At 43.8% G+C, this 144,179-nt stretch overlaps 3 protein-coding genes across 4 annotated transcripts; 2 read left to right on the top strand and 1 right to left on the bottom strand.

Annotated features, from left to right (window-relative positions):
* The first annotated feature begins 33,735 nt into the window (after positions 1-33,735).
* Positions 33,736-74,165, top strand: HEXB (hexosaminidase subunit beta). Of its 2 annotated transcripts, none has more exons than XM_075591647.1 (14): positions 33,736-34,105; positions 37,742-37,890; positions 39,468-39,533; positions 52,161-52,207; positions 53,389-53,499; positions 54,772-54,873; positions 57,271-57,403; positions 57,852-58,032; positions 58,532-58,618; positions 59,456-59,528; positions 67,425-67,599; positions 72,361-72,451; positions 72,992-73,096; positions 73,874-74,165. In XM_075591647.1, the coding sequence occupies exons 1-14, from the start codon at positions 33,771-33,773 to the stop codon at positions 73,932-73,934; spliced, it is 1,716 nt and encodes a 571-aa protein (XP_075447762.1). In that variant the 5' UTR covers positions 33,736-33,770; the 3' UTR covers positions 73,935-74,165. The 2 variants fall into 2 exon arrangements, with proteins under 2 accessions (XP_075447762.1, XP_075447753.1); XM_075591638.1 differs by lacking the exon at positions 67,425-67,599 and adding an exon at positions 60,809-60,983 and having other exon boundaries at positions 33,738-34,105.
* GFM2 (GTP dependent ribosome recycling factor mitochondrial 2) lies at positions 74,097-105,288 on the bottom strand. Its single transcript, XM_075591624.1, has 21 exons — positions 104,670-105,288; positions 103,574-103,679; positions 101,307-101,394; positions 99,766-99,811; positions 98,991-99,088; positions 96,031-96,156; positions 95,855-95,943; positions 93,683-93,771; positions 91,980-92,040; positions 89,880-90,065; positions 89,307-89,387; positions 87,298-87,446; positions 86,725-86,865; positions 86,527-86,626; positions 83,638-83,830; positions 82,586-82,662; positions 81,723-81,861; positions 81,023-81,208; positions 80,124-80,239; positions 76,889-77,071; positions 74,097-74,921 (listed from the first exon to the last, which is right to left on the bottom strand). Exons 2-21 carry the CDS (start codon positions 103,634-103,636, stop codon positions 74,796-74,798), a joined length of 2,337 nt encoding a protein of 778 aa, XP_075447739.1. The 5' UTR covers positions 103,637-103,679; positions 104,670-105,288; the 3' UTR covers positions 74,097-74,795.
* NSA2 (NSA2 ribosome biogenesis factor) lies at positions 105,085-120,241 on the top strand. Its single transcript, XM_075591660.1, has 6 exons — positions 105,085-105,259; positions 111,651-111,838; positions 112,592-112,742; positions 112,939-113,118; positions 116,898-117,090; positions 120,070-120,241. The coding sequence occupies exons 1-6, from the start codon at positions 105,257-105,259 to the stop codon at positions 120,135-120,137; spliced, it is 783 nt and encodes a 260-aa protein (XP_075447775.1). The 5' UTR covers positions 105,085-105,256; the 3' UTR covers positions 120,138-120,241.
* Positions 120,242-144,179: the final 23,938 nt, after the last annotated feature.

Below are 144,179 nucleotides of genomic sequence, written 5' to 3'. Positions count from 1 at the left end.
CACTAACTACCCACAAGGGAGGCCTACCCACATACCGTTGGGGAAACACCCCACCCCCACCCCAGTACCCACAATAAAAACAGTACAATCACCCACAATAAACAGCATTCTATTTATTAAATACATTACCCACCCCCTGTGCCCCCCCCCCCCATAAATACAAGATTTATTCTTTTACATTCAGGGTCCATAACGTAGCCCCACGCTAGTCCCCGGTGGGCTGGCAGGGCACCTGGACAGACCTACAGTTTACCAGCAGCATTCCACAGGTTCTGGAGGCCTGCTGGTGGATCCTGCCAGCACCATGGCGCTCAGGTGGTCTCCTTGGGTCACCGTGAGCCACAATTGGGTCCACACGGTAGGCCCAAGGATGTCTGGGAGCCCCGGGTCAAACCCACAGGTGTCTGCGGGGCCTCGGGTGGTTCCCATGGGGGTCTGGGGAACTCACGGGTGCTCACTACGGGTCCGCGGTGCCCCCACAGAAGTGGGACCACACATCATCATCCCCGCACCTACGGCTCGGAGGTGCCCCCACAGAAGTGGGACCACACATCGTCATGCCCGCAGACTACGGGTCCGCGGTGCCCCCACAGAAGTGGGACCACACATCATCATCCCCGCATGTGTCACCCGTGGAACCACCAGCCTGCTACCCTTTAGGATACCCGAGGATTCCCCGCGGGTGGTCTCCAGAGGTCCCACGCAAAACCACGGAAGTAACCCTGAATGTAAAAAAAATAAACCTGGCCTATACATTCAATACATACACCCTCCCCCCCAACACCTACAGTACAATAATGTGCAAAATAACTATTATCCAGATATGGATAATAGATTAATTGCCCATTATTAAAAACATTAACTAGCATATACAAATAAATAAAGTACTACTGACCTCATCAATACGAAGTGTCCGATGCCAGCGCCTTCCTTCTCTTGCCCACACAAAACATAGCCAAAACCAAGCCAATACATTGCAATTACATTCAGATATCAATTAACCCCTTAAACACCTTATCGGATAATAACCGCAAAGGTAATTAAGGGGTTAAGCCACACAGGCACGATACCCACCCTTCACCCATGAATTTGTACTGTGGCTTCATCATGCAACTATATATATATATACTGTATATATATACATACAGAGAGACAGAGAGAAAGAGAGAGAGAGAGATATATACAGTATATATATATACACACGTTATATACACACCCATGATAAACCAAATATACAGTACAAATAAATGTAGAAGGGTTATCAAAACCATACTGTTCTACAACCAAACACTTCTCCATACAGACACTACATTAAAAATCAATTTCCTTTAAAAATCCTAACTGATCTCACAATCTACTGTACTGTATATGATCACAAACCAATGAAAAAAGTCACATTCCAAAATGCATAAAATCTATGCACCATACTGTATACATTCTGCAAATTAATCAACGTAAACAAAAATCAATTAGCAATCATTATTTAGATCTCTAAACATTTCACACTCAATCATGAACAATGAAACCATTAACAGATTCACGCCTAGAGCAGAACAATTAAGCCTTTGAAAAAATATAAGTACCGACAAAAATACAACCTTTCCAAACCAAGCCTACAGTACCTACAGTATCCCTGACCTTCCTCAAACACACAATACAATACCAAGGAATAATACATCTATCTAATTTTAAAATACTTTAAACTCACAAAATAATTAAAAACACATCTAATCCAGCTTTTAAAACATCATCATTTCTTACCCTGAATGTATACTGTACAGTATATCTCTCTAGACATATATATTGTACATACATACATACAGTGGCAAGAAATGATATACCACAAAAAAATAAAAATACACAGGTTAAAAAACCTTTTGAAAAAATTAACAAGTTAAATAAAATACATTTCTTTACTGTAGTTCACTTACCATTACTTGCCCCCACCGACTCCCGTTGCCCAGCTTACTCACGAACCAATCCACGATCAGGAACCCATAAAATAATAAACCATTGAAAATAATAAACATTAAACTAAAAATCCAAACCAATCCACGGGTCTTCTACTTGTAATACACCTTCATCTGTATTCTTCTTTCTTCTATCTCCTTCCGGGCGGGGCAGGGCGTGGTCTTCTTTCCATCATCGGCCACGCCCTTGTCTTTTTCCTTCTCCGGAGGTCCTTCCTCCGCGGCGTCTGGCTGCAAAATGAGACGACATAGGCTTTTAAAGGCCTATGACGTCACATTTTGCGTCATGGTTCCCACGGTCCTGATTGGACCGTGAAAACCATGTGTGTTGGCCGATAATAAAAAAATGATGACGTCACTTAAAGGGAATGAAAGCACAGCCAATCAGAATGGCTTTGCTTCAATTGCCTTTAAGATGACGTCATGAAAAGGCACATGGCCGTGCACACATGGTACTAGAGCCAATCAGAGCGTGGGAACTTTATCCCTACTCTGATTGGCTCTGGTATACCATGTGTCAGGGGCTTGGGGGAGAAAGGATGTGACGTCAATAAGGATAAAGTTCCCACGCTCTGATTGGCTACCGTACCACGTGACAGGTTTTCATTGACGTCACATCCTTTCTCCCCCAAGCCCCTGACACATGGTATACCAGAGCCAATCAGAGTAGGGATAAAGTTCCCACGCTCTGATTGGCTACCGTACCACGTGACAGGTTTTCATTGACGTCACATCCTTTCTCCCCCAAGCCTCTGACACATGGTATACCAGAGCCAATCAGAGTAGGGATAAAGTTCCCACGCTCTGATTGGCTCTAGTACCATGTGTGCACGGCCATGTGCCTTTTCATGACGTCATCTTAAAGGCAATTGAAGCAAAGCCATTCTGATTGGCTGTGCTTTCATTCCCTTTAAGTGACGTCATCATTTTTTTATTATCGGCCAACACACATGGTTTTCACGGTCCAATCAGGACCGTGGGAACCATGACGCAAAATGTGACGTCATAGGCCTTTAAAAGCCTATGTCGTCTCATTTTGCAGCCAGACGCCGCGGAGGAAGGACCTCCGGAGAAGGAAAAAGACAAGGGCGTGGCCGATGATGGAAAGAAGACCACGCCCTGCCCCGCCCGGAAGGAGATAGAAGAAAGAAGAATACAGATGAAGGTGTATTACAAGTAGAAGACCCGTGGATTGGTTTGGATTTTTAGTTTAATGTTTATTATTTTCAATGGTTTATTATTTTATGGGTTCCTGATCGTGGATTGGTTCGTGAGTAAGCTGGGCAACGGGAGTCGGTGGGGGCAAGTAATGGTAAGTGAACTACAGTAAAGAAATGTATTTTATTTAACTTGTTAATTTTTTCAAAAGGTTTTTTAACCTGTGTATTTTTATTTTTTTGTGGTATATCATTTCTTGCCACTGTATGTATGTATGTACAATATATATGTCTAGAGAGATATACTGTACAGTATACATTCAGGGTAAGAAATGATGATGTTTTAAAAGCTGGATTAGATGTGTTTTTAATTATTTTGTGAGTTTAAAGTATTTTAAAATTAGATAGATGTATTATTCCTTGGTATTGTATTGTGTGTTTGAGGAAGGTCAGGGATACTGTAGGTACTGTAGGCTTGGTTTGGAAAGGTTGTATTTTTGTCGGTACTTATATTTTTTCAAAGGCTTAATTGTTCTGCTCTAGGCGTGAATCTGTTAATGGTTTCATTGTTCATGATTGAGTGTGAAATGTTTAGAGATCTAAATAATGATTGCTAATTGATTTTTGTTTACGTTGATTAATTTGCAGAATGTATACAGTATGGTGCATAGATTTTATGCATTTTGGAATGTGACTTTTTTCATTGGTTTGTGATCATATACAGTACAGTAGATTGTGAGATCAGTTAGGATTTTTAAAGGAAATTGATTTTTAATGTAGTGTCTGTATGGAGAAGTGTTTGGTTGTAGAACAGTATGGTTTTGATAACCCTTCTACATTTATTTGTACTGTATATTTGGTTTATCATGGGTGTGTATATAACGTGTGTATATATATATACTGTATATATCTCTCTCTCTCTCTTTCTCTCTGTCTCTCTGTATGTATATATATACAGTATATATATATATAGTTGCATGATGAAGCCACAGTACAAATTCATGGGTGAAGGGTGGGTATCGTGCCTGTGTGGCTTAACCCCTTAATTACCTTTGCGGTTATTATCCGATAAGGTGTTTAAGGGGTTAATTGATATCTGAATGTAATTGCAATGTATTGGCTTGGTTTTGGCTATGTTTTGTGTGGGCAAGAGAAGGAAGGCGCTGGCATCGGACACTTCGTATTGATGAGGTCAGTAGTACTTTATTTATTTGTATATGCTAGTTAATGTTTTTAATAATGGGCAATTAATCTATTATCCATATCTGGATAATAGTTATTTTGCACATAATTGTACTGTAGGTGTTGGGGGGGAGGGTGTATGTATTGAATGTATAGGCCAGGTTTATTTTTTTTACATTCAGGGTTACTTCCGTGGTTTTGCGTGGGACCTCTGGAGACCACCCGCGGGGAATCCTCGGGTATCCTAAAGGGTAGCAGGCTGGTGGTTCCACGGGTGACACATGCGGGGATGATGATGTGTGGTCCCACTTCTGTGGGGGCACCGCGGACCCGTAGTCTGCGGGCATGACGATGTGTGGTCCCACTTCTGTGGGGGCACCTCCGAGCCGTAGGTGCGGGGATGATGATGTGTGGTCCCACTTCTGTGGGGGCACCGCGGACCCGTAGTGAGCACCCGTGAGTTCCCCAGACCCCCATGGGAACCACCCGAGGCCCCGCAGACACCTGTGGGTTTGACCCGGGGCTCCCAGACATCCTTGGGCCTACCGTGTGGACCCAATTGTGGCTCACGGTGACCCAAGGAGACCACCTGAGCGCCATGGTGCTGGCAGGATCCACCAGCAGGCCTCCAGAACCTGTGGAATGCTGCTGGTAAACTGTAGGTCTGTCCAGGTGCCCTGCCAGCCCACCGGGGACTAGCGTGGGGCTACGTTATGGACCCTGAATGTAAAAGAATAAATCTTGTATTTATGGGGGGGGGGCACAGGGGGTGGGTAATGTATTTAATAAATAGAATGCTGTTTATTGTGGGTGATTGTACTGTTTTTATTGTGGGTACTGGGGTGGGGGTGGGGTGTTTCCCCAACGGTATGTGGGTAGGCCTCCCTTGTGGGTACTGACTGGGTGGTTAGGCCTCACGGGTGGGGGGGGGGGGGTTAGTGTGGGAGGGTATGTAGGCATCCCGAGTGGTGGGTGGGTGAGGGTGGGTTAACCCCTTCATGACTGTAGCGGTTAATAACCGCTATGGTGATTAAGGGGTTAGGGGACATTACTTTGTATGTTTTAATTTTTGTGTCTGTTTTGCAGAAGCGGAGGGGCCATGGCCAGGATGGGGGGGGGGGTTAACGGTATGTGGGTAGGGGGTGAGGGTGGTTAGCAATGCAGGGAGGGAGATTTACTGGTAACAGAAACATCTATCTCCCTTCAATGTAATCTGTTTAAAGCCCCCTCCCCCCTAATGTGTGTTTCTGTAAAATCTCTCTCCCTTCAATGTACTGTAATCTGTTTAACAGAAACATTAGGGGGGGAAGGGGCTTTAGGCCTTTATATCTCTCTCCCTTCAGTGTAATCTGCTTAACACAAACATTAGGGGGGAAGGGGTTTTTAAACAATGCTGTGTATAATGTATAAGGTTTTTTACAATTAGATAGATGTAATCCTTGGTATTGTAAGGGTTAGTTTGTTTTTAAATTGTCTTTTCTGGTTGTTACTTACAGTATATATTGATTTTGGTTTACTTGCTTGGTTAAAATACTGTAGTTAAGTTGACTTGTTTGGAAGTGTTTGTACAGTATTTACTGGTAGAGTAGCTTGCAATTATATTGTTAACATTCATTTGCAGAATGTACAGTACTGTATATGGTGCATAGATTTAATGCTATGCATCATTTACAGTATACAATGTACTGTAAATGCAATGTACTGTGTGGATTGTAATGTTATGTTTTATACTGTACAGTATGCTATTCATTAACTTCATTGCTCTACACATCTAGGGATTTCATTCCACCTTACCACCTTTCCTACACATGATTTGTGCTGTAGGCATTGGTTACTGTATATTACTGTATGCTAATGCAGATGTGTGATGCTTTGAGACTGTCATTTATACTTTGACAAGTCTACCTTTTGGTGTGTAGTGTGCATTATCCTTAGCGTTGTATACAGTAGGTGCCTTTAAACCCAGTAACCTACTGTATTGTGATTCACTTTGATTCTCCCTAGTGTTTTTTGAGTCACTATCCTTTTCATGTTTAGGGTTGACAGTGTGTGTCGTTCCCTAGTGCTGTTCATTAGTGTTTAAGGGTCCATGCCTCTTTTTTAAGTGTTTTTAAATCATGTACTGTTTATTCATCCCTTTTTGCACTGTGTCAAATAAATAAACAAATATATCAATTGCATACCTGAGTGCTCCCATACGGGTTACTTTTTTCTCTTTTCACTCACATACAGTATGTATATATATATATATATATATATATATATATATATACAGTATATATATATATATATATATATATAAATATAGCTGTATGATATATATATATATATATATATATATATATATATATATATATATATATATATATACACAGTGTATATATGTATACTGTATGTATATATATATATATATATATATATATATACAGTGTATATATATATACAAAGTATATACTGTACAGTATATATTTATTTCTCTTCATGTCTTTATTTATTTATTTATTTAGATTTATTTATTAATTGTGGGGCTGCTGTGCGTGAATTTTTTTTATTGGGGGTGAGGGGGGTGTTTGGCCCTCAGCACTCAGAAACACAGGCCAGACAGATTTAAACACACACACAATAGGGGGAGGTTTTTTTACATAGCTTGCAGGGAAGTTTAACGCACACACAATAGGGGGATAGGGGGAGGGTTTTTTACATAGATTAGAGAGAAGGCAGGGCGTTTTAAAAGCGAGAATAGGGGAGGGGGTTTTACATAGATTTTATTTATTTATTTAGATTTATTTATTAATTGTGGGGCTGCTGTGCGTGAATTTTTTTTATTGGGGGTGAGGGGGGTGTTTGGCCCTTGGTGTGAGTTTACGACTTGCAGCAGCAGCACAATGAATAAATATAAATAAATAAATAAATAAATGACAATAAATACATTTGAAATACATTTTTATTGATAGTGTACATGTGCAGGGGGTCTCCGGAGCTGAAGCGCACAGGTTTCAGGTCTGGGGACCCCGTGCCCCCCGAGATACAGGCCCCTTTAGGGGGTGCCGGTATCCCTCTGCTCTGCTTGGTTTACAGGCCGCGATCACGTGATCGGACCTTTAAACCAAGCAGAGGGCTACCGGCACCCCCTAAAGGGGCCTGTATCTCGGGGGGCACGGGGTCCCCAGACCTGAAACCTGTGCGCTTCAGCTCCGGAGACCCCCTGCACATCTACACTATCAATAAAAATGTATTTCAAATGTATTTATTGTCATTTATTTATTTATTTTTTGGCGGCTGCTGTGTGTGTGTATTTTTTTATTGTGGGTAGCGGGAGGGTGGGTGAATGGGGTATTCGCCCCAACGATGGTTGGGGAGGGCTTGCGGGGGGGGGGGGGGGTTGGGGTAGCGGGAGGGCTTAACCCCTTCATGACCGTAGCGGTATTAACTGCTACGATCGTGAAGGGGTTAAGTGCACCCGCAACCCCCCCCCCCCTCCCGCAAGTCGTAAACTCACACCAAGGGCCAAATACCCCCCTCACCCATCCCCACTACACACAATAAAGCGGGCACGGTGGGTTAACCCCTTCATTGCCTTAGCGGCTATCCGCTATGGTAATGACGCAGCATTTTCCGTATTTTTAATAATATTGATCAGGAGCAGGGGGGGGGGGGTTCCCTGAGCATTAATCATTAATTTCTGGCTCAGGGAACCCCCTGCTCACTGTACAATATTATTAAATCTCTCTCTGCTGCAAACACATCTCGCCCCCAGTATGTGCAGTAATTTACTGAACATATACTGTAGAATAAATGCATAGTTTTATTTATTCGGGTTTATTACACAGTATACTGTATGGCCGGAAAACATCAGCATACAGTACAATATAATCCATCGAAATCCCCCCATTAGCCGTTTTCTTTTCTGAGGAAAAACAAAATGAAAAGTTTTAATGTACAGTAATGGTCAGCCCCCTAAAGAAGTTCCCAGCCAGCCCCACCAAAATAATACGGCAAAAATACAGTACTCACCATACTGTACAGTATTGTACTAAATTTCCCATTCAGCTTGCGCTGGCGCCGGCCCACTTCCAGTCCAGCTTTCATCATTTTGCAGAGGGACTAGCCCACCTGTAGTCAGCGGGAAATCGCTTAGGTACATGCAAGCTTCATCAAAACTGGCTGCGAAATCCATCTCAGAGTTGTAACCGACGGCGGGACCATGATGATAAGCTGGTGCTGCTGCTGGTTCTGGTTCTGGTTCTGGCGCATTGCTTGGCAGGGACTGTCGCTTCTTATTTCGTTTTAACACGACCCTTCGCCTTTTGCCGCCTCCATTATCATAGATACGGGAAAAACCCTGTGACACACACCAATACCCTCCAACAAATTGGGGCTCAATACGGTGAAAACAGGGGTCACTACATAACCTTTTCCTTATTGCATGCTTCCACAAATGAGGAGTTGGCGAAAATCTGTAAAAGTCATAATTTTCGATAAAATACTGATAAATTTGAACAACTGTTGCCATCTTATCCTCTGTTGCATTTATAGCGGTCCATATCAAATAAGCATAACTTCTGTCAGGTTTTTGGAACACGGGCTCCACTTGAACACTCATGTCTCTGTAGAATAGTGTAAGTGAAAATGATCTTTGTCTTTATTTAATACATTACTGTATGTAAAGCCTAAATTGATACATTTTTTGCAACTATTCCTTCAGTCTCAAGGACAAGTTACACAATAGCATACTGTACTGGGATAAAGTAACTTTTTTTTGGAAACGAAACAACTTGCAAAGGCCACACATTACTTAAGTCATGAGTTTATGCCATCTGGTGGACAATCGAAACATCGCAGCCTAGTAAATCATTCTCATTATCATTTAACAGATCAGGCCCCCGTCAGCCAGGCATGAACCGTGGCTGGGAAGGCAAACGCAACGAAGCATGCAAGAGGTGAGCAGCGGCGGATTCCAGGTTTCTGCCAGGTACAAACCAGGCATTTGCTCGAATAAAGTGTGTCGGTGCAGTACAGATTTAAAAGCAAGGTCTAAATTTTACCCGAGTTTTATTAAAGGTCATCATTTGGAATAAAGTGAATACCCTGACTATAGCGCTAAACCTATTTGAGTGTTAACTAAACGTGAATGTGTGCCAATTGTGAATGACAAGAGGCCAAAGCTGCCGTAGGCTTCCCACAATGCAAATTACCTCAATTTACATACAAAGCTGTGAATGTGAAATTGGGATACCTGGAGCTTAAAGAGTCACTGGGTCCATGGGAAACAAAACCAGTCTCTGAAGAGTGTTTCAAAGTCCAAAACTTGAAGTAGATGGCTGTGATGTTTCTTTCTTGCTATTGTTCTTCAATACACCTGAAATTGATAAAAGGGTACACCATTGCGCAGTATCACTGATAATTGATGTTAGCCCCTTATTCCAACTTCCCCAGTGTGGACTGAATACACTTACAGGAGTGTTTCTTTTAGGGTACAGTGGAGACAATCTGTGCTTTTTTCCCTTTATGTTCTTTATGTACCTCGAATCCCCAGGGTACTTCCTTAATGCCTTGGGATTTTCGTAGTATCCAAAATACCTCGAACTCCACGAACCCCCAAATGAGGAATGGACAGTGAAAGAAGGGGGGTCACAAATTTATTGAAAAAGGCTACTGATAAGCCCTAAAAAACCGGCTAACAAGCCTGCATAAAAACAAATGAACAATGACTCACATGTACTCACATGAATACATGTGTTGCAAAACAACACAAGGATGCCGTCCGCTGCTTGTACTGCGCCTCCTGTGCTTGCACCGGAAGAGAAGGGCTCTCTCACAGCTTCTCCTGACCGGTTTGGTGTAACTGTTGTCTCTCCCCCCACTCGGTCACGTTCCGGTTTGTGACCAGCGGTTATGGCAGACTCCTCACCTCACAAGCCGCAGGGACAGAACTGCGCTCACGGGATCCTAACTCCTCCCACCCTTAGGATGGAGTAGCAGTACAAGCAGCGGACGGCATCCTTGTGTTGTTTTGCAACACATGTATTCATGTGAGTACATGTGAGTCATTGTTCATTTGTTTTTATGCAGGCTTGTTAGCCGTTTTTTTAGGGCTTATCAGTAGCCTTTTTCATTAAATTTGTGACCCCCCTTCTTTCACTGTCCATTCCTCATTTGGGGGTTCGTGGAGTTCGAGGTATTTTGGATACTACGAAAATCCCAAGGCATTAAGGAAGTACCCTGGGGATTCGAGGTACATAAAGAACATAAAGGGAAAAAAGCACAGATTGTCTCCACTGTACCCTAAAAGAAACACTCCTGTAAGTGTATTCAGTCCACACTGGGGAAGTTGGAATAAGGGGCTAACATCAATTATCAGTGATACTGCGCAATGGTGTACCCTTTTATCAATTTCAGGTGTATTGAAGAACAATAGCAAGAAAGAAACATCACAGCCATCTACTTCAAGTTTTGGACTTTGAAACACTCTTCAGAGACTGGTTTTGTTTCCCATGGACACAGTGACTCTTTAAGCGCCAGGTATCCCAATTTCATCATTTGGAAGTTTTTTTACCAAATGTTAAATAAAGAATTCGAAACAATCGCCAATAGCAATAAATCTTTTAAAAATAATTTAACAAAAAAAGAAAGAGAAGCATTGGAAACGCTTATCGATGATGAAGAATTGGTTATTAAACAGGCCGATAAAGGGGGAGGTGTTGGGGTAATGAGTAGGGAGTACTACATCAAAGAATCCAATAGGATATTAGAGGACTTAAAGACATACAAAAAATTTAAAAAAAGATTCCAATACAGCATTTCATAAAGATTTGGAAACACTACTCCTGAAAGGCAAGAAAAAGGTATTCTTAGAGAAGAAGAATTTAAATATTTATGGGTAGAAAAACCTAAAATACCAATTTTTTATTTTTTACCGAAAATCAATAAAGACATACAGAACCCTCCAGGAAGACCTATTATTTCAGGTATAGATTCTATGAGCTCCAACCTGTCAGAATATATTGATAAATTCTTACAAAAATATGTAATTAATGGTGTAACGGGTATTCCCTCTATCCCAATCACAGATATAGTGTGTGGGTGGAAACCTATGTGTTACCAGGTGTGGTGCATATACCTGTAGGTTCACAAGAGGCCTGGGCCTCCGCTTGTTGGGAACCTGGGGTGAGTCCTTCAGCTCGAACTGGTTCACAGTGCCTCCACCTATGTAGGGTTCTAGGAATGTAGAAGGTTGCCTACACAGGACCCACATATATAATAAGTACATACACGGAGATGTATATAACCAGTTTATATGATATGCAGGAATAACAACACACTTTAATAATACTCCCCCTAGGGGGCAACTCCACAGTCTATAACGCAGTCCAAAGTATCTTTCAGTCCACTAGGAGCGTACCTACCCACCACCGTGTATCCCCACACCGTATCCACAGCCTAACCCCTTTGTCCCGTGGTCAGCGCTGCCACTATGTGTGATAAAAATATATGTGATACGTTGGTGCACTTAAGAAGGTACCTGCCGAGCGCTCCTGCACTCGGGCCAGCAATCAACTTCAAAAAGGATCTGCCGCTTGGTGATCCCGTCTGACATCCGATGCTTCCTCGCACGAGGGTCCCCAGGGCCGATCCCACCCTGGAGATAGTCTCTGTCTCTTTAGTACAGACTTGAGCCCAAGTCTCTTCTCGGGGAGCGCAGCGTCCACTGTGTCCCTATCTAACACTAGTACTACTCTGACAGGGTCCCTAACCTAGGGCCTGTCCCTGTAGCACCACAAGCTGGGGAGTTCAAGACCTATCTGGGGCCTAGGGGGGTTGCTGGCCTAATGCAGTGGGTCACAGACCCCTGCACTCACCTCCTTCCCCTAGCTCTCCTGGTCCAGAACTGCTCGTCTCCCGCGCATGCGAAATGTATCTAATCTCGGCAAGCAGGGAGCTCCTGCAACCCTATTGGCTCCCTGGCATCATGGGGCCACTCACAAGGCTCATGGGACTTGTAATCCCGTTTAAGAGCCTTCCCTGGTAGGCTAGCGTTCGCGCGCTCCTTCCTGCGCATGCGCAACTCTGCCGGGCCGCCGGGAGCTTCTGCGCATGCGCGACATAGCGCAAGATGGCGGCGCCCTGCTCGGGAGCCGCCGAGAACCACCGGGACGCCCGAACGCTCCCTGCACTGGCCCCCACCCTCCAGAAGTGCCGGCGGATCCATCGAGTGACCCGCGGCAGCGGAGGAAACGAGGGGGGGTCGCGGGGCAGCAGGCAAGCAGAGGGGACCTGGCTACAATGGTAAATCCCATCTTAAAGATACAGCACAAGTTTTATCAATTGGGATGAAAAATATATACAGTACTTGTGACAAGTGATGTATCTTCTTTATATACATCCATAGATCACTCACAAGGGATGGAGGCGATAAATAGAATTCTAACCGAGGATAAAAATTTAGATATAGATCAAATAGATTTTATTTTAGAAGGGATACAATTTATATTGTCTAAAAATAATTTTTGGTTTAATCAGAAATTCTTTTTACAAGTATGTGGGGACCAGGTTTGCACCAAGCTATGCGAATTTGTTTATGACCATATGGGAAGAAGACCACATTTGGTCTTCGCATGAGTTTGGTGCAAACTTGGTCCTCTGGAAGAGATACATCGATGATGTGTTTTTAATTTGGAATGGCGATGAAATCATTTTAAAACAATTTTTAGAATATATCAATATCAATCATTTTAATTTAAAATTTTTATCAAATTTTAGCAAGACTGAAGTAGAATTCTTAGACCTGGTTATATATATTGAAAATAATGTTGTATTGACCAAAACATTTTTCAAAGCTGTAGACAGCAATAACTATATATTAAACAGTAGCTGGATCTCAAATGTTCCTTATGGTCAACTCATGAGGATAAAGAGAAATTGTACCAAATCTGAAATTTACGAGGAACAATCCGAAATATGGATGAATACATTTAAAGAAAAAAGGTACAGACAAACAACCATTAGAGAAGCTAAACAAAGAACTGATATTCCTGACAGACAACTTCTAATAAAAAAAAAACAAAAATGAAAAGGCGAACAAAAAGATAGACTTTACTACCACATTTATGATGCAATACAATAGAGAAGCGAATAGAATTAAACAGGCATTAAACAAACATTGGCATATTCTGCAAAATGACCCTGTTTTGGGAAGTGTATTACCAGCTAGGCCTAATATCATTTTCATAAAAGCTAAACATTTTAAACAAAAATTAGCACCAAGTGTCCTAAAAACCAAGAAAGAGGACACACAAGATACGAACTGGTTAAAACTTCCTAAAGGGTTTTTTCTCTTGTGGTAAATGTAAAGCCTGTGATTTTTGTTGTAAGGGGGCGAAAAATTCATTTAAATCAAATATTACAAAGGAAGAATTTAAAATTAAACAATTTATAAATTGCAATACAAACTTTGTAATTTATATGCTAGAATGTTCCTGAGGATTTCAATACATAGGACAGACCACCCGTGCATTAAAAGTTAGAGCATTAGAACATATAGGCAACATAAGGAGAAAAATAGACACACACAGTGTTCCAAAACATTTCAATTTATTTCACCTATCCAATCCAAAAGACATAACCATCAATGGCATTGAACATATTCCTCAAAACTGGAGAGGAGGTGATCGCCCAATAGAATTAATAAAAAAAGAAACCTTCTGGATTCACCACTTAAAAACGATGAGTCCGGGAGGTTTAAATGCAGATATAGAGATTGGTGCTTTTATTTGAAATGCTAATGAGTTCAAATACTGTTATAAGATATTTTATATTAAATAATTCAGGTTAATTTATATATGTAAATTTATATATGTGTGTGTCTATATCTCCTATTGTAGTAGTTCTTATGTTTATAGCAATTCTCTTATTTTTATATATTTTTAATAATTTTAGTAGGTTATGATTCATGTTTTTAAGTGTAACACTGATCCCAATTTTCTCCTTTTTTCTCTTTTCTCCATCCGTTTTATGTTTATATGAGTAATATCACCCCATCAACCCAGCCACTAGTTGCTATTATAATAGATTGCAATTAGTATATATTCGTGTATTAGAATGTTTTAGGTATTAGACAGTTTTAAGCCTAGTTTTATCTAATTATTTGTATTAATTATATTTGAATGTGTTATTAAAGTTGTTGTTATATGTAATATGATGTATTGATAGGCGTTTGCAATGTGTATATACCGAGTGCTAGTCCCGCCCACCGGTCAATCAGAAGCGTAATAGACCAACCAATGAGGAGCCCAAGATCATTCCTTCATCCAATCAGAGCCTAGTAGAGGTATATATAATGACATGCAAGGTTCTACAGATATGACTCCTGATGAAGCTTATGTGACAATCGAAATGCGTAGAGTTGAACTGCAGTGAGCCACGAGTGTCCCCAGCATTGCCCTGTGCCAGCCGTTCCATATTCGCGATCGATCGCAACCGGAAGTGACGCGACGCGACTCCTAACAGCAGGGGCTGATTGTGGACATACGAGCCACGCATCTAGAGTTTTATGTGTCTATGCACATAGCGCAAATGTAAGTGCAATACTTATTGTTTAAATATATATTTATTGAACATGCAATGTTGCACTAAAAGTGTCATCTCTGTAACACCGAGGGAAATCCTGCTGAGACCAGTTGCCTTCTACTAGTGGGAAGAACCTAGACCACATTGATACACCCACTGCTGATACCAAATTGGGAAAGTGTGAGTCCCCATTTCTATGAATACCTAGTTGTCATTTATGTAGAAATTAATACACTGTATTATTATTATTTTTTATCACATATGGTGAAATCTGCACTCCCCAAAAGCTACTTTCTACAATCAGAGGTCAGGACAGGCAGAAAGCAGCGAGATCGGGGTCATGGTCCGGGGTCAGCAACAGGGGAATCAAAACAGGCAAAAGGGTAAAGCGTGACTGAAAAGACCAACAAGAGCTGCAAACGTTAGAACTTTGCTCAGCGACTCCCACTAGGAACTGCAGCCTTATATAACAGGCTGCCAGTACCCAAAATGGCCACAGTGAGCAGAAGGGGCATGTGACTTGGACAACCCGAACCGTGTCAAAACACGGCACGGATCGAGCAGAATCCTTACAGTTTATAATCCTTTGGCCAAAGCATTTACCTTAAGAACCCATACTTTGTATATAGTGCTGCTTCTCACTTCAGCCCTGAGAATTCGGCAGTCTTTGCGGTTACTGGCACTCTGCCTTTAAGGAGGCTGGACATCCTCCGGATAGCACCAGGCCATGGAGTTCTGTTCTGTTCCTGTGAGTTTCCAGGTTGTTCTGTTCATAGTTCCTGTTACGCGTACCTTGCCTTGACTCTCTTCTGACCTCTCCATGGAAATCTGCCTGGAACCCAGCCTTGCACGCCGCCTTGTTAAGAACTTTCTCTTGGTTGTTTCCCCCAAGCCTATAGTAGATCGTCCGGAGTTCGAACCTGAAGGGGGGATACTATAAGGGATCTGTTTGATACCTATGATGACCGCCATGAAGTAACCTTATCCTCACTGAAGCAATTGGGACCGTCCCGCTTCCTGGCAATTCTTACCCTCAGTTCCCAACAGGAATTGATTTCACCCTCATGGAAGCAAGCGTGGCCATGTTACTTCCTGGCAATCCCTGCCCTCACTCCCTGACATGAAGTAAGCTTCTCTCTGGCTCTCATTGCCAGCAGCTGCCTCTGGCCTTTAAATAGAAGGCAGTTGCAACTTGACTTTGCTTGTGCAAAGTAATCATTACTCTGTGCTTTGTTCCTGCTTTGTTTCAGTCCAGGTTCCTCCTGAGCCCCGAGTCCTGTGCCTACTACTTCCCCGGAACCGGACCTGTTTTCCCTTGCATCCCAGGCCTCAGATTACAGACCAAGGTCGGTGTACTACTCCCTACCTCTGCCCTGTGGATCCGTATCCTGTCCTGCATTCAGCAGCGTTACACCTGGTGACTGTATTGTGATGGATATAGTTGCATTTGATCCATCATTTGCCATAATTGAGAGACATCTGCTTTTGATCCATGTAACTTGAAACTATGAACCACTATGCGATATCACATTTTGCAATGTTGGCTGTTTTCTCTATTTTGGGACTAACTATATTACTTAATACACATTTATTTCACTACATTTTTTGTGTTGTATTTTTCTTCCAAGAATTGCTGGGTTGGGTGTACTTACTGTATGTTTTATCCTTTTTTTGTTACATACACACACTGGCTAAAGTGGATTATAGTGCTGCTTGTTTGACCTTATAGTACATAAAAGCAAAGGAAGATGACATGCATACAGAGATTATAGAAGGCTTTTCAACCCCACAGGAAACTAGGATTTAAGTGAAAAGATGAAAATCAGTTTCTATGAAAAATGAATACTCTTATGTATTCAATGTCACGGGATCATATTCCATAGATTATCTGGATTAAATAAGGGGATAGACAGTTCCGTTTACACACTGTTGACGTATTGCAGATTTTGTTAACAACCTTGACATTTACATATTCAGCATTTTCACTGCTTAAGTGTTTGTAACACATTGCAGCAATAATGTGTTACATTTCACGCCGAAGATTATTTTTAGTATATTTCTTTTTCGCTGCTAGCGCTCAAAAAAGTTGCCACTTACATGGATGATTGTAGTTGTATGTTAAGTTGCAAAATGTTTATTTTTTACACTCATTATTTTTTGTATTACTTTAGTGCAATGATGCCAAGCAATTATGAAACAAATTGAATCAGACTGGCTTGAAATACTGGTTTGATTTGTAATGGGTTGCATTTATTAAAACGTATGCACAAAGTGATGCAATCTTTCTTATGACTGGAACTAAAGTTTAATGTGCAGAATTTACCAATGTGGTCTTGACTTACATACTGGACAACAACATACATATATATAATTTATACGTGTATCTTACATGTGAAATTCACACTGCATCTTCGGCACTACTGAATACTTTGCATGTGGTTTAGCTCTTTGTGGCTTTCTCTCTACAAGAAGACTACTGAAGCATGTGTAGCCTGGTCCCCCTCTTACCTCCGGGTTGCGCGAGGGGGACGGCTGCAGCGGATCGTCCGGTTCCTTTGGTCCGCGGATTTCAGCGGATCAATGTCAAAAGGGGCGATTTGCGGATTTTCTATTATTATTACCAATACACTCCGATGATTCAACAACCTGTGGAGGGACTTGTAGAATCCAATCTGCGGATTCAGCAATCTGTTGGTGGATTCTTAAGAATCAGTGGATTGGATTCTATATATCCGTCCATGGGTTGTATCCAATGGCTGATTTTGATGAATCCAAGCGGATTGAAACTGCCGAAATCCGATTGCGGATTTTACTCTGTGGAACGGATTTTGGGGCTAACAGCAGCAAAAATCCGGGAAACGGATTTGCCCATTGTAGAGGGAGAGGGGGTTGGCCCGGTATTAAAGGGGTTGCACCCCATATGGCCACCCCGACCTCACCAGGGAGGCAAGGGGTTAACTGGACTGCGGTCCAGGAACGTGGTTTACACCTTGTCATGTCATGAAAATGTATGTTCCCCTGTTCCCATGTTTCATTATAATCCTGTATTTTAAAGATGTTTTAAAGTGCATTTCTGTATCTCCAGTTCTGGAGGTCGCAGAGAGTTGATATTTGGCCAATATGTGGAGTCACTGTAGGCATTAAAAACTGGCAAATTTCGACCCACTGAGCCCACCAGAATGGAACTTATTAATATGTGTAGATATTAAAGTGTATATGTATGGTATTTTGGATCTGCTCTGAAAATGCAGACCATCTGCTATGCTAATAGGTCATGAAGGGTAGCCGGCTGATTGAGCCTAAGCACTTTGATCAAAAGTTAACTGCCTGATTGTTTACACTAAGTACTAATCAACCGACCAAGTACTAATCAACAGACTTTGCCACTCTAATTGTTACCTGAGGGTGGAGAATCATCAAACTGGAGTGGTTTGTAAGTGTTATGTCTACACCTACAAACAATGCAGATACTTCATTTGATAGACTGGTCGTCGCCCCTGATTTAATTATGGGGCTACCCATAGAGTCCCAGTACACATGGGCTAAATAGTTGGGGGGCATGGTTTAATCTGTGTCTCCACGTTAGGGATTGGATACAGATAATTGTTCACCAATAGTCTGTATTCAATGTTAAGAATAGTGTTACACAGGTATATAAACTGTGTCAACCCTACAGTTTTGAGTTCTTCTTCTGATACCATCTTGAATGTCACCGGATTGCTGGAGAATTGCTAGCTGATACTTCTCCATCCCCCAACCCTAAGTAAGTGTTACCTTCTTGCCTGTTAATTGTACTATATTGCTGTGTTCATCTTTTTTAAGGAATAAATTATATTTTATTATATCTAAGCCTCGTTCAGTTCAACCCAGATATTTGGTGTTCATTATATCTTGTCATAAGTTACCGTGACAAGCTCTATAATTATCTGGTGGCAAGCGGTGGGATTGAACTGAACCTATATTACAGTGTTCTGTGGGACCCTGTAATATAGTGGGTACTCGAAGGGAATTGCGAGTTCCTGGGACTAAAGATATTGAACACACAGTAGTGCAACAGTTAACACAAGTTGTAACACCACCTCACTGCTGCGACCGTGAACCATGAGCGAGGCGGAAGGCTCATCCAACATGAGGACCCGAGCTCAGCTGAAGGACAAGTGCCGTGAATATGGACTGCCCTATGAGAACCAGGAGGTTGCAGACATGGTTGATGCAATCGGTGACTATGAAGCCCAGCTTGCAGAGCCTCAGGATACGGCTCAGCTTGCCTTTATACAGCCACCCGGAGATCAGGGAAGAAACCCAGTGCCGGGGCGGCGGAATCTCGGGGAGGTAACAAGTGCACCTCCCGGGAGCAGTGCAACAGGAGGGGTACTGGTTGCTGTGGATACCAGTCCGTTCACCCCTGAAATGTTGGCACTTATTGCTGCGTGGGGTGACAGAGGGACACCGGAGGAGCGGCTGCAGTTTATCACTATGGCAGTGAACAGACCCGCTTATTGCCCCCCTGTCCAACCCAACACAGATGAACTCAAACTGGATCAGCACAGTCTCACCAAGTTCGTGGAAGGTACTGATCAGATAGACAGTTTTCTAAAGAACTTTGAGACACAGTGCCGGCGGTACAAAGTGCTTCCCCAGCATAGGATTGCACGTTTGGACCCCTTACTGTCCGGCTTGGCTAAGCAGACGATGATGGCGCTTCCAGATGAGTATGCTGATGACTATGACCACCTGAAAGAACTGTTACTGTTTCAGTACGGTTTTACCCCTGAAGCCTACCGGGGTAAATTCCGGCAGGAAGAGAGGCAGCCCCAGGAGTCCTATGTTACCTGTGACGATGGAGAGGATTTGGCCCGGGATTAAAGGAGTTACACCCCAATTGGCCACCCTCTAACCTCACCAGGGAGACAAGGGGTTAACTGGGCTGAGTCCCAGACGTGTGATTTAACCCTTGTCATAACCTGTAAATGTATTTTCCCCTGTTCCCCTGTTCCATTGTAATGTCTGGTTTAATCCGTGTCTGCATCACACACACACTAGAATCCATCCGGGAGCAAAGGGTTAATAGTCCTTTAATGATTATAGCTCTTTGTGTAATTTTCCCGCCTTTTCAGGCACCATTTTGCAGGTCCCCATTGGCCGCCATTATGGCTCAATGCATTCTAATGGAGAATCTTGTTGTTTTAGTCCTGTTTCCTGTAAAGACCAGCAGGTGGCGTCCGAGAGGGAGAGCGGCGGTTTCCCATTGAAAGTCAATGGGCCCATTGACTTCAATGGAGATTCCTCGAGGTAACTTTCGAAGAACAAGTTGGCTGCCGTCCAGACCGCAAACCGCAAAGCGGATACAATGTCCTTTAAAAGAGTTAAAATCACTTGAGTCAAGTTCAACGTTAATTGGCGTGGGAATAAACAGTTCTAGGGCCCCTAGGAATAAAATTCTTTCTGTCCCTAGTTCCTAGACCTCCCCCCACTCGACCACAACCGGGTCCCCGTATCCTTGTCCCCCGATAAGGGTCGAACTGAGAAGAGCGGGTCGCGCCATAGGCTTCAATGGCGGCGGCAGAAACAGCTCCGAAAAATGACTAAGTGTGAAATGCTGTAATTTAGGAATCCATATCTCCGGTTCCGGAGGGACCAGAGGATCAAGGTTTGGGGTATCTGTAGTCACTGCTCCGGCATCACTGCAGAACCATCCTTGACCCTCTTGGACCAACCAGACGGAGTATGGACCCCCTTGAAAGTTCGGGACTTTTACCATTGATTCTAATGGGGGAAAAGCCGCATGGTGAAAAAAATGACTAAGTGTAAAATGTTGAAATGTGTAAGTCCATATCTCCGGTTCTGGAATTCCCAGAGTGATGGGATTTGGGTGACATGTAGCCAAGGTTCCGGCTTTAATGCATGCCCATTTCCAGCCCCCTCAGACCAACCAGACGGAGTATGGACGACTGTAAAGATTTGTGGATTTTCTCATAGACTTCAATGGCGGCGGTTCCCCATTGAAAGTCTATGGTAGGAAACTCCATTGACTACAACGGCGGAGTTGCTCCATTGAAACCTATGGCGGCGGAGCCCGTTGTTTTCAATGGGGATTTAGTGAAAAGCTGAGATTTCTTTTATAGCGGAGATTTTTGTATTAAAGTGAAAAATGATTTAATGTGCATTTGTGTATCTCCGGTTTCGAAGGTTGTAGCAAGTCGCTTTTTGGACCATATGGTGTCCCAGTTCTGGCAATGAGAACTGGGAAGTTTGGACCTGCTAGACCCAATGGAACCAGATATTTTAATACGTTTATGTTTTATGTTTAATACTGTGTCCCAAGGTATGGACAAAGACCCAGAGGAAATTCTTTTGCATACCAGGATAGCAGATGGCCCTAGAGGCGACCCAATGTCTAGGACTTAAGTATTGTTCAAAGGGTTTTGTCACCCTCCCTGTTTACCTAAGGGCGGAGGAGGTTCAAACCAGAGCAGTCTTTAAGTGTCCCACTTCACACCTTTCAACAAAGGTTTTCCTGCCAGAACTCCAAATGGATAGACTGGCTGGCATTCCTGATGCAAATGTGGGGCTTCAGAAATTAGACCCCAGAGCTGTACTGCGCATGTCCCAACAAGCAGGGGGGCATGAATTAAAATGTGTTCCCAGGCTAGTGAGTGGCTGGAGGTAATTGAAAACCAATCACCTGTACTTAAGGTTAAGGATAAGGCCACAAAAGGTATATAATCTGTGGTCAAGCCCTTATCCATTGTTGTTCATGTTCTTCAAGTTCTTCAAGTGTTCAGTCTGTTCTATGCCATCTTGATTGCTGAGAGAAACGCTATGCACTGTCTTCCTGCCAGAGGTCTTTTCATGTCTTTGGGGTCTTGATGACTATGAAGAGTGCTATATGAACTGCCAGTCCAGATGTGACTGCTTCATCATTTCCATTTTAAGTAAGTGTCTATATTTTGCCTGTTATTTGTACATTATTGTGTGTTCACCTTTATCAAGGAATAAATTATATTTTATCATATCTAAGTCTCGTCCCAGTTCAGACCCAGTGATAAATATATATCAACTGTTATATATATTTATGTGTGACTTATACAGCCTGCCATAATCTCACCGTGACATTACCTACGTGACCCGCATGGCTTTATACGGGATACGCTGGGTGGAGGGCTATGAGGCACGGACTTACCAACGCCTGCTGGACCTCATCTTTCAGGAGCAGCTCATGGAGCAGTGCCCGCCGGCGGTGAGGGCTTGGGTGTACGACAAGAAGCCCAAGACTTACCAGGAGGCGGCGAGGCTTGTAGATGACTATGTGGCCAGCCGAGCCCTAATGACTGCCAAAACAGTAGCCAAGGCGGCGGTGGCGGCGGCACCGGCCAGAAAGTCTGCCAATACCCCCCAATGGACTCAGAGGCCGCCTGCGGGCAGCAGTCCACCGAAGGAGGGGAAGCTCCGGCACGAGCGCCGGTGCTACAACTGCAACCGCCCTGGTCATCAGACCAGATTGCCCGAACCCCTGTGTTCCGGCGGACCCCATCAGGGGCAACGCACCCCAGCTGCGAAGCCGGTAGCCCGCGTGCAGGTGGCTTCAACCAAAGACTCCGGACCGGTCATGGAACCAACTCCCAGCGAGATGTCCCATGCCACACCTGTCCCGGTTTCATCGGTGCCTACAGCCAGGAGCGGAGGACATCTCAGCGCGGACCTGCAGCAGACGGACGGCCGGAGCAGACATCTCACCCCGGTCAGTCGGTGACCGGCAAGCAGTCGGCTTGATGGATTCAGGAGCTGCAGTGACCCTGGTCCGACCTGATATGGCCCGGCCAGAGGAATTACTCCCAGGCCCTGGGATACAGATCACTGTGGCCGACGGAGAGCCATGTTTCCGGCAAGTGGCCAGAATCTTTTTGGATTGGGGGAGGGCCAGGGTGTGCGGGAGGTGGGGGTTTTACCCAGTTTGGATGCCGATGTTTTTCTTGGCAACGATCTGGGACCGATGACCTGCACCTATGACCGAGTGCCCAAGCCCGCTGCAGTGGCGGCGGTTACCTGGAGCCAGACAGCGGCAATAGCGGCGGCGCTAGTTCCCCAGCCTTTGGGACCAACGTTAGCGGAGGGCGCAGAGGAGCCCGGGGAGGTAAGCCAGGATCAGTTGCAACCACAGACTGACTTACTGTTCCCCCTCACCCTTCCCCATTCTCCGGACAATGACATGACTGGGGGGTGGCCAGAATTAGGAGCCCAGTTTAGGGAGGCAGTGAAGACCCTACCCTGGCCGGCGTGAGACTTTGGGTGTCAGAATCTCAGGCAGGGGAAGGCACTGAGCACTGCCTATGGTATAAGGGACTCCTGTATAGAGAAGAAGGGAACCCAGGGATAGAGGAGGGATTGACCGGTAAGCGACAGCTATTAGTGCCCCAGGGGTACCGACAGCAACTGTTACGGGTAGCTCACTCTATTCCGTTAACGGGACATCAGGGGGTCAACAGAACGCGAGCCCGGTTATTACAGCGTTACTACTGGCCGGGCACATCTCGAGATGTGGGCACTTTCTGCCGCTCTTGTGATGCCTGCCAGCGAGTGGGTAAGGCGGGCGACCGTGTGAAGGCACCCCTGAAACCCCTACCGATAATAGGGGAACCCTTCCAGAAAGTAGCGATGGATCTTGTAGGACCCCTTATGATTCCTAGCAGGTCAGGGAAGCGCTACATCCTCACGGTGGTGGATTTTGCCACCCGGTACCCTGAGGCGGTAGCGCTTGGCACCATAGATGCCAAGACAGTGGCAGCTTTGCTGAACATTTTTTCTAGGGTAGGTTTCCCTAGTGAGATCCTAACCGATCAGGGGTCGCAGTTCATGAGTGAACTGTTACATTGTCTCTGGGATGCATGCGGTGTACAGCACCGGCGCACTACCCCTTACCATCCCCAGACAAACGGATTATGTGAGAGGTTTAATGGTACCCTGAAGCAGATGCTTCTGACCTTTATAGAGGCGGAGGGGAAAGACTGGGAGATTCATTTACAGCACTTGCTGTTTGCCTACCGAGAGGTACCGCAGGAATCTACAGGCTTCTCCCCCTTCGAGCTACTATATGGCCGCAGGGTACGTGGACCTCTGGACCTATTCCGTGAGGGATGGGAAGGGGAGGCTACTGCTACTGATGCTTCCATGATCCAGTATGTAGTAGATCTCCGAGACCGGTTAGAGATGCTCATGGGGGTGGCCCAGGACCACCTCAGGGCCGCTCAGACCAGGCAAAAGCAATGGTATGACCGGAATGCCCGTAGCAGGGAATTCATCCCAGGACAGCAGGTGCTTGTTCTCAAACCCACTCGGGAGAACAAGTTGATGGCTGCCTGGTCGGGACCGTACCCGGTTATCCGAAAGGTGAATGAGTACAACTACGTTGTACAGGTAGAGCCTGAGTGGCATAAGACATATCACGTCAATATGCTGAAAGAATACAGAGCACCGAGTATGGGAGCAGTGATGGCCATTTGTAGCCCACTGCTGGAGGATCCAGCGAGCAATGCTCTGCCTGATCTCCTAGGGGAGGCTAGGCAGGGAAACACTGTGGAGCAGGTAGAGATAGGGGCACAGTTGAGTGCTAGGCAGCAGGTAGAAGCCAGGGATATGCTAGCTAAGTTTAGGGCCCTCTTCACTGACATGCCAGGGACTATACATCTCACAAAACACCCAGTGCACACAGGGGATCTGCAGCCTCTGCATAAGCATGCTCATAGAGTGTCAGCAGAGGTCAAGACCAGTATGGAGAGGGAGATAGAGGAGATGCTGGCCCTAGGGGTAATTACTCCGTCCCAGAGTCCTTGGGCAAGCCCGGTAGTTCTAGTCCCTAAGAAGGACAAGACCACCCGGTTTTGTGTGGACTACTGCTTGCTCAACGCTGGGATGGTGTCAGATGCCTACCCCATGCCCCGCATGGATGAGTTACTGGATGAACTCGCGGGGGCAAAGTATCTGACCGCTATGGATTTGAGCAAAGGCTATTGGCAAATCCCACTGACCCTGGAGGCTAGGGAGAAGTCAGCATTTATCACTCCAAGTGGCCTCTATGAGTTTTTGGTGATGCCATTTGGGATGAAGAATGCCCCGGCTACCTTCCAACGCCTGGTCAATAGGTTACTGGAAGGGATGCAGAGCTATGCCAGGGCTTACTTAGATGACATTGCTGTCTTTAGTAATTCCTGGGACTCCCACTTAGGACATGTAGTTGCGGTGCTGGATAGGATCAGGGAGGCCGGGCTTACCTTGTGTATGGTATGGATGGCAGAGGTCCTGTACTTAGGGCACAGGGTGGGTGGAGGGCACCTCAAACCAGAGCCATCCAAGGTAGAAGCCATAGTTCAGTGGCCTGTTCCAAAAACCAAGAAACAGGTCATGGCATTTTTGGGCACCGCAGGGTACTATAGGAAGTTTGTCCCACAGTACAGCGCCGTGGCCAAACCCCTGACTGATTTGACTAAGAAGCAGCTGCCTGTGCTTATCACCTGGGCTCCTCCATGTGAAACTGCTTTCCAGGCACTGAAAACTGCGCTTGCTGGGGCCCCCATACTGGCTGTCCCAGACTATACCAAACATTTCCTCATACAGACTGATGCCTCGGACTATGGCATTGGGGCTGTGTTGAGCCAAGTCGGGGACGACGGTAGAGAGCACCCTGTTGTGTACCTCAGCCGAAAACTACTCCCCAGAGAGGTGGCCTATGCCACCATTGAGAAAGAGTGCTTAGCCATTGTGTGTGCACTCAAAAAACTCCAGCCCTATGTGTGTGGAAGGGCTTTCACGGTCCTCACAGACCACAACCCCCTGAGTTGGCTGCAGAGGATATCAGGGGAGAATGCCAAGTTGCTAAGGTGGAGCTTGGCCTTACAAGAATTCGAGTTTACTATTCAGCACAAAAAGGGTAGTGAAAACAGCAATGCTGATGGACTTTCACGTCAGGACTATCCCTCTGAGACTGAGTTCGTTAAGGGTGCCAGCAGTGCCCCACTCCCCGTTAGGGCCAGTGGGCCACAGGTCACCCATTAAGAAGGGGAGGTGTAGGAGAGGTATTAAAGGGGTTGCACCCCATATGGCCACCCCCTGACCTCACCAAGGAGGCAAGGGGTTAACTGGACTGCGGTCCAGGAACGTGGTTTACACCTTGTCATGTCATGAAAATGTATGTTCCCCTGTTCCCATGTTTCATTATAATCCTGTATTTTAAAGATGTTTTAAAGTGCATTTCTGTATCTCCAGTTCTGGAGGTCGCAGAGAGTTGATATTTGGCCAATATGTGGAGTCACTGTAGGCATTAAAAACTGGCAAATTTCGACCCACTGAGCCCACCAGAATGGAACTTATTAATATGTGTAGATATTAAAGTGTATATGTATGGTATTTTGGATCTGCTCTGAAAATGCAGACCATCTGCTATGCTAATAGGTCATGAAGGGCAGCCGGCTGATTGAGCCTAAGCACTTTGATCAAAAGTTAACTGCCTGATTGTTTACACTAAGTACTAATCAACCGACCAAGTACTATTCAACAGACTCTGACACTCTAATTGTTACCTGAGGGTGGAGAATCATCAAACTGGAGTGGTTTGTAAGTGTTATGTCTACACCTACAAACAATGCAGATACTTCATTTGATAGACTGGTCGTCGCCCCTGATTTAATTATGGGGCTACCCATAGAGTCCCAGTACACATGGGATAACTAGCTGGGGGGGCATGGTTTAATCTGTGTCTCCACGTTAGGGATTGGATACAGATAATTGTTCACCAATAGTCTGTATTCAATGTTAAGAATAGTGTTATACGGGTATATAAACTGTGTCAACCCTACAGTTTTGAGTTCTACTTCTGATACCATCTTGAATGTCACTGGATTGCTGGAGAATTGCTAGCTGATACTTCTCCATCCCCCAACCCTAAGTAAGTGTTACCTTCTTGCCTGTTAATTGTACTATATTGCTGTGTTCACCTTTTTTAAGGAATAAATTATATTTTATTATATCTAAGCCTCGTTCAGTTCAACCCAGATATTTGGTGTTCATTATATCTTGTCATAAGTTACCGTGACACCCATCTCTAGTTACAGAGCTGGTGGCCATTTGCTACACTGATAGTGAAACAAGGCTTTATGTACTGTAGTTGAAGCAGTACTTGGTTGATTTAAGCAAACATTTATGTGACAAGTGTAACAGGGTATGTTATTCTTGCCTGTCTTTCCCCTCCCTGATATGTAAGTTCCTGCTAGCTGCAGGTAGTAACAGGTTAATCCTGTGGGCTAGTGACTCCCCCTTGTACTCTTCTCTGATGGACAGGAGTGTGGTGGTGACTCACGGCCTGTGTAAGCCTATGCGGGAGAGGTATAGACCATGAGCCCACCCCTTCTGCTTCCTGATGATAAGCAGAGTCAAAAACTAGTCAGTCATGGTCTGGAGGTGGAGCGACCAGTAGGGCTATGAGTCTCTCCCATGGCGGGATGAGCGTGCCCACCCTCAGCTCTTGGAGTTGGGGAAACATTGGATCTAGGAGGAAGACCCTATACTATCAGGGTCAAGCACCATCCAGAGGTTGACCCTGAGCATAAGAGCAGGGAAATAGAGGATACAAATCCTCCATACATCATAATAGCATTTGGTTGGGGGCAATGGCCACTTTTCAATGTTTTGTGAAATCAAGTAATTGGGGCTATAAATGTATGAATGACAAGGAGAAGACCGCCTCATAGCTTACATCAGCGGTGTGCAAACTGGAGATTTTTCTGGCGGGGGGGAGGGACGCGGGCGGTTGCAGAGGCCTCACGCTCTTCCCCAAGGTATTTAATGTAATGCCGGGGGATCGCGTGAGGCCTCTGTAACACTCCACTTACCTTGTTTTAGGGCGGCTGTGTGACGCGTCACCATGGCAATATGACGTCACATGACCCCCGCACGCAGGAAAGCAAGGTTGGGGGGCACGAGCACCGGGGGGGGATCAGGCAGTGGGGGCAGAGCGTGAATAGTTTGCGCACCCCTGGCCTGGCCTACAGAATGGGTGCCAATGGTTTAGCTTAGTCTCACTTCAGCAAGGAAATTAGGTGCCTGACCACCAAAATACACTTCTCTTTCACACAGAAATGCAATATGGTTTAGCAGCTTTCTGACCACAGGCAATCTCTCTCTCTCTCTCCTCTCTCTCTCTCTCTCTCTCTCTCTCTCTCTCTCTCTCTCTCTCTCTCTCTCTCTCTCTCTCTCTCTCTCTCTCTCTCTCTCTCTCTCTCTCTCTCTCTCTCTCTCTCTCTCTCTCTCTCTCTCTCTCTCTCTCTCTCTCTCTCTCTCTCTCTCTCTCTCTCTCTCTCTCTCTCTCATAGTATATCCATCTGAAATAATGTCTTCACAGGGACTCTTATAAAACACATGGATTGTGGATTCATGTAGGTCCCTGTCTATTTCTCGCAGCTGGTTAGGCTGTCTACATGATAAAAACACTGCTATCACAGGGAAAGTGTGGGTCTTCTATGTCATTGTATCAGGACTCACAGTTCCTGTAAAACTTTCTAATTTAAAAAAAAATCATTCTGTTGGTGTCACATACATTGACTTTAAAGGTGCAGTCCAAAGCACTGCATAGTTTATTTTTCTTGTTGATCAAATTCTGTAAATAGGTTTCTGACATCTGCAATGACCTGACACAGAACAACACAGACATTGGTGACTTCTCTGCTGAACCCATCCTGTTGCTGTTGTCTAGACAGATGCATTCCAAGCCAGGCAGTCATGTTATTTTAAGGAATCAGCAATATATTTGAATACCCAGGACTGTATAATTACTTTTTTATTGATAGTGTTGTACTTTACATATTGCCAACCTAACTCATGTGTGGAACGGTCAATAATATCATGAGACCCAATAAAAAGAACACTGCTATCATAGGTAACAGAATTTGAAGGAGGCAAGAGGGCATCAGTCATAATTACTGGAAATGTCCAATAAAGTATGCTGAAGCACCAGTGTTCCCTTGGGAAACTTTGATGCATCAACTCCTAAACATGCAAATAACTACAACAAATACTATATTATTACCAATTATTTGTTGTTATACATAAACCCTAAAGGTGAAAAAAGAAACCGCTGGGGTACACTAATGATTGTATAAAACACGACTAATGGGGACAGAGCCAGGTAAAGGCAAACATTTTAGCGTTTTCGTTTTCGTTTTTTTTTTTTGTGTGTGTGTGTTTCCAATTTTGGGCAAATTGTTTCAAACTTCAAAAATGTGTGGTTTGAAAAATCACCCACAAGAAACTAAGGTTTTGGCTTTAATTTTGCTCAGATTCGAAAATGTGTTTAGTAGTATGACTTGGACTTTGAATCAAACGTCTAATTCTCGAACTGCTCGACTTAGAATTGGAATCGAATGTCGCATCCGTGAAATTCATCTTTCACAACCTGCAAAAGTTCCCATCCTTAGAAAAAATGACAACTAATTCTCAATAAAGGTGGCATTTTTATGTAAACAAAGATTCCATTGTCCTTAAAATAATCTTTTTACATCTGAAAATGTAAATTTCTTCTGATATCTTTTGACCTTACTATTTCATGGCTTCACAAAATGAACAAATTAAAAAGAAAGAGTGTGGATTAACAATTTTAATAAGCCTCCAAAGCAGTTGGTGACAATGAAATTGTTTATAAATACTAATACTCTGATGTTCTTTAAAGAAAGTCACCTACAGTTACACCATCAGACATACTACTACCATTAGTTCAATCTATTCTTTAGGAGGGTCAGTCATAACTTAACAATTAAATATACATTTCTGCACACTTCCTTCTAAACAAAAAGGAACTATAACATGGTGGCCACATAAATAAATCACATGGCATAGGAAAGACTATATCATTTAACACATTCACCACTAAAATCCATTGCACCCTAAACTAAACCAATTTTTCCAAGTAACAGCAGTGGCGTAACCAGGGTAGGGCCTAATTGGGCAAAAAATCTCTCTGCTACCACTGCTGTCCTGCCAGGGGTCACCATGCCTCAATGAAATCAATATTGGGCAGATGTGGGTTGAGCAATTCCTCTACTAGGTGTTAGTAGCTGGGACGTATGCTATCATCATGATAAAAGAAAATAACAAAAACGTGAGTATATATGTAGACAAAACGGCGTAAAAAACACCCACCAGATCCACAGTAATCCACTCATAAATATTTATAAATGTGAAAAAAAATGTAAAAGCGTGGGACATGCACAATATAATATAAAACAGCAGAATTTATTTTCTTATGGCCCCGCTTAAAAAATGTGCTGCAAAGTGACTTCAGGCAGAAGGTGTTTTATGGCAGAGCTTAGGGCTTTGTAAATATTGCCTTGTGTGTTACGTGGCTGCAGTAGAGGAGAAATAGCGATAGTCTGAATCTAGGATTTCCTCACTTGCTGCTCAAGATCTGCATGCAAATGAGTTTCTGATTCACACAACAACTCTGAATTCCTGAGTGTTCGTGAATAGCACTTCAAAGGCCATCCAGGATATGAAGGTGTTAAACGTTTGTTAGCAAGGGGGGGAAGGGGGAGAATTTCAATAAGACATCCTGGCAAATGGCTGCTTGGCCCAGACTGAATGGCGCCGGGTAGAGGGGACATCCTTATATGCTAAGCGGCCAAGGTGCAAAGTTGGCACATGCCCAGAGCAGACTGAGAGGCCCCTCTGCCAGGTTTGAAAGGTACTGGCAAGTCCGTGACAGGGTTAAGGAATTATTCCCACGGAGTAGATTGGCTGCATGGGTTAAGTATAGGCCTGTTTAGTGCATAAAAAACTCTGCAGCCCATCAGGATGGAGTTCCATCTAAGAGTCATCATGCGGTAACAGATTCACCCAAGATTTATCATGCAGTGAAAGATCCATCCTGTAACAAGACTTAACATCGTAACTAGTAAGTGTAGTTTTTTATTGTAATTGTAAATCAAGCTGTGGATGTTCATTGTGTAAATAAATTAAAATTTATTTTATCTCTTGCTTTGCTCAATCAAAGGATCCGGGTATTAAGGTGTTAAAAGCATTGGTCTCCCGTGACAGACTTTTTCTGGTGGTAGCAGCGGGACCTAATTGAGCCTATGATATAGTATCCTGCGGGATCCTATAGCATAGAGGGAGACTTTAAAGTTGCGAGCTCCCAAAGCAAGAGGTAGCATACACACGGTTTGCAAGACCACGAAAAAATACAGTCACCCTTTGCCCCATAACTTTTTCCATGCGGGTGAAACATGGACAAGCGAGCAGGACGATTCCGGACCTGGGATCGTGTCCGGATCGTTGTCCGGTGTGAGGGTTATGGCTTACTGACGGCTGGTCGGTTAAAGGTGCAGCTGGAGGATTTGGAAAGACATGAAGCAGGCATTGCTCATCCTGTGGTCATGGAGCCCGTAACTGCAGCCACAGTGATTACACTTCATTCTACACTACATTCTACCAGCCCCAGAGGGAGATGGACATGGGAAGGGAAAGGGTGCTCACCGGGATAATGGTGAAGGACTGTACTTACAACTTAAGTGTTATCTCCTGTTCCAGGCGCCTGAATGAAAATCCCCTTATGTCTATCAAGTTCAAACAGTTAAACTAGGGGAACTTTAATTCATCAATTATGATAAGGCTTTATAAAAATTGCATGATAACCTTTTTAATGGTTTTATCTGACCAGCACTCACAGCAAAATTCAGCTTGCTAGGACTTTCCTAGCAGAAGTTAGCTAAAAGCTATTCGCTGTGATGCAGGCTACTGGGTTTTAAAACCTTTTTTACTTTGTGTGGTTTACAGAGAAACATGGACCCAATAACACATACATTAATTCATGAAATTATTGCTGCCACCTAATAACAATCTGCCCTTTCCCATTAAAATACAAACTTGCAGGCCAGAACTGTAAAAGATTAGTCTTGAGAAGCTGACACCACTGTTGGAATCCATAAAATGAGCAAGTTGCGTATTTTATGGAACTGCATTTTGAACGCTGGGACTGATGATGTTTAATATGCCTGAAGTTTCACAGTCACAGACAACCTATGTGACCCGACCCATTCCTCCCCTCCCCTCTTCCCATCTCCCATCTCTCCCCCCATCTATTCCATCTCTCCATCCCCGCTTCTCTCCCCTCTCTCTATCCCCGCTTCTCTCTCCTCTCTCTGTCCCCGCTTCTCTCTCTCTCTGTCCCCGCTTCTCTCTCTCTCCGGCCCCGCTTCTCTCTCTCTCTGTCCCCGCTTCTCTCTCTCTCCGGCCCCGCTTCTCTCCCCTCTCTCCGGCCCCGCTTCTCTCCCCTCTCTCCGTCCCCGCTTCTCTCCCCTCTCTCCGTCCCCGCTTCTCTCTCCTCTCTCCGTCCCCGCTTCTCTCTCCTCTCTCCGTCCCCGCTTCTCTCTCCTCTCTGTCCCCGCTTCTCTCTCTCTCTGTCCCCGCTTCTCTCTCCTCTCTCTGTCCCCGCTTCTCTCTCCTCTCTCTGTCCCCGCTTCTCTCTCCTCTCTGTCCCCGCTTCTCTCTCCTCTGTCCGTCCCCGCTTCTCTCTCCTCTGTCCGTCCCCGCTTCTCTCTCTCTCTGTCCCCGCTTCTCTCTCCTCTCTCTGTCCCCGCTTCTCTCTCCTCTCTCTGTCCCCGCTTCTCTCTCCTCTCTCTGTCCCCCCTTCTCTCTCCTCTCTGTCCCCCCTTCTCTCTCCTCTCTCTGTCCCCGCTTCTCTCTCCTCTCTCTGTCCCCGCTTCTCTCTCCTCTCTCTGTCCCCGCTTCTCTCTCCTCTCTCTGTCCCCGCTTCTCTCTCCTCTCTCTGTCCCCGCTTCTCTCTCTCTCTGTCCCCGCTTCTCTCTCCTCTCTCTGTCCCCGCTTCTCTCTCCTCTCTCTGTCCCCGCTTCTCTCTCCTCTCTCTGTCCCCGCTTCTCTCTCCTCTCTCTGTCCCCGCTTCTCTCCTCTCTGTCCCCGCTTCTCTCTCCTCTCTCTGTTCCCGCTTCTCTCTCTCTGTCCCCGCTTCTCTCTCCTCTCTCTGTTCCCGCTTCTCTCTCCTCTCTCTGTCCCCGCTTCTCTCTCCTCTCTGTCCCCGCTTCTTTCTCCTCTCTCTGTCCCCGCTTCTCTCTCCTCTCTCTGTCCCCGCTTCTCTCCCCTCTCTCTGTTCCCGCTTCTCTCTCTCTGTCCCCGCTTCTCTCTCTCCTCTCTCTGTTCCCGCTTCTCTCTCCTCTCTCTGTCCCCGCTTCTCTCCCCTCTCTCTGTTCCAGCTTCTCTCTCTCTCTGTCCCCGCTTCTCTCTCCTCTATCTGTCCCCGCTTCTCTCTCCTCTCTCTGTCCCCCCCTTCTCTCTCTGTCCCCCCCCTTCTCTCTCTGTCCCCCCCCTTCTCTCTCTGTCCCCCCCTTCTCTCTCTGTCCCCCCCCTTCTCTCTCTTCTCTGTCCCCCCTTCTCTCTCCTCTCTCCTCTCTCTGTCCCCGCTTCTCTCTCCTCGCTTCTCTCTCTGTCCCCCCCTTCTCTCTCCTCTCTCTGTCCCCCCCTTCTCTCTCCTCGCTTCTCTCTCTGTCCCCCCCTTCTCTCTCCTCTCTCTGTCCCCCCCTTCTCTCTCCTCTCTCTGTCCCCGCTTCTCTCTCCTCGCTTCTCTCTCTGTCCCCCCTTCTCTCTCCTCTCTGTCCCCCCCTTCTCTCTCCTCTCTCTGTCCCCCCTTCTCTCTCCTCTCTCTGTCCCCCCTTCTCTCTCCTCTCTCTGTCCCCCCCTTCTCTCTCCTCCGGCGGAAAGGTGTCCCGCAAACGCACGTGACACCATTTACCTCACAATCACCAGTCCGACTACATCGTGGCTCCACCCCCCTCGCGCACTGCCCGGTTCACGTGACAGCAGAGGGCGCGAGGGGATCACCTGACAGGGGACGGGTTGTCTCATGACCTGCGCTGGAGCCGGCTGCGGCGGTTCAGTTGCAGGCGGTGACGGGAGGGATCGCACCATGGCTCTCTCTCTGCGGATGTTATTATGCCCGCTCATCTTGTTTCTGCTCGTGCCCTCGTCTTGTCTGGGTTTCCGCGAGGACACGGAGGATGAGGACCTCCTGGTAATGGCGGCTGAGGACTCCCCCTTCGGCTCCCTGTGGCCGCTGCCCCGCACCGTGCAGCTCTCCGGCCAGTCCCTGTACGTCCCGCCGGCCGCCTTCAGCATCTTGCACGGCTCGAGCTCTTCCGCGGGGCCCTCCTGCGTGCTGCTGCAGGACGCCTTCCGCAGGTAGGGCTCGTAACCCCAGGGTTTCCAAAGGGGCCAGGTCATCATCCTTACGTTTAGGAGTGAAGGGGCCACAAGAGTATTACAATGTGTTTTTGGTTTTGCATAGATTTAAAGACTTTAAAAAAAGTGTCCTTTAGCAGTTTGCAAGAATTTATGCCAGCTGTTAAATAAATAGATATATATAGATAATCAAAAAATAAATAGATGATACCGTTCTGTGGCTAACGAAATGCTTTTATTTGTGTGAGCTTTCGAGATACACTGATCTCTTCTTCCGGCGATGTTACAATGAATGAAGCAAGAGATAGGGAGGGAGAGAGAGATTGAGATTCCCTAAGGTTTACAAGACAATTTGCTTCTGTAAGTGCAGGCAGTGTAGGACCTGCAGTAAAGGGTTAACTTTGATTTGGTGGCAGGCTTAAAATGCTTTGGCCAAAGCATTCATTGATGTGAGAAGAGTAACCTATAGTGTTTGTCATTTGTTGTGTTGGATTTAGCATTTTTTGGAGACCAGAGCACATGTGGGCAAGCATTGCACTTTTAGTGGTCTGAGCTACTATGCTGACATTAGCAGGGGCTGCTCTGTGGGGGCTCTGCGGGATGGGGTTGCCCCCCCCCCCCCCCCCGGTCTTCCAAGTGAAGGGCTGTGGTGTAAAGTTATAGGATCTTGATCCCTGAGACTTGATGGCAATCAGGAGGGGAGGCTTCAGCCAGACAGGTGTCATGTAAAAGTTCATATCTGGGAGGGGGAAGAGTGAGATTTCTTAAGTCATGTGCTTTGGGAAGGGTTTCTTTAATGAGGGTGCAAAGTAGAAAAGGAAGATGGTCGCTGGCCAAGTGTTAGCAAGTCTCGATGTCTGGCGTGCCAAAGCTTTAAACCTGACTTTATTTCCTCCTTCTGAATGCTGGGGCTGGTTTTGTTTTCAGGAAGGTAGGACTACATACTGTATGTCGGGTTGTGTTGGAGTTCAAAAACAAGGCTGAACCAAGCTCATGTTAATGTAGATATAAGTGACAGATTTGGGAGAGGCAACCAAAGCAGTGAGGTGTAATGGTTCCGCCTCCCCACTTTATTTTATTCTTGCTCTGGAAATGTAACCCTTGGGGTGATATTCCCTGAGAGTCACAAGCTAATTGTGGCAGGGGCCTTTTTATAACGTTCATAAACCTGTATCAATTCTGATTTTTACTGATTTTCTGTTGGGGAACTTGCTATAATTCCTCCTATCAAGCGAGGTCCTGGGGACGACCCCAGAAGCCCGGTGGCACTCTGGTACTGCTGGACCGCTCACAGTGAAAGTGTTGGGTACGATTTACCAGTGATTGGGACTGTACGGAGTTGGGCACATTGCCCACCCCCCAAAGAAAAATATCCTGAAAAGAGAAAATCAAGCAGCACTATGCAGCTTTAATGCAAAAAGCCAACTTTGCTGCGAGCATCAATTAAAGGCTAAAACAGATCCTACTAAACGAGGTTTAAACAAAAAAAAACTTACAAACAATGGGGGGAAGAATCAGAATGCCAGGAGGGATATACCAGCTGAGTGATACAGAAAGTGGCAAAGATAAAGGAGGGCAGATTTACAGAGTACTCCTTGTTAAAGGACCATAGGTCCGAAACGCGTAGGAGGGTGGCACTACCCCTGTGGGTGATTTTATTTTGATTAATGTATTTCTTTTTAACCACCTGGCTCCCTGGCAGTGTGCTGCTGTTATTTCTTTTTCTCTTGTGATATTGTACATCGGGGTTCCTCCAGCCTCTTGCCTGCCCTACTACTGCTGTCTCTTAGATAAACTAACTTTCCATGTTGTGGGACTGCCCACAATGTAACTTGGCGTGGTTGGGAACACTGTTAATGCAAACACATAGTTAATTTATACTCTTTGCTGTGTGTAAATTAATTATGCTGCCATCATTCACCCAACTGGTAAAGAAGACGACGGTTGGAAACTTGAATGCCAATCTGTGTTCAGCTCTATTTACAAAGTAAATTAAACAGACTACCCTGATCAAAGTTCATCTGTCATAATAAAACGTTGGCATCATAAATTATATTGCTCTACAGACCAATATAATGCAATAATAGTTGACTGAAATGTCAGTTTTCTGAAACAATTGTTTTGTTTTTTCTAACTGCGTTTCTTTTAAGTGTAGCAGTATTGTTTTGTATTTCTAACACTATATCCTTCTCTGCAGAACAGAGACATCCGTAAAATGTCCTTTTATAACTATGCCAAATGATCTGAACTTCCCCAAAATGCAAAAAAAGTTTTTCTTAAAGCAACAGTTCCACATATTAGATTGCTTTACTATTTTAAAAAAAATGTAGAGCATGGGAACTGGGTGGGCTGGAGCATGCGCTCTCCAAGCATGAGCGCGCTCTCCAAGCATGAGCGCGCTCAGCGCCAGCGGGGACTCGGCCTTACAGGAATAAGAAAGTGGGGGAGAATTGGGAAACAATATTAGGGTGGACGGGGGGGGGGGAGAGACGAGCAATTACATTTGGATATACAATAGTTGAATCATTTAACAAGATAATACCAATCTATCCACAAATAAAGTCTTGACTGACCTACATCTTATACAGGGCTAAACGCTTATATCCTGCATGGATGTAATGTCTTGAGAGAAGGCTGTTATCTAAGGGAACTATATCCTGTCAAATTTAGTCATGAAACAATGTAATATTGCGGTGAGTTTATTTAAAGAAAAAAAAAATTCCGTTTCTAGAACATTTCACCACCATAAAAACTGAAGGCGTTGTTCGTCTGTTTCTACTGAAGCGTTATAGTCCGTCGTGCTGCTGTCGGGAGATGCGCAATTTATGTATTAGTGTTTGGAGGGATGCCTGGGATTGGTTTACCCAGGACCATTCTGAAAGGATCAATCCTGGATATTGGTCCTTAGTGTTAGTTTGGATCATATTGCATTGCTCCTTTGAGAGGGGGGGAATTTTTTTATTTTTTTAAACTCTTCCCCACCCCGTTCCTTGGGTTGGATTTACAGGAGAGCACGTCTTTTAAGAGGCAAACCTAGCTTTTTTTTTTTTAATTATGCAGGATTGAAGTGGGGGTCTCATTAATTTTATCTGCGGGGATCCCCTTGCTTCCAGAGAATTTTCCTGTGTAGGGGGTGCCGGTAGTCACTCCAGGGTTCACATTGTGCGATTTTCAAAGTTCCCGGGCCCTGCAGGCCAATAGGAAGCCGTGATGTCACCCGTGTGATGCAGGGGATTTAAACTGCACGAGATACCAGCATCCTCTTTGGAGGTAAGTATCTCTAGAAGCGGGACTTGGAAAGTAGTTCCTCGAAATTCATAGGGGAAGCCCCTAGTAGTTTTTCAGACTGCTACTTCTCTACTTCCTCTTTGACCCGTGGAGGAATGAGAAGAGATTTACCAGTGTTTGTGCTCCTCGCTTGCCCTACTGGCTCTGCTAGCCGCCCTACCACTAAGCAAGTCCTGGCTATGCCCCTGGGTTTTGTGTGCAATACATTAATCAATGTTTCAGTGGCTGTATCCGCATTGCTCATGCAAAATAATAAATGTATATGCGTGTGCATAAAATGCAGTGACGATGTGTTCTGTTGAAGTTTGTTTGTGGATGTTGCTAATTTATTGACATTTTTCCCCCCAGGTATTATGAGTACATTTTTGGATATTCCCAATTGCAAGATGACCATGCGACATATTCTTCTGGAGGGCAGCTGCTGCAGCTTCAGGTTGTAATTGTCTCTCAAGACTCTGAATGTGATCAGTACCCCTCCATCAAATCAGATGAATCATGTGCGTGTTGATGGTATTGTAATACAATTTATAAATGTCAAATCCAACGTAAACAATGTCAGAACATACTTGCATGTGGTTATTTTTTGTAATGTGCTTTTTACCCTATCCTATATAAAGCAAACTGAAATGAGGGTTTATGATTTTGAGAATGCATGATGTGGGAGTACCAGATAAGTAACCCAAGTGATCTAGAACGGCGCTACACAGCAATAATGTGGAATAAGTGAAAAAGGTGAATAGATATAAATGAGTGTAAGGTGTATTAGAAAAATTCTCAACCTTCAAAGGGAATTGTACAGGTTCCCTAATAGCAACAGTACATCCAGGGTAGGAAGGGAGCGATAAATCAGGAACACCCCCAAAAAAAGAGTAAATATATATGGTGCAATAAAATCACAAAAAAATGGGCAAAAAAGAAAAACTTGGCTCATATGAATTATCTACTTGCAAAAGGTAGGTGAAGAATCATGGTGTTACAGGGAACAGGGTTTCAGGAACTCGAGAGGGCTTGCACTCTGGATCAACTCATGAGGAAACACAGCAAAAAAGAGACCATAGTGCAGACCAGCAAAAAGGTTTACATCGCAATGAAAGGTAAGGAGTGTACTCACAATGTGTACAAGTAAAATAGGCACATAAAATAGTGAAGCAGTAGATCTCACGCTAGAGAAGTGGTGACCGGACCATCTCTCCAATACTCCCGCAGTCAGACAGTGTTCGAGCGGCATCTGACTTCACCTCCGTTTGGGCCTTGACAGCTTCCGGTAATGCGGGGGAAGGAACAGGTACGTAGTACAGCGGACTCCTCTCCTCTGGAACGGGGATTACTGCGCAGGAAATGGAAGCTTTTTTTCTTTTTTGCCCATTTTTTTTGTGATTTTATTGCACCATATATGTTTACACTTTTTTTTATTGTTTTTTTTTGGGGGGGGGTGTTCCTGATTTATCGCTCCCTTCCTACCCTGGAGTACCAGATAAGACATTTTACATAGGACATTTTCATTGTAGGTAAAGTAGTTATGAGATTGAGTGCACAGAAGAATGCCATTGGTTATATTCAGGGAAATAAAAATGTAACCAATGTCACAATGAACACTCGATGTTTATTTGCAAGCAGTGAAATCATTGTCCTTCTCTGAAACCTCCCAATATCTCACCAAGCTCAGCATGACGACTATTTCTCCCTTTACGAGTTACACATACTCATTTCTCGTTTAAAAAGAGCTTTGCTACTATGTTGGTTACAACGGTGGGTTGGTACTCCTGGCATTTTCTTGAGTTGGGATGCCCAAATACAAGGATTTTGGTTTAGATCTGAGTATATTGTGTAAAATGGTAACTTTTTTCTGTGTCTCATGTTTGGCACATCTGATAAGGAATCGTGGCCTATATTAGGCTGTGCTAATTCCAGGAGACCCCTTTGTAGCACAGTTGATAACCACCTAACCAGCAAGTATACTGCTGTTTTGATGTGGTCGAGCACAGTTAAAGCTGCTTTGAAGTCTTTGTTTTATATTTCTTTGAGCCCCCATTAACCATGCAGTGTTTCCCCTTTCCTTTCTATATCACTGCAGACCAACTAAGCATCGGAGAACCCGTGGCTCTTCTAAAAGCAAATAAAGTCTGGGGTGCACTGAGAGGTACGGACATATATGCATTTTTATTTATTTTACGCTTGAATGTAGATAGATTCACTCACCCAGTTATATTTTCTTGTAATTATTAAAGTATGCATTGTAAAATATGTAAAGCATGTAAAAATGTAAGTATTTAATTGTTTTTTTGTTTTAAACAGAAACAATATTGAGTTGGTTATTCCTGTTCTGCCATTTATCCAAGAAGCATACTAGTCTAATTACAAATCCAAACATGTTAAGAACACTTATGTTTAAAACAGTATGTTAAATCTTAATTTATATTTTTTCCTTCAGAATAGGTAATTTGCTGTGTTTTAGTTGGAGTACAAGTGTGGTAATGTTTTTTTTCTAAGCTGCTCCATAGCATGAATGATCTTGGTGACAAAAAAAAACCTAACTATTACACACACACACTAAGCGCTGTGACCTAACAAAAAATGAATAAGTGTAGTATAAATGTGCCTATTAAATTATGGCAAATATGTGACAAAAAGGTGAATATACTAATTAATGACTAATGATTCCCTATGTGCAGAGAAATCAATTGACCACTGCCAGGAGGATCTAGCACGCAAGTACTCTCTAATGCACTTGTTTCAAAGATAGGTAGGGAAAGAAATGTAGTCCCTGGCGCTTAGAAATAAAGATTGAAATACCACATATACTGTCCAAATTTCAATGTCCCAATGAGAAGCTGGAGATGGTAGTGGCCCAACAGTCCAAAGTTTTGTGGTCCCGGGGAAAGAACTGCTTCCGCATAAATCCTCCTGTTGTAAAGAGAAAAGACAGTCCTATGTGGAAGTGCATGCACACTGCAAAATGGTGCTGGAGGGGGGTACTTATCTGCCGGTGCACTGTATCCAGTGAGAAAAGCGTAAATAAAAACACAGTCTGAGGTTATTTTGAAACAGAATAACACGTGAATTTATTCAAGTCAAGTGCACAAGGAGACAGCTTCAAAACAAAAGCTCTCTAAACAATAACACGGTATGCCATATATTTATACCCTAAAACCTAAAGCTCCACCCCTTTATGGGGGGGCTTGCATGTCACTAAACATTACCTCATTTTGTAATACATAACAATACTGGATAACTGTCTGTCAGCTAAAAATCATGGGGTTAAATGTGATGTCAGTTCTGCCACTTGGCACACTGTGTGAGAAACAGTTTTCCTGCAAGAATCTAATCTTATCTCATGGGTTCTCACAACCTTTAGCCTGTTTACACTTTCAATTTGAAGCTGATTGGATGAGGAAGGGTCAATAAAGTCAGCTAAGAGCGAAAACATTCCATTCTTTGCTTCACACATTTGTTTATACAGAAATGTAACACAGAAATTAAGACTCACAGAGACAAGACAAGATGGCGGATTGAAATATTCACACAAAATGGCTTCATCCTAAATGCTGTTATGTTGTTATGCCAGACCACCTAATGTCTCAACTTTGTCACCAGGGAGGTCCAGACATCCCAGAGGAGATCAGCGTAGAAGAATGGAAGCAGGCACACGGTCTTATGAAAATCCAATCTTGTATCAAGTGCCTTCAATATCTTGTTTCGTGGCTGTTGCTCTAAGCAGCTAATGGCTGGATTGCCTGCAACTGGAACGGTCATTGCACTGAGCACTAGTGATGTGATGGCTTGTACTGCCAAGACATTGATTTGATAAAGGCAATTTTTGCCGAAACGTTGGACCCTTTGGTGGCACATTAAATTGGATTTTCATAAGACCGTGTGCCTGCTTCCATTCTTCTACGCTGTAAAGAGAAAAGACAGCAGACCATTGCACAGCACTCAGGATCAAATAGGGACATTTTTTAAGCAGGAAAAAATGCCTACTTACAAGATGGTAATAATTGTGTTTTGGTGGATATAATCTGTGCCTGGTTCAGCGGCTTCTTTCCACGGACCCCACGCGGTGCTCTGAAAGCCTCTTTGGAGTTGGACTCAGTAGATTCTCACACCACAGATACACCCAGAATAAAGATGGAAAAACAATGGTGCAATACAGCAACACTACTGAAACAATTTAAAAACAAGGGCAAGATACCCTTACAATGTATCGTGCCTATCTATACAATTACACAAATGTGCCGTCCGCAGCATGTATTCAATCACCCGGCTCCAGCAGTGCAGGATCAGCGTCTTTCCCCTCGCGTCCGCAAGTGGTCGGACGCTTCCCTGTTGACGTCGCTGCTTCCTCCATACAGCTGATACTCGCTGACAACACTGCTAAACTCTACCCTGCGCGTTTCGTGACTGGCTTGTCACTTCCTGAGGAATGTATCGTGCCTATCTATACAATTGCACAAATTGAGGAAGTGACAAGCCAGTCATGAAACGCGTAGGGCAGAGCTTAGCAGTGTTGTCAGCGGGTGTATCAGCTGTACGGAGGAAGCAGCGATGTCATCAGGGAATCGTCCGACCACTTGCGGACGCGAGGGGAAAAAGACGCTGATCCTGCACTGCTGGAGCCGGGTGATTGAATACATGCTGCGGACGGAACATTTGTGTAATTGTATAGATAGGCACGATACATTGTAAGTGTATCTTGCCCTTGTTTTTACATTTTCAGTAAAGTATTGCACCATTGTTTTTCCATCTTTATTCTGGGTGTATCTGTGGTGTGAGAATCTACTGAGTCCAACTCCAAAGAGGCTTTCAGAGCACCGCGTGGGGTCCGTGGAAAGAAGCCACTGAACCTGGCACAGATTATATCCACCAAAACACAATTATTACCATCTTGTAAGTAGGCATTTTTTCCTGCTTAAAAAATATCCCTATTTGATCCTGGGTGCTGTGCAATGGTCTGCTGTCTTTTTTTTTTTCTCTTTACAGCAGGAGGATTTATGCGAAAGCAGTTCTTTTCCCAGGACCACAAAACTTTGGACTGTTGGGCGTCTACCATCTCCAACTTATCTCATTGGGACATTGAAATACCACATATACTGTCCAAATTTCAATCTTTATTTCCTGATCACCCTGGCAGTGGGCACCATTGGGTTAATCCCTTCTCACTCTAGGTAGGACAGGAAGTAGACTTTTGCAGGTAGGCCATATAAGGCCCCTCCCTCTACCTGCACACCAGTCTTTTTCCTGTCCTCACAGCTAGGTGTAGGATTTGTTATTTTTTAACAGGGCTCACCTACTGCACTTTGGGCCTCATGCAGAGAGCAGCGCTATTTGAAATCTCGCCATTTTCCCGCGAAAATCGCACTAAAACCAGGTGAAAATGGCAAGCTAGGGAAAACGCGCCATTTTTTAATTTTATTTTTTTAAACTCGCCTTTCTACCGGCGAGAACCTAAATCTCCCCTGTTGAAAAAATATCCATATTCAGAAAGGCGCGATCGCCATCTAGTGGCTGATCGCGCCAATAACATGGAGAGAAATTCTCTATTTACCTCCGCCAAAAAAACTTGGCTGGAAGCTGGAGGTCGGCGGCCGGTGGGGGAGGGGAAAAAAAACGCGTTTTTTTTTCAACACGTTTCAACAGCGCTCATAGCGCCGGTTGAAACTCTCCATATGCAGACCGCATTCTAAATGCAGTTTTCGGACCTTTCTGCATATGGAGAAAAAAACTCTCCATTAAAGCTTCTTTTTATTCCCCTCTCCAATTTTAAATAGCGCTGCTCTCTGCATGAGGCCCTTTGTGCAGATAGCCAGGGTCTCACCCTCTGCCCTGAAGCTCCGCGGTGCGCCCTACGGGGGGCAAGACGGAGACCCCTTAGAGTTGGGGGTGCCCCTGTTGGGGGGGGAAACAGCTGCAGCCGCGAGGGAAGCTCAAGTGCAAAACCCAGGCCGATCGTAGGCGCACAGCAGCTGCAGCTGGGAGCTGTGGAGGCCCAGACTCACCGTATAAGCGTATGGTACGCTGCGGTAAAGTACCCAGCAGCCCGCTAGAAGCGGAGGGGGGAGCAGCCATACCTGCGAGCAGAGGAGGCTCAATTGACCGCACTAGCGTATGGAACGCGGCGGTGAACTACCCCAGTAATTCTGCTGCGAACCAAAGGAGGTTCATATTGACCGCATGTGTATCTGAGATACTGAGGTAAAAGGGTACAGTGCAGGCGGCCGCTAGGGAGCGTGCGCGTCACGGCACGCCGGCAAATGCGTGCACAGACACGCGAGCCGTGCAGGAGCACTGGGTGACGACCACACGGTGTATGTGTGAGTGAAAGCTGCAGCATGGAACACTCAGCAGGGAGAAGCCAAGTGCTGGATATGGATTCAAAAATGGAAACACCCAAACTTCAGTTCCCAAGACTAGGTGAGTCCTTAGTTTTAGTTCTGCATGGGAAAGAGAGATGGTATATATACATTAGGGTGTATGTTTAGTATTTATTTTGTTTTTATAAATTAGTTCAGTGGTTACACTCCCAGAAGCAGGATCTTCAAAAGGGACGGGGGAATCCCTGCAACATAAATGAAGGTTGCTAAGAAACTAAATGGTGTTCAGCTAGTGAGAAACCAGCCCTAATAGGGAAGTAATTATGTGAAGATTGTCTTAAGACATCTGCAGGTGATACCAGTGAACAAATGAGCATTTTCCTTATTGATGAAGGAGGCTGTTAAACAGAGAGTTGATGCGGCAGTGCAGCAAGCTGTTAACCATGCGCAGGAAAGATCTATATCCCAGACCAGTCTGGATAAGGGGAAAGGTTTTTCATCATATGGGTCTGAAAGTGATTGTTTTCATGTGTCAGAGAATGAAATGGATTCATCAGATCAAGATATTCAGGAATAATCTGAAATTGATGTAGAAAGGGTGGATCCACTCATCAAAGCCATGATACAGGTTTTGGAACTGAAAGACATTTAGGAGTTAACACACAAAAAGTGTCCTGGCTGCTTCAAGAGTTTCTGTACTGGCCTGCTTTGACAGGCTAGGCGTGCTGCTGCTGCTGCTGCTGCTGCTGCTACGACTGCTGCTACTGCTGCTGCTACTACGGCTACTACTGCTACTACTGCTGCTGCTTTAAAAGGTAGAGTCTTTACTATCCATCAAGTAATTAAGCAACTCATTCAGGTGGAGTTGGCGCAACCAGACGCCAGAGTATTACGCCTAAAAGGTTTGGGAAGATGTATCCATTCCCACAAGAAGAGGTGAGAAATGGGGAGGTTAGCCCAAAGGTGGATATTGCTATTTCTAGAATAGTAAAAAAAAGACCACAATCCCCTTAGAGGAAGCAGCGTCATTAAAGGACGCTATGGATAAAAGGATGGATTATGCATTAAAAAAAGCATATGTTACGGCAGGAACAGCCTACAAACCAGCCATAGCAACTACATCAACTGCTAGGGCTATGCGAGTGTGGATTGCCAACATTGAAGAGGCAATAGACAAAGGTGTAAAAGAAGTACTATTCTTAAGGCGTTGTCAGTGGTGAAATGGGCAACTGATTACATAGCAGAAGCCTCATTGGATGCAGTAAAAATAGCAGCCAAGTCTATGGCACTAGCGGTATCAGCAAGAAGGGCTTTATGGCTCAGGCAGTGGATGGCTGACACAGCATCAAAGAACACCTTATGTATATTACCATTTGAAGGTGAATTCCTATTCGGCAGCAAACTAGATGCAATAATAACAAAGGCATCAGGACAGAGCCAGGAGATTCAGTCTCCAACAGATGAATAAAATCAAGATAAAGAGTTGTTCAGCTTCTGAGAATCCAGCTGTTATAGGAATACGGCTTTAAGGAAATTACTACAGGCAGAAGTAATAGAAAAGGTAAGAGGAAGCGGAATTTTTTCCAGAATATTTTTGGTAAAGATGCCTACAGGGGATTACAGAGCAATCCTAGACCTAAGAAAGGTAAATTCATTCTTGAAGATAAGAAAGTTCAAGATGGTGTCTGTAAATCTGATTATACAAGAGGTACAACCAGGAGACTGGATGGTGGCGATAGACTTAAAAGACGCTTATTTACATGTACCAATAGCAAAAGGGCATCAAAGATTCCTAAGGTTTGCAGTAAATCAGGAGCATTATCAATACACAGCACTACCATTTGGTCTGGCAACTTCCCCAAGGTCGTTTACAAAGGTTCTAGCCCCTCTAGTGGCAGAGATGAGAAAAAGGGGGGTGGAGATATACCCTTACCTGGACGACATCCTGGTAAAATCAAAGGATCGGGGGAAACTCCAACAAGACCAGAAAATGGTAATAACCTTCCTAGAACATCACGGTTGGTTAATAAACAGAGACAAGAGCCATTTGGTACCCACTCAGCTCTTAAGATTTCTGGGAGTAGAATTCGATACAGAAAATGAGAAGTGAGATTGCCAGAGGCAAAGAGGCAAGACATAGCCATACGAACAAGGAGGCTCAGAAAAGCTACCAGGACTTCTGCAGAAGAATGCATGAGACTCCTGGGGAAATTCGCTTCAACATTAAGCGTCACAAAGTGGGCAGCGTTGCATATGAGACCTCTGCAAAACAATTTTCTGCAACAATGGAACGGGAATCACAAAGACACAAGACAAAGAATCTTGTTACACCCACAAACAAAACAAGAGTTAAAATGGTGGGAAGATACCCGAAACCTGGTCAAAGGGAAAACGCTACAACCTGTGCACTGGTTAAAAATTACAACAGATGCGAGCAAGACAGGTTGGGGGGCTCAGATGGGAGAAGAAGTGGTGCAAGGAACCTGGGGAAATCAGGTAAACCACTTACCATCAAATCTGCTGGAATTAAAAGCAGTACAAAAGGCCCTAGAAGTTTTCCAGGACAAAATGGCTAGAATCAGACAGCAGGTCTGTGGTCAAATATATAGCCAAACAAGGAGGAACCAGGAGCAGAAAGCTGATGAAGCTCACAGCAGAAATACTCGGTTGGGCAGAGTGCCACTTGTCGGATATTACAGCCAGGACTAGAAAATGTCATAGCAGACTTTCTAAGTCGCAATATCATTCACCCAGGAGAATGGGCTTTAAATCCAGGAGTATTTCAAGAACTGGTAGAGCGATGGGGTCAACCAGACATCGATCTGATGGCGACACACCAGAATCGCAAAGTAAGGAACTATTGTTCCAGACAGTTTCACCCAAGCGCACAAGCTACAGATGCTCTCAGTCTCAAATGAGACTTCAAATTGGGATACCTGTTCCCTCCAATTCCTCTGATTCCAAAAACAATCAGGAAAATCAGAGAAGACAGAGCAGAGGTGATATTCATAGCACCATACTGGCCAAGAAGGCTTTGGTTTACACACCTGGTAAATATGGCAGTGGATACACCATGGCACATACCAGATCAAAAAGGCCTGATGCAACAGGGGCCAATATGCCATCCGAATACCAAACAATGGGCTTTGACGGCATGGCGATTGAGCGGGAGACATTGAGACTGAAGGGTTGTTCAGAGAAAACAATTCAAACCCTGTTACAAGCAAGGAAAAGTTCCACATCAAGAGTATACCATAGAATTGGCTTTGCTTTTGTGATTGGTGTGAAAAAGAGAGAGAAAATTCCTTTCACCAAGAATTGTTTCTATAGTGGAGTTCCTGCATAAAGGATTTGAGAAAGGTCTCAGTCTCAGCTCATTGAAAGTACAAGTGTCTGCACTATCGGATTTGTTGGAAAGAAATCTGGCAATGGAAAGATTGATAATCAGGTTCTTTCAAGCAGTTAAAAGGTTAAAACCTCAAATTAAGAACAGGGTACCTACATGGGACTTGTCTTTAGTCTTGGATGTATTAACAGCAGCTCCGTTTGAACCAATACAGGAGATAGGCCTTAAATGGTTGTCATGGAAAGGGTGTTTCTGATAGCAATCACCTCGGCAAGGAGAGTAGGAGAACTACAGGCTCTATCTGCCAAGGAACCATTCCTAATCATACATCAAGACAAGGCAGTTCTTAGACCGGTACATCAATCCTGCCAAAGGTGGTATCACAGTTCCACATGAATCAGGAGATTGTGATTCCATCATTTTATCCAGAACCAAAAAAATAAGAAAGAAGAAAGGCTACACAAATTGGACGTGGTAAGATGTCTTAAAGTGTACCTAGAAAGGATGAGAGATATCAGAAAGTCAGACAAATTATTTGTCATTCCAGAGGGACCAAAGAAGGACAAGCAGCATCAAAGACTACAATTGCACAGTGGATTGTGTCTTGTATCAAAAAAGCTTATGAAAACAAAGGACAAGATAAACCTTTGAAGGTGAAAGCCCATTCTACAAGGGCCATGGCTACTTCATGGGCATTCAAGGCCCAGGATACACCAGGGCAAATATGCAAAGCAGCTGTCTGGTCCTCATTCAATACATTTTGAAATACTACAGACTAGACGTACAATCATCAGCTGACGCAAGCTTTGGGCGTAGAGTCTTGGAAAGTGTAGTGAAATAAAGTGTAAAGTGTATTAATAAAGGTTGAACTGATAAGACATTAAACTGGTGTTGTCTATTCTGATGTATCCCTCCCTAAAATTTGCACTGCTTGGGTATGTCCCAATGGTGCCCACTGCCAGGGTGATCAGGAAAGGAGAAAATTTAAACAACTTACCGTAATTTTCTTTTCCTGGAACCATGGCAGTGGGCACATAGGCATTAGACCTACATAGGGAGGGTAACTATCAGTTATATATTTTCAGCTATGGAAGAATCGTAAGACTGGTGTGCAGGTAGAGGGAGGGGCCTTATATGGCCTACCTGCAAAAGTCTACTTCCTGTCCTACCTAGAGTGAGAAGGGATTAACCCAATGGTGCCCACTGCCATGGTTCCAGGAAAAGAAAATTACGGTAAGTTGTTTAAATTTTCTCCTTTCTAGGTGCCGGGGACTACATTTCTTTCCCTACCTATGAATGATCTTGGGTTTAATGGACACAAACTTTTAATTTCAATGTGAAATAGAGGAATTGTAGTGATGAAGGCAAAGCCATTGTAGTTCTTTTCGTCTTCTTCCTTCACCAGGTAGCCATGTTTAATTTGGCCAATGTAGGGCAGTGACTAGCCTTCACGTATTAAAATGTATTTAGTCTTGTCCCCTCTTGTGTCCATGTCTCTGCTGTCCCTCTTAAAAAGGGGCATTATCTCTTGGCTTTTTGTACTCTGAAGCTAAGGGTCTCCATAACTGAACAATGATGATTTTTAAGCTCCGGGGACCCCCTACTCCCTGAAGTACTTCACACAGATCAAAATACTCTCAACCTTGGGTAGATAAAGGTAGGTTCACTAAGGGTAAAATTCCAATTACAAAACCCAAAAGAAAATACCTCTAGGTGATTTCAAGATCCCAATAGCGTGCACCCAAACCCGTAATATATTGGGTACAGAAATATGATACTGAAAAAGGATGCTAGAGTTGTATTCAGTCAATGAAAAGAGGCCAGAAAATCCTGCACGACTATCCTGGGATCACAAGTAGGTAAAGTATAATGGACACGTGCTGGGTGTTGTGGTTGCAGATATTAAGTGAAACTGATCCTGGGTTTGTTCTATATAGAATATAATTCAGTCATACAGAGTTTGGTGGGTGACCAATACTAATGTAAAATAACTTTATTGGTATAATTAAGAAATCAACCTAACTATATATTATAGTGCTAATAAAGTGAAGCAAAGAAAAATCTTAAAATAGTGCGTGAAATGTATGTTGGAATCTAGCTGACATCGCTCAGTCAGTGTAACGCCGCCCCAGTCAGCCAAACGTGCAGCAGATAGTCTTGCTGTGTGCCACATGAGGGCTGGACCCCGCTGGCTACTGTGGCGGACGCTGCAGGGACGAGAGCCCTCCCCTCAATGGCGCCGGGCCCGCTGCGAGGGGGGGCCGCAGCGCTGTGTCGCGAGTTGCTTCTATTGAGAGCAGGACTCGCTACGAAGCGCTAAGCCACGCCCCCGGCGGTTCAGCCAATGAGGGCGAACCTGCCGGGTGACATGGCCACGCCCCCATCACTCCTTCACCACGCCCCCCCCCATTCTTTTGGTCTGCAGCTCCCTGCAGACCTGGGAATCGGCTGCACGCGCTGCCAGTCTCGCGGGCGCGCGGGCAGCGGAGGAACTGGGGCCTCAGCCTTAGTGAACAACCTGAGCTCCTTCGGGTCTGGTTAGAATCCCACGATTGCTGCATTAGGAATCTCGAGCTATTTAGAGGCAAACATTATTTTTTTTAATATGCATTTATGCAGCCTGGTACCTGGTCTGATTACCTTTTTATTGAAATCTAATTACCTAAGCTGCTGATCGATTCATTCTCCAGTGATCGATCAGCAAAGATCCTGCTTCCCAGGGTTCACTAAATTGCTGACTTCAGTTTCAAATCAATCCTTCAGTCCGTGTAAGGGCTTGTACATAGTAGTCGCGTGACGTCACGGGTGCCTGCAGCACAGGCGATCCGTGACCTGTGGAGTATGGAGGAGACAGCGCGACCAAAAGCAGCTCCAATTCAATGTTTGGTGGCGTACCCGTGATATGACGGGAGCGGTTCGCCCTCAGTGGCTGAACCTCGCACTGACCCAGCCGATCGTAAGACAAAATCAAAAGACTTTGTATTGTGAAAAATTGGTAGCGCACGAGTGCTCTATGGCCGTGTGCATTGCCTTACAGGCTTTTGTCGCGCGTACTATGGACGCGGGCTAACTCAGCTGCTACAATGTGTTTTATTACTAGGGTAACATTATCTATTGTTAGTTTGCAGCTCACGACTGGGAATATTTGCACCAAATGATCACAAACAGGAAAGTGTTACAAAGATATGGGTAGGTGGGCTAAAACCTGCTATAGAAATCAAGGGATGCGCAGTATATTAACTCATAAAAAATGGGATTGAGTAATACTACAGAACTTTTTTTTTTTTTCCCCTCTCAATATATTGCGTGGATTTCTCTAACGATTCTTAAAGGAGCACTCCTGGATGAACCACATTGATTTCAAGTCCGGCGACCTCCCCCCCCCTCCCCCCTTGCTTCCCGCGATACTTTCCTCGCTCCGTAGGTGCTGCCGTTAGGAGCCCGGGCTGGGTTCACAATATTGCAGTTTAAAGTCCCTGTGGACCAATCGGAAGTTGCAACATCATTCCTTGTCTTCCTAATGGCCCACGTGACGTGGGAGACTTAAACTGCGCAGAGATACTGACAGCGCCTAAAAGGGGTTAGTATCTCAGGAAGCAAACTTATTAAAAACAAGTGTTGCCAGGAGTGATTTTTTTTTTTTTAGCAGGTCAAGACTATGCTAGTAGGGACATTGCAGGGTACTCATAAGGCAATAGAAAGCGTTTGTGTAACAGTTGTTGCCCCCACTCAATGTAGACTATTCACTCAGTACGATATGAGGCTCAAATACTGTTGACTAATACACTGGCAACCCTTCCTAAAAGCAAGTCTTCCAAGGGGATGTTGCTAAAGTTTCATGAATCTGCTCTACCATATGACTCTAAGGCCTTGGCCATGTTTGGCGCTTGCTCGCTCTCGCTGGCTGCCGCTCGCTCTACCAGGAGCTTTTTGCTGTCCTGACAGAGGAGACAGCAAGCGCTTGGGAGGCGGGTATCACTGTGTGTGTCACTTGGTAGCTGTCAGTGTTTGTGTGTCACTGGGGAACCTGTGTGTATGTATATTATATAATATTTTAAAAATTAAAAAAAAAGACGTGAGAATAAATTATTAACATTGTGCAACTTTGATAAATATATTCACGCACACACGCATACACATGCATACACACATGCATACACACACACACACACAATGCACACACACACACACAGACACATGGATCGGGGCAGAAGGGGGACAGGGATCGGGGCAGAAGGGGGACAGGGATCGGGGCAGAAGGGGGACAGGGATCGGGGCAGAAGGGGGACAGGGATCGGGGCAGAAGGGGGACAGGGATCGGGGCAGAAGGGGGACAGATCGTCAGGGGCTCACGTGACCGGCCTGTCTCGCCGGCAAGCGGGGGAATTTTAAATTCCCCTAATACCTGTGCTTCCGGAAGCGCGCAGGTGAGCCCCTACTAAAGCCGCTCTAATTGCGGCTGTAGGGGCTCAGTGCTGAGCGGGAGCGCGCGTCAGCACGCTTCCGCCAGCAAGCACCTAACATGTCCGGGGCCTAAGATCGCTCTGGCTCTGCACAGATCTGCAATATCCACACCCTCTTGAGAGGTAAATATCTTGGGGAGCACGGTAGTCACAGAGCTGAAATGAATGTGGTTCAGCTATGGAGACCCCCTGCTTTCCAGCTAGGGTTGAGAACGAGGGGGGGGGGGGGGGGGAGTATGTTCTGCTATATAAATTGGGATGTTTTTTTAATGTAGTCTTTGACCATAACAAGTAGTTGAACTCCTGCCCATTCTGTTCTTGTGCAGTACTGAGAGGATAATGATTCATCAGATTTCAAGCATTTTACAGAGCAACAGATCATTTTTGTAGTGTCCCAGTAAACTGCTTTGGTTGAAAAAAACGTTACTTGTTTTTTTTTTTTTGAATCCTCAGTGCATTGCTCTGTTAGACTGTGTTTTATATGGCTAATTGCCTATCTTGTTTTAAAAATTATTACATGCACTGCTAATATGAAGCTTGGGTTATGTAATGAATGGATGAAGGTTTTCACTTACAATTAATCAGCAATTTGTGTTGGTCAAATAGAGCACAGTAAGTTTCAGCAAGTTGTCTCTTTCCCCCCCCTCTAGGGCTAGAGACTTTCAGCCAACTAATCGATGAAGATAATACGGGGGCTGTAAGTATTTGTTTTACAAGGGAAAATATAATTCGGTATTCCTAAAACTGCTCCTGAAGTGTCAATCCAATTTACATATTTACAAATTTCAGTGTGCAGACATAAAGGGATCGTTCAGAATTAGATAACCATTCTACATCCCATAATCCCATACATCCCAAGTAAAACAGTGGGGTGTTTTTTTTTTTTTGTTTTTTTTTAATTTTTATTTAAATCTTACGTTTTGTGCTTCGGAAACCTTAAAATTATGTCTTGAGCTGCTGAACATGTGATGTCATATTCTACATGTTCTCTAGAGCATGGGGGCTCCGTCAATGGCTCAATGACTGACTCACTTGTGCTGAAGCAGGGATATCCTTAAAGCCTGACCTGTTGGTGGCTCATGAGTACTGGAGTGTTAATCCATAATGCTCATGACCCATGATCTTAAATAAAACATTTTTTTTTTTTTTTTTTTAACAAAAAAGTATGGTTAACAAGGCCGCAGACAGATTTCACGGGGCCCAGGACTACAATTACGTCCGGGCGCCCCACCATTTGGCACCTCAAGAGCCCCCTCTATTTCTCTCCCCTCCGTCTCACTCACCCACTCTCACCCTACTCCCCTGCGTCTCACTCTGACGCCCTCATATATACACTTACCTTGTGGATGGTCTCAGGCCAGGACGGTGGCTGCTCTGCCCTGCTGTAGGCCTCTACATCACTCTGTCCCACACCAAGCTTTCGACATTGCCGCGATGGGCCTCCCCCTCGCACCAGAAGCTGGGCCATGCTTCTGGCGCGCTGGCGTCAGAGAGGCCCGGAGTGCGCCAGTGTTAGAAGCTCGTTGTGGGGGAGAGGCCTGCAGCAGTGGAGAGCTTGACCGCGAGAGGACCGGCAGCCGGGCCTGGCCAGAAGTCGGGCCCAACTTGCAGCGCCGGCCAGGCCCCCCACAACCACCAGGCGCGGGACACCTGTCCTGGCTGTCCCTCTGCTCTCGCCTGTTTTGAAAAGTAGACTTCAATGACAGGTTATAGTCAGTAAGAAAATTAAGGAGTCTTTTTTTTTTTTTCCCTATAAGCTGAATTTGAGAACTTCTGTAACTGAAGTAATGGTTTTAGCCCCTTAAGTGCTAGAACGTGCAATTCCACTTTGCGTTCCACCTACTGACTATTTAATCACTTTGCTTCCTTTTTAAATAGTTTGTTGTTAACAAGTCTGAGATTATGGATGCCCCACGGTTTGCACATAGAGGAGTTCTGCTGGACACATCAAGACACTATCTGCCACTGAAGACTATCCTTTTAAACCTGGTGAGGAAGCAGCTGTTGTTATTTATTAGCAGTATATTTTTTAGTAGAGGCTTGTAATTCTTGGCATTTAAAGTGCCATACATTACATATAGCACAGTTGACAGGCAATATAAACATTAAAGCAGCAGAACATGAATAGTATGAAACTGGTTACATGAACAATTTGGGTGCAATGTTGCAGACTGTTAGTCATTAATGTTAAGCATTAGAGTAACTGCTTTCTATATTTTAGAAGCATTGAAGGCTTTGAGTACATTTCTTCATACATTGGTAAAAATGCCTATTGTATTTGAAGTGTTTGGTATTTTGTTCTCCAGAAAGTGTGGGGAAAATCTAGAATAACTTATTTATACAAATCACGTAAAAGATATTGGTTAAAAAAAAAGTTTTAAAAGCACAAAAAAGCGTTTCATATATTGTGAAGTTTTTTCCCGTCTTGCCTTTTTGTTTATAAAATCTTAAACTTATCAGAACACATGAACAATCCTATGTGAGGGTGGCGATTGTAGGTTTTTTTTTATTTTTAGGCCCATTAACAGAAATATGTATATTAAAAAAATTAAGTTGTTTGTGTCCTTTTCCCACTTCATTTCTCAGCATGCATAAACTGAATGCTCAAGTGAATAGCACCTCACAATTATACCCTGAATCTGGCAGGGCACATGGACCCACGCTGTTACTCCAATGCATCAGAGTAAATAGGGAGCCAAAAGCAACTTCCACATTTCTTATTTAACTTCTGCCGCAGTGGCACCTTTTGCTTAGTGACTAAGCGTTCTTACTTGGCAGTCAGAAATGAAGGGGGTCTATAAAAACACTGAGCGTTTTGTCATACTGTTTAAATGTTGATGGCAGTGAAAAGGTTTAATCTCTTGTGATTGTACTACAGGCATACCCCGCTTTAAGTACACTCACTTTAAGTACACTCGCGAGTAAGTACATATCGCCCAATAGGCAAACGGCAGCTCACGCATGCGCCTGTCATCACGTCCTGAACAGCAATACCGGCTCCCTACCTGTACCAAAGCTGTGCGCAAGCGGGGAGACTATAGAGCCTGGTACAAATGCGTTATTTATATCAGTTATGCACGTATATGACGATTGCAGTACAGTACATGCATCGATAAGTGGGAAAAGGTAGTGCTTCACTTTAAGTACATTTTCGCTTTACATACATGCTCCGGTCCCATTGCGTACGTTAATGCGGGGTATGCCTGTATAAGGCTTTTTCTTTGTTTATATGCTACTGAAAGTCATTTTTGTTTATTTCAGGATGCAATGTCTTTTAACAAGTTAAATGTGTTTCATTGGCACATTGTCGATGACCAGTCCTTTCCCTATCAGAGTATTGCTTTTCCTGAATTGAGTAACCAGGTGAGTACACCTAATCTGACAGGCAAGATTTGTGCAAGTAGAAATATGTCCTGTGCCAAAGCAATTTTTTGTACTGTGGGCTAACCTATTGTTTCAAATAAGCTCAACTCATTACATAGTAAATTCATAGAGATGTGTAATGTCAATTATTTGCTGACTAATTTAAATTCATTGTACGTTTGCTAGAAATCACTAACTGACTTCTCATGGTTGCCTTTGTAAGAGTCTGTAGACTGTTGCCAAAAGTGTGTGTGTGTTCTAATTCAATGTCCTATTTAGTCTTCGAGACATATAAACTGCTGTGCAGTGATGTTTAATGTATTGTTAACATAAGCGAACGAATTATATAACATCAAAATGATTCACTTTAAGACAAGTTGGCATTAGTAGCGCGCCCCCTATACGTTTTGAGCTGTTCCACTTCTACAGCCGGGCCTAAACAGTTGATTAACTTCTAACCCAGGCCTGCACAACTCCAGTCCTCGGGGGCCGCAAACAGGCCAGGTTTTCTGGATATCCCTACTTCAGCACAGCTGGCTCAATTAGTGGCTCAGTCGGACTGTGGCCCTCGAGGACTGGAGTTGTGCAGGCCTGTTCTAGCCAAAGCACCGAACACTGTGTGCTTCCATAAAAGCGGTTTCTGTGCTTCTCACAATTTTGAATTGCAGGCCTACATTTGAAAAGCATATGGTCACTTTTTGAAAGTTGTTCCCATTGTGCATTTCAAGTGCACTTTGTGTTTTTGGTTTCTTTAAGAGAAATAAAAGTACACTTTTTTTTTTTTGAGGGCACTCTTCATACCTGCTGCTTCCTCCAGTCTCTGCCCATTGAACCCATTTAACATTACCCCATGACTGACAATTGTGTTTTTGTTCCTCCCTGTTAAAAGGGCAGCCCTGTTGCACAAATACAGGATTGTAGGTATTGTGCCACAGCCCATGTGATGTATGTTATTGCTCAGTATGAGAACACACTGAGATGCACAAAACATAAGTGCTTAGATAACCATGATCTTTAATCCCAGAGACACTCACCAGGATGTCATGACTTGATCTAGCACACTCCTGGTGTGTGCATCCTTGTATATTCCGTTTCTGGCTCTACCTCTCCCAGAACCAAAAAAGAGGAAGACTCTTGTCCTCAACACACTCATTGCACAAGTGAGGGGCTGAAAAAAGGGAACCCGAGCTTCAGATTCTTACAATGAAAATGATTGTTAAAGGCTTAAAGTTTTGTTTAAAAAGCATCTGTTTCCCATCCAGTACATATACCACTCCCATTGCTGCTGTAGCATACTAATGCACCTTTAATTCAATTTTTTTTTTCCCTCTGCCACAGTGGTTCAAATCGGCTTAGTCTGATTTTTATTCAAGGTTAAACCTACATTTTTCATATGCTTAACTGGAAAACTTTGCTTTAGACGTAGGCCTGGGACATGGTGCAGGGAGCGGCGCTGGGCAGCGCTGACGCTCATGCTCTCCTGCTCAAGCAGGAGATTTTTCTTGTCCCTGCATGAGCGTCAGTGAGCGAGCTTGTGTGCTGGGGGGGAGGCTTTCGGGAGGCGGGGCTAGCGCGCCACATCACGGCGCCAAAGTCACGGACTGCCATTGGCTTCTGGCAGTCACGTGACCGGCCCTGCACTTGCATGAGCGGCAAAATGTAAACTTGCCTATCTCCTGCATTTCCGCACGCCTGCGGAAGCGCCCTCTAAAGCCGCGCTGATAGGGATAATGTTTTGCCTCAGCACGGTCTTTTTGACCATGTCCGAGGCCTTAGGCTGTAACTTGTCTTGTTCTAATTTAATGTGTCCATTAAGGCTGTTTCAGTGATATGGTTCCTGTGCTTTTCACAATATATTAATTTTAGACCTACATTTGTTATTGGATTACATTTTTATTTTTTTTTATAGATTTGTTATATCTACGATAAGTGAGGTCAGTTGGTTTTTGACCCACTTTTCATTCTGTCCATGACCACCTCCCATTCTCATTGTTCCCACTCCAGCCTTTTCCTGGTTTGTACCCTAAGCAACAACTTCGTACCACACCCCTTCAATGAAACCAATTCAATATCCTTTTGATACAGTCATACATATTTTTTTTTTTTTTGTCCTTTTACCACACCCGTTTGTGGCCATTAGAAGTGCAGCAAAGCTTAACAGTTCACAACTGTTAGGACCATGCTGACCTGGTTTCCGCCACCTGACTTTGTTTCCAATCTCCCTTTCATTTTGTATTGTAAGCTTCTTGCAGCAATAAATGTCATACCTTCTGTACCGCTCCGTTTATTTTGAAGTATTACATGTTTCCCCCTCATACATCCACTGTGCTCTGCTGGAGAATATATGAATTCTTTATAAATATATAATAAACTATTACTGTGCCCTTCTTTTTTTAGGGGGCATTTAATCCGTTTACTCACATTTACACTCCTATTGATGTTCGTTTGGTGATTGAGTATGCTAGATTGCGAGGAATTAGAGTCGTACCAGAGTTTGATACACCTGGACATACGGATTCATGGGGTAAAGGTAAGTGCTGGAAAGTCTTTTATTGTAAATGATCAACCTTTCTCATGATCCCAATTATTATTTTTATTTTTTTAACCATTCAATTAATTTTTAAGTATTGTGTGCTTTAGTACCACAAGTACAGCAATGGACATCAGAAAGAACCAATGGCAATCATATTACCACATGTATGTCTTTTACATTTGCGTTCAGGACACCATCAGTCACTGTGTGTGAAGCGATCTTTGAAGCTTACCCTGACTGATGCCAGCAACTTGGAACTTTTTAGAGATGTTCTTCCCTAATAGTGCCTCCTACATTGATTTATACAGCAAGGCAAATAGTGCCGATGTTCCTGTGACTATTTTCCAATTTTTCCAATTTAATGGGCTTGTTTTATTTGAGCAAACTTATGAAGTGTTAACCTGTGTAATGTTTTTGTATTTTAATTTTGGGGGTCTTTTTTCAGGACAAAAAGGACTCCTGACACCGTGTTACAAGGAAGGTCAATATACTGGTACATATGGACCTGTAAACCCCATATTAAACGACACTTATGCCTTCATGTTCAAATTTTTTGACGAAATCAGCAGTGTGTTTCCTGATGCATACATCCATTTAGGAGGAGATGAAGTGGACTTTTCTTGTTGGTATGTTAAAGGGGTAGTAATGACCCATAAACAACGTTGTACTTTTTGAAAAATGTTTTAGTTTTATTTCACTTTAATCCTATTTCCTGTTAGAACATTTTTCTGTTTTCAAATTTTGTGTTTTGAAGGGTTTCAATATTGAGTAATGAAGAGGGGTTCAAATGTTACTGTAGTGATTACCTGGTGAACCCAGTTACTCAAGAATTAGGGTTTTTAAGTTGTCACTGCATCGTATGGCATTAACTTGTCTTTGGTTCAGGTTGTGGATCAACGAGCTCTTTGCAGATGACATTGTAGTGTATGGAGCTTTCAAAACCTCACAGATCTATTTCCTCTTACACCTCTCCTTAGAGGCAATCCAAGAAGGTATTTTCATGATTTGAGTGAATCTGTTGCATTAGCAATTCAATCTCCTGCAAACACAAATCCTTAGGGTGGAAAAAAGGCTTCAGTAGTTTGAGCTTTTGCCCCTTTGACAAATTATTTTTTATTCCAAAAGGAAATCTAATCCTGAAGTAACGAAGTTTATGAAGCAACAAGGCTTTGGTACAGATTACTGCAAGCTTGAATCTTACTACATTCAACAGTAAGTGAAATATGAAGTTAAAACACGGTGTGCAGTAGTGTAGCCTTTTCTCCAAAGGGTCCCATTCAAAACATGCATGTTAATCGGATGTTTCCTCCAGTCTCTGCCCATTTAACCTCCACTTTACCCCCGGCTGACAATTGTGCCTAGTTCCTCCCTGTTAAAGGTAGCTCTGTTGCACGCATACAGGATTGTTGGTATTGTCCCACAGCCCATGTGATACGTGTTACTGCTTTGTATGAGAACAGCTGCACAAAAAATAAGTGATTCTATAAACGGGATCATAAGCGCTTTAGTCCCAGAGAGACATTTACCTGTGTGTGTGTGTGTGTGTGTGTCCTCAACACACTGACATTGCACAAGCGTGAGGGGCTTCAGGTTTTCGCATGAACAATCTAACTGACCATTATTGTAAAAGGCTTATTATTGTCTGTTTCAAAGGTCATCTGTTGCCCATACATGCTCTAATACCACTCCCATTGCTGCTGCAGGATACTACTGTACCTTTTACTTCCTTTTTGGGGGGGGAATAGTGGTTCAAATTGGTTTCGTTTGATTTATTTAAGGTTCAACCTACATTTACATATGCTTATAACCAGTGTTCGACAAACCTATACATTTGCTCACCCCGGGCGAGTGGATTTAACCCCCGGGCGAGTAAATATTGGCCCAAGCAGCACACGTTTGGTACTAGGTGGCGAGTAGATTTTTGTGTGTGGCGAGTAGATTTTTTGGTGATTTGTCAACCACTGCTTATAACTTTGCTGGAAAACTTTGATTTGTGTTTAGAATAAACCTTGTCTTGTTTAGTTCTAATTTGGAGCTTTGTACTTCTAGAATCTTGACTATTATTTCAACTTTCAAGAAGGGCTACATGGTCTGGCAGGAGGTATTTGATAATGGCGCCAAGGTATGTGCTTATTTTACAGTTTGACGTTTACTATAGTGTTCACTAGCAAACTATTAATTTTCACTTTAGTATGCCTCTGTCATACTCTACTATTCCAGTTCCTTTAAAGCAGCAAGCCATCTGTTTTTATAAACATAGGGGAAAACAATTGTATTTTGAAAGATTGTCATTTCCCCAAGATTTAGCATATTACATTTTGTGCTGTTTGCAGGCCTTAATGTAGGCAGATCCACTTTAAAACAGCATAGTCCACTGCAATTTACAGCCTGTATATATGTTATTACAGCGCCTGTTCACGGTCAAAACTAGTGCCTGGTTTCTTTGTGTTGCTCCCAAAGGTGACAAAACCAATGTGTCACTCATTTGTATAATCCTAAAAAGGAAATTGCTGTACTTTTTCACCAGTAATTGCTCAATCCGTTGTCTAACAACCATCCTCGCTTCCTTTTGACCTATTTTCGTTAACCATTTGTCTTGTGAAATTGGTATTGGTGTATTGCATTCTATTCCAACTTATGCTTCTCCTATCATTGGTACTCAATATAAGAATGACTGGCTGGTTAGAACAGGGGTGGGCAACTGCAGTCTTCAAAGGCCATCGGTTTTTAAGAATATTCCTGCTTCAGCACAGGTGGCTCAGTCAATGTCTGTGCTGAAGCAGGGGTATCCTGAAGCTGACCTGTTTGTGGCCCTTGAGGACTGGAGTTGCCCACCTCCTGGGTTAAAATGTTTTTTATACTGTACTGCTGTATACGCCGCTCTGTGCATATAATTTGGCAGGCACAATGAAACTGCCCTGTAGATCTTACAATCTCTAAGTTTGGCACCTGAGGCCCAGTGAGAATGTTACTTGCCCAAAGTCACAGGGAGACCTGATACAGGGATTCAAAGCAGGTTCACCTGCTTTAAAGGCAGTGACATTACCATTGAGATCATATTGGTTGATGCATTATTTCCCTTAGTCCACGGTCCACAATCGTTGCCTTTTTTCACAAGTTATGAACACAATCTCCTTTGGTGCATGAAAAGAAGTCTGACAGGTGTTATAGTGTTACTTAACTGGCTTTTAATATCATTTTAAGGTGTGTGTGTGTGTGTGTGTGTGTGTGTGTGTGTGTGTGTGTGTGTGTGTGTGTGTGTGTGTGTGTGTGTGTGTGTGTGTGTGTGTGTGTGTGTGTGTGTGTGTGTGTGTGTGTGTGTGTGTGTGTGTGTGTGTGTGTGTGTGTGTGTGTGTGTGTGTGTGTCCTATTTTAAACGCATATCTGTTGCAATCTTTCCAGATTAATCCAGACACAGTAGTGGAAGTGTGGAAGGGGCAAAAATGTAATGAAGAACTATACAATGTCACAGCTGCAGGGTACCAAGCAATCCTCTCCGCTCCATGGTACCTAGATATCATTAGTTATAACCAGGATTGGCAGCGATACTACAAAGTTGAGCCGCTAAGTTTTGATGGTTCGTTAACTTGCTTTTAATATAAATTATACATATAAGAACATACAGCTGATTTTTGTTTAATGAACTTTAAATGTGAAATGATTAGCTCATGTTTAGGTCATTGAACCTTTTTGGTTGTTGGACACATTTTTGGAATGTAATACGTCAACCTTGTACTGTAATTGATGAGCTTATGATTCATTTACACATTGCTCCTAGATCGGGGGTGCGCAAACTGGAGAGCGAGATTTGCTGGGGGGGTGCGGTGCTTAGAGACCTCGCGCTCTTCACCAAAGCATTTTAAATTAAATGGCGGGGATCGCGCGCGAGACCTCAAAGTTCTCTTACCTTGTCTCCAGCATTGCTGTGATGTCAGAACGCCGGAGACAAGGTAAGCAGGGGGGGGGACAGGGGGAAACGTTTGCGCACCCCTGTCCTAGAAAACAATATAGTAGATTTGGAAATATTAGGCCATGTAACAAAATTTTTGGAAATCATATTAAACACCACGTCAGACATGGTGTAATATTGTTTTGTTTACTGTTTGCATTTGGATAGCTATGAAGATATGCAAGTCTTTAAAATGTCTAAAGAGAGGTCACTGTGCTTCTATCTCTTACGGCCCTCTCTCTGTTCTTCACTTGTTTTACTGAACTGGAAAGCCCCTGATTCTGGAACGTCAAACGTTTGCTTCTCTTATGCTATACAGAATTCGCATTTAAATCTAACTTTATACATTCAGATTACAAATGTAAAAAATGAAAACCATTCTGATCAAAACGGCTTCTAATGATCAGTTGGATAGTTAGCAGGTTTATAAATGGTGCCTGGTGAAATGAAGCGCATGTTTCACTTGTGCTTAAAATACAAGCTGTACCTACTTTGTCCCATGGATAATTCACCATTTTTTATTCCGTTTCAAATTATTTTAAAACCAACTTTACACCAAAAATGCAAGCAGGTTTTGAAGGGGAATCGGCTAATTTCTCACTGTCTTCCTTGATAATTTTGAGTCTGCTTTTCTAATTATAGTATATTTTTTTCCAGTGTTTATTTGCATTTAATGATATTAGAGGGAGGAGATGCTTGGCAAAGCAACAGGTGAATATCTGAAACTAAGAGACAAAATAACAAGTTCTTAAGTAGGGTTTTAAAAGACTTGCATATATTTTTATGACTATTTATATCCTGTCATGTAATTAGGAAAGAAACCAAAACACTACCCTAGAATGTAGCCTAGTCTTGTCTTGCAATACTCCCATTGTTACATTTTCTAATGTTAGAAGTTGGCAGCCACTCTTATATCAGTGCGCTTTGGAACCCATGTAACTGACCTGGTACTGAAGATATCCAGTATACCCCTTGCCTCAGTAGGGTTGGGCTACAACAAAAAAACTACCACGATAACCATCAATACATTTATCACGGTAACAATCTATATCGCAATAAATATTTGATTTAAAAAATCCGAATGTTTTAATGAATCTAAAAGTGCTCTCAAGACATATATATATTCTTCAGATTTATTAGAACAAAGGTCCCTTCATTTCAAACCTTTTGTCAGCACTTCAACTTTTCTCGCCTACACAGTTCCCTTAACCCTCATCCATCCACCTCTCATCTCATCCCTCACCCTTAGGCTACGCTTATAGTGCCGGCGACGCGACAGTCAGGCTACGGTCGCTGGAAAATCAAATAGAGATGACTTCCAGCGATCGCGACCAATCCATCGCTCTGACGCGCCACGCTTACTATAAGCGCACGCAACGGCGGCAATGCATTTGTTTTGCTGTCGCTGTCGCAAGCACTATAAGCGCAGCTTTAGGCCGAGTCCCCAGTGATCATGGCTGCTCGCGTATCAGAGCACTTGGCGGTGCGTGTACAGGTGAAAGTCGCTATCTGCGGCGTAGCGATGGGATGTGCGGGAGAGTGCAGCCATGACTATCGACACTATCTCAACAATCATACGTTGCTAGTCAACCATGTGACAGCATCGCTACAAGGAAAGACAAATTCCTTGTCTTCCCTTCCAGCGATCGCGTCACCGCGCTCTGTGCACCCACGCACACATGGTGACTGGGGCCTGCCCCATAGAGGGCTGTGCTCTGGTGTGTGGCGCGCACGCCGGTAGCGCGCGGAGCAGCGACCACCGGGGACTCAGCCTTAGATATTCCCTTTTTAAAAGCATTTAATTTGATAAAATGTTATATATGGAACAGAATTTTTTTTTTTTTTTTTTTTTTTTTTTTTTACAATTAGTAAAAATGTGTTTAAACATTTTCTTAAGAATTGTCAAATCTGTGTTAATTCATTTTTATAATGGGTTTGAGTGCTCCAGGGGAAGGTTTGTGATGGAAGGGTTGGGTGCGGTATTCAGAAGCGGGGAGGGGTGGGGAAGAAGAGACTTCACAGCACTGCAGCTTGCAGTATTACTATGTATGGGTATATTGCCTAGGCCTGACTACCCAAGGAGTCTTTGCCAGCACCATAGGATTTGAGCAGTTGTGAGGTACAGCAGCTGCAGCATCATTTAATGAACGTGATTATGGGGGTGCTGCTATTTGTTTGTCTTTAAGTAGTCCCTCATTGGGGGAGTTACTATTCTCTAACTTTTTTTTTTTTTTTGGTACAAAACAATTTTGTGAATGCCAGCAAAATTAAACTTGCTAGATGTTCTACACCAATATAGAGTACAGATGACTTTGATATATGGGTGTATGTGTATAAATATAGGTACAGTAAATTTAAAAAAAAAAAATAAACATCTGACTAGGGAAGTAAGGACTTTACGTAGTTATATCAGTGTGAGACAAACCAGTATAGAGGCTCAATTCTAGCACAGTGATGTAGTCAAAGTAGCAGGTTAATGAAAGTGCATATCGGTGATCATACAAAAATGGACATTCATACTGTATTAATGGTCTCATGGTGCCATAGTGTGTTGTACTTTCATGAATTTACCGCTTAAAGATACAAAAATGTACTGAAGATTAAGTGGTTTTGATAAGTGTCTCCTAGATAACGTGACAGGAATAAGGGAGGTTGCTGTTTGGAAAAGTGTTTTACATTACTGTACACATTAGGTCTCGTGTTGAAGCCAGACTTTCTCAAAAGGAGAAACACATTATTTTAGTTGGTAAACTTTCCTTTAAGATGTCTTCCTTTTTGTTTTGTTTTTCCTTACAAAAAATATTGGCAAAAATAGAAAACTTGGACCTCCTTGTATAGGTTGTTGACTTATTCAAGAAAACTGCAGAAATGTTTTTTTGAGGCCAAATTCCCCAAAACATTATTTTTTATTTTTTAAACCTTTAAAACAAATGTGTGGTTATATTTTTGTTTTAACAGGGAATTATAATGTCATTTTGGTGATATGATTTAGAATACAGGAGGCTGAGGGTATTATAGAGATCAATAGAATTTAATGTAACTTAAATCTTTCACTAAAATGACAGGGTGATAGATGCTTCTAGTATTAAGGGGGGGGGGCTGACTAGTGCTATTCGAACATAAAATTGGTAATAGAAGGAAGAGTGTTTCTCAATTATTCCCTCTTATGCATAGATATCATAATGGTAAATGACATTTGGACAGCAGATAGAAACAAAGTGGCAGCACAAGGAGGAAAACACTGTCCATTACCTTGTATGATTTATCGTAATTATTTTATTGATCTCTAGCCCTTTTCTATGGTTTTTTGTTTTTTGTCTTAATTTTTTTTTTTTATGGACCATTATTGCATGAAGGGAAACAAAATCAAAAGTACATGTTTTCTTAATCGGGATGTAGCTTGCATTGAAGGCTAGAATATAGTGTCATCCTTTATTGAGAACAGATACGGGGTATATGCTTTTGACCAGACAGAGCCAAACAGAAGGGGGGGAGGGGTCGGGCCCTAGACTGTAATGGAATATTTACTGATGAGATGTAGCAGTATGTGCCAAATCAATCTTCAGCAATGATCTCCTAGTAGTAATAGAAAAAGCCAGATTGCAAATTAATGCAGCCTGAACGCGTTACAGGGATTACCACCAGAGGGCCAGGACCTAGAATACACCATTAAAAAAGATTCTTGCTTGGTGAATCCATTTTTATTCTTGCCCTATCCAAAACGGTTTATTTTCTAAATATGATGCTTCATTCAGGAAATATTAGTGCTTGAAATATTACGTCTCTGGCAGATTTAAATTGAACCCACCCGATTACCTCAGATGTTGATCAAATCATGATTTTTAACACTAGCATTTTTATTTTTTTAAATGGCAAGATAATAACATTATAGGAATATATTTGGACCCTGCTTAGAACTATTAGAGACCCCTGTAGAATGCACTCTTAAGTGTCTAATGTAGAATGAGTGTAGATTAAGATAGTTTAATTCATAACAATTTAAAAATATTTACAAATTGGTACAATGTCTGTGAACTATAAACAAACTGTGAAAACAGGATATCAGTTGATCCCTAGTGGTTCCGCATAAAATATTGGAGTGGATATTTGTACCCAGAGCTGATGTAATAAATTGAACCATAGTCCAGTGACTAGAATTCATCTACCATCCCTAACATCAAAGCTGTTGTAATGAGCTGTATTGGGTCGATAGTATATAGAGGCTGTGGATTGGGTGCGGATATGCCCTTTGGCTCTGATAACATATCGATGCTTCCTCTTAGATCCACTAATTGGCAGTCAGATGTCTGTATTTTTTTGGGGGGGGAGAGGGGATGTTTACAGTTGCATGGGAAAGAGCTTTACAACGTCCCTCAAAAAGCAGGTAGAAATTGTGGTCGTCTATTTCATGTTTTTTCATATTTGATAAAAAAAAACGGTTTGGGAATTGCCCTGGCTATCTTAATTTTCGGGGATGGAACATTTTCAACAAATTGCATAACCAAAATACACGTGATCAAAAGACACCTGTAAAATTTAAAAAGGGCAACAAATAGACTTCAATTAAATGTTTTTTTTGTTTTTAAATGGTCGGTAGAAGGGAATTGCTGCCTTGAATACCAAACTGTCACCTAACTCACTTGTTAAAGTTGAACACTTAGACACAATTTGCCCTAAAGTGACAGATCACAGTGCGTTCAACCTCGTTAAGGCCTGTTGAATAAGCCGCTTCGTGTTTGTATAAATATTCAATATGTCCAACTTTACCTCTCCGGGTTATATTGTAAGCCTTTTGGGGCAGCGGATCGTCACTTTTGTTTAAATGTCTGTACTTGCTCTTCCTTCATTATTTATTATTCAAAGTTATTTCTGATATTTTTAGAGTACCAATCGTAGTTTGGATATGGGAAGTCCTATGAGGACTGCTAGGCAAGAGTCTCTGAGATCTCTCCTGTTTACAGGATGAATTGGAACATAATGCAAACCTGTTTCCATATATTCTTTAAAAATTACTTTGCTTTCCATGCATAGGATTTATCTTAATCTAGTCTCAGAACTAAACACTGAAATGGGGGTAGCAGAGATGGCTGTTAGTGGTAGATGTTGTCAGTAGCTGCAGACAAGACAACTCTACTGTAAGCTCCCAACAAATAAGCTTGAGCCAGCAGCGTGGACAAAGTGGTGAATATTGATTTAAAACAAAAATTGTCCTTTTGGTCCCCAGTATGGAACTTTTGGCAATATTAAAAAAAAAAAGTGTAGCTATATTACCCACTCACCCCAAAATAACGGTAATATCATAATATATGTACACTTATCTATACAATGTCCCTTTTTGTACAGGGGAAGGTACTTTGTTTTTGTTTTTTTAATAGTAGAGGCATAATTTACCTTTTAATAAATATTCTATTTTGCCCATGAGAGCCGGCTCAAGCTTCCTATTCTAAAAAAACATGGTGGGACACACAGCCTGATGTGCACTCATGTTTGGTACATAAAGTAATGGTGGATGCACCCTGTCACCATGTTGCAGTTTCCTGCAAATAACCTGTTTTTTTCCCCTAATTCCTTATGTGTGAACTAGTTGTTGGTTTAAAAGATTGCACTTTATAAACCATGGCTAATTTTGTATGCTTTTATGTACATATATAGTACATGGATTTGATGTGCATTACAACTATCAGATTAAATCACTTTCTATACTTGTCCAGTATTTTCTCTGGTGGAAGTCACTTCTCTATGCCTTGGATGGTTCGAGGACAATTAAAAAATGGTCATGTGACCATGTTTTCTTAACCAGCAGTATATTTACCAATGAAAAAAACCTGAGGCATATTGTGACATCAATCCTAGGGTTTCTAAGGAAAGTTCCAATGCAATCCGTCACTTGTGCCTTCAAGTTGTAAGGGCAGTGCTGATTTGATGAAAACATATCCTTAAGATTTCAATTCTTCTCAAGCTGCTACAATAACTAGTTGCTCTTTCTTTTTGCAGTTATTGAGCTTGCATGATACACCTTGATTAATGTATAAATTACATTACATATTTTTATATGTTTAAATTCCTCAGTTGAAACTAGACACCGTTATTGAAGTATGGAAGGAGAGCCATTATCAAGAGGAAATGGCAGCTGTAACAGCTGCTGGGTTTCAAGCCCTCCTTTCTTCTCCCTGGTACCTAAACCGCATCTCATATGGTCAGGACTGGATCCAAATCTACAGAGTTGAGCCATCAAACTTTACTGGTGTGTTATATGTGCTTTTATTATTTCACAGTTGCATCTGGACATATGCTGCCATGCATCAGAACTCTGCATGTTGCCTTTTCTGTAATGGGAATTTTTCGCATTTAAGACAGTAACGTTCGGGGGAACCCTTATTAACATTAATATGTTGCACTGCTATGTACTCAGAACTGAGCACTTTAATCTTGAAATATTTCAAAGAAGGGTGTGTAACCTTGTTTTTGTTTTACCACATGGACCAAGTAGGAAGGGTTATGTAGTATGATCCATTTTATGGGAGCAACAAATATTTGATGTTACAAGCTTCCGAACCTCAGGGTTTTTCAAGAAATTGTGGAGTACCCAGGCATTGGAAGAAAGCCATTCTGGTTGGGAAGGACTGTACCATCATAAGTTAGGTTATGACAGTAGCTTCCAACAAGAGGGTAATTAAAAAAAAATGCATTTTGACAAACCCATTTTGTTTTGGCAATCAGTACCAACACAGGTCATCTTCAAAACAAACATACATGGCACAACTCCAAAGCACACTAGTCTTACAACACTCTAGAGTCCAACTTACAGAGTCCAACACTCTTAAAACAAAGATCTCTGAAGGAGTCCCACTTGCCTCTGGTCAAGTCTACTGGCTGGTGTCATGATAATGTCATGAGATATTGGGTAAGCTAGGAATCACATTTATGAGCAGATGCTAAACATAATGGCTTGAAGGGTATGAATGATTCTGGTTTCTAATACAAAGATTTGGCAGTTTTTCTGTACTTGGCTGTCGGTGTCTGTATAATGGGGTAGCTGAAGCCGTAACTGCTGTTTGTAACTAGCAGCAGCTTGTTAGAATATACTGTTGTAGTAAAGGCAATGTTATACTTGGCTCCCAAATGTTGCGTCCTGGTACGGACTCAGACGCTGACTACAGTGACGTCACGACGTCTGCGTACCCACGGTACCTTATCTCGCCAGTTACCACACGTGTGATTTTATAGGGTTATATCTAGGGTATAGATTTGTTGTACAAGTGTCCCATTTATTTTAAATTGTCTATGGACTGAAGAAATTGATTTTTAACCCCACCATATTTCTTTACTTTGTTAGGGACGTTCTTTCATCAAGTGGTTTAATTTTGGGGTATACATTGAAGTGATTTCTACTGTATTGCCTTAATTTAAGGAGTACATGTTCACAGGGGCCTTGTTATTTTCATGTTCCCATATCCATCTAGTGCACCCTGAGTTACTATTACTTTTGGAGGCTGAGCGGGTCTCTTCACCTTTGTTGTTATTTAAAATATAAAATCATTGGCACTCCTTAAAAGTATTGATTTTTACCTAAGAATCTACCAAGGAGACTACAATTAATATGTTGTACATGGTTCCATTGAAATGTATTGATCTACGTTACCCTACTACTGTTGGTCATATTATACTCCAGCGGATGTCACAAAGTGATTGATTGAGTTCACAACCCTTTTGCAAGTGCAGGATCGATGCATAGAAAAATCCCATAGGTTGTTGCATTGTATCCAAGGTGTCATAGGAGTCCTCCATATATAACAAGTTCAGAATTTCCCCACATCACGTCATTGTAAAATCCATGAACTGTATTTTCTCTGTATTCACAGCTCGGTAGAGACAATTACCTTGGTCACCACAACCTTTGTAAATTTATGGTTGTCTAAGTTTGAGGGACCGCTTTCTATGATTGTATTATAAGATTGTTCTATTCTGCTCAGTTTCGATCTGCAGGTATCCTCGTAGGTGTAAAAAGATTGCTTCACATACTATTTGTACAGTAATTTAACTTGCAAGAACACTCGCTGGTTCCCATATTTGGTAGTTTAAGAGCAAGCTTTTCATTTATAATACTATTGCATCTTTTTTCCTATTCCAAGCTGGTAAGAATAAAATATGCTCATTCTGAGTTTACATTCTCGAGTCTTCCGGTTTTTATTATTTTATTATTGCATACAAAGTAGAAAGAAGGGTGAGGTGAAGTGGCCATTATGGATGTTATTTACCTCCTAACTCTCCGTCTAGCTAAAAACAATCTAATTCCTTCTAGTAATACCCATAGCAAGCAGTACTACTGATGCAGCGGCCGTTATTCGAACACATCTCGGCGCCGATTTTGAGTTCTCTGCTGTTCCCCACGCAGCATGAACGCGGCCAATCGCCCCAGGCACCCGCACTTATCGCGGATGTTTTGTTTGAATTTCATGGATTCTGTTTCTTCGTTTGCAATAAAATGGATGAATTGTAATGTGTACAGTACTGTGCTACTGTCAATTTCATGTTTTTAAAAGCCAGAACACTAAAATTAGTTTTTCTGCACTCGCATCTTAGTGCGGGAAGGCTGGAATTCAGATTCCAATGTACATGACGCGTGAAGTGTTCGAATAACGGCCGCTACATCCGTATGCCTTACGTTTTCTGCAGCTCTAGAATAGGATTTCTGCATGCCTCCTACATCATGGAATAGGACACCATATTTTTTTAATATACAGCTCAACCCAGTTATAAAGCGATCCATTACAACATGAATCCGCTTATAACGCGATGCAAGCGTGGCTCCCAATTTTTGAATACTTTACAACACGATTATTGGTATCTTAAATACTTTATTGTACAATACATACAATTGTACATTATTTCTAATGCGATCCGCTTATATTGCGATGTGATTCTTTGGAACCCAAGCACAGCGTTATAAGGGGGTATTTTTTATTTATTTTTTTGTCTTGGTTGTTGCTGTACAATAGCATGGAGTAATATTTTCTTAGATCTATTTTAAAATGGCATTTTTTTTAATGACATAGTTACCGTGCTGCAGAGCTTTATCTTCAATTACTGCTCATAATACTTTCTGATGTAGAAGTGAGACTACAATACTACCAAATGGCAAAATAGAAGTTAATAGTGGGAATTGGGTGGTACAGTAATTTATTGTGATTGCAGTATTTGTTTTTAGGGAGATATTTTGTATGGCTGCGCTTATAGTACCGGCGACGCGATGGTGATGTCACGCTGCGGTCTCTGGAAAAAGTGACTTGACTTCCAGCGATCGCAACCAAGCCGTCGCGCCGCTTCTACTATAAGCGAACGCGACTGCGGCAATACATTTGTTTTGCCGCGATGTCGCGTCGCCGGCACTATAAGCGCGGCCTACGGGCTGTAGTTTCAATAATATGGAACCTATACAGCACTTGACTTGTAGGCATAAGTCAATGTTTGGGTTTAGCCTTTTTGTGCCTAAGACATAGCCACTACGACATGCTCGCAGAGGACTAGTTTTCCAGGGGATCGCGTCAAGGAAGTAGGCCTCATCCGTTTCTGGGTTAAGCGCCATCACATGACTGCTCCGACGTTTGCTGGGCTATGGCACTGCCCCTCTGGCTCTCAAAGGGTTAATATTTGTTTCAATAAATGTAAACGGTCAAAGCTATAGAAAAGTTACATGAATAATGGGTAACAAAAAATATAGCACCACAAAGCAACACGCTTGGTTCCCTAAACCAGCGGTGCACAAACTGGGGGGTGTGACTTTATTGGGGGGGAAGGGGAGCCGAGGGGGTTACAGAGGCCCTGCGCCAAGAGCACGAGGCCTCTGTAAATGTACTCACCAGCTTCTTGTCCACACGTCTCCATGGCAACGCGGCGTCAGGTGATGCCCGTTACCATGGAGATGACGTCAGCTACCACGGTTCACGTGACGTCACATGACCCCACAGCGTCATTTGACGCTTTGAAAGTATGGGGGCGCAATCGAGCACGAGCAGGCAAGGGGGGGGCGCATGGCAAGAAGTATGCGCATCTCTGCCCTAAACCATTATGTTGACTTGACTTTGCGTTTAATTTTACATTTTGAAAGGGCTGACCATTCTTTTTGAAGGTCTCAGTTTTCATGTTTTCCGTTCCTAGTCACTATTTCTCCATTCAGTGATTAAAGCTTTCCCACATAAACATGATGATAACCCTTATCTAAAGGTTATCTCCAAATAAAAATAGGCTCAATAGCTTCAGGAGCTTAAAGGACAGTCTCACTTAGGACAGACTCAAACTAATCACAGGGATCTATTTGTGGTCAAAGTTAAATAATTGTTTCCCCAAAATCAAAAATGGGTGACATTATATTTTTTTTAAACTAGTAATCAAGACTACACCTAGTCTGAATTTAAGCATGGGTTTACTGTCTGTATCTCTGCACCTATTAAATAATATGTAATGGTGCATAGATGGGCAGTGGGCATGAATAAATCTGTATTTAGGGTGGTGCAAACAAAATTGACAACTCCCGCTGCACTGTCATAATCGCTGTTATAAGAACAAAAGAATATTTTCTGACTTTCAAAAACTTCTTTTCACAATGGCGACGAATTACCTCTTCAAGCCGGATAAAAGATGTACAGGGGTTAATATTTTTTTTTTTAAAATCTAGTGTACTGTTATTGGTTTGCACTGTTGCTTTTGGGCTTCACTGTTTGAGAGCACACACAATCAAATGTGTAGGGCTTCTTACTAACTCAAACCATACAAATTAATTCACACATTTCATTAGAAACAAACAAGTTGGAGGGTAATTAATACCAGATGCATACTTTTTTTTCCCCACTTTAATCGCTGCTTGTTAACTATTATCCTTGCTACTAACATCTTTACAATGTATCTAATTTTCAAAACATTTGGCAATGTCTCTTAATCCTGAAATTATTTCTTAAATTGCAATGACCGTGAATTGTCTGACTAATCTGTTTTTGTATTACTGTAGGAACTCCAGAGCAGAAGGAACTTGTGATTGGCGGTGAAGCTTGTTTATGGGGGGAATTTGTGGATGCCTCTAACCTCACTCCAAGATTATGGTACGTTTGAGAAAGTTTAGCCTTGCATAGTTGTAAAAGTTGGTGTGAATCCCAGAATACCATTTATGCTGTTACAGATGCCAATGTACTCGTCAATTACAAAGCAATTAGAATGATTTTTTTTGGGGGGGGGGGGTAAATATTGTCCCTTTCAGGGTTTAACTTTCAGAATCTTCTGCTGTAATATGCCTTCAATATTATATTGTAATCTTAAAAGTGCTCTAAATTGCATTGTTTCATTGACCACTGTTAATATCTAAAGTGTGTGTGTGTGTGTGTGTGTGTGTGTGTGTGTGTGTGTGTGTGTGTGTGTGTGTTTGTTTATATTCTGCTGAAGTTGGGAATGCATAAATGTTACACCAGCATGCTTGGCTTAGTGACAAGGGAGTTCTAAAATCATGGAGATGCCCCAACCATAAGCAGGGAAGTTACTGGACATCAGACTGCTTTTGGCAATAAGTATGCCAGAACTTTCCATCTCAATATAAATGTGAGGATTGCAGTTTCTGTATTCTGCAATAAGTTGTTCATATCCTATAGGCCTCGGGCAAGTGCTGTTGCTGAGAGACTTTGGAGTAGCAAAAACGTGACTTCAGTTGGGGACGCTTATAACAGGCTCGTCAAGCATCGCTGTCGCATGGTCAGGTAAAAGCAAATTGCACCAAATATTGAACACCTATTTCTGAGCAACGCCCTTTCAAAATCAAATCTCGAGTTTATGGACATACCATATATGAAACCTGATCTCATTCACAAGACCCCAGCATCTTTCTCTCCCTCTACCCACCTCACTTTGAAGTGATTTTTATTGTGATGATATTTCCAATGTAATTTTTAGATTATCAATACCATTAAGATTAAACATTTGTTAGGATTGCTTCACTTTCTTGAGGATCTAAGTGGCAGCACAAAGTATCTCTTTTCTGTCTGTTTACCCATGTTATTCAACACACACTTTCAATAACTTGAAAGTGTATGTAGAATGATGTTTGTGTGGTACAATCTATACTTTGATAAATCACTCTTTAGATATATTAATTTGATTAATTTTTTTCCTTGTGGAACAGTAGGTGTAAAGTTACAAAGGAGGGAGAAGGAGCAAAGTAGTATAACTTTTATTGAATCAACAGATAAGTTAAAGGTATACTAACTACACTCCTCTGCTACATAAAGGACCAATATGGCTCCCCACCCTCTAGTGTAGGTGTAATGGTTGTTTTATACATGCAAATAAGCAAACCAACTCTCCCATTTTCTTGAGGATAACACTCAAAGGTTAAAGTATATTCACTTTAAGATTCAAAAATCTAATTTGTTAAAAAAAATTATATTGAGAATATTTCAAAATTGTACTAGATATTTTGCTATACATTTTTACAATCTGTCAGAAAATTAATTATTTTTTTTCCCTTCTCTCTACAGGCGAGGAATAGCAGCGGAGCCGCTATATGTAGGATATTGTGACCATGAGTATAATGGCTAATATCACCTCTGCTGAGCATTCCGTTCATCAAGGTGCATTACTTATGTGAATAAAGAAGGGAAATGAAGTACTATTCAGGGGCCAAAACATGCACTGTAGGAATAAAGACTATATTTTTGTGATTATGTTGTAAAGCTTTAAGAAGAAAAAAAAAATCCAAAATCATGATTTATTGTAGTTTTTAATAGATTTAGAATTGTATTCTATCATGTGATAAACTCTTTGACATAACTTTGGCATATTGTATGTAACTTTATTTTGTAATTGAGTATTAAGCACACTGAGCCCATTTAAGCAAGAGCTTTTTGTAGAGCATTTGTTTAACCCAGACCTGGACATATGACTGCTACATCCATACTGTTAAGTTACAGAAAACAAAAAAGTTTACTTCTGGTAAATTAAAGGGGGGGAGGGAGATGGCATTGTGCTGATTTCTATACATCAGGTAGAATCCCTCTGCCAAACACAGCGATAGAAAAGAAAAATGTAGCCTGACGTTCTTAAGTCTATTTCCTGTGGCACTGGGTAAGGAACAGCTGTGGAAGCTCTGGGTAAAGTTAGGTGGATTGCATCTGGAGGTTGAACAGGTTTGTGTCTTAAATAAGACAGCTGTTTACCACTTTTGCCTCCATTTTATTATAATTTATTACTTTAATATAACAGTATTTTTTTAGAAAACATTAATAGACTTAATTTGGTACAGATAATTCTTCCCCACTTCATACTGTTTTACAACCTGCAGCTGCACTAAACAAGGCATTATTTAATGAAGCTTCTTTACTAGTCACATTTTGACGCAATGTATACGCCACCCCAACATTCCCCCATTTAGCATTGAGGCCATTGTATTTCCCAACAGATTCATACAAATCCATTCTTCTTGAGCAAAACATTCTGATCTTGGAGGTTCATGGCTTCATAGTTGGACAATTCAAGAGTAAATGTTGCTGTGCCTGATGTTAATGAGCGTAGATCAGTAGAATATCCCTGTAAATAAAAGGAAATATTCAGACAATTGTATGGGTGGTACTCTTAAAGGTTTCCGGTGCCCAAAAAATGATGCAGGTAAGCAAAATCCTGCTATGAAAACTGTTCAACAGTAAAAGCAACCAGCCCCTGAGTTCCCCTTCATCCCAGCAAGATTTTACCAGATCCTAACATTAGTGGCACTAAAATTCATTTTCTGATTAAAGATTGACATGAAAATGGCACCAGTGCAGATCTGTAATATGAAAGTGACTTGCAAATCTGCCCTCCCCATTTCTCTTTATGGAAGAATTGTTCACATTTTACCAAGGATGTTTAGTTAAGCATGAATTTTACAGAACAGCCAGTCTACTATAATATAGCCTACAACATGGCTCGTTAATTAGATCTGAAAGGGCCACAAGCTTAATAATAATAGCATGTTCTTGTATAGCGCTGCTAATTGTACGCAGCGCTTTACAGAGACATTTTGCAGGCACAGGTCCCTGCCCCATAGAGCTTACAATCTATGTTTTTGGTGCTTGGGGCACAGGGAGATAAGTGACTTGTCACAAGGAGCTGACACCGGGAATTGAACCAGGCTCCCCTGCAGCAATCTGTGTCAGTCAGTGTCTTTACTCACTGAGCCACTCCTTCCTCCTTATTACAATTATTTTAAATAGCTACATTTCTACTTTTTCCAAGCATTTAATAACCTGTACCATATTTGTATATGACCCTTCTCTAGATTGTTTTTTTATATGCTTGTTTACTTTTATATCATGTTACTTGCACAATATACTTGTTACTGAAAAACACTACAATGCTAGGCATAGATTATACACTGCGCATGCTAGCGAGTGCGTGCTCCCACCGTGCCGCGTAACTACAGCACAAGCGATTCCTGCGCATAGTGCTGGCGGGGATGAGGCAGATGCATCACGAAGCTGGTTTGCCCTCATTGGATAAACCAGCTCACGTGACACTGATGTCACGCAGCATCCACCTGAGCAGACAAATGTCTCCAGTGCTGCCGTGTCTTCGCCTGCAGGTACTTTGCCAATGACAATGTGCTTGACAAGCGCATGCTGCAACTCCTCCACTATAAGCTCGGCCTTATACTATTGGCATCTTCCTTGCGCTTGCTTGTCTTCTTTCAACATACGAATTGTGCGCGAAGCCACCTCACTGACCAGCTGCAGCCACAGCTGACCTGAGATTATCTTCATTTAGGATTTTGAAATCTCTGCAGCAAATCTGTTTCCAGTGAAATATGCACACACATTGTTGCACTATAAATCACTTGTTTAAAAAAAGTTTTACCTCAGATTTTTCAGAACATTTGCTACACAGATTCCTTGTTTGCGCACACTTGATATTTAAACACTACAGTATGCAATGAGTATATTGATACCTTAGTGGTTATACATGTGAGCAGTTTTTCTTTAAGACTGACTAGTCTCGTGCTATTTATAGTACACTAGTGGTGTGGCTACTTACCTTGGGTACAGCATCTTCTTGCTTACTCATTATTGCTAACAAAAAGGTCCAACCAATTCCAGATGGTATGTCCTGAGCTTGTGAGGATAACTTGCTTTAATATGGCCACAAATTGCACCTCAATGTTAATTCACTCCCCCCCAAAATACATTACCTCTGTGAATACAAAGTGGGGAGCAACTTTATAATCACCTGCTGTAATTTACATCTTTACCACACACTAAAAGGTGCAGTTTGATGTCAGGTGCACAGTCTCCCAACGGGATCAGGAACACAATATACTCTCTTTTTTTGCAGTTACGTTTTTTTGTTTGTTTTTACACACAAACCTTTTGATCCACACCACCCCCTGTTGAGAATCACTTATCCATAGCGTTTGAAAAGAAATGTACATAAAGATATTTTGGGGCTTGTAAATTTACCAAGCAAATCTAAATATTTATAGTAAGAACCCAGGAAAGTTATCTAAAGTTTTGCGAGAACTTTACCATCATTTCTGCTAGAGGAACATATGCAACCACAACTTTGTTATCTAAACGACTCTGTAGTTCCTGGATGTTGCCTCTTCTCTGTGCAAGGTCTGACAGTACACAGCCAAGGTAATCTTCGCTCACAGTTATCTCAAGCTTCATCAAGGGCTCCAGCACTTGTATTTCTGCTTTCTTCAAGGCCTGTGTAAGTGACAAGTATAATTCTCTTTACTGCATTTTGTCACAACTGTCAGTAATAGATATATATTTTTTTATTTTATTTTTTAAATAGTGGGGAAAATATACACCCACCCCAATAGTAACAAATAATTGATGGGTAAAAGGATGGTGTTCCACCAAAAGAACAACAAAAAAAAACTGAAGGGTGCACTTATGTTTAATGCATGCATAAAGCTTGATCCAGTCTTTAAAACCTCACTTTTTAAAGTATAAATATTAACTTGAGTGATTATAGAAAGGAGCATATTGCTGTTGGTGTCCTAGATTTTTATTTATTTTTAAACTGGTATCGCTCTAAGGAAGGTCCGTTTCAGCCTGGCCACTGGTTCGGCAGCATAAAACTGTCAGTAACCTGCAAATCGGCCATCAATGATAATTTGTATTCCCCAAATCAGAGCATTTGCAGAGGTGTTTTACACTGGATAAGTCATGATATGCATTGTAAGGCATGTAGGTACACGGAAGGGTTTTCCCCTTTTTTTGCCAATAAGGGTAAATAAATGTTTTATTTAAGTCACTGCCGATGATCATCCACATTTTCAGACCGTGGCTGCTGCAAAGCCATCTTTAATACTCACTTGTACACAGAGTATACTTATTTTACTCCACGTAAATTGAATTCCAATCTTACTACTAAAAGCAGACAAAGGTAACGCAACACTTGAGAAAAATCTAACAGAGAAGGAACAGTTTCCTGACTGATCAACATTACCAACACCACTTCCATTCCTCTGTAGCACATATTGTACTTGGAAACCTACAGTATCAAAATCCCAGGTTGTGTCTTCATAAGTAAATATGCTTTCTTATCAACTTGCTCAAGTACACAACATTATATAAAAAGGAACATAACCCACATTCTCCAAGAACTAAAATATACAATTACTCAACTGTTCTAGAATACCGTAAGTTTCAGGTTTGATATATAGTAATTTCTGATAACGGCATTCTGTGAAACTTATAAGACTTGGTACATTCAAGTATGTGCAACCCCTATGGCTAACCACAGAGCAAAAGCAGAGTGTGTATGCAGAGTCAATTACCCAGGAAATATGATCATGCTCACTCACACTAGGATACCTGCTGCTATTTTATGGTCAGTAATCCAAATGTTTGCACCAAGATTGTTCGTATAAAGTTTTAGTAATACACACAATGTAGAGATCAGGCTAGAGAATGCATAATGCTGAGATGACTTAAGCTGTAATGCCCCATTGCACAGTACTTATGAGTGGACTCTATAGCAAAACACCTGAACATTTTTGTGTTTTTGGTATTCTATCAACATTTTTTTTTCCCCCTACTTTAATTCCAGTAATATGTTTAAGAATCTTGTCTGGGTATTATTATTTTTTATATCCAAAATCTGACAACTTAAAAAAAAAAAAATACTTTAAAAAAAGGTAAGACTTGGAGGGGTTTGCGTTTCCTCTGGCTTCTGTTTAACCAGCAAGTGTTTGTACAGCCCCTCTAACATCCCCTTCTCTTTATGGTTTATCTGATAAGGACAGGGTCACTTGTTCAAGTGTTTATTATGTTTTCCCTTTGCACCAAGTTATTTTCATTTTATTGTACTATTAGGTGAGCGGTTTGTAACTATGTTTATGTGGGATAAGAGTAAAGAAAGCACTTGACTGACAGACACTTCCACATTTAGAGGCCCCTAAGAAATTCAACTTGCCAACTATGCAGTATCGCATTTCTGGAGAAATGGGGACACCACTTCCCTCAGCGACGCTACTCAGACTAGATCAGGCACAAATACAATATTGAGACGTGTATATATACAACGCACCGCCTTCTCTCCATTTGTTCTATGCCGTATCGCACCTTTAAAAATCAGCCGTCTCCACTAGTTTTAGGGGTGACCCAGTTTCCTGAGCTACACGCAGTTTTGTTCCCCAAAACAAGACTATTTGCCCAGAGGATACACAATAGATGTGAGGTCAGGCTCACTTCAGCAGTGATGTATTCAAATGTGCTAGGTATAAATGATCTCTGACAGTGGGGCTTAGGATAGGTTAGAGTGAATACCCATTAGATTAATGGGTGTATCAGAAAGTGACCCCACATGAACAAATCATCAATACAAATTTAAAATGCAATGTATCTGCTAACAACCACTGATAGAATGAGTCCCTGCATGACTGGGTAAAAGCACAATCGTAACGCAATGACCAAGTCTCTGGATGAACGAATGTAAAATATCACCAACTGTGTGTGAAAGTTCCCAATTCAGATGATAAAAAAAAAAAAAAAAAACAGACAGCCTGTTTGCTGCCCCAATCCTCTATCACCACATGTACCTCAAAACAAAACAATATGGAGTCTCCAGGAAGTGGTCATTTTGACGAAATCTCCGGTCTGTGAGCGAGTGTACAGGAACTGCCCTGCCGAAGCCACAGCCAGTGGTGAAACGCGTTGAATTTACGTTGAACGGGTGATTTGACCAGTCTTAGAAGCTCTGGCACACAGTTCCCATACACCCGCCCGTAGAGCGGAGATTGATTTCCAGCAAAGTGACATCACTTCCTGGAGACTCCTAACAGCAAGGATGCCAGTCCGCTTGACAGCGCAAAAGCAGGAGGACGCCACTGAAGTAGATCCTGGGCTCGCAGCCCTCTCCACTGGAGACCCGTCAGAAAAGCAGATGCACTCGGCTCCGATTTCCAGCTTGCTTCAGGGAGTCCGGACATTTCTCTTTATTCAGGTGTGGCACAAGCCTGACCTCTCACCGACCACTATAGTGAAACGCAACAGAACAAATATATTTTGTTCATAAAGGTAGAAGTCAGGAATTACTGTAAAATCTGAATACAGGGCCGGTAATTCCATTGTCAGATGGCATGAATTATGAATACATTCTTGGAATCTAAAATGCGTCTACCTCTTCAAAGCAGACGGTCAGTGTATCTACCAACTAAACTATTCTGGCGCAGTAGGCAATTCATGTTTCCAGTAACAGTCCATTAGATTACGATGTATCAAAGACCTATAATTTATTATATTTTACCTTTTGTATGCAACGTGAAACACAAGCAGACACCATTGTAACGGAAGTGCCAGGCTGCACACGGACTGTATGTACAGTGACGACAACATCCTGCATAGGGAATCCAAGCAGAGGACCTACATCGAGAGAGATCAATAGTTAGCAACTCATTTTGTATTTGCCACGCATTCCCTCCACCTTCAAATATATACTGATAACATATTCAAAGGACTGTAAAAACTTATTTTGACACTAAATGATTGCAGTCCCTGACTGAGATCCCTTCCCCACTGTGAATATGACATGTACAGCTGCAGTATATGGAACTTTGTTACCTTTAGCATTACTTGCAAGGATGAGGTGAAGGTAACATGATGGGAAAATGTAAGATAACCATGCACACCGTTATAATGTCAGCTTCCACATAAAATCATTTGTAGTAGGAAAGACACATTATTAAAATAGTTTCAACTTATTTGTGACACTACAAGCTGCTTTAAATAGGATTCTATTGGTTATGATGTATTTAATGTGCCTGCCTGGGAAAAGTAGATTGTATGTATATGTACACACACACAGTACATATTTATTAATGGCTTACAAATGAAAAAAAAAAAAAAGTACACTTAGGTTAAGACTTAAACAGTATTCCTCAAACAATTGAGTTACTAGAAATTTGCCCTCATAGTAAATTAGTAAGAAATGGTAGCTTTCTATCAGGATTTTATTTGACAATTTCTGCTTTAAAATAAGACTGTTAGGCCAGGAAATGTAGGCGTTTTGAAGATTAAGAGGAGAAAAACACAAATTGGCGACAATGACTTCTACACAATGACAACAGGTGTAAATGCTCTGCTATGAAAGGATTTTTTCTCAAATAGTTTCATACATTATCCCCACTTAACTCCAAGCTTACTCACCTTGCAAGTATGAACCGTGGATGCCATTTTCTATGGCTTCTTGGAAGTCTTTCAGTAACTGTTCGGGAATGTGCTCTGCGTATTCAATCACTGGCGTAGTTAATGATCCTTCTCCAGCCCAGGGTCCTACTCCCAGTTCTGTTGTCACCAAGTGGCGGTTATCTCCTATTGTTCTGTCCAGGGTGTCTAAAGATTGAAAGTAGCAAAGATGCACGGTAGACTGATATAACTGCAGAAATGTAATACTGACTACCTGAGCGTCTGTAAAGACCATGTGTTAAAGAAGAAAAAACACTTCTTTTTATACAGTTCAAATTTGTTGTTTAATGTTTAGGTTCGATTAGGCAACAATTCCAGTAAATGGCATTTATATCACTGTAACAATAATGCCTTACGTTTTACAGCCAAATTATAGCTTTTTTTTATATTATAGCAGTAAATTCCACATTTTCATTCCAGCAGCTGAAATAGTATTTCCTCCCCTTGTTGACGACTCCCATTCTAATGTTACAGCACGTGAAATAACAAATTCCCATGCAAGATCGGTGTATTGTCCGTGAAGATATGTATAGAAGCATCTTTTTCTTGTTTAGATTTTGACCAATTTATAATTTGAACTAATACCACTTTCCTGATAATCAAGTAGAAAGACTGAAAATGAACCAATGAGAAGCTTGCGTTGCAGTATGTCGGATTTTACCTGAAGCACTGGCACAGCTTAATATGGTCTCCCTGTATGCAATTTGAAGCGGTCCAAGATGAGTCTTCAGCCCAAACTCCCGCCTGATGCGATCATGAATGATCTCGATGTGCAGTTCTCCCATTCCACAGAGAATCGTCTAACGGGATCACAACAATATAAACATTTAGCATACCATTAAATGCTTATAGTGCATCTGAAAAATGTGGCATAGGCAAGTGACCAGTAAGAGTTCTGGTATATTTATTGGTAAGTGGGGTACTGAAACCATTGAACGGAGATGTGCATTATTTGCACAGAACATCCACATTTTAGACTAGAGAGGTTCAAAAGAAAATTATTCAGAATTAACAGGATTAATATAGTGTCATGCACTGGAAAAACAAAGGTAAATCAATTTTGAGTTTGTGTGTGCATCACATAGGGTTTCCCTAACCTGCTGCGTTATTTTAGAAGTCAAGCGTTTTAATTGCAGAAATAAATATAAATGACGATGGTCATGCAAAGGGACACAATATATTACTGTACTAATCCTGGCTATATAATTTGGGATTCATCACTGTAAACTTGGTTATTGGCAGTGCAGTGTGACGTCTGGAAGCAGGGTGCAAATCAGACAAAACAAGGGTATGGGTGGGTCGCTTGTGACAAAAGCAACCCACTGAAATCCATAGAATATAGTAATACAGTATGTGGTGGAAGGGATGGACAGGATGGACCACCGTTCACATCTATCTTTCGTGGGCTGGGGTGGAGACGAATACACTTTCTTTAGAAATCTCCCTTATTGATGCAGAAATAAAATGTGTTTTTTTTTACTGGAGCATGATGGAAGTTGGAAATAAAAGAAATAGCAGACGTACTTGTCCAGAGTCAGGATCCATCTTCACTTTTAAACTTGGATCTTCCCGCTGAAGACAGCTTAATGCATTTTCCAAATCTAGATACAAACAAACATTCTGCTCAATGTTTGCAGACATCCATATCAAAACGGATTAGGACTAATAATCTAACGCCTACTTTACAGATCATGATTATGTAGGACAAACGCTAGTTATTTTACTATAAATGTTCAAGTGCATTTTTAGGTCATGATTTCTAAAGAAAAAAATAAATAAAAATAACCCTTAATCTTTGATGTGCCCTCACAGTATTGTAAATTATAGTGAAATAATTTGTTTTTGTGATTTGGTGCTTTCCTGGATTGAGATTTGATAATTAACATGTTTTTACGATATCTTATTGATACTATAGGCACGTAACACATAAGAAGTGTAGACGCACCTTGATCTGTAATTATAGAGCCTATGAAAATCTAAGCACAAAGTCTGCCTCTCTGTTATCCTTGCGAGATTCCCAGCGCTAACTAATACATTCCCCTAGATCAGGAGTGGCCAACTCCAGTCCTCAAGGGCCACCAACAGGTCAGGTTTTCAGGATATCCCTGCTTCAGCACAGATGGCTCAATCAGTGGCTCAGTCTGACAACTGGGGAAGAATACTTGTCCACCGGACACAAAATGGCCACGGGTTCAAGGCCAGCTCCAGCAACCAATAGAAAGTTGCAACGTCATCGGAAAATGACGCTGCTACTGTCTGTTCAGGACTCGGTCATTTTAATTTTGTCACAAAACCGTCACAAAAAAATCAGCTCTAAAAATCACCTGGTTCAGCTAAGCTTTGGGGGGAAAAAAACAATCATTTTTGAGTTGGTATTCATGCTTCAAGGAGCTAGCTACTTTTATTTCAATTAGAGAGTAATGATTGGCCACATCACTGCTTTGGGCTGAAACAATGTATGCATCAACCTTCAAATATGGTCTACTGATATACACAAATCATTAACTACAACATAACCAATGCCACAGTACTGTAATAATTAAGAAGACCCTTTTTATTAGTAGCAATGGATATACCTGGTTGTTTAGCGACAGATGGAGGTTCTATGGTACAAAAGAAGACTGGCTCAGGAATCTCTACACCAGCCAATATGAGGCTTCCCGCTGTCCTGCTGCCTCTGTGGTTCTCGCTACCATCTTGTCCTGCCCGGCCTGCAGCGGCGGCGGCTGCTGCTGCTTTTGAAGAAACAATGGTGTCTCCAGTTGCAGTCTGTGGCAAAAGGAAGCACTTACTTTACCCAGCACTACACTGAACTTAGATTCAGATGGAAATCTGCTACATTTGGAATGGCGTTTATCTATAGCGTGAGCATTTTACACATGGTTGTAGAGTTGAATTCTGAACAATCAAAAGACAGTGAAAAACACTAAGGGGCTTATTCTGTAAGCTCCGATAGCGCTGAACCGTGTGAATGGGGCTTTCCATGCGGATCGCACGGTTCAGCGTGATCGGAGGTTACAGAATAAGCCCCATGGTCTGAAACTCATGATGTGTCTCATTGTGACGTTTTCCTATCTTCCTGTGTATGATTGGTAAGGAGAATATGGTACATTATATAAAAAGGAAAGCGAGTGGAATATTGGTAATAGCACAATTATTAAAAATTATGAACTATCAATCCTTGCGCATTCGTGAAATGCTATGTGCAGCCTCATGTACATTTCCTTGGTATTCAAAGCCACCCGGGAGGTGGGGAGCGAAGCGTTACATGTCACATTGGAGCACGTATGAGATAGGAGGGAGACATTCATTGCCGGGGAGGCGGTGCTGCTATGCCAGTGGTTTCCCAACCAGGTGGTCAGAGGGCATAAGAAGTGCTGAGATAGTGTGTTACTGGGGGGTACGTGGGGTGGTGAATGTGATCAGAATGGAAACAGAGCCCCCTACACATCATCAAGGGGCCTACCCAAGCAATCCCGTGGTCGCAAATCCCGGACGACTGGCAGCACCCGAGTGCCAAGCAAAGGGTTAAAAACCATCATTAAAAAAGGATAACAATATTCTAAAATGTGCTAAACCCTTTGGGTGCCGTTCGGCCTATGCTACTGGGGTCTGGCACTCCAGGGGCCCCATCACGGACTTGCTTGTTTTTCCAGGCGAGATTGCGTTTTGCGCTCCGGACAGGAAGAGAAACGGACTCCTCCTTTTCTATTCCGTCATCAGAGACGCCACGATCACGTGATCAGTCCCAAGGGAGCGCTCACGAACGTCCGGAGGGGCTGAATCACTCTGGTGCTGTGGCCCCAGCCGGCACTCAAGGGCATTTTTTGGCTACCTGGATCTAAAAACCTCACATGGAACATCTAGTTTTCTTTTTCTACTTTAAATTCAGACACAAGATCAACGATGTAATGCTCATGGAAAAGCTAACGGCTTTCCTTAAACGATCCACAACAGGTTTCTATAAAATCTGGGAATCATGGCTAACACTATAGTCAAAATCCATTGTTCTCCCCTATCGAAAGATGAGGTGAATTAGACACCCGAACCGATAGACTTCGACATCTGGCGACAGGGAAGAGGGGGGGCAGATCCCCCTCTCCCCCCCCCCTCTCTTGTTTTCTCTCCCCCTCCCTTTCTCTCCTCTCTTTCTTGCCTCTCTCTTTCCAGTCCACAACGTGGGCAAGTGGCCATGCCTCAATTGGTGAAGCTCTATCCTATCTCTTTTATCTTAAAAAATGTATTCCTCTATGTATTTGGCTAAAGATGAAACACTGTATTTGTTTAATGTATATCTGCTTAATAAAAATGTTTGAAAAAAAAAAAAAAACAAGAATTGTGTGCACACATCGCATTACGTTATCACTGTGGAAACGAGATAAACAATAACTTGTTGTAGCGATAAGAAAAATATAACGTTCACTTATCAAAAACAGTTTAAAAAAAAAAAAAACCTGTTCAAACCAATTACTAAACAGTCCTCAAAAACTTGACTACTTCTAACTGTGTCAGTGTGTGCTGTGTATAAAAATGTTATCAAAAACATTTCTATTAAATTAACAGAACCTAATTCCTACGAGAAAATAAAAATATATATATACAGTATATAATTTTTTTTTATCACAAACTTCGCACTGACTGCAAAGACAATTCAGAAGCTTCAGACAACTCAAATAAGTATGGAAAGATGTATGTTGGGTGTTAACAAAGAGACAGGAAAAATAATTAATGGGTTCGAAACCCAACAAAAGTGTGTGACCTCATTACAACGGGGAAGAAATTAAAATGGCGGTGGGCCGGACATAACGCAAGAAGAAGTTACCGTCTTTGGACAACGATGGCACTCAACTGGATTCCAAGGTATAAGAAGAGACCACAACCAAAAGATGGGAAGATTAAATCAGATTGAAGATTATGACTAGTTTACAGAACCATATAGTCCCTGAATGGTCTATGGATCCCAGCACCGGAACATGAAAAGCAAAAAGAATTATATTTCATAATACCAAACAAAGTCCAATATTTCAGTCCCCAGGGGGACGTTCCTCAGGGTATCTGAAGAAGATCCCCTGTGGGGACTGAAACTTTGGGCTTTGGGACATCCATTTACTTTTCAGTATTTGGTGCCGATTCCTACACCCCCCCAGGGGACAGCAGTTGTATAAACGAATGGGCCCTAAGCACCATTACCTGTTTGTAGGGTGCGACCCTTCACTAAACTGCAAGACTATAGATAGTATGCATGCACACTTTTTTTTAAGCAACATTAATAACCTCGATTTAGCCCAACGCACATGTGGATGCCATCAGTGAATGAGCCAGAAAGTGTCTTATTAGCTAGAAGTTATCTTGTGGCATACACAACGACCTAAATGATCCAGTGCTATATGTACATGTCAGATAATAGCAGACATGCAAAAAGAAGCCTGATCATCCCTACACAAAGAATATACATTTCCAGTTACCTGTTTAAGTCCAACAGTTAAAGCGATATTGCCAGGGGACAGGGATGGTATTTCAATGTGCTGGTCAGCAAATGGCAATAGCAAACGGCTTATCCTCTCCCTGCGTAAAATAAATCGATTTTTTTTTAAATAATAAAACTTAACAAATAGTGCTACTCAACAAGAAAAAGGAAATGCAATGCAGATCTGTGTACACACGTGCAGTTTTGGTTAACGTTATATACTGCTGATTGAGGTTTCATTGTTCCTGAGTAGATCCGAACGAACACCATGGGCCCCCGCTGTTTGTCGTGCAGAACCTTAAAGGCCAGAGCGCACAAGTCGCCTTTATACCACTGCCTGAAAAAGGAAAAAACACAATGGGATACTTTCAAGAAATCGTGCATTATGTTGAACATTTAACGAGACCAGCACACAATGGCTTAGTTTGATTTTGGAAACTTGATGCTCCTACATGTCTTGTCATTTCCAAGTTTCCTATAGAACTAAATCACATAGCTCAGAGCCAAACAAGAAGTTAGGATATACTTAGACTATATTCTCAAATACTGTTATTACAGGCAGTGTGTCTCCAAATGTATATTTTCCTTAAGTTAGACATAAAGGCCAATATTTACCAAGCGGTAAATAAAACATTGTACAGCCCATTCAAGTCAATATACCATAAGGTGTCTGCTGGCACAGCAAGGTGTTTTATGGAGGGAAAAAAAACACAGTTTAGTAAATATGGGCCCAAAACCTTGACATTCTTAGAATTCCAGTCATACTTACAGAAAATCATGGGAACAGTCATCAGGAGACGGCAAATACAAAGTAATTGCATCTAACAAGGGTTGTACCCCTTTATTCTTCAAAGCACTTCCACACAGTATAGGTACTGCTGTCCGAGCTAAAGTTATTCTGCGTATCGCCGACTGTAACTGCATTCAAAATAAAAGAGAGCAATATAGACAAATGTTTCCACAATTCATTTTTGTACCTATAATGATATTCTTTTACTGCACCAACAGATGTTTTCACAGAATTTTGAGACATACGTCTACAAATTAGAATTCTCATCTAGCTAGCACACCCAATCTAATAAACTATTGCACTAGCACACCCAATCTAATCTACTATTGCTCTAGCACACCCAATCTAATCTACTATTGCACTAGCACACCCAATCTAATCTACTATTGCACTAGCACACCCAATCTAATTTATTATTGCACTAGCACATCCAATCTAATCTACTATTGCACTAGCACACCCAATCTAATCTATTATTGCACTAGCACACCCAATCTAATCTACTATTGCTCTAGCACACCCAATCTAATCTACTATTGCACTAGCACACCCAATCTAATCTACTATTGCACTAGCACACCCAATCTAATCTACTATTGCACTAGCACACCCAATCTAATCTACTATTGCACTAGCACACCCAATCTAATCTACTATTGCACTAGCACACCCAATCTAATTTATTATTGCACTAGCACATCCAATCTAATCTACTATTGCACTAGCACACCCAATCTAATCTATTATTGCACTAGCACACCCAATCTAATCCTACTATTACACTTTGCGCCCCCTGCCTGCTCTACGCCCCCTTCTCTCAGGCATCGGTGGCGTTGCCATTTAACACTGCGGCGTCATTTGACTCCACCTTGTCATGGCGACACGAGAGCAGGTAAGAGGCTTAGAGAGGCCTCACACGCTCCCCTGGCATTTAATTTAAATGTTGTGGGGAAGAGCACAAGGCCTCTGTACGCGCCCTTCCCCCCCCTCCTCCCCAGTTTGGGTGAACTAGTACAGGGGTGCGCAATCTAAATCAACTATTACACTAGCACGCACCAAAACACTGCAACGGTCATGTGAGGCATCTAAAAGCAGTTAATTACACTGCTTGTTTTTTATTTATTACTTGGACCACGAAATTCCCTGACACAATCCGTGGACCCCCGAGCTCCGAAGGTCTTGCACAGTGGAGACAGTGGAGACAGAATGGTCACTGAGGTCATACTCGCTCAGGAGATGACATTGCAGCTTTCTATTGGTTACCCCATGGCCATATTTGTAGTTTGTCTCAAGCTGGCACAAAAACTCAATTTTTTGGAAAACAAGGGGTACCCGGCTCAGTTATGGTTTTTTATTTTATTTGGGAGGGAGAGGGGGGCTGGGGGGGGGGGAATGAAGAACCGCTGCATTAAAGCACAGTCCCACTGTATGTTCTGTATTTCCAAACCATATTTAGGCTCCACAAAACTCAACAGAAAATTCCATATGCTGTACTATATATGCAACTTTTGTTAGGACCTGGCTACGAAATCATTGCACGCAGAAGACATACATACTTCTGTAGTTCCAGAGTAGCATTGATTTGGGCTACGTTATTAAGCATTTACTAGTTTAATCCTTGAAAGCGACCAACACGTACCCAAGCATGTCGTCTAGTGAAAATTACAGCTTGGTTATTGGTTAATTAAGTGTTCGAGAAATCATGAAATTGTTAATTGCTCTAAAAGGACTTTCAACTTCTTCCTAAAGTAGCCTTGTTTTTGGGAATCTACAAAATTTATTGGATATATATATTTCTCTCAAATTGAAAAACGTCTGGATGATGTAACAGTGAGGCATACGAGTAAAACGACAGTGTCAAACTTCTAAAATATATATATATATATATATATATATATATATATATATATTTTTAGAGACCGTTTAAGTGGGACTTTACGATTCATATGAGTTCATGGGCAACCAAGATCAACGAAATGACTAGCTACCTTTTCCAATGGTATCAAATGAAAACACTCGCTATAATCTTCTAGGATCAGTGCAGCAAAGTCATCATCCAAATCCGCAACCTGCACAATGAGGAAGAACAAAAATGTCAAGTTCAAATGAAAAATTCACCTCACCAAGAACACGCATACCATCAAAATGCTTCACCAACAAGGGCCTCCCTAAACAAGGAAAAAGCTTGCACGTATTTTATATTCAGAAGGAGAAAACAAAATCAACCTAAACATAAAAAAATAAATATCTATGTGAATCTTAAGGGAATCACACATTTTGAGGAACAATGCTTAATATAAGTAGGGAAACGGTAGGAACCGAATTTTAGCAACAGTTCAAACATTAATAGTACCACTGCCCTGTGAAGCAATTCCCATATCTGATTATTACATTTATTTTGTTAAGGAGAGGACCTTAATTACCTTCTGATTGACCGCTTTGAGAAGTCATGGGCAACAACATATGATTTATAGGTTTAGGAGAATTACTTTAATAAATAATATAGACAAACATTTTTTTTACGGTACTTTAAACTCTACATATTTACTTCAAAACTTTACTTGTTCTAATAAGGCATTTCTTGTGGCGCTGGCATATTGCAGCAGCTCTGGGTCACTTGTTTCTTCCAGAGGTTTCCGCTCAAATGTTCTCCCATCATCTACATTGGTGGTGGGATTCCACGTAATTGTTTCCATGCTGACCAAGTCCACCAGTCCTTTGAAGACTTTGCCCTCTCCTATAGGCAACTTCAGAAACAAATACAAGAATATTACAGATCCGACAGGCTCACAATGCTTCCTGTATCTAAGGGTCCAAGTTGTAGTAATGCAGACAGTTTGGTGGGATGGTATATGTCCATGGAAGAAGAGACAAAGAAAAGCAGCATTTAATGTATCCCCTCCCTAACAATGGCTTTATTGCAGTGTGAAACAGACAGATCTTACAGGACAGAAGATACGAGACAAGAAAGCCTCAATGAATAATGGTGCGATGCTGTATGAAGGAATGGCTGCCTCATAGCTGGACGGAAATGGTTGTACAGGAGGAAACCGCTAATCATTTCACAGCTCTTAGCAGCTGCATTTAAAGCTTGTGGCCTTGTTTTGATGCCAAATAAAAAGGAAATGTTCAATGTAGAAAGAACATGTTCTTGTGCTTGCAGTCTACAGTTCAAATAAATAACAACAATGCCCCTGCACTGGTATAGGAAAAGTCATATCATATTACATCCAAAAAGGTAGACCAAAAACGTTTCAGGCCAGCATAGGGTGGTCATGAGGGTAAAGCTTAATGAGGACTCGATGTTGTGCCGAAACATTGGTACTGAACCTGTGGAAATGGAGTCCTTAAATGTAATTGCCCACATATGACTGAGCTGAGCTCCTAAAAACACTTAGGGGGTAATTCTAAATAGTACGCTGAAGTGGCTGTTCGGGATGTGTTTAGCCGGAAATCCCCCATTAACTTTAAGGAGTATTTTCAGGTGGAAAGACCTGATCTGCACCTTCAGACAATATAGAATAAGGTCCTTAGGTGTATGCTATCCGGGGCCAGGTGCTTCATTTACCTTCATTCTAACCGGTCGTCTTTGCAATTCTTATGGTGTTAGCCAAATGTTAATGTTGAGGTTGTAGCTGCCTCTCTTTGTATATACCAAGTAGCAGGTAATTACAGAGGCAACAAATGTGTTTAATCCAGTCAGTGCCAGACAGTCCTGCCAACTTCATGGCCACAGACCCTCCAGCACTGACCGCTCTTTGGAGCGATCACGTGATCCCTCCTGGGTTCCGGCTGTCGGAACAGAAGTGAAGGGGAAGGTCCCTCCCTCCAGTGTAGTACACCATCATGGGAGTGCCCATCGCAAACAGCCCCCAAAAATGAGCAAATGGCCATAACGTACCACGTATATCATAAAGGTCGCTGGGGTGGCACTTTTCATGGCGTACGCTGTACGTCATTATGGCACTAAAAGGAACTTTCCGTTGCAATCCTTTGTTCATTTTCAATTGTTGCTAATCTGATTGGCTGTGCAACTTTTGTTACATTACTCAATTATAAGCCACAAGGACATTTACAGCTGCAACCCACCCTGCTCAATTTTTATTACCCTAGTGGTTGCAGGGATTCCCCACAGAGGTCAATCATGCTGCTCCCAATTCCAGGGACCCCTCGGTTGCTGCTACATTAACCCCTCAAAACCGCCAAACAAGGTCAAAATAGCCACAAAAGAAACAAATCAATCCTCTCTCCCCCCCCCCTCTCTCCCCCCCCCTCTCTCTCCCCCCCCCTCTCTCTCCCCCCCCTCTCTCCCCCCCCTCTCTCCCCCCCCTCTCGTTTTCTATTGGTGACGCCAGCAGCCATGTGTGTAAATTATTATATTTTATTATTATTATTATTATATTATTTATTATTATTAATTTTTTTTTTTTTTTTGTGCAAGAAACTATCAAAAAATACAAATATATTTTAAATTGCAACCAGGGGGAGACCCGGAAGCTGGGAGCATCACGGTCAAGCTGTGAGGGTCCCCCCTTGGATCATTTAAGGTAAAATTTATAATAAAATTAATTTGGGGGCACGGGAATTTCTTCTTTAATTACACATACATGATACAGAACAAACACGAGAAGCCAGAATATGTTTTTTTCAATGTATTTTACCTGTAATAGCAAGGGCTTCACTTTTAACTTTTGCTTGATGCTTTCAATGGCATACGTAAAACTAAACAGAGAAAAGACAAAAACAATCAAATGTAAATACAGACGTTCTGTGTAACTGTCTACATGAGCTTGTCGGTGTGCAATAAATACTGCGGATATTGCATCACAGATATTGACCTGATTGGCTGGGACTGTTCTCATGGTGGGGGGTGTGTGTCCTTAGGGATAATATAATACTATGGTTCAGTCTGTGTGTTAGGTTCTTCAAGGAAAAAGCGCTTTGAAGATCTTGTCCAGTTCACACAACGGACAAGGCTATACTACACCTGTATTATATACTGTGCCTATTAAAGTGAAGTTACTTGAAGAACTCAGGGTTTCAATTATCCTTCTTTCAGCAACAATGCAGTTTATATGCTAGTTGTGTGCATCACATTCATTTAAATAAGATAGACTGTTGAACATTCTAGACATTCTATACAATCAATTTAATAAGTGCCTTGCCTGCCCTCTATAAATCACTGCTGCAGATTGGTAGGCTCAGGGAAAACAGGATTGCTACTTCACAGAAAGAGTAGTGGATGCATGTAACAGCCTTTAAGCAAATGTGGTGGAGGTTAACAGTAGAATTTAAAAAAAAAAAAAAAAGAATTATTATTAGGAACTAAAAAGATTTTATAAACATGGGGGAAATAAATAAATCAGGGAAACCAAAGTGGTCTTAAGGCTTCAGATGCAACAAATGTGCAGATTCGGTGGGCAATCTGCATATACAGCTCAACCCCCTTATAACGCTGTGCTTGGGGTCCAAAGAATCACATCGCGCTATAAGCGGATCGCGTTAGAAATAATGTACAATTGTATGCATTGTACAATAAAGTATTTAAGACACCAATACTCATGTTGTAAAATATTCATAAATACGAAAATTGGGAGCTACGCTTGCATCGCGTTATAAGCGGATTCGCGTAATAAAGGGGTTGAACTGTACTATGTTTCTTCCTCCTTTCACCTAAAAGCACTATGCCTTATAGCAGGGGTGGGCAAACTTCTTCAGTTGCACCCCCCCTGCCTGCTCTGCCCTTGGGTCACGCCACCCCCTTACCTTGAATGCGATGCTAAATTACTCTGCATGGTCATGTGACGTCACGTGTCCCGCAGCGTCATTTGACGCCCTTCGCCATGGAGATGCGTGGACACTAACCGCCACTGCCCCTCTAAAATCTGTTGCGCCCCCCAATTTTCGCACCACGGCCTTATAGCATGATGTATTATGCCAAGTCCCAAGTGGCTACACAGACCACAGATCGCGGCTTGATAAGGTGCACGCGCCACCAAGTGCTCCGACCTGAGCGTACGCGTGCAGCGACTGGGGCCGTAGCCTAATAAGGCAGCGGTTACTTTCGCTCAGTGACTCAATGCCTCGACAGTCCCTGCTCTATAAACCAGCACTTATCTACAATATGTTAATGATCAAAAACCTGCCCCCCCACCCCCCACCCAACACACAGCAGCAAAGGGAAACAACAGGGAAGCACAAAGAATATGACCTGGGTTCCCACAATTATAAAAAGGTCACCCGAGTACAAACAACTAAGGGGATGATTCTATAAGCGCTGAAGCAACCGATGTGGCCGTTTTCAGCCAAACCCCAGGATGAGCCCCGAAGCCTTGTGTCCCGTTTTCCAGCTCCAATAGAATACCTTGCTCCGGTTTTATCCATCTTGTTTAGGAAGCACAGGCGTGGCACACAGTGTTTGTCTGCTTGTCTCCACACTGTCAGCGTCTGAGCCTGGGGACAGAACACAGTACTGTAGGCTCCAATCATAAGTAGCGGCAATAACATCCTGCTTTATAAAAGGTGCAACTAGGTGGGCCGCCCGAGCATTGGAGCAATATCGCAATGTTTGGACACGTGTAAATTTCACCTCAGAAATGAGCCGTAAACTGGTGATATTACTCCGAATAGCGCGCTTAGTAAATGTGGCACGTTTTGGGAAATCAGAGTGGTGGACAAAACCAGCGAAAATGTAACAAACTATTTTTTTTTGGAGAGCAAATATGTAATACAATTTCCCCGCACTGCAGGTGCTTTGCAAGGTCTTGCTGCCCCTCTGGCAGTGAAAGCGATGACATTAAAAAATAAAAACCATTTCGCATAACGAAAGAATACATTTATTTGCCGGGCATTTCACTGACCGTTTGAAATATGGAGAAGAGGGAGGTAGATATAGGCTATAAATCCCTGTGATGGGTCTGTGGAAATCAGCAAACATCTGTTGCCAGCCCGATTTCCACAGACCCATCAAAGGGATATGCAGCCTATATCTACCTGGGACTCCCTTTGCAGTCTGTGTGACCCGGACCTCCAGAGTGGTGAATATTGACTTCTCCAATGTCCTATACATATTTTTATTGATGCAAGTACATACGGTACCACTTTTTAGTTCCATTAAAATATTTTTTATAACATTAATACACAGTGGAGTGTGCACTGTCTTTCATATTCTTTTTTTGAAGTGAAACTACTTTGCTGGCACCTACAAAAATTTTGCTTACACAAATTACCTTCATGGTGACGGAACTAGAGTAGCGTCATTGTGGTCAAAAGAGGCCTTCGGCACGCGTCATTGTGGGCAAAAGAGGCCTTCGGCACGCGTCATTGTGGGCAAAAGAGGCCTTCGGCACGCGTCATTGTGGGCAAAAGAGGCCTTCGGCACGCGTCATTGTGGTCAAAAGAGGCCTTCGGCACGCGTCATTGTGGTCAATTGGCTGCCAGCGGGCGTCATTGTGGGCAAAAAATAGACTGTCGGCGCACGTCATCGGCAGCAAAAGAGGCCTTCGTGCGCATCAATGTGGGCAAAAGAGGCTGTCGCATGCGCAAGAGCAGCAGAAAACAGAGACACCACACACACGGACACACAGACAAACACACACAAGGAATTCACAGTTACTATAAATAAAGAAGTGCAAATAACTAAAACAGGGGGGGGGGTGCGAGAATACGCGTTCTAAGTCAAACCTCTTTGCATTTTGTCACTGAAATTGTGTTTTGATTTTAATTAAAAACATCACCATCACAAATACAATTTCTGCTGCAAAACACAAAGAAGTTTCACTTAAAATGCGCGTGCACGGCAAACACACACTTTTTTTGTGTGTGTTTGAAGTCTTCAGAATGTCATGTTTAATAGGGACCTCAACTTTTACACAACTTGTAAAAGAAGCACTTTGTAACTTAAGTGTGGGTCTAGCTATGTTTGTTTTGTACTGGGCGGGAAGAAATGGGTCTCTGGAACTGAACCATTTTCCTTTCAGCTCTGTGGGCCCCCTGCTTCCCGAGATCCTTCCCTCCGAAGGTGCACCGGTACGGTGCTCTCCAGAGCCACATTCAAGCCAATAGGAAGTGGCGATGTCATCAGTCGCAGCTTCCTATTGGCCCGCGTGAAGGGGGACCTTTAAACCTGCATGTGAACCAGAGCACCTTCAGAGGTACGTATCTTGGGAAGCAGGAAGTCCTCGGAGATTAAATTACAGCGGTTACAATTAAAAATGAGAATAAAATGCTCCATTTATCTCCTTGCCATGACCAGCATATCTCTAAATTGGGCCCCTGCAACTTCAGAGATACAGGATTGTAGTTTTTACTATCTTGTGGATAAGAGAAAATGGCTGCATTTTCTACATCTAATGTCCACTTGGATAACAGACTATAAATGTAGCATCATGAAATTGTTCCCATCACTGCTTAAAAGGCATAAGATTTTTCTTTTTCTTTATTAAAGTACCATATCATTGGACAGAATATTCTAGAAAAAGGGTAGACATTCATATGTACAAAAACTGCAATTGCCAGCTTGGTTAACATATTTTACCTCCACTCCAGCTGAAGTATCAAACACAGCCACTGCCCCATCAAGCACCCTCAATGAGCGTTCTACTTCGACAGTGAAATCCACGTGGCCTACAAGAAGACATCAGAGATTGGTATGAGCTACGAACACTAGGACAGCCTCCGTATCCGAGAAGGGGAGAGTCACAGACTGAGAACCTGGAGTGTCGATCAGGTTGATTCTGTGTCCATTCCAGTCGAAAGTGACAGCGGCTGACTGAATAGTGATACCCCGCTCTCTTTCCTGCGCCATGAAATCCGTCACGGTGTCCCCATCGTCAACATCTGTGATTTATAAGTAATTTAAAAAAAAAAAAAATAGTTAAAAAAGGTACTTCAATTTTAAAAGATGCTGTTTAGAAGCTACAAGTTCTAAGAAATACTCAGGAAACCAAAAGAAAAACTCTTAACTCCTTTACTGTGGCAGAGACGGGCTAAACATTACTAAAAATAAACTTTGTTTATAAGGATTCCGGTTTTCAGAGTTTGTTTTTTTTGTTAAATCTGTTTATTTTTGCTTTTTCGGGGTTTGCATTTTACTAAAAATATCTGTGTTTATCAGCGTTAAACATAAAAATGAATTGACACGTGAATTTGGTGTTTCTCGGTTCACTTATTTGCAGTTTTCCTACTACCCATTTGTTGCCTTTGTAGTCTAAGGGCTGGGACCCGCTGCGCTCGGCGGCACGGGCGGCGGGTCGGGCGTTCCCCACCAGCAGGGGAATCCCTGCCGGTCCCGGTCCTCCCTGGCTGCACAGCTCGCTACAGGCTGTGACGCGTCAGCCGCTACGGGATACAAGAGAATTGTATTCCCTAGCGTCGACGTGTCACGTGGTGTGGCTGTGAGCCAATGAGGAGGGGAGGCTTCGGGAGGAGGAGAGGCTTCGGGGAGCTGGGAGGGAAAGCAGTCTGTGTTTGTGTTTGTCTATGTGTGTCTGAGTGCCTGTCTGTGTTTGTGTGTGCCTGAGTGCCTATCTGTGTTTGTGTATGTGTGTGCCTGAGTGCGTGAGTGCCTGCCTCTTTGTGTATGAGTGTGTGTGTGTGTGTGTGTGTGTGTGTGTGTGTGTGTGTGTGTGTGTGTGTGTGTGCGCCTGCGTGTGTGTATGAGTGCCTGCGTGTGTGCATGAGTGCCTGCGTGTGTGTATGAGTGTGTGTGTTGCTTGTCAGCTCCAGCACGAGCCCGTGGAGGGAGGGAAGGGGGGGGGGGGAAAGAGTAGCGGGTCCCTCCGGTCAAGCCACGCCCCCCCTCTCGCTCACGCCTCCCACTCCCGCCCACCTCTCGCTCCCTACAGACCGCATATCGCGGTCTGTGTATGTCAGCGCCCCGCCTGTCTGCAGCGCGGGAGCGCTGACTCTGGGAGCGGGGCCTTAGCCTAAATGCAGCTGGGCTGCTACAAGGTGGAACCTATAGGAAATTATGCTAAATTTACGGGTTCTATTGGTTTTAACCAGAAGTGCAAGACGAATCATTGGCGTTTTTCAGTTAAAACCGGAATACATTTTATATAAACACACACAAATATGCATATACAAACACACACAGTATGTATGGTGTTGATTGCACTCCTTGCAAATACGTGTGTGAGTAAGCACTGTAATAGTATTGTTTCTGGCAAACGCAACTAAGCCAACCCAATTACCGGTGCCTATAGGTTGCGAGAAACATCCAGTAGCCCAATGCATATATCCTACAGGTGTCTGCCTCCCCACATTCTTGCACGTCTGAGCTACATGAGCACCAGCTACAGCCAGTCAGTGGGCAGAGTAGCTGCAAACTACAGCGCAAATAATTCTATTTTTGGCTGTTTATTGCCAAATCCTTATGAGGTTTAGCATCAAAAGACTAACGAGACCAAATACAGTACTATTCAATCAAACAAGGTATTATTTCCTCCTAGCATATTTGGTTGGTTATTTTTTTTTAAACTGCCTAATACTGTATACGTTTTTTCTTCCTAATATGCAAAATAGGATTAAAATTGTTTGTTTCTACATGGCTCCTGTACTAGTATACAATTGAAAACTCATAAGTACATATTATAACAAAAAGGTAAGAATAAAATGTATGTTTTATAATAAACGTATGTTTTATAATAAATCAAATGTGCTAGAAGAAGCACACTCAGTGCGAAACGAGCGTGGGGACGATAGTGGAGGAACGAGAGTCTAACATATATGAATGCACAGCATTAAGAATGGTAAAGGTGGTGGACATGGTGGGGCCTCTTTTCACTGGAGATGGACTGACATTCAATTATCCCACTGGTTTGATTTTGCCATCCATCGCAACTGCACATTTTGTGGCTATTGTTTTTCCAGTGTTGGGAAGAAGTGCTGTGCCAGTACAGACAGCTAGTGAGTAAGGTTCGAACATATTAGAAATGTATTGTATCATTTATATATTTATAAGGGACGCTGTGGGTGCAAACCTTCTACATATTACACAGCTAATTTTACATGCTTCTTAGGCAGAGACTACAGGTTTATTTACCCGCTCCAATCTCTGATAACATGAGCAATTTACCTCCTTTTATGCTCGGTTTTAATTTTTTGGTATATGAACCAATTTGTATGTTTACAATTATAAAATAATATACAGGCATACCCCGGTTTAAGGACACTCGCGAGTAAGGACATAGCGCCCAACAGGCAAATGGCAGCTCACGCATGCGCCTGTCAGCACATCCAGAACATCAATACCGGCTCCCTACCTGTACCGAAGCTGTGCGCAAGCGGGGAGACTATAGAGCCTGTTACAAATGCGTTATTTACATCAGTTATGCATATATGTGACGATTGCCGTACAGTACATGCATCGATAAGTGGGAAAAAGTAGTGCTTCACTTTAAGTACATTTTTGCTTTACATACATGCATACGTTAATGAGGGGTATGCCTGTAGAGTGCATATTTTGGGGTTTCCTTTTCTCACCTTTTTTGTTTGACATTAAAGCATATACTGCTGTTGGGTAGTGCCGTGCCTTCCATTAGTAATGGGATTCAAGTACAAGAACCGCAGTAGCCGACAGCAGCCCATTCACTTCAACGACTTTATCACACACAGTGCAGCTTCACCAAGGTTTCCCTTTGCATAGCAAACATGCAGTGACTGCCTCTCACCTCCCAGGTGTCTGATGTATCCAGAATAATAAAGCATTCTTTCAGTAGTCGTGGTTTTTCCTGCATCAATATGAGCCATTATTCCAATGTTTCTGATCCTAAAACATAAAAGGCATTACTGAACCTTAAAAATATGATTTTAACCATGATAAAAAGGACTAGAACACTGGTCGAAATATTACAATTTCTTTCAAACACATATTACACTTTGAAGGCTTAAATACTCCAAATGCTTGTACATCATTAAATGCAATTATCATTTATTCACATCCAGCTTACACCAAAAACAATGACACTGAAATGTTGTCAGAAGTGGATTCAGCAAGTGGCTACCTAGTCTCGGTGTCATGTTCAGCAACATGTATGCTGTTCCGCCAAGGGTTTGGTTTATTGAAACAGGGAACCTCTGCAGCTAAACCGTGTTGATTTCAGATCCGGGGACACCCTACTTCCAAAGACACTTACCTACGTAGGTGCTGCCGATACCATGCCAAAGTGGGTGAAAAAAATGCAAGGCTTAAATCTCCTGGGACATGAGAGCAAACATCACCCGTTGTGGCTTCCTATTAGCTCGCATTACATGGGAGATTTAAGCCTTCACGTGGAACCAGGAGCACCTACAGAGGTGAGTATTTCAGGAAGTAGGGGGTCCGCGTCCTGTTAGCCCTCGTCAGTGGGGGGAGGAGGGGACACAAGGCACAAAACCCAATTTCTAGAAACAATATGATCATTTCCATTCTGTAATTGTATATTTACATGAAACGTTATTTCTTACTTGGATACAGGAGGGCTGATGATGGTCCGCGGAGATTTGACATTTTCTGAAAAATGAAATAAATACAACAATCAAGAAATGTGTTTGTGAAATATATGAGGAGTTATTAGAAGGGGGGAAAAAACACCTGGTCATTTTCTAAAGTCTCCACGCTGCAAAACCAGTGCAAAAAAAAAAAAACAGGAGTCCCATTAAAAGGAAGTGGATTTAAAAAGTAAATAAATCTGGTGCAAATATTTTGTGTTGGTTTTGACCCAGTTTTGCAGCTGGGAAACTTTAGTAAATAAGTGTGTGTGTGTGTAAGGCTAAGGCCCCGCTGCCTCAGACCACGCGCCCGCACTGCAGACAGTCCGCGCGTGGAGAGGCACTTGACCGCTATCTGCGGTCTGTAGGGAGCGGGAGCTGGGGGCGTGGCCAAAACGGGTCGGGGGGCGGGGCCATCACTATGTGTCAGGGGGTTCCCTCCCCCGCCTCCCTGAGGAGAGAGTTTGTGGGAGGGAGCAGGGGGGCTTCCTTGGTGCTGGTGCTGCAGCTGCTTTCCCTGCTTCCCGAAAACCTCCCCTCCTCTCCGAAGCCCTCCCCTCCTCCTCTCCTCATTGGCTTACACCCACACCACGTTTCGCGTCGCCGCTTGGGATTACAATTCTCTTGCATCCCCTGGCAGCTGACGCGTCTCAACGTGTAGTTAGCCGTGCAGGGAGGAGGGACTGGGACCTGCTCGGGAGGATACCATCACATGGTAAGTAGCGCGCGCGTCGCCGGACGCAGCGGGACCAAAGCCTTAGGCTACACGCTGAGACTCGTCAGCTGCCAGGGGATGCAAGAGAATTGTAATCCCAAGCGGCGACGCGTCACGTGGTGTGGGTGTGAGCCAATGAGGCGAGGAGGAGGGGAGGGCTTCGGAGAGGAGGAGGGGAGGGCTTCGGAGAGGAGGAGGGGAGGGCTTCGGAGAGGAGGAGGGGAGGGCTTCGGAGAGGAGGAGGGGAGGGCTTCGGAGAGGAGGGCTTCGGAGAGGAGGAGGGGAGGGCTTCGGAGAGGAGGGCTTCGGAGAGGAGGAGGGGAGGGCTTCGGAGAGGAGATGGGGAGGAAGCGGGGAAAGCAGCTGCAGCACCAGCACCAAGGAAGCTCCCCTGCTCCCTCCCACAGACTCTCTCCTCTGTGTCTACAGATGCACGAGGGGGAGGGAACCCCTGGCAATGAGGAGAGGAAGCTTCGGGGAGCGGGGAAAGCAGCTGCAGCACCAAGGGAGCCCCCCTGCTCCCTCACACAGACGCTCTCCTCGGGGAGGCTTCGGGGAGCGGGGAGGCGGGGGAGGGAACCCCCTGACACACAGTGATGGCCCCGCCCCCCTACGCCATTGCAGCGTCCACCCGACCCGTTTTGGCCACGCCCCCCGCTCCAGCTCCCTACAGACTGCAGATAGCGGTCAAGTGCCTCTCCACGCGCCGCCTGTCTGCAGTGCGTGTGTGGTCTGAGGCAGCGGGCCTTAGCCTAACAAGCCATAGCGAGAATACAGGAAGGGGAGAGGAAGGATACTGTACCTGATGGGAAACTATAATGCCTCTGATGGCCATAATGATGTCCTGGTCTTCTGTTCTGTACAAGTCTTCTATTACAACACTGTACACACTATGCAGATAGGAAGAAAACCCATCAGAATTAAAAGTCTAGGAACCGGACTAGAAACAATATATATTCTTCCACTTTTGGCATTTACCTATTCTGAAGTCCCCCTTTATTTTGTGTAATTTGAATATGCTTATAAAATGTGATTTACAAATAAAGGAGGAATTATTATGATGCTTGGGAAGCATAGCTGCACACTGGGGGTTATTCATTAAAATGAGGGATTCATTATGCCTGGAATTTAGGGTTGGTGGGACATTCTCAGTTTAATAAATCCCTGATTTGATGACTCAGCAGTGTAACTTTTGGTGTCCACAGCGCATGGCTAAAGTAGTGAATGCTACTCAACTATAACATTGTAGAACACATTTAATCAGGTCTTGTTCGCTGCCAATGTAACAAAAAGCCACTATTGTATATATATATATATCACTCAGGTGGAAATAAGCAAGTGTTGCGTTCATATGCACTCACCCTCCCACACACTCCCATCTTTGCATGTCTACCAACACACAACTTCAATTGGAAGTTATTTATGGCCGAGACTTCTCCCAATGTTTACTTTCATGTATTATGCACGTATTTGTGCACGAATAAGAGGATGGTTAGCCCGTAGCGTAGACAAAGAAAAGTAAGGCAGGAGTGCTACCTTTAATAACTTGTGGTTAAAGAGTGCAAGCTTTCGGGACCACAAAGGTCCCTTCCTCCAGCAAATGACTTCTTTGTAATATTCTTAATAATAAATAAGATGGGGTGCAAGGAGTAACCAAGTGGTGATGTTTTTGAAGCTAGAGATGGTGTCAGCTCCCTGTGACCACCTGTGCCTCTGGCACCAAAATTAGATTGGAAGCAACTCTACAGGGCAGAAACTCATTGTGCCTGCACAATTGTATGTACAGAGCTGTGTACACTGTCAGAGCTATATTGGAAAATTAAAAAAATAGAAGTATTACCCTTCCCTCTATTAGATCGTCTATATTTTTTGTGTATTCTAAGGGCAGACCTATAGCGAAAAATACAATAGAATAACTATAGATAACGAAAGAAAAGTGGTTTAATTTCTAATCACATTATCAAGAAAATGTATAAAATACACTGAAATGAGAAATAAGATAAAAGGACAGTAAAAAATGCCATTCATAGTCAACACACATCGCTGCGAAATGCTCAAAGAACTAGATTGGTCATCACTTGAGTCTAGGCGCAAAATTCACCTTTCCTGTTTTGCCTTCAAATACTTTCTGGGCAAGCTACCCATCTATCTGAACAAGCTCCTCACCCCCACCATATGCAGCACTAATCTGAGATCTGACTCCAAAAGACTGTTCATGGTCCCAAGGCTCAACAAAGTATCCGGCCGCTCCTCCTTCTCTTACCGTGCACCCCAAAACTGGAACAACCTACCGGAGACTCTCACAGCCACCACCAGGCTAAGTTCTTTCAAAACTTAAGCTGTCTCACATTTGAATCTGGTCTGTAACGGTTACATACGCCTATAATATATATTATCTTTAACTGTGCATGCAATACCTTGTATATAATATATACCCTGTTCACTTATGTAACTGTATTTGTAACCATGTATTATTTGTCATCTTAACTCTATGCCCAGGACATACTTGAAAACGAGAGGCAACTCTCAATGTATTACTTCCTGGTAAAACTTTTTATAAATAATATTGGCTCCAATGTATTACTGTAAAAAGGATGCATGGATAAATGGCTCAGCTTGTTAATAGGAGTTGGATTATAAATTATAACTTTCTGGTTAAAACCATGTATACAAAGCGTGTTGCCAAAATATAAATAAAACTGAATTTCTTGCTCGTTACGAGACTTTCTGCACTAAAATGTCACATAGAAATGGGGCTGTAGCACTGAGAGGGTTAAAAAAACCTCAAATTTAAACATTTCCTTCTACTTACAATAACTCCACCACCAATCACCACTAAACATCTATAATGTCTGTGTGCGCCAAAGTATTTTGCCTGATACGTTATTTGCCCAAGACAAGTGGTTCCCAACTCCAGTACCCAAGAACCCCTAGCAGGTCAGGTTTTTACCCTGTTTCAGTCAAAATGACTGAGCCACCTGTGCTGAAGCAGAAATATCCTTAAACCCTGACTTGTTGGGGGTTCTTGTGGACTGGGGTTGAGAACCACTGGTGTACACCATTCCTTACCTCTATATACACACTAGATATGTTGCAGGGCTTTCCAGAAAAAGTCTTCAAAGCTGCCAACATGATTTCTTCTTTGTATTCACACAAACAACATAACCATCAGTTCCTATAGCAGAAAACAGCAAAATGATGCACACAGTTTAAATATGTTTCTATACTTATATTTGTACTGGAGAGGCCAGAGGAATAGCTTTCCAAATAAAGCCCACATTTAAATGTTAGGGACAGACAAAAATTGATAATATGGAGACGTGTTATTGCACTTGAAAAACAAATATTTTGAATATTTAAACCATCAACTAAGGTTTACTCGTGTCATTTTATTTCATGTGGGTAAAAATTGGTTTCTATTTTTAAAAAAAAAGTAAATGTTGTATTAGATTTGGTTAGTGGTTTACTTTTAGACTAATGTATATTTCATGCAGGTTAAATTGTTAATGTTACTGTTACTTTATAATGATGTTAATATTTTAAATACAGAGACCCCTGAATTGTGGTCTGCCGTGACGTTGGCTCAGGGGCTTACAACAATTTTGGCCAAAAATGTCAAACTAAAAGACCATTTTACTTAATAGATATTTATACATATATATTTAAGCACTGTACCGTGTATGATTTTCACTGGATGTGCTAAAACTGAGCTTTGTCTGTGTTTTATGTGCTGTCTCTGGTTTTAAATAATATTTTAAATATCAAGAACAAAAGTTAATCTATGAATCCCAATTATGCAGCCTTAGTGGAAACTCCCAAATTCTTATTGTTATAATGACTTCCAGTTTCAGTCACACTGTATGGTAACTACATACCTGTGCAACTTTTTATGCTGCTATAGGTGTCTAAATAAATGGAAATAAAGTGCTGTGAAAAATCAGTTTGGCTGCATAATTAAGATTGACATGAATGAACAATACGGTGCCTATATGAACAAGGGAGCCTCAGACTATCCGGAAGACTTCTCCCTGGGAAAACAAATGATCGTGTAATTTTGTGCATAATCAATTCATGTTAGATTACATTTTACAATACAATAGAACATGAATACATGTAAGTAATGATATTGTGTGTTGCATCCTCCTGTCCCAAATCCTCTTCTCACCTCTCCAGGGTGATGGGAGGCTTCACACATGTGACCTCCATTCCATTCTCTTCCGCCCTTAGCAGGCTGACGTCGATGGGGATATTACGCTTGTGTTCGTCATCACGCAGCCACCAAAACACCCAACGTGTGACCTTCCCAAGATGCTCTTCACCGATAGCTACCAACATAAATGGACTCCGCCTGGAAACTTAGCTCCGCATTTAATGTTCCGTGGTCTAACACCTCTATTTTTTCTTCCCGTGTAATCGCCAAATTAACCGGCCTTGCCTGTCCCGCAGGCAGCCTATTGGGGTTAGGCTGCCTGTGGGACCGGCATGGCGTAAATTGCCCTGTAATGCGTCACCGGCTTTCCTGGATGTGAAGAGCACCGGAACCATCTTTCCCACGCTCCACCCCCCATAACAGGAAGTGGCGGAAGTCGTTAGGGGGGCGGCTTTCCTTTCCCACCTTACCTCGTTGAGTGGGGTTCGGGCTTCTTAGCGCGCGCGTACCGACCACCGAACCAACCGACCGCGCAACCAGCGCGCGCAGCCCGACACCCGCGAGGCCACCCGTGCAGCCACAGCGAGGCGTGAACCGCAAGCATGGTGAGTGTGAGAGGTACAGGGCGGCGCATGGACCTGGTCTGATGCTGCTGGGGGACTGGCGGCAATATGTCCTGAGCGGACACCACAGATCCACACGGAATACCTGTGTAACACACCACTGGGTGTATGAGAGATGGGCAGTGACTGCGATACCTTGTCTGATCAGTGCACGTGGTACAACTCCCCGCATGCACTGCAGGATTAGGAGCTCCCCACGTGCACTGCAGGATTAGGATTGAAGCAAAATTCCCATTATTTTATGATAAAATACGTTTCGACCTGCCTGGGTCTCTCACTTTTTGTGTTTAGGTGTGTACGTATCCCCCCTTGCGATACATTGCGTAGGGAAGAGGTAAATCTCCTGGCTGAGTGCTACTGCACTCCATAGAACTGTCTAACCTTCATAACACTTAGATAGTAATCTCTTCATTTGTAGATGTTTTCATTTCTCTGGTATTAGTGTTACTGGTATTGAACGTTTCTGCGAAGTTAGGCCGCGCCACTGACGCGTTAGGTAGTGCCACTGACGTCACGCTCCAGTCGCTGGAAAAATCAAATTGAAGTGACTTCCAGCGATCGGACCAAGCCGTCGCTCCAACTATAAGTGCCCGCTACGGCATCAATACATTTGTTTTGATGCGCCGTCGCCGGCACTTTAAGGGCTAGCTCACACTGCTTGCAACATAAGTGCGCACGTTCGACACTCTTTGAGGCTATTGGATGAGAATTGTCACACTAGAAACTGCTTGTGGCGGCAAAGTACAGTATTGACGCTGCGACATTTTGTGGTAGAAAAGGGGGGGGGTGATAGACAGCACTCTGACACAATGACTCAGCAAGGTTGCAGGGTGCACGGAACAGGAAGGGACCCTAATTCCCTTCAGAAGTACTAACAAACCAAAAGATAGTACCAGCACTCTCTGTCTCACAGCTACAGATATAAGCGAATACCAGTGTAGGGAATATGAATAATTTAATGACACTAATAATAAACTGAAAATATAGCAACAATAGCCAATAGGCCAATGCAAGATTAAATATCACCATAGAGAAAATCAAAAAATAAAAGGGGGTAGAGGGGAAAGAAGGAGAAGGGGAAAAAACACAAAAGAAAAGCAAAAAATCACAAAAATGGAAAAAGGAAAGCAAACTAGGGGGGCAACGTTTCGAAAGATAAGCAAACCCTCTTCCTGGTGCCCTGTCGAGTATTTGGGGACAAAGCCCAAGCACTCGACAGGGCACCAGGAAGAGGGTTTGCTTATACTTATTCACTGATTGACATCTGATATCTGCATATGTTCTGTGTCTTTTACAATAGTCTTGTATTTACATTTATTGTTTGATATTTGATATCTGCTTATGTGATTTGCCCTCTTTAGACTTTAGATTTATATCATTAGCTGAGTGTGGGATTATTTGACAGTGGGGAGGGAAGGCTTAGGGAAGTACCTCTGGGACCCTTTTGGGACCAGGGGGAATGGGCCAGATGTCACCCTTTCGAAACGTCGCCCCCCTAGTTTGCTTTCCTTTTTCCATTTTTGTGATTTTTTTGCTTTTCTTCTGTGTTTTTTCCCCTTCTCCTTCTTTCCCCTCTACCCCCTTTTATTTTTTTGATTTTCTCTATGGTGATATTTATTCTTGCATTGGCCTCTTGGCTATTGTTGCTATATTTTCAGTTTATTATTAGTGTCATTAAATTATTCATATTCCCTACACTGGTATTCGCTTATATCTGTAGCTGTGAGACAGAGAGTGCTGGTACTATCTTTTGGTTTGCGACATTTTGCCACCACAACCCAAATTGAAATTTCGGGCTGCAGTCAAGTCACGTGAGCTAATTCAGTCAATAAAGACGAACCAGCTTTGTGACCCGTTCATCACTCGCCACGACTCAACTCCTGCAGCTAGCTCACAGATCACTGGGCTGCAGGAGCGCACGGCAGAGGTGCGCGCGGCCGTAGCAGGCAGTGTGAGCTCGGCCTTAGAGTGGCCTATGGGGCTTGTAATATAACTACAAACATGATTTGCTGCTTTAATTGTATTATAAATACGTAATGTGAGCCATTCTTTGAGCAGTATCGCAAGTGTTTAAGTACCCTGCTAGATAATGTAGTAACATTGTGTATTCCTGTTATCTGTAAGGAGTTGAAATATATAATTGATGGTTATAATATGGCTTTTTCCGTACCATAAATGACACCAAGTAGCAACATGTCGACTCCCTCATCTGCCTTAGGCCGCGCTTTTAGTTACAGCGACGCTGCTGTTGCTGGTAAAATCTAATTTAAATTACTTAGAGCAGCGTTTCCCAAATGGTGGGTCGCGACCCGGCACCGGGCCACGGCACCAAAATTGCCGGGTCGCAGCAAGGCTGGCCGCGCGGTGTCTCCCGTCCCCACTGCTCAATTTAAAAAAAATGCCGGCAATTTCCCCCTGCGGTTCCGCGCGCTTGCGCAGGGCAAGCAAGGCCTGCTCCCTTCCTCCCCCCCCCCCGCTCCCAACGTGGGACGGAGGAGGAAGTACCAGCTCCTCTGCGGCCCGCACGTTACGTGGGACGGAGGGGGAAGTTCAAGCTCCTACTGCGGCGTGCTTCCCCCCGCAGCCAGCTTCCCGAGCTCACCTCCCGTGGCACCCCCTCCCGAGCCCACCTCCCGTCCCCCCAAGCCCACCTCCCGTCCCGGGCAGCAGGGGATATCGGGGGCAGCAGGGGAAAGCATCCGGCGGCAAGGTAAGTCACCCCACCCAGTCACTGCCTCCCACCCAAGTGCCCCCCCTCCCACCCACCCAAGTGCCCCCCCTCCCACCCACCCAAGTGCCCCCCCTCCCACCCACCCAAGTGCCCCCCCACCCCCTCCCACCCACCCAAGTGCCCCTGGTCCCCCTCCCACCCACCCAAGTGCCCCTGGTCCCCCTCCCACCCACCCAAGTGCCCCTGGTCCCCCTCCCACCGACCCAAGTGCCCCTGGTCCCCCTCCCACCCACCCAAGTGCCCCCCCTCCCACCCACCCAAGTGCCCCCCCTCCCACCCACCCAAGTGCCCTCCCACCCACCCAAGTGCCCCCCCACCCACCCAAGTGCCCCCCCACCCACCCAAGTGCCCCTGGTCCCCCTCCCACCCACCCAAGTGCCCCTGGTCCCCCTCCCACCCACCCAAGTGCCCCTGGTCCCCCTCCCACCGACCCAAGTGCCCCTGGTCCCCCTCCCACCCACCCAAGTGCCCCTGGTCCCCCTCCCACCCACCCAAGTGCCCCTGGTCCCCCTCCCACCCACCCAAGTGCCCCTGGTCCCCCTCCCACCCACCCAAGTGCCCCTGGTCCCCCTCCCACCCACCCAAGTGCCCCTGGTCCCCCTCCCACCCACGTGCCCCTGGTCCCCCTCCCACCCACGTGCCCCTGGTCCCCCTCCCACCCACGTGCCCCTGGTCCCCCTCCCACCCACCCACGTGCCCCTGGTCCCCCACCCACCCACGTGCCCCTGGTCCCCCACCCACCCACGTGCCCCTGGTCCCCCACCCACCCACGTGCCCCTGGTCCCCCACCCACCCACGTGCCCCTGGTCCCCCACCCACCCACGTGCCCCTGGTCCCCCTCCCACCCACCCACGTGCCCCTGGTCCCCCTCCCACCCACCCACGTGCCCCTGGTCCCCCTCCCACCCACCCACGTGCCCCTGGTCCCCCTCCCACCCACCCACGTGCCCCTGGTCCCCCTCCCACCCACCCAAGTGCCCCTGGTCCCCCTCCCACCCACCCAAGTGCCCCTGGTCCCCCTCCCACCCACCCAAGTGCCCCTGGTCCCCCTCCCACCCACCCAAGTGCCCCTGGTCCCCCTCCCACCCACCCAAGTGCCCCCGGTCCCCCTCCCACCCACCCAAGTGCCCCCGGTCCCCCTCCCACCCACCCAAGTGCCCCCGGTCCCCCTCCCACCCACCCAAGTGCCCCCGGTCCCCCTCCCATCCACCCAAGTGCCCCCGGTCCCCCTCCCACCCACCCAAGTGCCCCCGGTCCCCCTCCCACCCACCCAAGTGCCCCCGGTCCCCCTCCCACCCACCCAAGTGCCCCCGGTCCCCCTCCCACCCACCCAAGTGCCCCCGGTCCCCCTCCCACCCACCCAAGTGCCCCCGGTCCCCCTCCCACCCACCCAAGTGCCCCCGGCCCCCCTCCCACCCACCCAAGTGCCCCCGGCCCCCCTCCCACCCACCCAAGTGCCCCCGGCCCCCCTCCCACCCACCCAAGTGCCCCCGGCCCCCCTCCCACCCACCCAAGTGCCCCCGGCCCCCCTCCCACCCACCCAAGTGCCCCCGGCCCCCCTCCCACCCACCCAAGTGCCCCCGGTCCCCCTCCCACCCACCCAAGTGCCCCCGGTCCCCCTCCCACCCACCCAAGTGCCCCCGGTCCCCCTCCCACCCACCCAAGTGCCCCCGGTCCCCCTCCCACCCACCCAAGTGCCCCCGGTCCCCCTCCCACCCACCCAAGTGCCCCCGGTCCCCCTCCCACCCACCCAAGTGCCCCCGGTCCCCCTCCCACCCACCCAAGTGCCCCCGGTCCCCCTCCCACCCACCCAAGTGCCCCCGGTCCCCCTCCCACCCACCCAAGTGCCCCCGGTCCCCCACCCACCCAAGTGCCCCCGGTCCCCCTCCCACCCACCCAAGTGCCCCCGGTCCCCCTCCCACCCACCCAAGTGCCCCCGGTCCCCCTCCCACCCACCCAAGTGCCCCCGGTCCCCCTCCCACCCACCCAAGTGCCCCCGGTCCCCCTCCCACCCACCCAAGTGCCCCCGGTCCCCCTCCCACCCACCCAAGTGCCCCAGGTCCCCCTCCCACCCACCCAAGTGCCCCAGGTCCCCCTCCCACCCACCCAAGTGCCCCAGGTCCCCCTCCCACCCACCCAAGTGCCCCAGGTCCCCCTCCCACCCACCCAAGTGCCCCTGGTCCCCCTCCCACCCACCCAAGTGCCCCTGGTCCCCCTCCCAACCACCCAAGTGCCCCATGTCCCCCTCCCACCCACCCAAGTGCCCCTGGTCCCCCTCCCACCCACCCAAGTGCCCCTGGTCCCCCTCCCACCCACCCAAGTGCCCCTGGTCCCCCTCCCACCCACCCAAGTGCCCCTGGTCCCCCTCCCACCCACCCAAGTGCCCCTGGTCCCCCTCCCACCCACCCAAGTGCCCCTGGTCCCCCTCCCTCCCACCCACCCAAGTGCCCCTGGTCCCCCTCCCTCCCACCCACCCAAGAGCCCCTGGTCCCCCTCCCTCCCTCCCACCCAAGAGCCCCTGGTCCCCCTCCCTCCCACCCAAGAGCCCCTGGTCCCCCTCCCACCCACCCAAGTGCCCCATGTCCCCCTCCCACCCACCCAAGTGCCCCTGGTCCCCCTCCCTCCCACCCACCCAAGTGCCCCTGGTCCCCCTCCCTTCCTCCCTCCCACCCAAGTGCCCCTGGCCCCCTCTCCAGTCACTCACATCCGTCGTTGCCTGTAATTCACTGTTTGTGTCTGTGTGGGTATAGGGGAGAGCGAGTGTGTGTGGGTATAGGGGAGAGCGAGTGTGTGTGGGTATAGGGGAGAGCGAGTGTGTGTGTATCTGTATCAGTGTGTGTGTGTGTATCAGTGTGCGTGTGTAACTGTGTGGCTGCGTGTGTGTGTCAGTGGCTGTGTGTGTGTGTCAGTGGCTGCGTGTGTGTGTGTCAGTGGCTGCGTGTGTGTGTATCAGAGGCTGTATGTATGTATCAGTGTGTGTGTCAGTGGCTGCGTGTGTGTGTATCAGAGGCTGTATGTATGTATCAGTGTGTGTGTCAGTGGCTGCGTGTCTGTCAGTGGCTTTGTGTGTGTGTGTGTGTGTATCAGTGGCTGTGTGTGTGTGTATCAGTGGCTGTGTGTGTGTCTGTGCAGGCCCTATAGGCCAGTATAGGCGATAAAAATTTTAGTGGGTCACCAAGGAGAAGTTCAAAAATAACCGGGTCACGGAAAAAAAAGTTTGGGAAACCCTGACTTAGAGCAATCTCTTACTATAAGCGTGCGCGACGGCGTCAATGCATTTGTTTTGGCACGGGGTCGCCGGCACTATAAGCGTGGCCTTAGATGGCTATCTTGTTTTTCTTTTACATCTGTGTTAAGCTGTAATCTGTGTAAATCAGTATTGCGACCTGAGAAAGAGGAGAACTCTCGCAAAATTGTCTTAAAATATCAATTGTTAGTCCTAATAAAAATAAAAGTTAGCACCTAATACTGAAGTATTCATTTACTCTGCAATATCTAATTTAAATAAAAATGTTTATACCTTTTTTTTTAGTGTGCTGTTCAAAAAAAGACTGGTTAAAGTTCTTTCTTTTCCATTTGACCTCCAGTTTTAGTTTCTCTGTGCGTCTGAGTTAATTGCCTCCCTTTCTCTGTTTACACACAGCCTCAGAATGACTACATCGAATTGCACCGTAAGCGGTACGGCTATCGTTTGGATTACCATGAAAAGAAAAGGAAGAAGGAGAGTCGTGAGGCACATGAACGCTCACATAAAGCTAAGAAGATGATCGGTCTGAAGGCCAAACTGTACCACAAGCAGCGCCACTCTGAGAAGATACAGATGAAGAAAACGTGAGTGATGCTCTGACCGGTTTCAAAACTAAAACGTGAAGCTGTTTTTCTGTTTCATTTGTATACGAGAATAGCAGTGTACAGTACAAATAATGTGTGTTACTTTTTTGTGCACCAGGTAAAATGATCTAGTAACTAAGGCAAATCACTACTTTCCTTGGACCATTAACACCCCATCTAGTACTGGAGATTTAATGATTTAAATTATCACTTTTTATTAATCAATTTTTTTTGGGGGGGGGGGTTTATTTTTCCCTAAATTGTGTGGATTGTTTAAGATGCTAATATTGATATTACATCCAATAAAGTACAAGAGCAAATCGTAGTAGCTAGCATATTTGTCAAGTGTTTGTACTTTTTTTTTTTTAAAGGACTCGTTTAGTTATGATTCCTAATATCTTGTTTTGAAAAGCTATTGATTGCAGTAACCAGAACATTTGCCATAGAGTGTATTGTGCTGGTAGGGTTTGTACACAGTTCTCCACATATGCTAGAGATTACAACATTTGGTCAGTTCAAAGTGGCATATCCTAATTACCACCAAAAAAAAAAAAAAAAAAATCTTTCATGCAAATGCTGTGTGTGGGACACAGAACATCTAGTTCTAAGTTTGGAAACCATCTGTATTGTATTGTATGTCTTTATTTATATAGCGCCATTAATGTACATAGCGTTTCCTGGATTAAATCCAAGACCATGCAAGATTATTGGTTTGTTTCTATTTGCCAACTCCATTTCCCCAATTTGTTGCAGTATTAAGATGCATGAAAATCGGAACACCAAACAAAAGAATGATGAGAAGACGCCAGAAGGTGCTGTGCCAGCTTATCTGCTGGACAGAGAGGGTCAGACTCGCGCTAAGGTTCTGTCCAACATGATCAAGCAGAAACGAAAAGAAAAAGCCGTAAGTAGCTGTAGAAGAGGACAACGTTTGTACAAAGAGGGAACCTTTTTTGTGTAAAACCGCTGGTTTTTATAACCATCAAATATCGCTTTCTGTAAACAAAAGGCCCAACTGTCCAACCCATTCCCTTATACATATGCAATATGTTCAGGACTTTGGTTTTGTTCTATACAAGCAAAATGTTCCTCTGTTTTAGGGTAAATGGGAAGTTCCTTTGCCCAAAGTCCGGGCGCAAGGAGAAACAGAAGTGTTGAAAGTTATCCGCACAGGCAAGAGGAAGAAGAAGGCCTGGAAAAGATTGGTCACCAAAGTGTGCTTTGTTGGAGATGGCTTTACCCGAAAACCCCCAAAGTATGAAAGATTCATCAGACCAATGGTATGTTATTTTACAATAACATTTTGTGAAGAAGAGATTTACCCCACTAAGGGGCCTAATTATTCAACTGTGATAAGGGCATTTCTGCGGGAAACGGATGTTCTTGCACAGATTTGCATCTAGCTGTAATATTTGAGCCCTTGGTGGCATTTCCAAAGTGTGCAAAATTGGCTTTTTGATGCAATTTGGTTGCATGCAGCTCCGTGCAATATGCAACTGAAGTAAACACGCAAAATTACATACAATGACCAATTTAGTAGAGGGTGCATTTTTTCATTTAAAAAAAAAATATATTTATCTATATATCTCTTCCAAAATATTTACCTCATACTCCACGTAGGAAGACCAAATATGCTTGGGAACACGTCTAAGGCCATGTCCATAGTGCCTTCACCCATGCGGAGGCGTGAGCGGCCGTGACGTCACCCGCGTGAAGCGGGTGTGTTTTTCGGCCATGGTAGATGCTGTCGGTGGGCGTGTCGGTGACGTCACGGGGCTGGCTCGCCCTCATTGGGCGAACCGCTCACGTGACCTATCTGTCACGCCGAGAAATCAGTTTCAACTGTTTTCTCGCACAACACGCGCCCCCTCCTGCTTCCGCGTGAATCATATGGGCGTGATCATGGCCTTAAGGCAATCTGATCGCGCCGCGTGGTCTGAGGCAGGATAGCCCCAGCCTTAGAGACTGTGCAAATCATTTTGTAGAAATGTTGCATGACTCTTATTTACATGCTTCCCAGGTATATCTAGTACTTATCAGTACCAATCAAGTGTTACATGTAGTATCAATGAGTAGAAACAATCGGTTCAATAAAATACTCAACACAATATACTGCCACCCACTCCAGCTTCATACCTTTCAACGCTCCTGTTCAGGAGAAGGCCTCCACAACCTCCACCTTTTTGAGGTGTTGCATGATGTCTATCGGTGGAGCACAATAAAGTATAAACCACAATGAGTAAAAGGTACAATAGTGCATAAAACCACAGCTGGTAAACCACTATAAGCTCCGTAGCTGACACAAGCCTGGCTGGAGAGTTTTCTGCTGTCCCTGTGATCAGACACTGCCATTTCTGATGACATCATCATCAGAGCTTATAGTGGTTTACCAGCTGTGGTTTTATGCACTATTGTACCTTTTACTCATTGTGGTTTATACTTTATTGTGCTCCACCGATTGTGGTTGATACTTCATTGTGCTCTACCTGCTGCGGTTATACGCCCTATCGTAGTGGCGACACTGTACCCACGTTAGAACAGCATGGTATATTAGGGTATGCCTTGTTTTGGTAGTTATACCCGACCAATTGCGCAATAATAAGACATACAGAGCTAAGATCACATTTGTCTTTTCTGGTGAATACGATACAGCGATACCTATCCACAATTATTTCTCCATGGTGGGAACAACATTTATTTGAACTATTGGTTCACTACGCTATTTTTACTATATGGAATACTGTACCTATTGGTAATAATGATATGTTAAATACTTGCCTGCTCTATGATATCTACTTGGGCTGGGAGTGATACTTACCTGCAGACCTGAATATTAGATTCCGAATTTGAGACGTTTATGGATAGCATCCTATCAGATATTAGCATCAAGATACCCATTGTTTTTGCTTATCCTGCCACTTCACTACGGGGTTATTTTAATGTTTGAATGTGATTTGTGTGTGTTTTTAATCCATATATTTGAATAAAACTTTATTATTTTCTTCCTGGCTAATCCGGTTATGATAGGCCTGTTTGACCTATCATCAGTATTTTCCTGTTAGACCATTGTTAGTCTACTCACTGTACTCCACACACTGAGTGCTCCACTGTGAGGGAACTTTTCTGATCCTCTTTTTGGATCAACCTAGATATTAGGTTTATCCTGGATCTCCTCTTACCTCTCCCATCGTACCTTCAGTGTCTCTTTTGCTAACACCTCCTCCTCCTCTATTGATCTCTCTGTGGGGGTACCCCAGGGCTCTGTCCTGGGACCCCTTCTCTTTTCTCTCTACACACTCTCTCTAGGTGACCTAATCACATCTTTTGGGTTTAAATATCACCTCTATGCTGACGACACACAAATTTACCTTTCAACCCCTGACCTTACACCTGCTATACAGACCAAACTTTCTGAATGCCTCTCTGGAATATCATCCTGGATGGCCATCCGCCGACTGAAACTTAACATGGCAAAAACAGAGCTCCTTATACTACCTCCCAAACCTGGCCCTACTACATCCTTCCACATTGCTATTGGAAATACGATCATTCACCCAGTAGCCCAAGCACGCTGCCTAGGGGTCACACTTGATTCCTCTCTCTCATTCTCCTCTCATATTCAAAACGTTTCTAAAACTTGTCGCTTTTTCCTCCGCAATATCACAAAGATACGCCCTTTCCTCTGTTACTCAACTGCCAAAACTCTGACTCAGGCCCTCATTCTCTCACGTCTCGATTACTGCAACCTCCTGCTGTCTGGCCTTCCTACCTCTCACCTGTCTCCCCTACAATCTATCCTAAACACTGCTGCCAGAATCACTCTACTCTTTCCTAAATCTGTCTCAGCGTCTCCCCTGCTGAAATCCCTCTCCTGGCTTCCGATTAAATCGCGTATCTCACACTCAATTCTACTGCTCACTTTTAAAGCTTTACATTCTTCTGCCCCTCATTACATCTCAGCCCTAATTTCTCGCTATGCACCATCCAGACTCTTGCGTTCTTCTCAAGGATGTCTTCTTTCTACCCCCTTTGTATCTAAAGCTCTCTCCCGCCTTAAACTTTTCTCACTTTCTGCCCCACACCTCTGGAATGCCCTTCTCCTCAATACCCGACTAGCCCCCTCGCTATCCACCTTTAAGACCCACCTTAAGACACATCTGCTTAAAGAAGCATATGAGTAGCACTGGATAATCATGGACACATGACACAAAGCTTGGCCCCCTGCAGACGCACTTACTAGTATTCCCTCCTACTGTCTCTACGTTCTCCCTACCTACCAATTAGACTGTAAGCTCCTCGGAGCAGGGATCCCTTCCTTAATGTTACTTTTACAGTATGTCTGAAGCACTTATTCCCATGATCTGTTATTTATATTTGTTATTTATATGACATGTATTACTACTGTGAAGCGCTATGTACATTTTATGGCGCTATACAAATAAAGACATACAATACATACATATACTAGTAGCTTAGGATAGCTACACATATGTAATTTGAGTTGAATATCGCAATTTGTAGGTGAGATCCAGAGCAGCACAAATTCCTTATAAAATGTAACTGTTCAAACCATTTATAACCCTCATATAAACCCAATCCAATAAAATACAGTGTGTAAATTATTATGTTTTTAGATTATGCGGTCATAGTACACAATCAAGAATGGGTTTACTTCACAATTATTTCTTTTTTTTTTTTTTTTTTTTTTTTTTTTGAAAAATGGGATCTACAAAAAAAATCTGCATAACATAACCTGAAATTTGCGTCCTCATTGAGTTTGTCAAATGCATTTGGTGTCGGGAAGTGTAATTTACACCCTTTAAGTATGTGTTAATACTTTTTAAATGTAAATCTGCTAAATAAAAGATCAGTCGGGAGTGCTTTATACAAACATTTGCACCTCTCCGATGTCTATCTGTACCCAAATATCAAGAAGAGCCAGATTGACTAAACCATGCTTAAACCTAGTGCACCCTAAATCTCATTTATACTCGTATTCTGAATTTCTAATTTATTAATTTTATTCCATATTTTGTTTTCTTTTGTTTTTTTTAAACAGGGCTTGCGTTTTAAGAAAGCACACGTAACACATCCAGAACTTAAAGCCACATTCTGCCTTCCTATCCTTGGCGTAAAGAAGAATCCCTCGTCCCCTCTTTATACCACTTTAGGTGTAATTACAAAGGGTACAGTCATCGAGGTGAATGTGAGCGAGCTTGGTCTTGTCACACAAGGAGGCAAAGTTATATGGGGTAAGTTGTCCTCCCACATTTCTGCATGATAAACTATACAAGTAAGCTGTAAATCGTCTTTGCAGAATACAATAATGTGTCTATTGTAGTAGAGTACAAAGTTTTATAGAATTTATACATAGCCACTGTGGTAGCAGTGTAATTAAGAAATGGCAACGCCGGCTAGCACCAGATCCAGGTGGAGATAGTGTGTCAGCAAGTCCCCAAGTTGCGTGCACTCCTAACCCGGTGTAGAATATTATTTTATTTATTTTTTATAAAATGTTTTACCAGGAAGTAATACATTGAGAGTTAGCTCTCGTTTTCAAGTATGTCCTGGGAATACGTGTGATGAGTATTATAACTGTAAAGGTCTAAATGCTAGAACAGCAGAATCCCGCTAGAAATAAAGAAATGCCAGATAGTATGTCATACTCTGCCCCCTAGGTCGCCTGCTTCCCACCATTGATCTAATTTCTGTATTTAAGATCAACTTATATCAAACATGCTTTTTTTTATTTTTACTAATTGGTTAAATATATTACTGTTAAGTACCCTTAACTATGCCCTTCCTCACTTTCCTTCAAATGTTTATAAATGTCAATAACCAACTCCTAATTACGCGATTGTGAAACGCAGGAGAGCTGGATACCAGCACTCCAATATGGGAATAGAATAGGGGTGGTGCCCTAGGGAAAATAACAAGAACAAATAAATGGCAACGCCGATTAGCACCAGATCCAGGTGGAGATAGTGTCAGCAAGTCCCCAAGTTGCGTGCACTCCTTACCCGATGTAGCATAAATGTGATGAGCCTTGTAACTGTAAAGGTCGAAATGCTAGAACAGCAGAGCCTCGCTAGAAATAAAGAAATGCCAGATAGTATCCACCTCTTGTGTTTCACAATCGTGTAATTAAGCGATAGAAACATTTGGCACTTTTTAGGAGTTGGTTAATGACATTTAAAAACATTTGAAGGAAAGGGAGGAGGGGAAGAGTTAACTGTACTTAACAATAATATATTTAACCAATTGGTTAAAAAAAAACACACATAAAAGGCATGGTTAATATTAGTTGATCTTAAATACAGAAATTAGATCCATGGTGGGAAGCAGGCGACCGACCTAGTGGGCACATGTGGCCCTATGGGATGTCACCTGTGGCCACCCCAGCTGCCATCACTTCCCAGTGCAGAGAGAAGGAAGTGGTTGCTGGTGTGGATTGTAGCTGCTTCCCACTCCCTGAGCTCCCACTCCCTGAGCTGCCTAATGACAACTGCTAGTCACTAAGAGGAGAGGGACAGTATTCATCAGTCTGCCAGCATTAAGAATCTGACTGGAGGAGAGAAGCTTATTACCCACAGCTTCACCATCTCTTCTACCTGTGCACCATATATGTATATGTGTACGGTGCTGCACTCGTGGCCCTTCAGGTACATTATGTTGCCTACTACTGAATTAGATGTTTATGGTCCCTTGTCTCTGCTGTGTAACATTCCAAGATGGCAATATTGTGAAACCATTAGATGTACTATAATCCCTATTCTTTCCAATATTTCTCTATTTTGTAACTGCTACCAGCTTCGCAATGCAGAACCAAGCTCAAACAGGCAAGTACAAAAGGACTGAAACCGCGCTGCCTTGTAGGGTTTTCAATGTCACAGTTTCTTAGAGCAGCAGTCCTTATGTTTTGGGAGCCAGGGAGTCCTTCGAAATACTTACCAGTGAAGTTACCGGTATTCTTGGTTATGAAAGGGTATTTCGATGGCCGTTCAATGAGAAGCCACAACAGATGTTGCTGCTTTGTTATTGGCGCGAGCTTTGGCAGTTATTTGGTTTCCCCCTGGATAGGGGATTTAAACCCGGTAATATCCGTAAGTATCTCGGGAAAAGGGTGTCCCCAGTGCTGGAAAAGAGGCTGCAATCAGGGGACCCCCTCTGGTTTCCATCCTGTAAAGGAAAAAAAGTAGGGGGAGTTGCTGCTATCACATTGTACGTGTTGCTCAAGTAGGATTTTGGAACGATGTTAAGAAATGTAGTGGGATAACGATATTTATTTATCACAATGATCTGTTCAATGGGAGTCCAAAAACACAACACAAACCATAGACCACAAACTGTATAACAAAAAATGTAGTATTAGATAATATTTATGATACTACATTTCTCCCCCTCCCCCCTCCCACACACACTCACTCTGCCCTTTTTAAATTTTTTAATGTATTCAGTATCCTTAGGTTGCTATAGCAACTATTTAGGAAGCGACAACACATCCTATTTTGAAATAGGCAGCTGTATTTGGTGCCCTGGGAATGAATGGGGGAACCGATCGCTCAGCAGCTTGGATAACTGCATTGCCGTAAATGTAACACTGCTGCATTTATCAAAAGCAAACAAAATACTGGGCAAGAGACTTAAAATAAAATGACTCTCCTGGATGCATAATAGTAATATCACAATAATAAATGTAAATACTGACTTACGGTCATTTCTATATTGGTGCAATATTGCCAACATGTTCCGGGGGCTATCGGCCAACTCTGTAAGAGCTGTGTAATGTGGCTGGGAAACCTCCGTTTAAGATGGGTAGAAAGGTAAAAAGTGACACTGACTCATTTGCATTTAATTTCCCAATCTTTTCTGCTTTTTTTTAAGTATTGTGATAATAGGGTGAAGCACAGTTTTTATTCTAAATTGATTATGGGGACTGCTGCATTGGAAAATAGTGTTGGGGACTTTGTGGAATGTCTTGTACAGGCTAACGACTTTATCCTTACATTTGCCTTAGCCAATCATTACAGGTTTTTAGGAAGCAGTGGTCTTTGGCAATGCTTTTATGAATACTTGATATTCAACCTCATTTTTTGTTGTCGGTGATGTGTCAATATTAGAACTATTGGGTGATAATGACTCGGCTGCAAGTCTGCTTTTTCAGTTTTAAACTACCAGTGACTCGTTGATCTCAGCGCCACTAACAACTTTTCTTCTTCCTTTTTTTTCAGGAAAATATGCACAAGTGACGAACAATCCTGAAAATGATGGTTGCATTAATGCAGTTTTGCTTGTATAATTTGACCTCCACTGAAAAATATCTAAGAGACTTACAAAAAGACATTAACATATTTTGTTATCCTTTTGAATTTTGCAATAAAAAATGGCGGTCATTGCAAAGAGCATCTCGTGTTTAAAAAGTGATTTTTGTATTCAAACTTGATATCATCTAAATATGCAGCTGCTTAGTAGATTTCACATCTATTTGTGGTCTACTTCTTAAGTGTTAAAAACATGGTCAGAATCCTAAATGACGTAATTTGTCTCACTCCAAGGACAACATTAATTAGATGCCCGATATGTTACTTTAAAGTGATGTTTGCTTTCTGCTTCAAATTCCAATTAGCTGTGGAGTCAAGGTGGGAGGTATTTATCCAATCTACAAAGCATCATATATTTTCCATAACTGCTATGGTTGCTGGAGTGCTATGTTCTTGTCCTTAGTTTACCATCATGTGTTGGAGATACAAATAAATGTGTTATGATGCTGGATCAACAAAATGTATACATTATCTCATAAAACAGTCTAAGCAGAAAAATGAAATCTGAGCTTCCAAGACCAAGGATGTACACTCAAGGTGCTGCAGAATTAGTCGGCTGGTAAAGATTGATCCAGACAACGTTCCAAAAGTCGTAAAGAGAGAAGACTTTCATAACTAAACATCCCTATTCAATGTGGTGTAAATCTATTCTCCGAGCCAGAAAAGAGATCAATCCTTTCAAATAAATAAATAAAATGAATATGTTCTCTACCACTGGGAAATGGCTTCACACTTGTTGGACCTCAATTTTGGCCCTTACACAATATGCTAAGGAAGGTCTGAAGCAAATGCTATAGCTAAACATACACTAGGGTCCCTATTCATGAAATGCTGTGACGTTTCAAATAAACGAATCTAAAACCTCTAGTATTTAGAAGATAGACTTACTTTATATTGAATAGAACCTGTGATGTAAGTCACATTGGTCTATAGATCCTTTTGAGGTGCCTGTATTTATTGATCAATAAAATGCATCACTATAAAATCATTTAAACTAAAAAAAAAAAAAATCTGATCTTTCACTTTTCAGGAGGACTGTCAGTTACATTTATTTGAGTATTGATACTTTCATCTCCAGCCAAGTTCATTTGCAACTCTTCTCCAGCACTGGGAAGACCTTCATAGCATACTGAATATGTTCCCTGGTTGACATGTGCATGAACAACTATTTAATACTTGTAAAAGTGGAGGCATGTGCAATACAAAGTTCTGCAAGAAATGTAGACAAATTTGACAGCAGAAGATAAAACCAAGAGAAACAATCTTAATTGACATTTAATAGCTACTTTTATATATTGGGGGGGGGGGGGGAGAAATACTGTTGTATAAAAACAAATAAAGCCAACCTATTGAGCTTTGTATACATCAAGGTTTTAGAACAATCGTTCCTAAATTGAGGACATTATGGCAAAAATACTCCACTGGTGTTAACCTCCAGTCTATATAACGTTTCTTGCTTGTTTAAAAATAAATTACTTCGTGGGGGCACATGAGTGGACATGTGAGACTGGCTCTGCTCAGGGGGAACATACATTAATGGTTTGAAATCTCCTGTCACAGCATTTAAGTCCCAAAAGGTCAGAAACATCAAGTCGCTACCATATGCCTCCAAAGGCTAAAGAAAATACCATGTGACTGCGTAATGCTAAAGACCCCAACAGTAGGATAAATTAATGAATAACCAGATACTTGTAGGGGGGACCCCTAAACATAAACTTGATAGAAGACAGGTACTGGGTTGCAGTCCCGGATGGTAAGCTCACTAATAAGTGATGCTGTTGTTAACAATAACACCAGGAAGATTGAGCATAATAACGCCCTATAACGTACCAATTGTCTAAATAAAGTCCTGAACGGGAAAACATGTAGCAAGCGATTGACTCACTCTGAGTGCTGCACAGTCCATGCAATCCAAAGGTGAGGGGTCCCCAGGTGTGCTTCCGTCCAAGGGGTAGGCTAGTAGAGAAGGAGAAAAACTGGAAGAGCACTACTGTAGGTATCAAAAAAGTAGAAAGGAGGGTGTGTATCCCATAAAAATATTTATTGGTCATGGAAAAACAGGGCAATGTTATATTATATACCTTGAGAAAGCGCTCTGTGAAGCGTGAAACGTTGGTGGGGCTCTCCATTGCCCTGTTTTTCCATGATCAATAAATAATCTTTTTTATGGGATACGAACCCTCCGTTCTACTTTTTTGATACCTACAGTAGTGCTCTTCCAGTTTTTCTCCTCTAAAGAAAATACCAGCCTTAAATGAAATTTCCGACTTGTTCAAGAAGTGGGATTCGCATATGGAGATGGGAGAAAATGCATGTGTCAGAAGCAGGCCTGATCAAGCCCCTGAAGAAGCACAAAACGACTTGTTCCAGAATATCAAAACTCTCAGGCGTAGTTGACGGAAGCGATGAAGGAGATTGAGAGAAATCACAGCATTGGGAGAACGTACAGACGCCTTGGAGACCAAAGCTGACTCACTGGTGGAAGCACAGAACTCAACTGCAGCTGGATCTAAAAGAAGCTAAAGAGCGAATTGCAAATCTTAAAGAGAAGGAAGAGGACCTGAATAATAGATCAGAAGGAATGTCAGGATCAGGGGCATCATTAAGAGGGTGGATGATCTGGAGGCATTTCTGCACTGCTTGTTTCTAAACATGAGCATCTAGATAGAGCTCATACTCCAAGAGACACCACCAAAAAGGGCATTGCACTGAACCAGGCTGGAAAGCCTGAACGAGAAACTTAAACTAGATGGAGGCAGCTAATCTGCCCCGGACAGTAAGGACCATGGGGTTTGTTTGGAAATACTTGTTCCCCCAGAGAGGGATTATGTTGTTTACAGCTAAGTGATATTTTTTTATTGGGTTATTAGGCATTAGTGTGATCAAACACACGGGTAGCACTTCTATTATCAGTATAGGATTGTTACATCAGATATAATGGTAGACTTCAGGTATACACTTCCCTTCTCCACAGCTCCCAAGCGGAAGCATCCCACGGTGTAGGGCATCCCGCTTAAAGTACGTTTTCTAGTTTTGGGTAAGGCACCGCTGTGTTGCTAGCAGCAGCAGCCCCGTGCTGTAACCATGCATGGAAAGACAGGGAGAGATGAAATAATAAAAGGGGAGAGGGAAAACGCAGGAATATAAATAACTATATATTTGTTCTGGAAAAACTTTTTATTTTTATTTTTTTACCTTTTTGTACTTTTCTCTGATTATCTTCACACAAACTCGGAGAGGATTTGCACCCTGTTCTACATTAGTACAACGAGACGAGTTAAATCTCTGTCTCACCAACCAAGAGGAAAAAGCCCTTTGCTGAGCAGCTGAATTGCTTTAATAAGGTAATTTGACATAAGGAGGTAACTTCTGTTTTAAAGTCTATAAAGCCCTTTAAGGCTCTGGTCTAGATGGATATGCTGGCATCTACTACACAAAGTTTGCAGATGTCTTGATGCCATATTTAGTAAAACTGTTCAATAATATTCTAGAGAGTAAAGACATTCCCATAGAAATACTCAAAACTTCCATTATCCTAATACATAAAGCAGGCAAAGACCCAACTAATTAGAAATTATCACCTAATATCATTAATAAATCAGGTTGTCAAAATTCTTGCAAAAGTATTGGCTATGAGACTGAACGAGGTCCGGCCTAACCTCATCCATCTTTACCAGGTGGGGATTCATTCCCAATAGACATGCATGAGATATGTCAGTTTTGAGTCACTACGCCAATAACACTAAGACCCCATTGATGCTGCTTTCCCTAGATGTTGAGAAGGGTCAATTGGCCATATTTCTTTTCTACTCTCCAGGCCTTTGGGGTAAGGGTGGATTTTCAAAACTGGACTAAATTACTATATAGCACGCCAACAGCGATTGTCAGAAGCTCTGGATTATCTTTGAATCCAAAGCAGCACGTGGCAGGGATGTCCCATCTCTCCACTATTATTTGCCCTTTCATTAGAATCCTTAGCCACCATGATTCGCAGAGATCTAAATATCTATGGGGTAAAAATAGGAAACCATGAATAGAAAATTAGTTTATTCGCAGATTACATTATAGCCACATTAACAAAACATTTACAATATTCTTGACGAGTTCCAGTTGGTTTGAGTCAACTGCAGTAAATCGCAAGCCGTTAACATTTACCTTCCTCCAAAAGTAATTAAATTAACTAGTATTATTTTCGGTTTCAAATGGCACAAAAAGAGATAATCTATTGGGAGTTAAAATCACTAGGATTTATTCCCCTATTTTTAATAATCCTAGGTTCGAACCGCACTGAAGTGTAACAACTTCACATGGTGGATTAACAACGGTATTTTAAGGGCCAGAGATATAATAAGGTATGGCTAAATACTTGAAAATTAGTGGTAACTCTCAATGTATTACTTTCTGGTAAAACATTTTATAAATAAAATTTAAATCATTCGACTTCTTGAAAGAGAACAACAATATCCCCAATTCCTCTAAATTAGTAGAAACTCCACCCATAAAGTGCCTGATTTGCCAGAAACTGATTCTGGAGGATAAGGAAACAGATGCTTGCCATATTAGACAGTGGGAATCAGATCTGGGTGAGCTGATGGATCTTGAAGTGTGTGGTGACAAATGAAAAACCACAGCCTCAGTCTCCTTAATACTTTAATCAAGGAGAGTCGTTATCAATCTACCAATGGTATCTGACTCCAGTCAATTTGAACAAAATGTATGGACAAGTTTTTCCTCTCTGTTTCATGTTGGCACCACATGGTGGTCCTGCCCACTAACTGAAAGCCTTTGGAAGCAAATATTTAACCTAATAAATAACATTCTAGGAATCTCAACTACCCTGGATCCGTGGGTGGTGTTTATGAATAGCCCAATCCCAGATACAGCCACCAGATAGCGTTATATCATCCTGGATTGACCTCTGCTGACTCAAACTTAACATGTCAAAGACAGAGCTCCTCATACGTCCTCCCAAGCCTGGCCCTACTGCCCCCTTTCACATTACTGTTGGTAGTACTATCATACACCCAGTATCACAAGCACGCTGCCTAGGTGTCACATTTGATTCCTCCCTCACATTCACAATGTAGCTAAAACCTGTAGTTTATTCCACCGTAACATTGCAAAGATAGGCCCTTTCCTCTGGCTCTACTGCAAAAACTCTAACGCAGATCCTCATTCTCACCCATCTCGACTATTGTAACTTCCTACTGTCCGGCCTTCCTGCCTCTGACCTGTTTCCCCTACAATCTATCCTAAACGCTTTTGCTAGAATCTTTTTACACGCTCCTAAATCTGTATCGGTGTCTCCTCTCCTGGTCTGCTGTTATCCTCTCCCCCCCCCCCCCCCCCGCCCTGGTCTTCCTATAAAATCCAATATTACTTGAAAAACCTGTCCTTCTTACTTTTAAGGCCATACAGTCTTCTGCCCTTCTTACATCTCAGCCCTAATGTCTCATGATACACCTGCTCGACTCTTGTGTTCTGCTCAAGGATATCTTCTCTCTACCCCTTTTGTATCTAAAGCCCATTCCTGCCTAAAACCTTTCTCCCTCACTGCCCCACACCTCTGGAATGCCCATCCCCTCAATATCCAACTGGCACCCTCTCTCTCCACCTCTAGCACCTTTCTTAAAACACACCTCTTTAACAAAGCTTATGGGTGGCTTTGCTGGCTGATACTTTACATCTCATATTCACTGACCTTGGCCCCTTGCAGGTGCACTTACCAGAACACCCTCCTAATGTCTCTAAGTTCTTACCACTTAGATTGTAAGCTCTTTGGGGCAGCGGCTCCTTTTTCCATTATTTTGTCTGAAGCACTTATTCCCATTGTGTTATAATATAATGTCACATGTATTATAAAGTGTTCCTGATGATGCTATATAAATAAAGATATACATACATACATACATACAAGGTGCAAAATTGCAGCCTCTTGGGAAAAAAACGACCCCTAGTCTCCATGTGATAATCAGTAACATATGGCAGATTTTATGTTCTGAAAAAAACCAACATAATTTATTAACAATTTAGTTGAGAAGTTTAGAGCTGTTTTGGACCCGTGGCTGAGTACAAAGAGCACAAATGGGATAGATACGAGACTATGTCCACTCGAGGTGTTAGGAGATACATTAAACAGCTAATGTAGTTGGTAATTACTGAATATGGCAAATTGTATGGTGTATCTTGTACTATGTACCTCCCCCATTACCTCTTATTTTTGTACCTTTCCAACCCTCCCTTCTCATTTTCTATACCCCTTACATTATAACAAAATAAAAACCTCATGTCTAAAATAAAAAATAACTTCGTTTAAAATTGTTCCAGAGTAAACATGTTATTCTTCTGTTTTTTTGCTAGTTGTCCGTAATTTCTTTATTAAATTCTATTTATTTATTTTAATTTGTTTATTTAGATTCTAATTTCTTTATTCGTCTATAATTTTGTTCCAAAACGACACATTGAGGAACCACAGATCTATAAAAGCAACATATTGTCTTCTAATAAAATGGTGTAGCAGGTGTGGGGAGCGCAAAACATACAAGAGAAAAGAATACACAAACAATAATCAGTGGCAATAATGTATGTTCTAAAATTGGTGCAAAGTGCAACAATAATAAAAACATGCAACCAGGTGCACGGGCATAGGGAATGGAATACAGGTAGAATCTAAATCATAGACTTACATATACTTACTTATATATATATATATATGAAATAGTGAAAAGAGAAAAAATAAAAGTGTCCCACTGAAAGCACTCAAGCAAAATAATAATGAAAAAATGTTTATTCATGAACATGGAAAACACAAAAAAGATACAAAGTTAAAACAATCCCCATAGAATCCCTACAGCTGTAAAAAGTACAAGATATCAAAGCAATACTGTAGTCCTTAATAAATGTGTAATGAGAACAGAATATTGCTGCTCAGGGGGAAAAAAGTCAACTCCTGAGAGATATGTGGAGACCGGACGGTCAAAAAATTATGTCAGCTGTGTGCTGTGAACTATTGACTGCTAATGATAATAATTGCCAATACAGTACCACCTGGGTCACCAAGAAAGCAAATGAATAACATGAGGTCACCACTGATGAAATGGAAAAATCATTGTATATACTTGCAGATCGTCATGAAAATAGTGTCCTTGTGGTAAAGTCCTGAGATGGCATGAAAGGCAAAAGATCTGTAGTATTGTTGCAGAGAGAGTTCACAGCCGATAAGGGGGATCCAAGGGGAGTACACACAAAGACAAGCCTGACGCGGCGATTCGCACCCTTGCTTCTTCTGGGGGCTTAATGAAGTGGCGTCCAATTGAGGTTTAAATACACAAAACCAATTTGTGTAGTCCAATAAGGTTGCGAGCAGAGGGCATAAGCAGCTGATTCATAAGATACAAATTATCACTGCATAATACTAGTGTAAGGATGTGTTAGGACTGTGTACATATATATGTGGGTTCCGCGCGGTTACTAATGCAGGAAGCGCCATACTGTTCTTTTGCAAGTAAGATTACTGTGTGAATAGCAAGGTTGCGCATGCGCGAGGAAAGCGCGCGAACGGTAACCAATCCGACGGGACCTTGGGGATGAACTTTGAACTGTGGTGAAGTCAGCTGAGGCTGGGAACCAATAGGGTGATTGGATTTTGGAGAGGAGAGACAGGAAGCGTGTGGGAGGACACACGAGTGAGAGAGAGAAGGAGGAAGGCGGCGGAACCTCGTGTGTGCGAGCGGAGGGTCAGTGACCCTTCCGCTTAGGACATATACATTCCCCAGCCCCCAGGAGCATAACCCCTGTCATCGTAGGGTGCCGTTTTTGTAGGGACGGCCGTAGCTCTTAGGGAAGCATCCCATTAGTGCTGGTTCAGCTGCAAGAGTTGCGGACGCCATCTTGGTCTGGAGAGCAGACCACACAGCAGAGCAGAGTGTCGGCGCAAGGCTGGAGCGACACTACGGACCCTTTGTGAAGTGGTGTGGTCACCGCAGTGACCGGGAGGTATTGTTAGTCATCAAGTACACCTACACCGGTCACCAGGCGCTGATCCCGCCTCCCACTAACTAATTGGGGGCACTAGTGTGCCAGTAAACTCTTCAATACAAATACTAGTTGCAGGACATACTCCTTGGGAGAGTGGCAGAGCCACCTGTGTACAGGACATTAACCCTATTAAGGTGTGGCCGAGCCACAGTGTGCTATGTTATGATTATAGAGTGTAAGGGTCTTATGCATGTTATGTGTACTCTGCATTATCTGATTAGTTAGTATCAATAGTAAAAGGTTGCTTGTTGCACAATACAGTTGTTATGTTTTCTTACTCAGGGTAGATCCTCTACAATGGGGATCCTGGGTAAGTGGAGGCGCTGCACCATGATAAGAGAGGGTAAGACCCCAGGCTCCCCAACAGCGGAGGCTTAGACTCCTGGAGCCACAGGTAAAACACAGCATTAGTAGTTCCTTTGTGCAGGGGTTCAGAAAAAGGGCTACATTTGGAGGCGCTGCTGAGATCTTAGACCTGGGGTGCCCCCACATTTTTTTTCTCCATTTGTGCAACCAACCCACATCATGTCGGTGCCCTCGGCGCTCGAGGTGCGCAAGTGGGCCCAGCGGCGCGGGATTCCCCTAAATCGAGTTTTCGCGCTGGGCCATATTCCCGCCACGATCTCGTTAGGTACTGTGACCGAACAGGTCCGGAAGCTTCCCCTCCTGGACAATGCACAGGTGCAAGACCATTTCTATGACCATGACCAGGCCTGGCGCCGCGTTTTGTATGCCACTGAACAAGCAATATGCCCCGAGGCCTTGCCCCGTGTACTACTGCTGCCAGAGGCCCCGGGGGTACGCTGCCCCATAGTCCAAGTGGACACCACAGCACCGTTAGCCACTTCCACCCCACAGAGAGAGTATACAACCACAGCAGGTGCCGCGGCTGGGGGCCCCGACCAATCCCCTGACCGTGGCCTGCAACCTCGCTGGCCGGCAGCCCTGAGCCTAGGCTCCTCGTCCACCCCGTCCGGTCTGCGGTCTGGCCTCAACCGACTTAGCCTATCAAGACTGGACACCTACCCCTCAGTTGGGGATAGCTTACCTGGAGATACCTCTATTCCCACGATAGCAGCCGCTCTCCACCACACCACACAGTCGCTTCAGTATAGGAAGTTAAAGGCCTTCTCCGGTGAGAAACCCACGCCCCAAGGGGAAGTAGGGATAGAGGACTGGTTAGACCATACAGAACAGGTGCTACCTGAATGGACCTGCACGGACGCGGTCCGGAGACAGCGCATTGTTGAGTGCTTACGACCCCCTGCGTCCCACATGGTGCACTACTACCGGGATGACAACCCGGAGGCTGATGCAGCGGATCTCATCTACTGCCTGACGAAGGCTTATGGGGCTCCTGTGGATACTTATGCGTTGATGGCCAAATTCCATGCGTTAGCCCAGAAGGAAGGGGAGATGGTATCCGACTTTCTCAGGCGACTGCACCTGGACTTATGGAACCTGGTGAGGAAGGGCGTGTTGCCAAGGATGGAAGCCAATGGACTGCGCACCACCCAGCTGTTGAGGGGGCTCCTACCCCTGCACCCCGTGTCGGTGCGGGTCAGTAGCTGCCTAACGCCCGGGCAAGCCTTATCTTTTCACGACCTAATGGACCGGGTCCAAGCGCACGAGACGGTGTTGTTAGGACGTGACCTAGCCCCTGGGAAGAAGCCCCAGCCAGGGAGTAAGGAGGTCAAAAAGGTGGAACCAAAGACCGACGCGCCCGAACCTGGGGACCCCGACCACGAGGACGCCGGCGCACCAGTGACGCCCAGATCTCGTCCCCCGACCGGGCGAAGTTCACCAACCGGGAGAAGCGAGAATTACCTCAGCCAAACTCAGTGCTACGCGTGTGGAAAGATGGGACCCACCCTGCGGAAAACAGCGTCCCGGCCGGCACAGTCGATGCCGTGCAAGACCCTGGAAGATGGAGAGGCGTCGTCGCCCCCCCCAAGCAACCGAATCGGCCCCGCCGCCATTATTCGGGTAGTTATTGAGGGCATCTACTCCGCCGCCTTGTTGGACACGGGATCTCAGGTGACCATCGTGTATAGGCCCTTCTACGACCAACACCTACATCGACTACCGTTGCTCCCTGCGGACGCCTTGCGACTCAGGGGATTGAGTCACGAGGATTACCCCGTCGAGGGAATAGTAAAGGTGCAGTTAGATATTCCCCAACTGAACACTGGTAAACATCACCCCATGGAAGTGGAGGCCTTAGTGTGCCCCGAGCCTCAGGATCACCCCAGCGCCCCAATCATCCTAGGGACTAACGCTGACATTGTGCGCGCGGTGTTCCGCATGTATTTGCAAGAAGCGGGCGAGGCTCCGCTGCTAGCCCTGGCGGCCTGCCCCGTCCTCCAAGAGGTCTGTGGTAAAATCGCAACTGAAGAAGAGCATGGGGTGCTCTATAGTCAAGAGTGGGGGCTGACTCAAAGCCCCCCGGGGGAAGGAAGAATGATGGTCGCCGCCTGTCATTACCCGGACCGACGACCGGAGGATCAGCTCTTTTCCTTAGAAAGTGTGGCCCAAGACGAACAACGGCTGGGCTACGAGGTGTTGGCCTCCGTCAAGACATGGCCCGGGAAGATTCCGGAGCGCACCTGGGTATACGTGCGGAATATCTCTCCATATCCCATGAGTATTGATCGGCACCAGCCGCTGGGCAGGATATATCCAGTGACCCCCGAAGAAAAGGGCTTGACGGGGCGTCCCAGTAACCATGGTCTTACCCTCGAACCCCTGCTAGAATTCGACTTTGGAGATTCTCCACTCCCGGAAGAATGGAGGGAGAGACTGCGGGTCGAGCTACAGAAACGACGATGTGTATTCTCCACCAGTGATATGGATGTGGGGTGCAGCCGCAGTGCCCGTCACACCATCCGAATGAACGACGCTACCCCCTTCCGGGAACGTTCCCGGCGGCTCGCCCCGCGGGATGTAGATGCGGTGAGGAGATTACTCGCTGAAATGGAGAAGGCTGGGATCGTGCAGGGATCCCGAAGCCCTTACGCATCGCCCATCGTGGTAGTCCGCAAAAAGAACGGGACGGTCCGTCTCTGTGTGGACTACAGAACCCTGAATACCCGCACCATCCCCGATCAGTACACGCTGCCCCGAATCGAGGATCTCTTGAACGCTCTGACGGGAAGTAAATGGTTCAGTGTACTCGATCTCAGGTCCGGATACTACCAAGTACCCATGGGTCAGGAAGACCAAGAAAAGACGGCCTTCATCTGCCCATTAGGATTTTATCAGTTTACCCGCATGCCGCAAGGGATCTGCGGGGCCCCGGCCACATTCCAGAGATTGATGGAAAAGACTCTCGGAGACCTGAACCCGCAAGAATGCTTAGTGTACCTGGACGACATTATAGTGTTCGGGCGAACTCTAGAGGAACACTCCGAGAGGCTGATGAAGGTGCTGGATAGACTTCAGGAGGAGGGCCTCAAACTGTCTCTGGACAAATGCAAGTTCTGTCGGTCTTCCGTGACGTATGTGGGCCACATCGTGTCGGCTGAAGGGGTGTCCACCGATCCAGGGAAGATAGAGGCTGTGGTGAATTGGCCTAGGCCCCATAATGTCCAAGAGTTGCGGTCATTCTTGGGATTTTGTGGCTATTACCGGCGGTTCGTGGAGGGCTATTCCAGCAAAGCCAAGCTGTTGAACAATCTTCTAAAAGTCTATCCGGGAGAGACCGAACAAAAATGGGTCACGCCCTTTGGGGAGAAATGGACCCCGGAGTGTGAACAGGCATTCCTGAACTTAAAGACCAGCCTTACCCAAGCCCCGGTCCTGGCTTATGCAGATCCGGAACGTGAATATGTCCTACATGTAGACGCCAGCCTTAGTGGGCTGGGAGCTGTCCTACATCAGAAGTATGAGACGGGGCTCCGCCCAGTGGCGTACGCGAGTCGAAGCTTGACACCTAGTGAGCAGAACTATCCGGTCCATAAACTGGAATTCTTGGCCCTAAAATGGGCAGTGGTGGACAAGCTGCACGACTACCTGTATGGGGTACAGTTCGAAGTACGCACAGACAATAACCCCATGACCTATATAAATACGTCCGCCAAACTAGACGCCACGGGACACCGTTGGTTAGCTGCCCTGGCCAACTACAGTTTCAATCTTAAGTACAAACCAGGACCCACCAACATAGGGGCCGATGCCCTGTCTCGTCGACCGGGCCTGCAATCCACCCCTGATGAAGAAGTATGGGAAGAAATCCCGGGTCCAGGAATTCGTGCCCTCTGTTCTGTAGCTGCAGTAGTCAATAATCAGGTGGCATTCTCAGAACTACGGGTTGCTGATTCTCTCGGATGCCACTCGCGAGCCATTCCCCGGGCTTATCAGGGTCGAGAAGGGATGAATATTACGGAAGATAACATCATCTCCTGGAGGGATTTAGTGCATTACCAAACTCAAGACCCCGTAGTGGAGCTGGCCCGTCAAGCGGTACAACAAGACAATCCCTCTATACTGAAGCAAGCCCCCAAAAACTTGGTGAAACTCCTGTTGAATGAGTTTGGAAAGTTCGAATTGGACAATTGTTTATTATATCGGGTGATCCCATATCACAACCATCCTGATCGGCGTCAGCTGTTCCTGCCGGAGCGCTTGAGGACTATGGTCCTTCGGGCCCTTCACGATGACCATGGCCATCTGGGCATTGATAAGACATTCGGGCTACTACAGGATAGGTTCTACTGGCCTAGGATGAGAGAGTCTGTGGAACAGCATTGTCGAAGGTGTAACCGCTGCTTACAAAGGAAGACACTGCCCACCAGGGCGGCTCCAATGGCGCACTTGAAGAGTTTGGGCCCCATGGACCTGGTGTGTATGGATTTTCTCTGTATTGAGCCCGACAGTCGGGGCATTAGCAATGTACTAGTGATTACTGACCACTACACCAGGTACGCCCAAGCGTTCCCTACGAAAGATCAGAAGGCTGTAACGGTGGCCCGAATCCTGTGGGAAAAGTATTTCATTCATTATGGATTACCAAATCGCCTCCACTCTGATCAGGGCAGGGACTTTGAGAGTACGCTAATAAAGGAATTGCTGACACTACTGAACATTGCTAAGTCACGTACCACCCCGTACCACCCCGAAGGGGATGCTCTGCCCGAACGGTTCAACCGCACTTTGCTGGATATGTTAGGGACCTTGACAGGCTTGCAGAAAACGGAATGGAGTAAGCATGTGGAGACATTGGTACATGCTTATAATTGTACACGGCATGAGTCCACAGGGTACACACCGTACTTTCTGATGTTTGGAAGAGAAGCCCGATTACCGGTGGATGTGCGGCTGCGGATATCTACCGATGGGGTATCCAACAGAACGCACTTTCGGTATGTACAGCGGCTACGGGATAGTCTGCAGCAGGCCTATAAATTGGCTGAAAGAACGACAGCGCAATTGAATGCGGGAAATAAAAGGCGCTACGATAACAAAGTGCGTCACAAGGAAATTCACCCCGGGGATGCGGTTCTCCTACGCAACTTAGGTGTCCCCGGGAAACATAAATTGGCTGACCGTTGGCGAGAAGGTGTGTACGAGGTGGAGTCACAGATGCCTGGCCTTCCAGTGTATCGGATCAAGGACTCAGAAGGCCGTGTAAAAGTATGGCATAGGAATCACCTGCTTCCCATACCTCAAGTAGGGAATGACGAGTTGGAAGCACCCGCTACCTCGCTAGATGGAGAAGTTGAGAACCCAGAGGCTGGCCTAGAGACTGTAACACTTGCCACCTCTGAGGATCCGATGGAAGGAACCTCTCAAAGGGGCCTTCCGGCCGCGGGGGCATCTCCCGAAGGAGCTACGGGTAAAGAGCCCCTTGGCCCGAAAACTGACAATCTGACTCCAACGAGTCGGTCATTAGACCCACAAAGCCCATGTTTCACACCCCAGAGAGACTTTGCAAATGCTGGGAACCCCTCAAGGGTAGAGATGGAGACACCAGTTGAGACTGAATACTCTGCGGAGGAAGCTGAGGAGGACCACCCTCGGCGGAGTCAAAGAACCAGTCAGCCTCCCATGAGAATGGCGTACGATCAATTTGGGGCACCCCATTATGAGGCTCAGCAGTGGGCTCGGCATAGAATGCAATCTATGGTGGTACTGCTCAATGAAATGTGTAACCTAATTTAGGAGAGAAGGGCTGTGTAAATAAGTTCATATATATGTTATGTAGGTAGTCCAGCGGGGACGTTGGATTCTGGAGAGGGGAGAATGTAAGGATGTGTTAGGACTGTGTAAATATATATGTGGGTTCCGCGCGGTTACTAATGCAGGAAGCGCCATACTGTTCTTTTGCAAGTAAGATTACTGTGTGAATAGCAAGGTTGCGCATGCGCGAGGAAAGCGCGCGAACGGCAACCAATCCGACGGGACCTTGGGGTTGAACGTTGAACTGTGAACTGTGGTGAAGTCAGCTGAGGCTGGGAACCAATAGGGTGATTGGATTTTGGAGAGGAGAGAGACAGGAAGCGTGTGGGAGGACACACGAGTGAGAGAGAGGAGGAAGGCGGCGGAACCTCGTGTGTGCGAGCGGAGGGTCAGTGACCCTTCCGCTTAGGACAGATACATTCCCCAGCCCCCAGGAGCATAACCCCTGTCATCGTAGGGTGCCGTTTTTGTAGGGACGGCCGTAGCTCTTAGGGAAGCATCCCATTAGTGCTGGTTCAGCTGCAAGAGTTGCGGACGCCATCTTGGTCTGGAGAGCAGACCACACAGAAGAGCAGAGTGTCGGCGCAAGGCTGGAGCGACACTACGGACCCCTTGTGAAGTGGTGTGGTCACCGCAGTGACCGGGAGGTATTGTTAGTCATCAAGTGCACCTACACCGGTCACCAGGCGCTAATCCCGCCTCCCACTAACTAATTGGGGGCACTAGTGTGCCAGTAAACTCTTCAATACAAATACTAGTTGCAGGACATACTCCTTGGGAGAGTGGCAGAGCCACCTGTGTACAGGACATTAACCCTATTAAGGTGTGGCCGAGCCACAGTGTGCTATGTTATGATTATAGAGTGTAAGGGTCTTATGCATGTTATGTGTACTCTGCATTATCTGATTAGTTAGTATCAATAGTAAAAGGTTGCTTGTTGCACAATACAGTTGTTATGTTTTCTTACTCAGGGTAGATCCTCTACAATGGGGATCCTGGGTAAGTGGAGGCGCTGCACCATGATAAGAGAGGGTAAGACCCCAGGCTCCCCAACAGCGGAGGCTTAGACTCCTGGAGCCACAGGTAAAACACAGCATTAGTAGTTCCTTTGTGCAGGGGTTCAGAAAAAGGGCTACACTAGGATGGTCTAACCTGCACAAAATGTGAACATGACTCCTATTGGTTCATTATCGAGCATTGCTCCAATCAGAGAAGCCCACACATTACACTGTGCTAGAAGTCTCGCGAGAAGACCAGCAATAGCAGTGAATATGTATGAGCTAATAAAGGTTGTAGCGTGTCAGCGTGGTAAGGCACGTAATCGCAACAAGATATCCGCCTCCCGTCGTGTAATCCAAGGGAGGTTTCTATTCAGGATATAAACAAAGACCGCGCTTGGTCTGTATTAGCCCAGTTGTCACCATGGAGCTTGCGGTATCCACATCACGTGAATGCATCACTGTCCCGAACAGGGTAGCGAAACGGAAAGCTCAGCAGCCCCAGGAAAGAGAAACATCTTCTATGAAAGTTTTCACTCCATAAGAGCTTGCCTGACTAGAAGGATTAAGTCAGAAAGTAGGGGAAAGCACAAATTAGCAAATGTAAGCACCAGGGATTACTGCAGAAAAGATCCATTGCACAAATGGATGTCAGATAAGCACAGATTCCTCAAATATAGTATTACTGCCATAGGAAGAGGAGGAACACATAAGGTCTATGAGGTCGTATAGATGCAAAAATGTAATGAAATTTAAACCACCCGAACTATGTAATAATAATAAAGGTATATATCCCTTATGATGTGAATAAATGTGTTCTATTAATCTAAGTATCAATATATATAATAAATACTAGTGTTGCTAATTTATATAGACTAATATAGTAGTAAAAGTTAAAGTGATATAATATTAGTTAAAATAAAAAGGAAAAAATATATATAAAAAGATATACCATCCCAAAGTAATAAGTAAATGAAAATTAATTAAAAAAATGATGAATAATAATGAAACAATCAAAAAGAACATAAATGAAATGAGTATAAGTGTCAAATTTAAAGGGTATGTTATATTTATTAAGAAAGATTTCATAACTATTCCAACTATAAAGACCCCATAAATATAAAATTGTTAATACATTTATTTTTATTAAATTTATGTGTCATGAATATATAAACTAAAATTACATTAATACAAATAAATAATAAAATAATGTGCATCATATACAGCCCCCCTGGTGGATATGTCAGGAGGAGAAAAAGAGAGAACATTCTGTAGATTACAGAAACATGGCATAACCAGTGTATTCATTAAGGCCATGAGGGAGGAGAGTGCCCAATCTAAAGATCCACCGGCACTCTCTCTGCAAGAGGCGTCTCTTTAAGTCTCCGCCCCATAACCCCAGTGAAACCTGATCAAGGGCAAAAGCTGACAATAAGCCTGGATTGGAGTCATGGAAGATTTTAAAGTGTCCTGCCACTGTGGTTAATTTTTACCCCTAAGGAAGTCTTGCTCTGCGTTTTGTGCAAAGAGCAGAAATGGGATAGATACTAGACTATGCCCACTCTAGGTGTTAGTAGATATGCTAAACAGTTAATATAGTTGGTAATTTCTGAATATGGCAAATTGTATTGTGTAACTTGTACTATGTACCTCCCCCATTACCTTTTATTTTTGTACCTTTCCAACCCTCCCTTCTCATTTTCTATACCCCTTACATTATAACAAAATAAAAACCTCATGTCTAAAATAAAAAGTAACTTTGTTTAAAATTGTTCCAGAGTAAACATGTTATTCTTCTGTTTTTTGCTAGTTGTCCGTAATTTCTTTATTAAATTCAATTTATTTATTTTAATTTATTTATTTAGATTCTAATTTCTTTATTAGTCTATAATTTTATTCCAAAACGACACATTGAGGAGCCACAGATCTATAAAAGCAACATATTGTCTTCTAATTAAATGGTGTAGCAGGTGTGGGGAGCGCAAAACATACAAGAGAAAAGAATACACAAACAATGATCAGTGGCAATACTGTATGTTATAAAATTGGTGCAAAGTGCAACAATAATAAAAACATGCAACCAGGTGCACGGGCGTAGGGAATGGAATGCAGCTAGAATCTAAATCATAGACTTACACGGGCCTGTATATTGACAAGGTATCTTTAGATCCTCTCCGAGTGGTGAAGCATTTCAATTGTGATGAAAGCGTCGTAATTGTGGTGATAGTGGTCAAAACATAAGTAAATATATATATATTTATATATGTATAGATATAGATATATATACACTGACTCACATGGCCATGTGTGAGTCACTGCATCAAACGGTGTCTTTGAATCCTCTCCAAGTGGTTCCCGAGTGGCTGAGTACTTCAATAGTTGTGTAGTCGTGATAATGGTGGTGTTAGTGATCAATAAATAAATATATATATTCTGACTCCCACAGCCATGTGTGAGTCACTGCCTCAAAAGGTTTCTTGGTGTCTGGTGCGTCTGTCTCGTCCCAGCGTTTGCTCACACTCGTCGGAAGTATAGGTGCCCCACAGACATCCAGGATAATGAGTGTTAGATCACTAATAATTTATTAAACAAATGGTACACATAAAACAAAAAGAGGTCCACTCACATTGCAAAAGCAATAAATCTTGTGGCTTCTCCGGTTCTCCTGGCTGCTTCTGGCTCCGCTGATCATCGCGTCCGGAGTCCAGGGGTGGAGCTAAAATTCGCCGGTAACTACAGAGTGCTGCGAGGTCCAAAATGCTCCACGTTCACCAGGCTACGCGTTTCGCACAGAATACGTGCTTCATCAGGCATAGAAACACAGACATAATGTTACAGATAACTAATTCCACATGCCTCAGAGACATCACTCTCAAATCCACTTTGTAAAATGAAGCACTGAAGGCAGGGGTCAGTTTTTATTGTTTAAATGTGCGGCATGGATACAGATATTGCTAATGTGACACAAAAAGACCTAAACACCTAATTAACACATCTCATGTTCTAGTAAGTAGATTTTAGTCCGTGGAGCAACAATACGCTTGATAAAGTGCTACGGGCGCGAAACGCGTTGGTGGGGCGATACCTTCGCTTTTTTGTCTTCATGACCATAATATATATTTTCTTTAACTGTGCATGCAATGTCTTGTATATAATGTATACCCTGTTCATTTATGTAACTGTATTTGTAACCATATATTATTTGTCTTAACTCTGTGCCCAGGACATACTTGAAAACGAGAGGTAACTGTCAATGTATTACTTCCTGGTAAAATATTTTATAAATAAATAAATAAAAATATTAATTTTTATGGAATACGCATCTCTATTTTTTGATACTTTTTATTCCATTAGTAGTGCTGATTTTTTCACCCCCTCCTGCTTTATTCTTACACCGTAAACACACCAGGGACCCTTGGAAGCTCAGAACCATGTCAGGATGCTGCACTTCATAGAGTGAGTCCGTTATATGACGTTACATCAGTCAAGGTATGGTTGGACTTTATTCACTTATTGTCATTTGGAATATCTCTTGTGCTTTACCTATACACATGTGCATGGTGAGCATGGGTGTCCGCAGGATGGGGCAAGGGGGGGGCGCTTGCCCCCCCCCCCCTGGATCACTCGCAGTCCCGGACTGATTTTGGCGTTTATGGCGCCGTACAGTATGTTAACGGTGCTATAAACGCCAAAAACAGACTCCGGGAGGACCGGGACGGAGGTGGATGGGTCCCCCTGGCGCCGCGGCAGGCAGCTAGTGGTAGGCTAGCCTACGCTGCTATGCAGGAGGAAGTGGAGCGCACTGTCATTGGTAGCACTCGGTAGTGAGGCGGCTCTCATTGGTAGCACTACCTACCAATGAGAGCCGCCTCACTCCCAAGTCGGGACCAATCTGTGCCGCGGCCGGGCCCGCCATTGCGCTGCGGCGGCGTCGGTGCCAAGTCCACTCATCATTGGTAGCTGAGCACAACCAATGAGAGAGCCGCCGCCGTCCCTTGATGACCCAGTCCCTGCGTGGGACCAATCATGGTCCGACTCTGACCGCCATGCTCATCACGCGGCCTCCCGCCCATCATGCTCCCGCCTCCTCTGACTCGTCGTCAATTTGCGCAGGCTCACAGTTCAGAGAGTCTGCTGAAGAGGGAAGACGCAGGCAGCAGCACTCTCTCTGCACAATAGGCCCTGGGGGCAGGAGGTAGCATTTGAAATTGGCAACAATTTGAAAATTAGGGTACAAAGACAACACAACATTTCAATGGGTGCCAGTTACACCACATGCATCATGGTGGCTATTTATTAAGCTGAGCTGAATAGAGTGTGAGAAAGATTCTGAGAGAATGGAGAAATATTATGGAAAAAGCAAGACGGGGCAGGGTGAGAGTGAGAGAGCAGCGAGAGAGAGTAAAAGCAAAATAGATACAGCAAAAGAGAGACAAAGGAGCATGATGCTACTATGGATGGAAAAAGAAAGATTGGGAGAGAGAGGGAGCACATGATAGAAAAAACCCTGCGCTGTGTCTTGTGTGTTGTTGAAAAAACAAGAAGCAGACAGTGAAAAACGAGGGAAAGCAAGCAAGCACTCAGAAAAACGGGGGAGCGGAAGATGTGGGATTAAATCTGGTGAATGATGTGGATGCCATCCAATGCTAAGGCAAGTGCTGTGGGGTTATAACTGGTGCTGTGTGGCAAGTGTTTTGGGTGCAATCTGCTGCTGTGGGTGGAATCTAGTGCTGTGGCAAGTGAAATCTGGCACTACAGTATATATATATTGTGTGTGTGTGTGTGTGTGTACAGTCATACTAATAAGTGCTCCCACATAGCTCGTAGGTTGCAGCACGCCCCGTTCCGATGGACCCAATGATGAAGCATGCCACCAAGGGGAAACCTTGCTTTTTTGAAAAAGTGTTGGTTTTGCAGTACTGAAGGGACTTTTTTTTTATTAGAAGTATATATACCCACCCACCCCACACTGTGTGCCACACACATACACTTTTCCTTTTTCAAGTTTCTATTACTGCATACAGGGCTGTATTCAATAACTAGTGCGTTGTAGGTGAGTTATTTGAAGTTCACAAATCTCATATTACCAATATAACTATGCATTATGCAAGGAAAGCTTGGACCTCCTAGCAGGAGAACTTTAAAGGGATTTTTCAACTCCCTGCAGCTCATCTACAACCCACAGTTTATTAAATACCGGCAGCCCGGTGATGAGCAGAGTATTTAATGATCCCCATTTCTTTTTCTTGTGCCCCACCTGGCACACATCATGTCTGAGGATCCTGTGCAGAGAAGCAGCCTTAAAAAGTAGTAGTACGGCTGGAATTTCTGCACTTAAGCGCCAGAGTGACATGGCAAGTTCTCCAGGCACCCACCAGATCCTGCAACCCTGAGTAGCTGCTCTTTTTTGATGTCATAACTACACTTTCACAATTGCTTTATTAACCTTCAAGCTTTCTCAAATATGCTTGAAAATGCACCATTTGCCCACTTTTTTTCAAAATTTTCTCGGGGGGGGGGGGGGGGGGGGGAGGGGGTAGGAAGGGGGAAAGAACCCCCCTTAAGCTGGTCGGGCTCGCTCGCCACCGTGCACTCACCACCACTTTTACGCCGGTCACTGGCCATTAAAATGACGCCCATGATGGTGAGGTCTCCAGGCAAGTGTTATTCACCACCTACCCATCATTATTGGAAGCAAGGGTCACCATATGGGAACTTTGTTTATGCTGCACGTCTGTATTATAGCTCTTAGCTTTCAAAAGGTGGAGAAACAAGACTTTACTGGAATAGAAGAAAATGTGTATTTTGTAAGAGCAGATATGTGGTGCTAAGGTAAAGGGAAGCATGACAACATTGGACGATGTTAGGAGAAATCTCTTGTGACACTGAAATAAATATCAAACGGCTAAGTGCTGATGATAAAGTTGGAAGTGGAACCTAACAAAGTACAAGTCCATTCTAGATGCAGATGAAATCTCACTAATTATTCCTTTTAAATCGCTAGTTTTATGCCATCAAAAAGTAAGTACAATATGTGCAGTAATGTGCAAGTTACAATGTAATTTTTTTGTGACACTGCTTTTCCAGTAGCGACTTTTTTTTATAAAACTTAATTAACAGAATGAATGCTACTTTGGAATGGGCTTGCTGTATGCTTTCTATGATGCATTGTGTGATGTAAGGAATTGATCAGCCTAACTTGCAGTAGTAATAGCTGCCTACATGTCAACTGCGTACCTTTTGGGAGGAGAAAATTATATTCTATGCTAAGAAGACTGAGAATAGTCTGTACCTTCTGTTTTCTAGTTATAAGCTTTAAAAGTGTAATTGGGAAGTAGCCCATATCAACAGAGCCCACAGTCATTTCCACTTAGGGAGGATAAAACTCAGTTGGGCTATACAACTTAGTGTCAATGTATATAATTGAGTATAAAACCCATATTCAATATGCAATAAAGCCATCTGTCCATGCTTGAAGATTTCACCTCCATTTAAATGGAATCGGCCTAAATCTTCCTCAGCAGGGAAAAGATGACTTCACAGCATATTGAATTGGGGCCTAATTGTATGCGTCCACTTTGGGGGAAAAAACATTATGTATTTGGTCCCTAATTTAGAAAATATTCAGGCAGAATAGAATGATGCATAAACATAATAAACAACTAAGCACTATTGCTTGTACAGGCGGTCCCCGGTTATCCGCCGGAATCCATCCGTCTTCGGATACAAAACGTTGGATTGTGAATCCAATGTTAATCCGCGTCGGATAATGCGTTCCGCGGAATGCATCATGACACTTTGGATAATCTGTTCACTGGATAACGGATCGACAGGTAGCGAGTATCTTTATGTACATGTTTCTAAAGAAAGCACTTATGATAGTTATATATTAAGAGCGATAGGCTAGTTAGAAATATTTAAGGCCTTATTCCGTGTGCTGTGTCATTTGAATGGAGTTCAATGCTTTTCTAGCAATGGGAAGCAGCTTTACAGCATGGTGAGAACAGGCTTTAGAGAGGAACTGTTCCACTTACGTGTAGGAATCCCTAAAAAGGACCAATATGAACGACGGAGAGCAGTGATATCTTTCATACAGTAGGTGAAAGGTAGGAAATTGATATCTTTAAAAAAAAATATTAGAAATGTAAGGTTTTTACTTCCCCTATCTTTCCCTTTATAATTTGTCTCCTTACGTAATTGAACCTCAGCCATGATTACAATATGATTATCTTATCGTTGGGATTAAGCAAGTAAGACAATCCCCCTTAAATTCAGAGCCCCTATGCTGGTATACCTATGTATATATCTATATATACACTGAGGCTAGGACTCATCAAACTGCAATGCCGGGTATCGCACCCTGATACGAAGGTAACTGGCATTCAAGTCAACAGCAGTGACCGCTGATCAGGGAGCAGTGCCCAGCATTGCAACATGATGAATCGCAGCCTTAGAGACTTATTCAATCAATTGTGATGCAGTCAACTTGAATAAGAGTTCAAGCTTATTGAATAAGCCCTAAGACTTATTTACTCCGTCACCTCCATCTGTTTACTCTTGCTGTAAGACAACACCTTTATCGTCAATAGAATAAAATGCCTTGCACATGTAGCGGTCATGTAAAATGGCTACAGTCATCTCTCCTGCTGACAGTAAGGCCTGGTAAGTTGTGGGCATGCCAGCAGTAATTATGGAGGTTTGCCCTCACACCCTGGTGGGGTGCCCTGTGTATGGATGGGAGTGGTCACATGCTCTGACTCCATGGTTAGTGATGTCAGAGGTGTGTCAGCTTCCAGAGTGTACATAAGGCACAGCACTGAGTCTAAAGTTAGATCTGCATCCAGTTCTGCTAAGAGGAGGAGGAGTTCTGGCAGAAGTTCAAGTTCTAGTACTAGCCTGAGTTACTGAGAGTTCTAGTTATGTTATAGTAACTGAAGAGGAGACTGTGTCCAGGGACCTGGCACAGGGCAGTAATCCCTGCGGGGATAGGGAATCCCTATCTAAGGAGAGATACACCTTTTAAAGGGAGGCACCGACTGGACATGAGTGGCTAGATATCTACTGCGAGGGGCAGCTAGCCCACTCAGGCAATAAAGATGTTCTCAATCACAAACCCTCTCGTGTACATGTGTGGAATGAATGTACAGAGAGGAGCACCACGGAGGAGTTCCTCAACAGGATCATCCCCATGCGGACGCAGGGACCCTGATGAGGTGGAGGCGCTGCACTGGAACTAGGTGAGACTCAGCGCACTACCTCAGCTGCCTGTCTGGACGGGTCCTCCCCACACACCATCATGCGGGAGACTCAGGAGTCCTGTTGCCAACAGGTGCACCACCAGACACTACCACACTGTAATGGGGGCCGGTTAGACCACAGGGGCCAATGTGAGATTGGGTGGGTCAGGCCGGTTCACAAAAACCGTTACATTTGGAGGCGCTGCTGAGATCAGATCTGTCATCAGGACAGGCTCTAGCTAGGCACACTGGGAAACAGGGAGAGTCTGCTGCCACTCTGTGCTGCGTAGGGACGGACCTAGGGGTGGTCAGGGGGCTGACGGGATATTGTCAGTTCGCAGGGACAACCTAGGGGCCTGAAAGGAGTGAGGGGTCTGGAGCCGGGCTATAGCTGACCGAGTCACCTTGAGGCAGTGCTAGTTGGTAGGACGCCAGAAGGGATAGCCTGTAACTTGGTCAGGAATCCTGGAGAGGGTCTGCGCTAGGCTGACCAAGAGAGGTAGACGCCCCAAGTACTGCATGGCAGAGCCAGAGTACCTAGCCCATTCCAGACACTTACCATAGGGAGCAC

The sequence above is a fragment of the Ascaphus truei genome, chromosome 1, assembly GCF_040206685.1.
Source record: "Ascaphus truei isolate aAscTru1 chromosome 1, aAscTru1.hap1, whole genome shotgun sequence".
Lineage (NCBI taxonomy): Eukaryota > Metazoa > Chordata > Amphibia > Anura > Ascaphidae > Ascaphus > Ascaphus truei.
The sequence above is the reverse complement of the archived record's forward strand: the minus strand, read 5'-3'. Positions and strand labels throughout refer to the sequence as shown.

Coding starts and splice junctions, on each gene's coding strand:
- HEXB (XM_075591647.1), top strand. CDS start 33,771: ATGACCTGCGCTGGAGCCGGCTGCGGCGGTTCAGTTGCAGGCGGTGAC. Junction 52,208..53,388: donor ATGAAGATAATACGGGGGCT/GTAAGTATTTGT, acceptor CTTTTTAAATAG/TTTGTTGTTAACAAGTCTGA. Junction 73,097..73,873: donor CATCGCTGTCGCATGGTCAG/GTAAAAGCAAAT, acceptor TTCTCTCTACAG/GCGAGGAATAGCAGCGGAGC.
- GFM2 (XM_075591624.1), bottom strand. CDS start 103,636: ATGTTGGCAGCTTTGAAGACTTTTTCTGGAAAGCCCTGCAACATATCT. Junction 95,944..96,030: donor CAACCTGATCGACACTCCAG/GTTCTCAGTCTG, acceptor GTCTTCTTGTAG/GCCACGTGGATTTCACTGTC. Junction 80,240..81,022: donor CCACGGTTCATACTTGCAAG/GTGAGTAAGCTT, acceptor CTCTCGATGTAG/GTCCTCTGCTTGGATTCCCT.
- NSA2 (XM_075591660.1), top strand. Junction 112,743..112,938: donor AGAAACGAAAAGAAAAAGCC/GTAAGTAGCTGT, acceptor CCTCTGTTTTAG/GGTAAATGGGAAGTTCCTTT. Junction 113,119..116,897: donor AAAGATTCATCAGACCAATG/GTATGTTATTTT, acceptor TTTTTTAAACAG/GGCTTGCGTTTTAAGAAAGC.